General features: G+C 44.3%; 2 protein-coding genes and 1 non-coding gene across 6 annotated transcripts; all 3 read left to right on the top strand.

Moving 5' to 3' along the window:
* The first annotated feature begins 13,626 nt into the window (after positions 1–13,626).
* Positions 13,627–41,643, top strand: SPATS1 (spermatogenesis associated serine rich 1). 4 transcript variants are annotated; one of them, XM_037053966.1, is made up of 9 exons: positions 13,627–13,734; positions 14,041–14,208; positions 21,208–21,355; positions 28,030–28,154; positions 29,461–29,622; positions 36,821–36,941; positions 37,546–37,608; positions 38,951–39,066; positions 39,527–41,643. In XM_037053966.1, exons 2-9 carry the CDS (start codon positions 14,076–14,078, stop codon positions 39,553–39,555), a joined length of 897 nt encoding a protein of 298 aa, XP_036909861.1. In that variant the 5' UTR covers positions 13,627–13,734; positions 14,041–14,075; the 3' UTR covers positions 39,556–41,643. The 4 variants fall into 4 exon arrangements, with proteins under 4 accessions (XP_036909861.1, XP_036909879.1, XP_036909887.1 ...); XM_037053984.1 differs by having other exon boundaries at positions 14,041–14,181; XM_037053977.1 differs by lacking the exon at positions 13,627–13,734 and adding an exon at positions 13,755–13,775.
* Positions 41,644–47,378: 5,735 nt separating this feature from the next.
* On the top strand, positions 47,379–106,123 carry CDC5L (cell division cycle 5 like). The gene is made up of 16 exons (XM_037054006.1): positions 47,379–47,536; positions 50,682–50,785; positions 51,871–52,032; positions 53,057–53,184; positions 55,544–55,643; positions 61,097–61,315; positions 63,364–63,508; positions 64,773–64,961; positions 73,973–74,121; positions 76,364–76,526; positions 78,059–78,223; positions 79,480–79,560; positions 79,841–80,083; positions 82,862–83,059; positions 102,558–102,770; positions 103,464–106,123. Exons 1-16 carry the CDS (start codon positions 47,492–47,494, stop codon positions 103,566–103,568), a joined length of 2,409 nt encoding a protein of 802 aa, XP_036909901.1. The 5' UTR covers positions 47,379–47,491; the 3' UTR covers positions 103,569–106,123.
* On the top strand, positions 95,388–95,494 carry LOC118994439 (U6 spliceosomal RNA). The gene has a single exon (XR_005068047.1). It is a non-coding gene; the product is annotated as a U6 spliceosomal RNA (small nuclear RNA).
* Positions 106,124–143,263: the final 37,140 nt, after the last annotated feature.

The following is a 143,263-nucleotide window of genomic DNA, read 5'->3' on the forward strand; positions in this document are numbered from 1 at the left end:
AGTCCTGTGCACTGAGCCCTGCCTCTGCCCCCTTTATTCTCCATCCCTGTCCCCAGTTTCATGTTTTTAAAGATTTTATTTATTTTTTAGAGAGAGGGGAAGGGAGGGAGAGAGAGAGGGAGAGAAACATCAATGTGTGGTTGCCTCTCATGTGGCCCCCACTAGGGACCTGGCCCATGACTCAGGCATGTGCCCTGACTAGGAATTGAACCAGCGACCCTTTGGTTCACTGGCCCACACTCAATCTACTGAGCTACACCAGCCAGGGCTCATTTTCTTCATGGCACTATTTCTGTCTCTCACAGTTATTTCTCTGCCATTTCAAAACTTGCCATTGAAGTATAACATAGGTGCTGAAAGGTGCACTTAGGTGACTGCTGGAAGGGTTTTTCCAGTGGCCATGGACTTCTTAAAAATTATATTTATTTTTTATTGTAAAATATACAGAACACAATCTTTTCCATTTTATCCATTTTTAAGTAGGCAACTGAGTGGCATTGGGCACAGTTACATTATTGTATAGCCACCCCCTCCATTCATCTTTTTCATCGTCCCAACCGGAAACTCTACGCCTTGAAACTCCCCATTCCTCTCTCCCCCCAGCCCCTTGTCATCGTCATTCTGCTTTCCCTCTCTGTGAGTCTGACCACCTCAGGGACGGTGGACTCTTGCCGTGAAGTGCACTGGCTGTGGCCCTGAGGTGCCATGTGACTCCGATTTCTTTTTATTCGGTGTAAGTTTATTAATTGTCCTGCTGTGTGATGACAATCCCCAGCCAGCAATGGTGCCTTGAAGACTGTTGTTACGGGTTTTTCTCTCATTTCTCACCATCTCTATGAGACACTGCGAGGCAGCTAAAGTTTCAGTGTCAGACCACTGTCTCCACTGTGAGTAAAAGGAACTGCCAGCTTTCCGGTTAACTTCTCTGGCCTGTTACCGGAATAAGTGGTTTCAGTTAAGTGCTCAGTGATGGTATGAATGCCATCTCAGAATAAATTGAAGCCATGTTTGAAGGATGCTGCTTCCCGTACTGGTGACTTCTGAATGTTTCTGCATTTGCTCTGAAAGACTTGCTTCCTAAATCTGAAGGTTTCGTATTCAAGAGTGTTTAAAGGGAAAATGTGTTATGTATGCAGTTCTGCCCCTTTCCTACCCTGTCCTCTTCCCTAAGTCTGAATCCTATTTAGCTGGGAACATCTGGGACTTTAAAAAAAAATTCAAATTGATTTTAGAAAGAGAGAGAAAGAAAGAAAGAAGAAAAACATTGATTTGTTGTTCCACTTATTTATGTATTCACTGGTTGCTTCTTGCATGTGCCCTAACCAGGGCTTGAACCTGCAGCCTTGGTGTATCAGGGTGATGCTCTAACCAATTAAGCTACCCAGGGAGGACCACCTGGAACTTTTAAAAGCCTGTTTCATCCAGGAGAAAGGCCTGTCTGATTAGAGTGTTTCTGAAAAATGAAAAAGCAGAATAGAAATTTGGAAAGCCTGCCTTGTGTTGGAAGAATATGTCCATGCTTTATTCCTGAGCATGAAAATCCTGGAGACATTTGGTTCGGAGGAAACAGGCAGTCTTTCAGGTGAGGCCTTACTCTTTCCAAAGCCTGGCAAGTGTCAGAAAAGTGGGCCACAAGCTTATCCTAAGAGTTGGAGAAAACTGAAGAAGAATCTATTTTTCCTCCATTTTAAAATAACAAGGACAACCCTGGCTGGTGTGGCTCAGTGGACTGAGTGCCAGCCTGTGAACCAAAGGGTCACCAGTTCGATTTCTAGTCAGGGCACACACCTAGGTTGAGGATCAGATTCCCAGTAGAAGTACTTGAGAGGCAACCACACGTTGATGTTTCTCTTCCTCTTTCTCCCTCACTTTCTCTCTCTAAAATAACAGGGATCAACAGCTGTGTACCCCCTGCATGTTTTGGAGGAACTGTGGAGGAATGATGGAATTCACTGGGTTGAATTCTTGTTCTCAGCTCACCACACTCCCTGCGTTAGAACTATACACATGCAGACTTTGAATTGTCTCCCAGTGGCGTGGGTGGAGCATATGTCCTCACTTCACTGATTGTGAGTTCCCCCGTAAGACTGCTTTGGCCAACAGAATATAGGTGGAAGTGACAGGGTGCCAATTCACTTGCCCCTCTTGTACTCACGCGGTATGACATGAGAAGAACATGCTGACACCAGGAGAATGAGAGAAGTCCCAGGGAGTAAACCTGCATCTAAACTGCACCTTCGAGCCAGGCTGGCCTGCAGTAGATTGATATTTGCTCATCTCCAGACCCAGGAGTAATTAAAATACATGCTTAGGGCAGTCCACTGAGTTTTAGAGAAATTTGTTATAGAGCATTACTGTGGCAATAGCTGACTAATGCAAAGACCAAAATGCAGAAGCAGAGAGTAAAAGGGCAAGTGAAGTTGATGATTGACGTAGGAATAGGGAAGGAAGTGGTGTGGTGTCTGAGCGCAGAACAAGTAGGAAGGGGCCTGAAGAAAAGGATGAGGTAGAGATGAGAGGAGGGGAATGTGGCCGCTGCAGCCCCCGCAGATGCTGGACAGTGGGGAGGAGACACACACACACACACATACACGCCCTTCCTCTGTGCCTCTGGTGAGCACTGGGCCTTTCTGGTGTCTTTGTTCAGTGTAGCCAGTGTCTGGGAGGCAGAAGCTTGATTCTTGGCAGGGTCTAGACTTCCAGTTTTGGGGTATATCTAGGCTTATGGTCACTATGTCATTGGAGCAACAATAATACTGTCAGGCATGTGAGATCTAAGGACAGAACTCTGCCAAATGGGTACTGGCACCACTAACCTGTGGCTGGAATGTTCACTAACTGAAAAAAGTCATTAGCACAGGGAGCCAGCCCTCCAAAGCACAGACACATGCTGTGAGCTGGGTTCTGTACAGTCTTGTGACCTTGGGGAAGTTACTGTATTTTGCCATGTATAATGCACACTTTTTTGCTCAAATTTTTGAGGGAAAAATAAGGATGTGCATTATACATGTGTAATACTAATTCCTCACCTATATAAATGTCTTTAATTCTTTTATTTATGCTTATGCCTTAAAAGTGTAACTCCAGAAAGCAATAGCGATACCCTGGAGTACAATAATTGGTTTTGTTTCTAAATGTAAATAAAAAGATATAACTGAATTACAAATTAAAATGAAAGATTTTTCCCCCAAAAGTTTGGACCAAAAACGTGGGTACACATTTACACAGGAGTGCACTGTACACAGCAAAATACAGCACTTTATTTCTCCTGACTGAGACTGTCATGAAAAGTTAAGTGGAGGCGAGATCCTCGCACAGGGCAAAGCCCTCCATACACTAATATTGACAACTGTGTTTCCAGTGTGTAGTCAGAACTGAGAAGTGATGTTCAGTAAGAAATTGATATATATTGTTTTTCTATTTTATTTTATTTTTTCATCCTTACCCGAGGACATTTTTTCATTGCTCCTTTGGAGAGAGGAAGGGAGAAAGAGAAATATTGACGTGAAAGGGAAGTTATCAGTTGGTTGCCTCTCGTATGCACCCAGACCAGGGACTGTACATTTCTGGACCGGAGCTTGAACTCACACCTAGGAATGTGCCCTGGCCGGGACTTGAACCCTAAACCTTTCAGTTATGGGACGATGCTCTAACCAACTGAGCCACACTGGCTAGGACAGATACTACTTTTTTCTCTGAGCCTAGATATTTAATAAAGGTAGGAGTCCTCCCAAATGAACTGTAACTCTGGGCCAAGTCCTGAACTCTCAGTTCCTGTCATCTGACAGAAAGCAGTCCTTCACTTTTGGTCACCTTCATTCTCAGCCCCCATCAGCCAACCTGCTGGCTTTTGTTTCTTATTTTCTCTTTTTCTTGGGAAGTCTGTTTGTTCTTATGCTTGTAGGGGTGGGTGGAAAGCGGAGGTGGGCCGGAGGAGCAGCTGGCAGGGTTCCACAGGACGCCCCACCTCGCCTCTCCCCCGCGGTCTCGGTGACTCCTCTGCCGCACTCACAGTTTGGGGAAACGGATCAGATGACCTTCAGGTGGAGTGTTTTTAGCCAGACTGGTCTCTGAACACTAACTTGCGTTTATGTCTGAATTTACTGTACACGTTTGCTCCAGTTCTGTCTCGTACTCTCCCTTTCCAGGGAAGAATTTCTGGACCAACAGGCTCCCTGACCAGCCATTTTTCTGTGTTTCTGAGAGTTGTGTGAAGGAGCCTGTTGGCCTCAGGAGGTAGTCCTCCCCATTTGCTTCCTAAAGCCAGTCTTTCTGGAGGCTCTGTCTGTCCCCTGGTCCTGGTGCAAACACCTGAGTGGAAGATACACGGGGATTTAGCATCTCTCCTCTCAGAGCATGTGGTGAGCAGGGAAAGGGGATGACCCAGCCCCTTCCCCAAAGGCCTCTAGTCCAGCCCTTTAACAACCTGCAAAAATATACATTGCTTTTATTGTTTTTTCTCCTTGCCCATTCCCCAAAAGAACAGGCCAAATACTGTTCATTCTTCTCGCATCAGGTTGAATTTGTTCTTCATTATGATATAAATTAGTCATGGAAGGAAATGCTCTTAAAAGGCATACACTTACTGGCTTCTTACCAGCTGCCTTTCATTCTAAGTGCTTTATATGTATTTATTCATTAATCTGCTCAATCACCTTGTGAGGTAGGTGCTTGTTGGGGGAAAGCCCCAAAAGTCTAAATTCAGGATTGATTGTGAAGAACTGACACACAACCTATTCAAATTCATAAGAGCTTTAATAGGAGAAACTTACATAGATGGGCCAAGCAGCTTCTCCCAGTGGTGGTGGGCCAGGAAGAATCCACACCCCTCCCAGGACAGGGTCTGTCCTTATAGGAAGTTAATAGTAAAGCCATATGGTGGGTAGTCCTGTAGACCACCAGAGAGAATAGTACACTGACAAGTTAACAGATGAAATCAGGCAGTTATCCACACTCTGTACGCTCATTAAACTCCTTCCTGGGGTCATGATGTGTATCTTTGGGTGGCATTCTGATTTTCTGGGTAGTCAGCCAGGCCTGAGGCAACAAGAGTTAAACAGTCAAAGAAGATTAAACAGAGTCCAACAGACGCCTTTACTGCTGGAGACACATTGCATCTCTTCTATTTTATTTTATTTTTTAAATCTATGTTCTAGATTATGCAGTTACAGTTGTCCCATTTTTCCTTTATTCCCCTCTGCCCTGCACCCCTTCTCCCACCATCATTCCCCTACCTTAGTTCATGTCCATGGGTCCTACATATAAGTTCTTTGGCTTCTCCTCTATTTCGTACACTATTCTTAATCTCTCCTTGTCTATTTTGTACCTACTACTTATGCTTCTTAGTTCCTCCTTTTTCCACCATTTTCTCCCCTGCCCCAAGCCACTGATAACCTTCCATGTGATCTCCATTTCTGTGATTCTGTTCCTGTTCTAGTTGTTTGCTTAGTTTGTTTTTGTTTTAGGTTCAGTTGTTGATAGTTGTGAGTTTGTTGTCATTTTACTGCTCATATTTTTTATCTTTTTCCTTTTCTTAGATAAGTCCCTTTAACATTTCATATAATAAGGGCCTGGTGATGATGAACTCCTTTAACATGACCTTATCTGGGAAGCACTTTATCTGCCCTTCCATTCTAAATGAGAGCTTTGCTGGATAGAATAATATTGGATGGAGGTCCTTGCCTTTCATGACTTGGAATACTTCTTTCCTACACCTTATGCCTTCAAGGTTTCTTTTGAGAAATCAGCTGATAGTCTTATGGGAATTCCTATGTAGGTAACTGTCTCCTTATCTGTTGCTGCTTTTAAGATTCTCTCCTTATCTTTAATGTTGGCTCATGTAATTATGATGTGTCTTTGTGTGTGCCTGCTTGGGTCCAACTTGTTTGGGACTCTCTGAGCTTCCTGGATTTCCTGGAAGTCTATTTCTTCTGCCAGATTGGGGAAGTTCTCCTTCATTATTTGTTCAAATAAGTTTTCCATTTCTTGCTCTTCCTCTTCCCCTTCTGGTACCCCTATAATTCAGATGTTGGAACGTTTAAAGATGTCCTGGAGGTTCCTAAGCCTCTCCTCATTTTTTTAATTCTTACTTCTTCATTTTGTTCTGGTTGAATGTTTATTTCTTTCTTTTCCTCCAAACTGTTGATTTGAGTCCTGGTTTCCTTCCCTTTACTGTTTCCTGTACATTTCTCTTCATTTCATTTTGCATAGCTTTCACTTTTTCCTCCATTTTTGACCATACTCAACCATTTGTGTGAGCATCCTGGTTACCAGTGTTTTGAACTCTGCATCTGATAGATTGGCTATCTCTTTATTGATTAGTTCTATTTTGGGGACTTTGACCCGTTTGTCATTAGGGATATATATATATATATATATATATATATATATATATATATATATAATTTTTGTCTAGGTGCAGCTGTTACATTATAAGGGGCAGAGCCTTAGTTATTCACCAGGACAGGTCCACCCACATCACTGTGTTGTGACCCTGTATGTGGGGGAGGGGTCCAAGAGGGAATAATGCCGCTTGCTTGGCTCTCAGCCGTATTTCAGTTACTTCCCCTGCTACCCACAAGCAAATTGGGCCCTTCTGGTGCTTATTCCCAGGTGGGTGGTTTGTGTATATTCTAGGACCATGTGGGTCTCTCCAATGAACTCTCCTGTGAGGCTGGGAGTTTCTCCCACTGCTGCAACTCCCACAGGTTTTTATCGCCAGAGGTTTTGACACTGAAATCATGGGTTGTGCAGGATGTCTCGCTCCCCAGTTGTTCTTCCTGGTTGTCTGCACGCACATGTGGGACCATCTGGTCCTTTCCTGGACCAGAGGTGGCAAACACAAGGCCTGCGGGCCCAATCTGGCCCTCCACCTTGTTTTATCCAGCCTGACACTTTGTTTCTCCCTGTCGGCAGTGCTGAGCTGAGCTTTTGCTTAACTGTTAAGGAGCAGTTAAGTTTATACAGCCCTAAAATTACATTCGGCCTTTGGAAAGCAACCGCAAGGCTGATGTGGCCCCTGGCGAAAGTGCATTTGACACCCCTGCCCTAGCCTTTGCCTTCCATGTGTCCTCTTCACCCTGCCGTCCAACTCTGCCCCGCCTACCAGTCTGAATGAATGTTTCTTCTTTTTTTAAAATTATTTTACTTATTTATCTTTAGAGGGGAAGGGAAGGAGAGAAATATCAATGTACGGTTGCCTCTCATGTGTCTCCTTCTGGGGACTGGCCTGCAACCCAGGCATGTGCCCTGACTGGGAATTGAACCGCGATCATGTGGTTCTCAGGCCCGCACTCATCCACTGAGCTACACCAGCCATGGCTAGAATGTTTCTTCTTTAACTCCTTAGTTGTCAGAAGTCCATACAGTTTGATTTTCCTGGCTGTTCTGGCTATTTTTTGTTTTTAAATTGTTTTTTGTCCTTTTGGTTGTAAGAGGAGGCATAGCATATTCACCTATGCCTGCGTCTCGGCTGGGGGCTCTAACTCCAACATGTCGCATCTCTGAATGAGTTCCTCTCCAGTACTACTGTTATCTCCCTGTACAGATGAGGAAACTGAGTCCTACAGAACCTAACTTGCCCAGGGATGCACAGCTAGTAAGTGGAAGTGGCAAGACCCGCCCTTTAAAGGGTCCAGCTGTGGCGCCTGCCATTCTACACACTGTGTGCCAATGCTCATCTGCACAGTATTGGCTGGTTTGAAGGTCAGAACATTTATTTACTTTTTTTTTCTGGAGAAGTAACAAATATTCAGCGATGTCATGAGAACTGGCAGACTTTTAATAGGCCCTAGGAAGAAGCTGGGCCTCCACTGGTAAGTGTTCTCTTTAGAATATGGGTTACTTAATGCCTCTTTGTCTTCAGCTTTGAGCCCCAGGTACTAATTCCAGGAAACCCTAAAAGTCCATTCAACTTCTTATTATAATGCCAACATCTCTCTACTCTCAGTTTGGTTGTAACCAAGTTAACCATTTCCCCTGTCACCTCTCTAGCTCACACAGGAATTGCTGAACAATTAAATTTGTTTTCTGAAATCTGATGCCCTCAGGCTATAAGGCCCTCCTGTTTGATTGGATTCTTTTATCTGGTAAGTCCCTTCTGGGCTGGCCCTCCTCCCCAGACAGTTGCCTTTCCATCTCTTCAGACTGGTATCTGCCTGGAGCACTAGGGCTCCGTCAGGAAAGACAAGGCGCTCAAGCTGGTAGTTGCAGAGTGTAGTAAAGGGGCTAGTCACAAAGGGGCAGGCGAGGTTTAGGGAAGGCAAGGAGGGATGGAGTAGGACTCCAGGCTGGTAACAGTGTGTGTGGGGTGGGGGGGGGAGCGGGGGCGGGGTACTGCTGCCTGGGCCCCAGGGTCCAGAAAGGGAGCAGTCAGTGTGTGGAGAGGGCCCCTGAAGGGAGCTGTGCCTTAGGAAGAGGGGTGTAGACTACTGAGTCCCAACAGGGAGGGAGCAGGGGAGTAAGAACCCTGACTTCACTGAACTCCTTCCCTCTTCCCTTCCTGCAGTGCCTCCCGAGGGAGCTGAGGGGTATAGCCTGCTCTGCTGGACACGGGGCAGGCAGGAGCAGTGGGGTGGGGGTGGGGCGGGGGAGGGCGGGACCTAGAGGGGCGATGGGAGGGTTTGAGGGTGCACAGCATATACCACGTCATTCTTCTGCTGAGGGATTTGCAGTGTGTCATTCCATCTTGAGCCACATCTGGTATTCAACAAATTTCACAACCCCATCAAATTCAGCCTTCTCGCTCTTAAATCTGTAGAGGATAAGCATTGCACTCACATACTGGTGTCCTGACTCTGTGTGTCCATTTTATATCTATATATGGTATACATATATTTTTAATTTTTATATGTTACTCTGATACCTAAGCCAAGGGAATTGTGCTTCTGAGGACGAGCACCACCTAAGCCTCACCTGGGCGTTCTGACAGCCTGTGATGGGAGTGGCGACCCCCTGGCTGGTACTGAGATGGCAAGTGGACCCCCCACTGCTGAGAGCACGTGCTAAGAAGGCTCTGGTGCAGTGGTGAGTGCCCAGGCTCTGAATCTGGAGAAACTGGGTTTACACTCCAAGTTTGCCAGTCACTAACTGGACTAGTTCTTCAACGAATTTGAGTCTGTCTTTCGTCATCTGTAAATGGGGATGATTCTTACAGTACTTCACTGTTGTAGGAGTGAGTGAGATAATGAACATGAAGAGCAACAGAGCATAGGTACCAGCCGGGGAAAGAGCTGAGCTTTTTAGAACCCCTGACCCTAGCTCAGTGCCGGGCACATCAGAGGGTCTCGGGAGCTGTCCTGTCCTGAGCAGATGGGAAGCCCTTTGGGGATGTGGGAGCTCTTGGTGTCAGCAAGTTCGGAGGTAGCTAGTGCACCCTCTCCACATCTTTGCCAGAGCCCCTCTGCCTATCACTGAAGATTTTCAGAGGTGATCTTGAGTCTGTAATCTACTCAGCACCCATTTTCCCAGTGCCCTCTTTGGATGAGTCCTTGTGATGCTGGTGGGAAGGCTGCAGTGGAGAATCTCTGGCCAGAATTTCCATCTCGTGTCCTGGCTTACACTGCCCTCTGGTGTGTACTCATGGAACAAGCATGGTCAGTGAGGGTTTGTGGTGACTTTTTCTTGGCGTCGAGGAAGAGGCTCCCCTGTAGCAGCTGTTGGCAGTAGTGCTGCGGGGGAGGTAGTGTTTAAGACCCCTCTGCAATTTAGTTTGCAGCTCCCAACATTTGCCAAACATGATGCTTTTTACCAATGTTCCAGACCACTCAGCTACCAAATACTGGCATCCTTCTAAGCTCAGGTTTCTCTCTGTGGCAGGTTGTTTGTGTTTGGCCAGGACGCAAAAGGAACAAGATAGTCCTTCCCCATCTGTTGTCTGTTTTCCTCTGATCCCGGGGCACCTAATTCTGAGAGCTGCCCTAACTGCTCTCAGGGGTCTGGGGTTGCAGGAGGCATGGGAGCCAGGAGAGACCCAGAACCGAGCCTCCCTGTCCCGTGCCTGCAACAGCCCTCCTATCCACTTGCTTCCACCACTTTGCCTCCTGTTTCTTCTCAGAGTCAAGCCCTGGGCCAGGGAACATGAAGTGGGTTCCTGCAGGCCAGAAGGGGGCAATGGTGCTTAAGTCCAACACACTTGCTGACCTCTCCACGGAACTTGCTGCAAGCATACACTTTTTACCATTAGGCTGAATCATGAAATTGCTTATATGCAACCATTTTTGACCTACAGAAACAGCAACTTCATATGATTTGATGTAATGCTTAGCCACGTAAACCCTGTGTGTGCCAGTGGTGGCCCTGGAGTCCAAAGTTCCCAGACTCGTTTAGACCCAAGCTCATGGCACATCAGGATCCTAGACTGTTGAGCTCTAGGGTCCTGGAGAATGTTGAGTTGACCTCAGGAACCTGGGACTGGTCTCACTCAATGTGTCAGGCCCCTCTGTTCCTGCACAGGTTCCCTGGTGACCGCCAGGCCAGGCTTGGGTGGGACACATAACCAAGGGAGGACCCTCCAGCACCACAGCCAGGTGGCAAGGGAACCCTGGAGAGAAGGCCTCGTCGGGTGGTGCTCGCCCCTCCCAGCCAGGCTCGCAGGGTTTCAGGTGGGAAGGAAGCCTTTGGCTGCTGGACACTCCCAGCACGTACGACCCTCACCTCTGCTGCCCAGACCCAGCAGCCTGGCTGGTATTGGTTGCCCACAGACTGAGCGGGAGCTCCGTGGGCCACCAGGACTTCTCAGGTGGCTCCTGTGCCCCGCCAAAACTTGGGGCCTGCCACTGGAGCAGGCATGGTGCAGGAGGCATCTAAGATTTGCCCAAGGGATGAAGGCAAAGTGGCCTTGGAGGTTTAAAGCTGCAGAGTCACAGGAAGTTTATGAGTAGCCGTTCACAGGACTCAACAGAGTTTTTGTTACCAAGTGAGCCACCTGGCACATTGACATATGACCCAACAGTAGCGTCAAAGGAAATGGGTTTTTATTAACAGGATTCCAACCTTGGGGAGACGGAGGGCACTCCTGCTCAGAGCCCTCCTTTCCCACAAGACCCAGAGCTTCGCTTGCTCCCCAAAAGGCTACAGGCCAAAACCATGCCCACAAGTTCCCCATATCCTTATCCGTCCATCAGCCAGTCATGCAAACAAGTCTCCATCCTCTCTGGAATGTGCCCTGTGGGTTTCAGAGTCCCATCCTCTCACAGCAGCTCCCTCCTTCAGGATCTGGGGTGCGTTGTTCTCAGCCTCCATGCAGTGACTCGGGAAACCATGTGTCATGCTCCACTGGGTCATGGTGGGGTCCAGGGAGGCACGTGTCCCAGGAGAGTGGCTTCTCCATACGTCCTTCAGACAAGCAGAAGTACCTCCTCTCTCATTCCAGACCACGTGGCTTCTCCTCTCTCACTCCAGACTGAGTGGCTTCTCTCTCTCCTCTTTCAGCCTGCCCTCCTTTTAAATGCTCAGCCCAGAACTTCCTGTGTGACCCCATATCTGGCCCCTCCTGTATGGTGTTAGTGTCCACCATTTTTGCTAATTTCCCTGTACCTTTTACCTTCTTTTGGCTGTCGTCTTTAGTCAGGGCAAGGGTTCCCAGTGACCTGGCATCTAGCCCTTGCCTCGCATGCAGGCACAGTGTAAGCATCCCCCACATATCAAGAGTCCCTGAGTGTTTTCAGCATCATGTACACCATTTATGCCAAGTGTCAGTCCTCTTCCCTTCAGGGAGGCACAGCTGTTAACTAGCCATTGTCGTGTGATGTATCTTAAATGCTGCATCATCTACTCACCCTTCCCCCAATCAATGATTGTGGGGTTTTCTTCTATTTTCAGGGGACTCTTGCTCTGCACCCCATTACATTTTGACCCTGGGATTCACCCACCAGCCCTGAAATCCTTGGACTAACAGATGGGTCTTGATGACTTGGAACTTGGGGGTGCAGGTTAGGGGCCTGGTCTCTTTCCTGCCAGGAGGATCCAAACAGGAGAGGGAGGGCCTGTTTCAGTTCAGGCCATTGTAGCATCCATCCACCCATCCATCCATCCATCCGTTTATTCATTCATTAAACAAATGGTTATTGAGTGCTTGTGTGTGCCAAGTACTTGACGTATAGCAGTGAGCAAAACAGACAAAAATCTCCACCCTCCTGGCATTGTAGCATCTTGGGTCATGCCATTAATAATGATGCTGTTGCCTGGCTAACAATTCTATTGCAAAACTTACCATTTTTTACCACAGGATAAGAGAATCAAACAGGTAAAATGTGTTTTTCTTAAACTTTAATAAGAGGAGATGCGCTGGATACAATGTTAAACAAAAAAACATGAGAGAAAATTGTAAATGTGCTCTAGTTCCAACTGTGTTAATATATATGTGGGTAGAAAAAGGACCGGGGGAAATAACCCCTAAGTATGAGTAGTGGTTGGCAGACGCTGTTTCCTAAGATGGTCACAACAAGGTCACTCACACCCTAGGCTCTTCACAGTGTGATCTTGACCTCCCACTGAGAGGCGTGGTCAAGGTCTCCTCTCCCTGCATGCATGACAGTGCAGCTGCTGCCCAGTGGTCCTGGATTGCTCCTCTTTGGAATGCCAGGTGCTGTGAGGAAGCACAGGGAAAAGCCGTCTGCAGGTGATTTGGCCAAAGCCCCAGCCGAGGACCCCGCTGATGGCCAGCACAGCTGATTGGACACGAATGAAGAGACTTGAGCCTTCAACCCTGTCCGAGACCCCCAGCAGGAACAGCCTAGTTGAGCCTAGCCAGCCCCTAGAATCATGGGGTAATAAGGACAGTTGTTGTTTAAAGTGACAGGGTTTGGGAGTGATTTTTCATACAGCATTAGGTATCCAGAAAAGTGGTTGATCTGGATTGTGGGACTGTGGGTGTTAACACTACTTTTCTATGTTTTCCAAGATTTCTATAGTGACCACTGATTTTATAATCTCTAAAAAAATGTTGTTAAAAATAAAAAATGTGATCTAAATTAGTTCACTTCATGTAGGGAGCAGTAAAATCTGAATTTGAATTGAGGGACTTAATCTAGCCTTGGAGAAAAGCTTTCCATGCAAGACCGATTAGACGCTGGAAAGGATTAGTAAGATGAATTGGAGTTGGTATGATGGGAAGAGTGGTAGGTTTGGACTGAGGAGCCTTGGAAATAACGTCAGTTGTCTGAGTGACCTTGAGCAAGCCTTGCTCAGATTCAGCTCTCTATTTTGAAAAATGCAGCTGGCTGCCTAGGGAATAGATAGCATCCGCCAGGGTGCCTGGCCCAGAAAAGCCGCTCTGGACGCGGTAGGTGATCGCGTGTAATCAATGCCAATTATGAGCGGGCATCTGCACGCTTCGCGGAGGGCTCATCCTTCACTGCCACCAGAGACTGCAGTTCCAGTAATGAAATTGCCCGAAGAGCCACAACTGTTTAAAAAACAAACAGACCCAAAACAAAACCCCAAACGCTGAGCAAACTCTCCAGTGGTCCTTGCCCACGACGCTCTGCCATGGCTGGAGCCTCTAGTTCTGTCTATCTCAGAAGGCTCCATCACAAGCCGAGGACCCTTGGGCCCCGAGATGCCCAGGGCGGAAGACCTGCAAGCCCCGCCTGGTGTCAACGCTCGAGACTGCGCGTCGCTAGGCTGGTGTCCTAGCAACGCCGAAAGCCGCTCTTGGGGTAAGAGGAGCTGGCGGCGGCCCCGTCCCTTTCGCCTTTGGCTCTGGTCGGTTCCTCTCCAGATCTGAGGCAGCCGGTGCGTTGATCTCACCGCATCTTTCCTGAAGTCCTCCGAGCGTAAAGCTGGGCCATCCCCGGGTGAAGGGGAGGGAAGACCCACAGGTGGAAAGGGGAGGTGCACCTGGGGTGTGTGGGGCAGTGAGCCCTGCGGGGGCTGGGAGAGAACTTCTCAGAGCTCTGGGGCCCTCCGAACCGAGAATCACCGAGTGGACGGAGCCAGGGAACCTGATGAAGAGGCCAGCCCTTCCCTCTTGACTCTCCATGGCTGCGGAGTTTGTTTTGATTGCTGCCTTTCTTACAAAGGTCTTTTCTTTGTCTCCAGGTTGCTTTTAATATTTAAAGTTAACACGAGCACAGATGAGTCTATACACCGGAAACAGCTCACAGGGCTGTCAGAGCCCCTCAACCTCCAGTACGACCTGCCGCGGAGAGCCGGAGAAGGTTCCAGAGAAAGTAGACTCTGGTAGGACCGTAGTAGAGAGGAGATACAGTTAAGTTGAAGAACTCAGGAGGGCTGGATTTGCTCTTCATATCCAAGTATACTAAAGCCAGGAGACACCATTTCAAGTTTAAAAGGAGGCTAGCTTGGGGGCATACTGAAAAAAAAAAAACTAAAAAAGCTGCTTGTGTCGTGTTAACCCAAGATCTAACCAGGTAGAGAGCAGCTTCAAAGCAGAGTCTTTGACCCCCCCTGGACCTCTTGACATTCCCATACCTTTCCCCCTCCCCTGCCCCACCATGCCCCATGTATTACAAATGAGTAAAGGGAGCCAGAAGTTTGACCTGCCCCGTGCTTCAGTCAATAAACGGTGAAGCTGGGATTTGACAGGAGTCTTCTGGTCTCTGAAGTCCATGCTCTTTCATTTTTCCCCTATGTTTATATATTAGTAGGTTTGTAGTACTGTATAGGATGGGCCAGGTCAGGTAGACATTATGACCACTTTAAGGAAAGGTTTAAATTACATAATGGATAGTAGTTCTGTAATTGGTTCTTAAGCCTGTGGAGGATGTTTGGGGCACATTTACCTTAACAGAACGGTGTCATGGAGCAGAACAACCAGTTTCTCAGAAACCCTCAGAGCATATGCCCAGGTTGTCATTTACCTGTTATAGGTGGTGGCCTGTATGCTGCAAAAAGGGGCTGTAAAATCTTCTCTCTCTTCTCCATCAGATCTTAGCTTGGTCCCTGGTCTTCTGTGTCTAGGTCCTCGACCTCCTCATTTTTCTTTACAAGTGCGGGGAGAGGAGGGAGCTATGACTCATGACACCCACTTGCAAGTGGGGCCTCTGGAGCACCAGGTGGTAGAATCAGGAATTGCCCACCATGCCTAGGTCAGCAGGACAAAAAGGTTCTGGATTCTAACTTGAAGCCCCAGACTTCTCCCCAGGTGAATCTGGGTTAAGGAGGGAGCTGCTGTTTAAGGGTGGGATCGAGGGGCCCCGTGTTTCTGCGTTAGGAGCACCAGCCCCTGAGATCCCCAAACCACATTAGCCAAAGATCGGTGGCTGCCTTTTCTGCTCTGTAGGTGTGTCACTCGGGAGACCACACCTGAGCTCACAGGGTTCAGGAAAGAAGGGCTCCAAAAACCAGTTGAAGGTGAATGCACAACTGTGGGTATATACACAGCTTTCTAGCGGAGAAGGCCCATTGCTGGCACTCCTTCTCGGGGAGTCTGTGACCCAAACGGAGTTAAAAACCGCTGTCCCAGATCCTTAGGTAATTTGTTGGGCAGATAGACAGGAGTGGGAAACTGGACATTTAGTTAAAGAGTATCCACATTAAGCAAACTTGGTTTGACATATTATTTTCTCCCTTCCGGACAATGCCATTGTCTGAGCAAGCTCAGATGACAAGTGTGTGAAAGAGCCTTGGTTGTGTAAGATGTCATTCCTACCTAAAGAGATGGCAGTAATTATCCTGGATTCTACAGGTGGTTCCAAAGAAGCAGGCTTTTCTGTAAACTCTCCTTTCCCCCTGAATTTCTTTCTGGTCACCCTTTCTGTTGCATCGTCTTTCCTCATCTCAGTGCTGTAGCGGCTCCTTAGAATTTCCTACGTTATGGCTCAGCGAACATTTTTGCATTGGAATAACAATGATTATGATAAATGGTGACCCTTTCAAGAAGGTGTGCCTTAGTTTATTGGCTCCTCACCACAACATAGAGAGCTACACAGAGAGGTGGGGCGGGCGTTGGGAGCCGGGCACGGGGAGGCAGTTGACCTGCTTAAGGTTACTTGTTGTCACTCTAGGCATCGGAGCATCCGTATCAGAGCGGGAGACTCAGGCTCTTCTCCCTGAGCGGGTGTGGGGAGGCAGCTTGAGGCGGCGTTTCAGTGTCCCTGGGTTGTGTTTGAGGCTGAGTTACTTCTAGAAAGATCTTGTAGTCACTTGCATCTGGAGAATATGCTGTCTGCCAGTTTAGCACAGACTGCCCTTTTGTCCTTGCCTGTCACATGTCTTCCCTGTCACATGTCTTCCCTGTTGTAGCAGTCACAGGCCACCTTCTAGAGTGTTGCCACACAGATGTCTTAAGCAAACAAGGAAATAGGCTAAATCTGTAGGTGTGATTTCACTGCTCACTGCACAGGGTTATGTAATATATTCCAATTTTGCACCTAAAAATGAAAAAAAAACCCCAAATCAAAAAACTTTTGAAGGGGTTCCTCTGATACCATCCGTAACACTCAGTTCTTGCTTTGGTCAACTTTCACGTCCTTTAGTGGGAAGTATACAATTAAATGTGTTTATGCTATGAAAAGGCAACAGCAATTAAAACCTGTGTGCCAAAGTTATTGTAAGTCAATGCTGTAATAAATAACTCAGAATTTATATGTAAGATCCTAGATGACATCTCTGCCCTTGATCTTATTTCTTTGCTACATGTGTGAGTCCTTTCTGCGTTCGCATAGATAAAATGTACCTTTTACGTAGATATGTTTCTAGAAGTAGAACCTTGGATTGAAAGTACACTTCTCGTAGACTTGGGAGGAAACACACGGTCAAATTGCTCTTTAGTAAGATGGAGACGTTTCCAGCAGCAATGTGCGCGAATGCCATTCCTCCGAGCGGGACCAACGTAGGGTTTTGCAAACTGATAGCAAATAATAGTATCTCATTTTAAATTCAGCTCTTTGATGATTAGGAAAGATGAACTTTTTCCCAAATGTATATTGGCTATTTGTATGTATGTGTGTGTGTTTAAAGTTTTAAAATGTGTAAGGTCTGTTCAGGAAAAGTCCAGCCATTGTTAATACAGTGACAACAGTCTATGCAACATCGATATAACCTGGTAGCCAAGGAGAGTGGACTGGAATGAGCATGTGTGAACAATGATGACTTCACTGTGCTAGTCAGTGGGGGGCGATAGATGCTGTTGAGTGAGCATGTGTACTGTGTGGCCATGGAATTCAAAGTGACTGAGTGAGTAGAGAAATGAATCTGTATCAGGTTTTGTGAAAAGCTTGAACATTCCTCCATGGAAACTATTCAGATGATTCAGAAGACTGCAGCCATGGGCAAATGGTGATTGGCAGCTTCATCGTGAAAATACATCACATCTTGTGCAGAGATTTTTTTAAAAGATTTTATTTATTTATTTTTAGAGAGAGGGCAAGGGAGGGAGAAAGAGAGGGAGAGAAACATCAATGTGTGGTTGCCTCTCACACATCCCCTACTGGGACCCAACCCACAACCCAAGCATGTGCCCTGACTGGGAATCAAAGTGGCAACCCTTTTTGGTTTGCAGGTTGGCACTCAATCCACTGAGCCACACCAGCCAGCACCTGGTGCAGAGATTTTGGCAAAACATCAAATCACCCAGGTGACTCAGCCTCCCCTACAGCCCAGATTAGGTGCCTTGCAACTTTTGACTTTTCCCAAAACTAAAATCACCTTTAAAAGGGAAGGGATTTCAGATTATCAGTGAGATTCAGGAAAATATGATGGGGCAACTGATAGCGATTGGGAGAACTGCGTGAGGTCCCAAGGTGCCTGCTTTGAAGGGGACTGAGGCATCATTGTCCTATGTGCAATGTTTCTTGTATCTTGTACCTTCTTCAATAAATGTCTCCATTCTTCATATTACATGGCTGGATACCTTCTGGATGTATCTTGTAACATTTTACTATATTTTATGAGTTATACTTCATAGCTCTGTAATCTTGAACATGTTATTTGACATTTTGGATTCTCAAGTTCTTTATAGGTAAAATCATTTCCATTTTGCCTATAACTATGACCTCATTTTTCTTCCTATACTGTATACTTGTGTTCAGATTTTTTTCTTGAACTTTGCTTATCTACATTATTAGTTTTTCCCATGACAAAACTGATAATCTTCTTCATTTCATTCATTTCTGCTTTCCTTTTATGATTTACTTCCTTGCCATTTTGGAGGACTTATTCTTTTTCCCTCTCACTTCTTGAATTAAAAGCTTAGTTCATTAATTTTGGAATGTTTTTTTACACTTTAACCCATCAGTTCCAAGATGAACATTTTTCACAGTTTGCATCTCTGAATTTGGATTGGTCCAGCCATGCTGAGGGCCCAGTGGCAGGTGTGGGGTGGTTGTCACGAACTTTGCTGTGTGAGACTGAACAATGTAGGAAGGGTCTGTGGCTTGGGAAAAGTTCCAGGGGCAGTAGAGGGGTGCTCGTTTAGAAACGCTGCATCACCTGTGTTGTTGCTGCATTGAGGCCAACTGAGGTGCAAAATGTGCACATCAGTGATTGAGCGGAAAAGGGAGTTAGTAATCAGATTTCAAATGTGAGTATGGTTTGAAGAATGCCTTGACCAATTTATTTTGCTTATATTTTTCTTTTTTAAATATGCACATGAGTGCAATATGTTATTAAAATCTCTAAGTCTAAAAGACTGCTTCAGTAAGTATAAAATAAAAATTCTAAGTGATAAAAGATTGTCCCATAGTTTATTTTTTAATTTTTTATCCTCATCAGAGGACATTTTATTTTCATTGCTTTAGAGAGAGAGAGAGACAGGAAGGGAGAAAGGAAGGGAGCAAGAGATACCTCTGTGTGAGAGATTAATGTCAATTGGTTGCTCCCTGTAGGTGCCAGGCTGGGGGACCTTTATTATGGGATGATGTTCTGACCAGATGAACCACAACCACACCGGCCAGGACACATGTGCCATAGTGTAATTGGCAGCCTCTGTTCTTTATAAGGTGCATAAAATAATAATGTTATCACAATGGATAGTGTCTTATATTCAGTGAAAAACAGTTCATACATTTAAGGCACAAGTTTTTAATTACTGCTTTAGTTGAATCCCACGAGTTTTGATATATAGTACTTATATTGTTGATCATTAAGTACTTCATGTTTCCCATTACAATTTCTTTTTAAATATGAAATATTTACAAGTGTGATCTGTTTCCATGCTCACAGATGCTTTGGCTGTCTTTTTATTATTGATTTCTAACTGAGTTGCATTGTGATCAGAGAGTGTGGAATGTGTTGTATTTGACACTGCTTTTGTGGCTCAGTATATGGGTGGTTTCTTCCTCGGCTCCCAGGGACCTGTGCTCTCCTCCTCACAGCTCCGCTCCTTTCTCACCCCTCCACTGGGCTCCACTCCATCCCAACTACTCACACCCGAAGGAACCAGTTGACTTTCACTATACCTGGGGCTGCTCTAGGACCTCCAGCGTGTTCCCACACTTGGCTGGTCCTGAGGATCAGTCATCTGAGGTGCTGCTGAAACGCATTGATTCCTAGGTCTTCCCTGGTAGGTCTGGGTCAGAGCCCTGAAATCTGCATGTTATTGAACAAGTGCTCCAAGGTGGTTCTCATGACCAGGCAAATGCAGGGAATACTTCGTAGTTGGGAACCAGGAAGTGGGACAGGATGGGATGCAGTGCTCTGATGGAGCTCGGCTTGCAGAAGAGGAAAATCACTGGGAAACGTGAGCCCAGGAGCTTCTGGGGGAGGGGCACTTTTTCATAATGTGGGTTCCCAGGCCTCTCTTGGATAGATTCTGAATCAGAGGCTCTGTGATGGAATTTTGGAATCAGTATTTTTCATTCTGATGCAGACAGTCCTAGAATCAGGATAGTGTGAGGAGAGGAAGTAGCTCAGCTGGTCTTCAAATGTTGTAGACTCACAGACTATCCTCTCAAGAGTAAAGGGTTTGGCCCTGGCCAGTGTGGCTCAGTTGTTTGAAGTGTTGTCCTATAATTAAAAGGTTGCATGTTCGATTCCCCATCAGGGCACGTACCTAGGTTGCAGGTTCGATATCGAAGTGCAGGCACGTACACTCCCCAATCTGGGCACGTACGGGAGGCAACCACTGGATGCTTCTCTCTCTCATCTGTTTCTCTCTCTCCCTTCCTCTCCAAAAGCAATGATTTGCTATATGATTTTGAGAGGGAGCCAAATGAATTTTCTATTCATTGAGAAATGAATACCAGTGGGTCTGAGTACCAGTCCCACTGACAGAGGATGGGAATTTACAGATGACCCCGTATGTCCTGTTCATGTGCAGCATGATACCCCAGAGCTGGAATAGCAGTCTATCTGAAAGTGCACTCAAGAGTCAGAGAAGTCTGAATCTTAATGCTTGTAGTATTCTTATAACCAGAAGTCACACTTTCTGGTAGAAATCCGTTGACTTCTGTGCTCTATGAAGTTATGCATGAAGAAATGCACTATCCATTTACCTGACATTTTAAAAACGTGAATGGACAAGGCACACACCCATATACAGTGATGGCAGAACAGATTGTCTTTCATGAGGCAGTAATTGTATAGCAAAGTGAAGACAATGGGTGCACTTCTCTGTCAGTCACAGGCCTCCCTGACTTGTAGTTGTGGTGCACAGCGAGTTATAATTTTTTTCATTTATTGAACATCTGTTTTGTGCCAGGCCCTGTTCTGAGTGCTACTAAAATGACTGAGACACAGCCTGCTGGGGAAGTTGTGTACAGAAATGAGTGGTGACACCACGTTGTGAGGGGAACCCATGGAAGTTTCCGAAGACAGTTCTTTGGGTTTTGATCACCAGCTACATTCATTAGTCTTTTATGAACAAATCCTTTGGGAAATTGTGTTGAGATGCTTGGTAAACAAGCAGTGATATGTAGGCCGAGTCAGCTCTTAATTCTTTCACTTAGTGCAGAGTAGACTGTGTGGGGGCACAAGCAGTCTTGCACAGCAGTTAGGGTTTTAGACTCTAGTGTCATAAGAACTGTGATCAAATCTGGGCCAAGATGTTTGTTTTCTACGTTATCTGAGCAAGTTGCTTAACCTTCTGAGCCGCGGTTTCCTCATCTGTAAAATGGAGGGATAGATACCTAAGTCTGTGGGTAGTTATGAGAATTAAAAAGGAAAATGCCTATAAGATATCAACACAATCCCCAGTATATACAATAATGCTCAAAATATTAATTTAAAAATTGTAGTCTAGGGAACAATATGGAGTGGAAAGTGTTTTCATTAACACAATCGCATTGCGGTGTCTTTGTGCTGTAGGCTCTAAACACAAGGGTTTCCCGGAATCTGAGGGATGTGTCACCAATACCACGTCCTCTGACCAAACGGTCAGCCCCTCGTGTTCTGCAGTGACAGCTGGAAATGTCAGGGAGCCCGCAGCCCCCTGCAGAGTGCCTGCTCTCCTAGAGTAAGTAAGGGTCCGGCAGAGAGCCATACACGGTGGGGAGATTCTGACCAGGAGCCAGCAGTCTGAGAGGTAGCTTGACATCCTTGCCAAGAACGTGGATTCTGGAGCCAGTCTGGGCTTAATGCCCAGCCCTACCACGTAGCCTCCGTGTGAACTTGGGCAAAGTTCAGATGTTCAAAAAATGAAAAAAATTATAACTCCCCAGGCACCACCATTACAAGCAAGGGAGGCCCATGACTGACAGAGAAGTGTACCCATTGTCTTCACTTTGCCACACAATTACTGCTTCATGAAAGACAATCCATTCTGTCAGATTAGATGGCTCCCTGGCATATAGTATGTGCTGTGCAAGTGCTTGCTATTGTGAAGTTCAAAAGCAAGCGAATGGTGGGGGGTAAATGCAGAGAACTATAATTGAACAACAATAAATTAATTTAAAAAAGGAATAAAAGGTGGTGAAAATAAACTAAACTCCATATTTTTAGGAATAAATACACGCACATGTATGTAGGTGGTGCGTCTGAAAGACAAGAAATGACTGCTCTGAGGGTCAGAGTCGGGGAAGTGGCCACCTCTCCGGGAAAGGGCTCTGGGGACAGTGGGGCTGGCCTTGTTTTGTTTGTTTCTTGTCCTGGGTGTTGGCTTTATACTTAGCTGTAAAACTGTATTTATCTTATATGTTTTGTGTGCCATTCTGTTTATATTTCTTTTTTTTAAAAGATTTTATTTATTTATCTTTAGAGGGGAAGGGAAGGAGAGAAGGAGAGAAATATCAATGTATGGTTGCCTCTCGTGGGTCCCCTGCTGGGAACTGGCCTGCAACCCAGGCATGTGCCCTGACTGGGAATCAAACCTTGATTGTGTGGTTTGCAGGCCTGCACTCAATCCACTGAGCTACACCAGCCAGGGCTGTTTATATTTCTTTTACAGTAAAATCTTTGAAAACATTATTCTAACAAGTTTTGTTATAACTAATTTCAATTCATTGTAAACATTTTGAAGATATAAAAGCAGTATTAAAAAATCACAATAACTTCACCTCTTTAGAGAATCGATGTTAACATTTTAATGTTTTTTAATATGCATAAGAAAGACTTATTTCTTATCCATATAAATATATATATTTATTTGAAACGAGATCATATTACACTCATCTTAATTTATTATTATTTTTTGGTGATGTTAATTTTTTTAAATTATATTTTATTGATTATGCTTTTAAGGTTGTCCCAGATTTTCCCCCTTCCCCCATCCACTCAGCACCTCTCACTCCCTCAGGCACTCTCCAACCCATTGTTCATGTCCACGGGTCATGCACGTAAGTTCTGTGGCTGCTCCATCCCCTGGACTGTACTTTACATGATGCCCGTGGCTCTTCTGTAACCACCTATTTGTACCTCTTGATCCCTTTGCCTCTTCACCCCTTCCCCACACCCTCCTCCCATCTGGTAACCATCAAAACACTCTCTGTATCCATGGTTCTATCTCTGTTCTTCTTTTTTTTTAAAAAAGGTTTTATTTATTTATTTTTTAGAGAGGGGGAGGGAGGGGGAAAGAGAGGGAGAGAAACATCAATGTGTTTTTCTTTTCCATGACCCCTACTGGGGACCTGGGCCACAACCCAGGCATTCGGTGCCCTGGACTGGGAATCAGATTGGTCACCCTTTGATTCACAGGCTGGCACTCAACGGTGAGCCACACCAGCCAGGGCTCTATCTCTGTTCTTCTTGTTTGCTTAGTTCATTTTTTAGATTCAATTTTTGATAGATATGTATTTATTGCAATTTTATTGTTCATAGTTTTGATTTTCTTTTTCTTAAATAAGTCCCTTGAACATTTCATATAGTAGTGGTTTGGTGATGAGGAACTCCTTGTCTGGGAAGCTCTTTATCTGCCCTTTGATTCTAAATGATAGCTTTGCTGGGTAGAGCAATCTTGGCTGTAGGTGCCTGCTTTTCATGACTTTGAATACTTCTTGCCAGTCCCTTCTAGCCTACAAAGTTTCCTTTGAGAAATCAGCTGACAGTCTTATGGGAATTCCACTGTAGGTAACTGCTTTTCTCTTGCTGCTTTTGATATCCTCTCTTTATCTTTAACCTTTGACATTTTAATTATGATGTGTCTTGGAGTGGGCCTCTTTACATCCATCTTGTTTGAGACTCTCTGTGCTTCCTGGACTTGCATGTCTATTTCCTTCACCAAATTAGGGAAGTTTTCTTTCATTATTTTTTCAAATAGACTTCCAATTTCTTGCTCTTTCTCTTTTATTTCTGGTACCTCTACGAGGTGAATGTTGGAATGCTTGAAATTGTCTCAGAGGCTTCTTACACTATCCTCATTTTCTCATTTTTTTGATTCTTTTTTCTTCTTGTTGTTCTGATTGAATGTTTTTTGCTTCCTTATGTTCCAAATCATTGATTTGATTCTTAGCTTCATCCACTCTACTGTTTAATTTCTGTAAATTGTCCTTTATTTCAATTAGTATAACCTTCATTTCTGACTGTTCTTTTTTATGGTGTTGAGGTCCTCACTAAGTCCTTGAGCATCCTTATAACCAGTGTTTTGAAGTCTGCATCTGATAGGCTGCTTATCTCCATTTCATGTAGCTCTTTTACTGGAGTTTTGATCTGTTCTTTCATTTGGGCCATGTTTCTTTATCTCCTTGTTTTGGTGGCCTCTCTGTATTTGTTTCTATGTATTAGATAAAGCTGCTATGACACCCTGTCTTGGTAGGGTGGCCTAATGTAGTAGGTGTCCTGTACGATCCAGGTGCACAGCCTCCCCTATCATCCAGGCTGGGTACTTGAGGTGCACCCTTCATGTAAGCTGAGTACATCCTCCTTTCGTAGTTGAGCCTTGATTGCTCTTGGCAGATCAATGGGAGAAATTTACCCAGCCCAGTCAGCTGTAAGGACTGGCTGTGACCATGGACCCCCAACCTCTGCCCTCTGTGGCAGATCAGTTCTACAGGCACAGGGTGGTGGTACTTCAACATCCTCTGTAACTGTCCACTGGTTGCATGGGTTTCTTGGGTGGTGCAGGCCAAAGTCCTGTGGGAACACAGCTTCCACCTGTGTTCTGCCTGGGACTTACTCTGCATGAACTACAAAGCAAGCTGAAGATGGCCGGTACTTGTGCTGAGCTATAGATTCCCAGGTGAAGCCAAGCTGTGAACCTAGGCTGGCTGTTGCTAATGCCAGACCTGGGGCCACTTAGCAAGACACATGGGTGCTGGGGGCTTACTGAGGCCTGCTGTTCCTTATTTGATAGGATTTAGGAAGTTGTGAAGCATGTACCACCACCAGCCATTCATATGGAAAAGCCTCTGTTAACAGCTTGGGTGGGCCCATAAGGTGGGTGGGAGCCTCAGGGAATCTCCAGGGCAGGGCAGACAGTGTTAGCCAGGTTGATGAAGTCTTAGATAAGTCACCTACCTGCTGGCTCTGTGGCTCTGAGTGTGGGATGGTTCAGAAAAGGGACAATGATCTCTGCCCACATTTCTGTCTGGGAGAAAGCTGTCCCCCAGCTCTTGTCCTGATGCCAGACATCTCAGTTCCTCCCTCTATGCCACTGGTGCCTCTCAAGCTGCTATGCAGGTTCTGGAGCTCAGAGGGAGTGAGTCTGAGTAAGTTGGTGTGTGGGTCCTTTAAGAGGAAGTACTTGGGACTCCAGAAGTTTCTTTCACTGCTCAATCTCCACTGGTTTTTGCAAGCAGAAATAATGGGGACTTATCTTAGTGGCACTGGAATCCTGGGCTGGGGGGCCTGGTGTGGGGCTTGGACTCCTTGCTCCCGAGATATCCCTCCTGAGTTTTTCTCCACCACATGGGGGTGTGGTACCAGGCCACCTCCACATCTCCATCCCTCCTATCTATGTGGTTTCTTTAAATCTGTAGTTGTTGGACTTCCATTCAACTCGATTTCTGATGGTTCTGAGTGATGGTTGTTCTATATTTGTAATTTTGATATGTGATTGTGTGAGGAGGCAAGCTGTGTTTACCTATGCCTCCATCTTGAATGAAAGCCCTATACTACTTGTTTTAAAACCTGCCTTTTCCCACCCTGCATTGACTCACTCTTCCACAGTCACCTGTTTATCTGTCCATGTCTGCTGCCCCTCAACTTTAAGCTCCTTGAAAGCAGGAACTGTGTTCGGATCCCCAGTATCTAGAACAGTGCCCACCACAAAATGTACTCAGAGAAATGTTTGTTGAGTAAGCAAAGTAGCTGAATTCTCTACAGTTCTTTTGGAAAGTTTCCTTTATCCTTGCCATCTTTTTTGTACAGTTTGTTCAACAAAGCCTTTTCAAAAATATTTAGGGGAGATTTATTTTACCCCAATGTCAAAATTATCACATGTTCTGAGCTGGGGGAGTCTGAGTCATAGCATTTTTTTGCTCTATCTGCACAATGCCAAAGTTCAAAGATGTCAGTATATGCATTTATTTAAACTGGAGATCTAGCTTTATAAGACTTGTGAGTTATTGAACTGGGGTTCTTTATGATTTTGGGGCAACATGGTCTAAAGTGAGACAGCAGATCATGTTTGGATCCTGCCTATGTGTGTTTTATCCTTCTCTGAAGGTCCGTTTCCTTTTCAAGTGGAAATGATTCTACTGGCCCTACTTATCACCAGGTTATTAGTAGGGGGCAAACACAAGCAATATGAAGTTTCTTTGAAACTATTCTAATATAGAGGCAATGTAATCTTGTGGAAAAAGAGCCTATGATTTGATAACAGGTAGCTTATACCTGAAAACCTTGGCCACGGCCATATATCTCATGCAAAGCTGCTTAAACGCAAAGGGACTGCTTTTTCTGCTGACGCTGAAAGTGCTTTGCTGTAGGCGGCCCTTTTGACTGACAGGAAGTTCGGCAGCAAACGTAATGCCCCATTATTATAAACATTTCAGCCTAGGTTTGTTTTTGATTATTTCTTTTTATGCTTACTGGTTTTTAATTTCCATTTAATGATTTTGTTGAACATGCATCTGTTTTGTAAGTTTTCTTGAAGCATAATTCACATACCATATAATTCACCCATTTAAAGTGTTCAACTCAAAGGTTTTTTAAAAAAAAGACTTTATTTATTTTAGAAAGGGGAAGGGAGGGAGAAAGAGAGAAAAACATCGATGTGTGAGACATCAATAATTTGCCTCTCACACGCCCCCAACAGGGGACCTGGCCCACAACTCAGGCATGTGCCCTGACTGGGAATTGAACCGGTGACCATCCTGTTTGCAGGCTGGCACTCAGTCCAATGAGCCACACCAGCCAGGGCTCAACTCAGTGGTTTCTAGTGTATGCACAGAGTTGTGCAACGATTACCACAATTTTAGAACATTTTCATGTTCTAAAATTACCCCAGAGGGTAATTTCATTACCCATCCCCTCTAGCTGTCACCCGTCCCATGTGGGCCACTCCCCCAGCCTTCGACAACCACTAATCTCCTCTTTCTGTCTATAGATTTGCCTATTCTGGGCATTTCATGTAAAGGGAATCACCAGTATGTAGTTTTTAGTGTCTGTCTCTTTAATTTAGCGCGATGTTTTCAAGGTTCATCAACATAGTAACCCGTATCAGTACATCATTACTTTTTAAAAAATTGTGGTAAAATATATGTAGCCAGACATTTGCCATTTTATCCATTTTAAGTGTACAATGCAGTGTCGTTAATTATATTTACAATGTTGTGCACTTATTGCTACTGTTTTGAAAATATTTTCTTCGCCCCAAACAGGAACTCTATATGTAATAAGCAATAGTTACAAAGTATCTCTTCTCCCCAGCCCCTGGTACCCTAATCTACTAACCTTATATATTCTTTGTCTCTATGAGTTTCCTATTCTAGACATTTCATATAAGTGAGATCATACAGTATTTGTCATTTTGTGTTTTGGCTTATTTCACTTAATATAATGTTTTTTAACAAGTTTTTTTTTTAATTCTCACCTGAGGATATGTTTCTATTGATTTTAGAGAGAGGAAGTGGGGGGAGAGAGAAAGGAGAGAGAGAAACATTGATGTGAGGGAGAAACATTGCTTGGTTGCCCTGTACGTGCCCCAGCTGGGGATTGAACCCACCACCTACATATTTTGTCCTGACCAGGAATCGAACCCACACTGTCCCTCTGGTGTACGGGACAATGCTCCAACCAACTGAGCCACTTGGCCAGAGCAGCATGTTTTTAAGGTTCTTCCATGTTTCATACATATCAGAACTTCATTCCACTTTATGTCTGAATAATATTCCATTGTATGTATAGGTGACATCTTGTTTGTCCATTCTTCTGTTGATGGACATTTGGGTTGTTTCTACTTTGGGGCTCTTATGAATAAAGCTGCAGTGACTGTTTGCATACATGTATCTGTTTGAGTCTCTGTTTCCAATTCTTTCAGCATACTTTAAATGTCGAGGAGTGAAATCGCTGGGTTGTGTGGTAATTCAATATTTAAATTTTTGAGGACCCACCAAACTTTTTGAGCGTGCATCTTTTAAATGCGTTTTAGTCTCTCAAATCGTGAATCAACAAATTATATGCTCATGGGTGTGTATGGAAGAGTAGGCTTAGTTATCACGGGTGAGAGTAATTCTAGTGTAAGATGTGTATGATCAGAGTCTAACCACCAGTTTAAGCACATGGAAGAGTCTAATCCTTCGGTTTCCTTTCCAGCCCTGTGGCAGATTTGGATCTGAAATCCTCCTCCTCACATTCTGATCACTGCTCTGAAACCTCATTGCCTGCCGTCCAAAAGGATAAATGTCTGGAGGAGTTTAGCATGCTAAAGTTACAGACAAGTGAGTAAGTCAGAGACCCTCCTCCACACGCCTCCACGCTCAAGAAGGTAAGTCAGAGACCCTCCTTCACACTTCCCACAAGCCTGCCACACTGTCGGGTGCCACCCACTGAAGACCCACTGTGTGCCAGGCATTCAACAACTTCATTGGTCACTGTTGTAACAACTCTGCTGGGGAAAACACCAGTACATGTTTTTCAAAAATGAAGTGCCTTTATGTGAAAACCACAAAAGAGCTAGCAAAATGCTAAAATAATAAAGAAGCATATAAAGTATATAAAGAAACCCCTTCCCCAGTATTCTCCAACAATGTCCCCATTCTGCCCAAGAGCTGTGAAGAGTTTAATATATACAACATTCTTATAAAAGTTTGAAATGCATGTGTTTGTATGTATAGATGGGTAGGTCGTAGTATCAACCATGTTTTCACTAGTAGAAATAGTACACAAACTATTTTCACTCACTGTATGGATCCTGGACCCCTTTCTGTGTCGATTCATAAAGATCTACGTGGTCAGTAGAAACCTACCCGTTTCACACAGGAGGAGACTGAGGCTTGGAGCCGTTCAGCGACCCATACAAGTACCCATAGCTAGGACATGGAGCTGGGGTTAGAACCACACGTGCCTGCCTCCAAAGCCTGTGTTCTTTCTTAGCCACCACAGAACCCAAGTGTTTTTCAAGCAACCAGTTAGCTGTTGGTGGATCTTTTATTGTTTAAAATTACTTTGGCAATTTTATAGGAAAAGTATAGAATGAGGAGACAAGGACACCGAGGGGTCCAGTAACTTGGCCCAGGCCTCGGAGCTGCCTTTCTCGTTTGCCTCAGTCACACACGTACATTCTCTGGTATCATCGCGGTGCATGCGTGTGCCGTTGTTGCTGCCGACACCGTGTCCATCCAGGGGAGCTGCCATGGCTGGCCCGCCCTTCCCTGGTTGATGGGCATTTTCTTCTTCCTGCCCACTGACCGGAGTGAAGGCTGGATCATAGGTGCTTGTAAAACTGTCTCTGAGCTTCCTGACCCATACATCACTTTCAACCAAAAATTTTTCTTTATTTTTGGAGGAGAGGATAAAAAGAAAAAAAGAAAAGAGGCCTCTTAGATAGTTTTCTCCCCACTTCCCTTCCTTTGGTGTCTCACCCCATGGAGACTAATACTGAGCTGGTGGGGAACCGAGGAGTTATACGCATTGACAAAGGTCATACAGCCAGAGAGTGCCCGGGAGTTTCCGCAACCTTTCGGCATCACATTGCATTGTGAAGCTGGGAGCAGTGCTAACGGAAGGATTTCTGGTGTCTTGCAGAAGATGGGCAGCGTCCTGAGTGGACCTTTTACCCAAGGTTTAGCAACAGTGTCCACACCTACCACGTTGGAAAGCAGTGCTTCTTTGAGGGGGTCTTCCTCGGCAACAAGAGGTCTCTAGCGGAGAGGACAGTGGACAAGTGCCTTGGGAGGAAGAAATATGGTAATGTCTCCCTCCCGGCCCCCGACTGTGCCATGCCTGCAAACACCCTTGAGTCGTGATTCCACAGCCCCAGCATCCGTGGCTGGGGGCCGCCCAGTAGTGTAGCCGGGAGGGTAGGAAAATGCAGGCGATAGTTGGCAGGCTGCACTTTTTGGCAAAGAACTCACAGCATATGCTGATCCACATTTTCGTTTTTCTCTGAATTTCATGAAATGCTAATGTGACATTTAAGTCATCAGATAAGTTCTCTCAGATACTTATTAATAGAAACCTCATTGAAGTTTGAAGAAAATCATTTATGTTTCAGTTAGATGCTGCCTGTCATATACATTTAAATTGTGCTTTATCTTCTTTACAAGGAAAACATCCCATAAACCTCAGCCTAAGTGTACATTGTTATTTCATAGGTTATTTAATGAGGGGTAATTGACATGAACATTTATATCTACCTACCTGCCTCCTATTGACCTATCTGTTCGTCTCCTTGGTGTGTAACTAGGTGAGTTCTCTGTCTCAGCCTATCCGTGGTTTATTGAAGACCTAAAGGTCGCTGAGTACTGCAGCCTGTTTATGGCACCCTCTTCTCTTCCACAGAAATACCTGCGTAGGTGGCAGCCACTGCTTCGGGAATGAACAGAATTGCTGTAGCAGGAATACAGAGAGAAAAAATAGAAAGTTCTCATTTTTCAGTTTTAAAATAGGCTTTTAAACTCATATCAGTGACAAGTAGTTTTGAAAACTAAGAACTTTGTTTAGATAGAGAGTACATGAAAAGCCAGACTAGAGGAGGCAGGAGGGTGGTCACTGATACGGGGACTTTGAGGAACCCGACTCCCGAGATCAGACTCCAGTGGGTGATTGGGTGTGAATCTAGCTGGGGCTGTTGGCTGGAGGACGAGCTTGAGCCTCAGAGAGAGGCGGCATCTGCCCTGACTCTGAGCTGGAGAGCAGTGATAGCTATGGGCAGAAAGCCAGCCTCAGAGTGTCGCTCGCCTGGGAGGTGTGGAACAACAGCTGCATGTCTGTGCCCTGTGGAGGCCGTGGAGGTTGGGGCAGAGAGAAACGAGAGAGAGAGCGAGCCAGGGGAGCTGCCCAGGTCTCAGACTGGAACACCTTGTGTGATGCACTGCGGGTCATCGAGCCAGGGAGCTATGAGAATAGATTTGTGCTTCACCTGGCGCGTTGTGGAAGGGGACGGCCTCCTGAGGCTCAGCCTGGATGCTGCATTTTAGCAGACAACAGAAATAGATGCTACCTCTCAGAGAATAGCAGAGATAAGGCAAGCAGAAGAGAGCAGTGTGGTGTGCAGACAGTAACTCAGGCCCCAAAGCCTTCCACTAAAGCCCTGGTGTCCTGTAAGCCTGCTGTGACACCCCTCCTTCCCACTCCCCCAACTGAGATGCAGCCACACGTACAACAGGGAGGATTTGTTTAACTGGTTTAAATCTGAAACAACTGAGAAAAGGCAAGAAGAAACTAAGTTTAGCTGTATATTACTTACAAATGCTCTTGGCCACAACTAAGAGAAAAACCAAATTATCAGAGGCTTAAATCATAAGATATTTATTATGTACCTAATAAGCCTTGAAATCTAGGCAGCCTGTATGGTCTGGTTGTCCAGAAACATCAGCAAAGGAAAGGCTCATTCCGTCTGTATGCGCAGTGTCCTTCTCAGGCTTTTTGTCTTATCAAATCACTTATCATTTTATGGTCACAAGGTAACTGCTGCATGCGTAACTCCAAGCATCATGTCTCTATGTAAGACTAGAGAAAGAGGAGACTCTGTTGCCTTCCCCTTTTGGAAGGAAGAAAGAGTTACTGTATGGTCCTTAGGAGACTTTCTTCCACTCCTTCTCACCCAGCAGAACTGGGCTAGTGACAAGTACATATCGGAAGTGAGCGGCATGCCCTGGCCAGGTGGCTCAGTTGGTTGGAGCGTCCTCCTGTACACCAAAAGGTTGCAGGGTGATCCCTGGTCCAGGTGCATACGAGAGGCAGCTGACTGATGCTTCCCTCTCACGTCGATATTTCTCTCTCCCCCTCCGCCTTCTCTCAAAGACAGTGAACATATCCTGGATGAGGAGCAAAAACCAAGGAGTGAATGGGATTATCATGATGGTCCAAGTCCTAACCCTAACACATCACTCCCCTTTTAACTCAGCAGTAAAATCACACTAAAGTTTGTGATTATTCTTTTTCCTTCCTTCCTTCTTTCATGTTTTTAAAAATAAATAATGAGGTATATTTATCGAGTATATAGAATAAAATTTTATACTTATATGCTTCTCACTCTGTTTAAGAAATGGCATGTTATCTTTCTATCTGAAACCAATAGGCCCCTCCCAAAAAACAACACCTTTCCTCCCCTGTTCCAGTGACAACCCCTCTTTCTACCTTTATTTAAAAAATATTTTTATTAAGGACACTTTCAAACATGTGCAAAAGTAGAGAGAAGAGCATAATGTAACCAGATGTACCCGTCACTTAGCTTCAGCAGGGGTCAATGTGTGACTAATCTTGTTCATTTTACCCCTCTCCCCCAGGGGCTGTTTTAAAGCAGGTTTCAGACATCATATAGTTTTATCTGTAAACATATCAGTATGTCCGTCTAACAGATAAGGATTATTTTTGTCAATATGATCACGATGCCTTTCTCATATTTCATTAGTGCTACCAAATATTCAGTCAGTGTTCAAATACCCAACTGCTTCACAAATGCCATTTAAAAATATTTATAATTTGTTTGAATTAAGGTCTAAATAAGGTTCACACTTAGCACTTAGTTGAAAAGTCTCTTCAGTCTCTTTTAATGTACAGGTTCTGGCCCCCTTTTTTCCCTTGCAGTTTATTTGGTGAAAAACTAGGTCATTTGTAGTGTACCGTTTGCCACAGTCGGGATTTAGCTGACTACATTCCTGGATACCTTGTAACAGGCTCCTTCGTCCTGTGGGTTTCTCATAAACCGATACTTGATTCGTCGTAGGGTGGTGACGTCTTCTTAGGTGATGTGGTGCAACGACTTCCTTAGACATCAGATGCAGTGGTCTTTTCCCACTTCTTCTCTTTTTGGGTTTTCTGCAGCACTTAATATGACTGAGCTTGACACCAAACACTTACTGCTCTGTGAAATTCTCTCCTCTCTCATTATTTTCTTTTAAAAAAATCTTAACATTTTTTTCAGTTGACATTCAATATTATATTAGTTTCAGGTGTACAACATAATGATTAGACATTTATATAATTTATGAAGTGATTCCCCCAATAAGTCTAGTCCCCACCTGGCACCACGCATAGTTATTACAATGTTATTGACCATATTCCCTGTGCTGTACTTTACATCCCATGTGACTGTTTTGTAACTGCCAATTTGTATTTTTAATCCCTTCACCCTTTTCACCCAGCCTCCCAACCTTCTTCCCATCTGGCAACCATCAGTTTTTCTCTGTATTTAATGCTCATTAGTTCTTGGACAAGATGGAGAGGCAGCTTCAGGGACTGTCATTTTGAACTGGAATCAATACACTATAGAAAAAAATATATTTAATTAACAGTTGACTCCCAGCAGCTATGATCAGGCTGTGAGTGGAGTTCTCTAAAGGCTTAATTTGTTGTCATAGGTGCAAGAACAAAATGTTCTCTATGATTATAGGTTGTAGGGAAGTAGACCTGAAAAATATTTATTCTCTTGTATAGGTCTGCCTACAGTAGAGCACACTGTGGTAGTCAGAATGGGTTGCTTCTGCTGCAGTAACAAACCACCTCTGAAATAGCGCAGCTGAGTCAAAGTTGACTTTTCCTCTGGTAAAGTCCACGGTGATCCAGTGGCTCTCCAGGGCAGCTCCCTTCTAAGTGGTGGCTCAAGGATCTCTTTTGCTTTCGCCCTGTGACTTCTCCATCTCAACATGTGGCTCCCAAGGCTGCCATGGCAGGAGAAGGAGAAAGTGCTGGAGGGTCACGTGCCAGCTCTGAAATACTTCTTTCTGGGTGTGGCACACATCGCCTCTGCTCCTAGCCTGCTGGTGAGGACATGGTAGAGACAGGTGGAGACCTGACTGCATCGGGGTGGAGAGACGTGGGACAGAATTTGCTCCTTTGGTGAACTGTTTGCTCCTTCATTCGTTTCTTCGAATTTAATGTGTATGTCCCATTTTCTACCTCCTGAACATCTTCGTAGCTAGGAGATTGGACAGTGCATCCCAAAGCATAAACAGGCATGATGCGTTATGAATCTATCAGCTTTTGACATACAGTGGCCAGCACTTAGGGCTGATACCTGGTTTTGTTGAATATTCAGAAATTATGCCAAGATCCCACATTATACCTCACAGCTTAAACACACGTGTTATCTCAGCAGTGTTGTCTGGGAGGTCTTCCCCTAAAGGTTACACCTTATACTCGGACACCAGCCATGGGCTTCTTCTCTACTCGTGACCTTATCCTGTGACCTTATCCTGTGACCTCCAGCAGGGTCCTAGGCATCACAGTCAGCTGGAGAGTTTACACAAAATGCCGGTTCTGGGAACTACTCCAGACTTTCCCAAACAGAATGTCTGAGGTTGGGACCCAGGAAGCTGCGTTGTTAACACATTCTCTAGAGGATTCTGAGCTATGCTGAAATTTTAGGACTACTGTTCTGTAGAGTATGGCATTTATCACACAGTGTAATATTATTTAATCTCCTGATAGATGTGTCTTATGTCCCCATCTGGATAAGATTTCCTAGGAAAAGATCCCCAGGGGTGTCCAGCCTCTTGGCGTCTCTGGGCTGCATTGGAGGAAGAATTCTCTTGGGCCACACATTAAATACACAAACACTAATGAAAACTGATGAGCAAAAAAGGTCTGTGCCTAATTGTCGTGGTATCTGTCACCACAGATAAAGCGAAAAAGTCCTCACGTAATAGCCCGAATTATGCAGCAGTCCTTTGGATGATCTTTTAAAATCGTGGAGCAGGTCCCAAATTTGTGATCACTAATATAGAACATGTAGGTATCTAAGTGATGAAACTTAGTATAAAACTTAGTGATAAAACTAAGTAATATTTTAAGTGAATTTATGATTTTGTGTTGAGCCGCACTACCAGCCGTCCTGGGCTGCCTGCGGCCTGCGGGCCACGGGTTGGACACCCCTGGTTTATACCTTCACTAGATGGCCATTGTATTTTCCAGAGTAAAAAACAAATTTGGAATGGGGGTGGTATTAGCCTGGTCCTGACTTCAGTAATAATTAATGGATGTTACCTGAGTGCTGATAATGGGTCCAGATTATTCTAATGGAGTATTCATGATAACTCCGCAAAGTAGACATTAGAAATAAACAGTTTAAACAGTTTATAAACAAGGTTAGACAAGTTAAACAGCTAAAGAGCACAGAACTAGAAACTGCAGAACTAAATTTGCACTCAGGCATGACCAACTCCAAAGTCCCCGCCCTTCTCACCACCTCTTGCTGTCGCCGACCTTTACTTGCCAGTGCCCTGGTCTGGGATTCAAAAGACAGGGCCCCTCCCCTCTCCCCCACACTCATACCCGGCAGGCTCTCCATCGTGGGCGCAGGCGATGCGATTTCACCACACTTCAGAGCTAATAAAAAGTTCAGATGAAGAGTCTTAGCAACTGACAAGGCTTTTGAAAGAAAATGGTTAAAAAATAAGTTCTCCAGTACTTCCTCCTATTGTGAGGTAGTTTTTCTGAGTTAGCTGGAGGAAAATAGCTTATCAAAAACCTTCCCTAGCTCTCCCGCTGCCTTGCCTCGCCTCATGGGTACAATTGAACTGAGAAACAGCAAAACCGACATCTAAAAAGAAAACAGTGAGGCCTGTGCATTGGGTGTGTGGGCTAAGATGGAGGACTCACCTCCAGCCAAGCATCCTGCTTCTAATTGCCACCACTCAGAAACTTAATTTTTTTAATATGGTCACCCCTCTCTTCCCCTCCCTGCCCCTCCCCTCCCCTTCCCTTCTTTCCACCAGCCTCACCCAGCACCGTGATTTACCCACCTCCCTCTCCCTTGCTTAATGATTAAGCCCTCAGGACAATGAGGCTCTGGTCAGCATGCAGTCGTCTTAGGTCCTGGGTTTATGGATTATAGAGACAGAGCTTTCAGTCACACTAAAGATAGTATCTTGGTCTCAGTGTTGTTTTGCTCCACGTCCAGAAAAGCAGAACCATCCCACCAGACAAATCCTTGCAGACTCAGAAAGAACTCCATGGCTGACATCAAGACCAGAGGCGGTGGTCAATAACCCCCTGCTCTACAGCAACCAATCAGTAGCGACCGCAATCCTAACTCCTTTACCTACCATGATTAATGATTTTTTCCCTATATAATCCATTCCTTGGAAGAAAGTGAGGGAGCCAGGTCTTTGAGGATTAGCTCACTTGTGACTCTGGACATGGTACCCTCTCCTGAATAAATCCTTACTTTCTTGGCTGCAAACTTCTGTTTGTGTCTTATTGTGCTTTGATGAGCACAGGCAAAGGGACCTGCTCGGTCCAGTAACATGATCCCAAGGCTGATTAGTTTTGCAGTCCAGGCTTGTTCTCTTAGGAGGGGCATCTGGTGTCAGATGTGTGGGTGTAAATAACTAACGTGTACCAGCTGCTTCCTTCCAAGCTTAAGTGATTACTTGTCCCCAGCTGGGTGTCGGAGCAGCTGCTGAATAAGCATTGTGTGCGCAGCAGCAGAGGGCTTTCTCCTGGCTCCTGCACCCGGAAGGCCACCTGCGGCTGCTGCACCGCCCCGGTCCTTGAAGCAGCGGGAGGGGAGGACTCGCAGGAGCTGATTTCCTCCCAAGGACCAGAGAGGCAGAGCTTTAATGACAGTAGCTTCTAGAGCTTCACAGGACTCAGGGATTCAAAGAGTACTAATGCTCAGGGATGAAACCATTTAAATCAGACTTCTTGCTGGTTGTTGCAGCGATACCTCTGATTCCTCATTCATTTTAATCCACACCTCCGGTATTCTTCTCTCCCAGGGTAGGATAATCATAACAACATCTTTTAGAAAATGTCCCAAACATAGGCTCACACTTTCATCTTCTTCTCAAGGTGAGACCATTATAAACAGAACTTTAAGACTCCTATCTGTACCTCATAAGAAAGCCCTAAATTATCTGGTTTCCATTGTCATGTTAACAAAGCAAATCTGTGGATCTCTTTAGCTGTTTTTGTGATTTTTAAAAAACATCTTTCACAGATATTGACCCCAGGAATGGAATCCCGAAGTTAACCCCAGGAGATAATCTCTATATGTACCCAGAGCAGAGTAAAGACTTCCACAAAGTCGGGTCAACTCTCCCGCCAGTGAATTTTTCACTGTAAGTATATATGCTAATACTAGGGTTGTTTAGTTAAACTTAAAGGAATTGTATCTTTCTCTAGTACAAGGAAATTATATTTTATAAGGGGTAGATCTCAACAAAATCTGGTTGGTGAAAATTCCTAAAAACATCCATATTTACTTTGTTAGTGTATGCATACATATGAGTGTTTAGTTAAAATTATACACAGGACCTTTACTACAAACATGTGGTTGTTAACTTTATTCCTATTGTTATTACCACAAATCTGAAGACTTTAAGTGTCACGCCGTGTCATGCTGTTGGTTAGTGACTGCTAGTTGGGTGTGTTTACACTTGGAACTCAACTCAGACCAAAGCGACTCAGGAGAAAGGGAGGGTCATTAAATTAAAAGAAAAATAGTTGATGTATTACATTAAAAATACTGATTAAAAAATGAAGCATGTTTGACTTAACGATGTTCACTAAAAATGATAAAGTTAATAGGAGTTATGGCCCTTACAGTTTTGTAGCCCATACATGACAATTAAAACAGAAAATAAGACATTTATTGAACACAATGATGTATCGATCTTGGCCACAGAAGAAAGCCAGTTTTATGGTCACCTTTTCTGTTTTCAGAGTGCCGTATAAAAAGAAATTTGATACGTTTATTCCACTTGAGTCTCTTCCACAAATTCCCAAGTGAGTGTTCTCATTATGTTTTTTATTATCCCATCTTTATGAAAATATCAATTATTTATTATTTTCTCCTGTGGAGGAACTCACAGACACCGCCCACACAGGGACAGTTTGAGTCTTGGCAGATGGGTGGGCAGTTTGTGTGAGGGTCTCGGTGAGACACTTGGAGGCAGGCGTCTGTGGAACCTGATGGCTGGGCTGCTCCGAAGATACGGTTGGCAGCCTGCCAGATGCCGTGTGGTATGCTGGGTGCGCACCGTCTGGGGGCGGGTTATATGGAGCTAAAAGACAGGCTCCCTGATTTCCGAAACATGAAGGTTTGTTGGCAAAGCAGACACATACTTAAATGAGTGCAGCCAGTGAGGATGGTAGGGTTTGAAAAGGCAGAGAGAAAGACATTGGAATATTCTGTATTTGAAGGAAGTACCAGTCCTATGATCTCGTATTTTCCCTTAGTTCCACTCTGAACTTTACCTATTTACCCAAGTACAGTTCTAACCTAGAAAAAAATGTGTCGATGTATTGCTCTTTGTCCTGCTATTTTTATTTGGGCTGCTTCTGTTGGCTTGTCTTTAATGAGGGCCTTGAACTATAACCTTGACTCACACCTATTGTCTAGTCTATATGTTAAGTCTCCTCTTCCTCCTTGCAAGGACTGCCCTACCTTCAGCTGGTTTACCAGGGCTTTTCCTCAATCACATGGCATTTCTGCTTTAAAGGATGAAAGTTCTAGCTGCCAAAACATAAAAACATTTTTCATCTCCCTGTTTTGACTCACCCCAGGAGTCACACTGCCTGATGTCTGCACACACAGTGCAGCCCAGAACATGCGATCTGAAATTTCAGCAGACCCGGGAGGACCAGTTTATGAGAGCTCAAGTGGGTGGGCGAAGCACCCGGGGGCTCTCGACAGTGGGAAGCTCTTACTAGTCCTAGATATGAGCAGTAAGAGGAGGGATCGGGTCTGCAGAGCAGTGGGAGACGGAGGCTGTGGCCATGGAGAACGCAGCCCTGCCGGAACTGGGGTACTCAGGAGGCAGGGCAGGAAGTAGGTAGAAATATCCCAAGCCCACTCTTCTCACCTTCTGGGTTCCTGCTTGTGCCTCTCACTTGCCCAGCCCAGTGCACAGTGGGGCAGGGAGGAGCCAGGGTGATGATGGCTGCAAGGACAGCTTCCTGGACAGAAAAGGGCAGAAAAAAGACCTGGGTTTGGGCAGGGGCAAGTGGTGAACAATGAACATGGAGTTTTATTTTGACACTGATCTAAATTGGAGGCCTTCTTACTGACCATGTTTATAAATTTTGCATCAGACGAATGCAAACTCAGGGCATTTTCTTCCTACAGCTTGCCTTTCTGGGTAAAGGAGAAGGCCAACAGGCTGAAGAATGAGATAAGAGAAGTTGAGGAACTTGACCATTGGCAGCCAGCGATCCCTTTGATACACAATTTATTCTCCACTGGTGGGTTCAAAACCTTCAAAGAATAGCATAAAAACTGGAGACATGCCCAGAACAGCAGGCTTTTAAGAAGCTTCCCCATGGGGAGGAGGAAAGGCTGGGCTTCTCCCAGAGTGGGTGGTGTGTTTGGCCCCAGGTGGTCCCTCGGGCAGGTGCTGTGACTGCACTTCATGGGTTGAGGGGTTGGTTTTGTTTTTAAAGATTATTTATTTATTTTTAGAGAGAGGGGAAGGGAGGGGGAAAGAAAGGGAGAGAAACACTAATGTATGAGAGAAGCATTGATGGATTGATCAATTGCCTCTCACACGCACCCCATCTGGGGCCAGGTGCGCAACCCTGCAGGCATGTGCCCTGATCTGACCTGGAGTCGAACGACGCTCAAGCAAGTGAGCCATGCCAGTCAGGACAAGAAGGCTTAGTCTTTAAGGGAACTCGACCTTTAATGCCGTGCCTCTATCCACAGGTACTTTGGACTTGCCAAGACAGCCCTGAGCGGAAACAGGCCCATGGAGCATGCACCACGCACCCCGGGCGCCTCCTTCAGTTGCCTGCTCCTGTTGGGGTGCCTGTTCTCAGTCACATGTTTGACGAGGGATCACTGTGCTGGGTTTCTTTTAACTTTATATTTTGAAAACTTTCAAACTTGCAGAAAAATTACGAGAATTGTACAATGAACAAATACCTGCATATCCTTCACCCGAGTTCTGCGCTTGTTAACACTTGTCCAGGTTGGTGTGTGCGTGCTCTCATATCATCGCTGTTGTTATTTTGCTGAATTATTCAAGAGTAAATGGCAGGCATCATAACCCTTACTCCTACATACCTATAAACTTCAGTGTGTGTCTGCTAAGGTCAAGGATGTTCTCCAACAATCACAATACAAACATAAAGTTCAGAGAATTCAACATTGATATAGTACCCCTACTATATAGTCCACATCCAGTTTTATTCAGTCAAATTTAGTTTTCTAAGGATGCACTGAAATCAATGGCAAAATGCAGACGTTTGAGCTTTCATTAACTATAATAAAATTATTTTCATTTCATTAATGCCTTTTGAGATTTTTCTCTACTATTCACTGATACATGTCAGAAAAATGTGCAGGTTGGCTCTCCACCAGGTAACTGGTGCCAGTGTCTGGTAGCTCTGTTCCCCATTTCCGTACTGTCTGTCCACACAGCCAAGCAGAGTGACAGCTCAGGGGGCACCAGTCATGAATTCGAGGGTCTCTCATCAATCAGGCAAGAAGCAAACATTTGGAGGAAAAGGTGGGCACAAAGCCGCCCTTGTACAGGCAGGCTGTGCGTCTCAGCAGTCAAACTGATGACTCAGCGTTTTCACAGCCAGTCTCCTTCTCCACTAAGGAGACCCCATGGGTTAGCTAATGAGGGGTGCAGATCTGGCTGCCCCGAAATCTTAGAGTGGAAAGAGAAAATTGGGGCCCATGCTGAGACTCAAAATGCCCAAGACATGAGACATCATTTCTTTTCCTGTCAAAACATTGTCTTCAGACACAGCCAAATTGAATGAAGCATACCCATGCTATCTTCATGCCTGCCTTTAGATGAACTACTGGAGAATGCGCAGCTACTGCCAGCGCTGTGCCCAGCCGGTCCTCAGGTTAGCATCAGCATGCCTCTGTGCTAATTCTATTACCCCAGGACACGAGGCCGCCCTGCTACCCAGAAAAATGCAGGGAAGAAAATAAAGCCAAATAATTTAGAAATGGGAAAAAGAGGTTGCCAACAGATTTTTTCAATTACATTAACTTCTGAAAAAAATTGTGTGCTTCTGTTACTTAAAATACAAAGATACCAGCTGCAGCCACCTGTGTGAGTGGATAATGGGGAACACAGTGTAGAGGTGCCAAGGTTCTGCAGGGGTTTCCAGATGGGATTGCCCAGGCGGAACTGGGAACTGCTGGAGGGAAGGCGTCCTCCACAGTGAAGGGGTTATGAAAAACGACTAACCAGTTTCACGAGATTTGTAGTAGACTTTAGGCTTCAAAGAGGTCTATGTAAATCCTGGATGCTGCTCTAAGCCTGAGTAGATATGATTTTTACAAATTATTAAATGAAAGTTTCGGGGCCAAATTCTATCTCCTGGAAATCAGGACACCTTTAACTGGATTTGAGGTTCTCAGCGGCCTTATTCCATGCCACTCCCAAAGGCTGGTGGGCAAAGAGTTCCATCACCACTTTCAGATCAGATGTGCACACACATGCGTGCTTCGAGGAGACAAAGGCATGGGGTGTCCAACCCGTGGCCTGCGGACCACATGAGGCCGGGAATGCCTATGAATGTGGCTAAACACAAAGTTGTTCATTTAATTAAAACGTCATGAGATTTTTTTGTGACTGTGTCACAGTGTATTTAATGTGTGGCCCAAGACAACTGTTCTTCCAGGGTAACCCAGAGACGCCAAAAGGCTGGGCACCCCCAGAGGGAGGCAGCCAAATGCAAAGAATGTGTCACAGCCCCTCCAGCCCCCCTTCTGTGTTGGTGCAAAGAGGCCAGCCCTCCCAGACACGAAGATCCTCTTCATCTCACTTTAGTTCTTTGGTAAATAAAAATGTCTGTGCACAGGCGTATGTGTGTGTGTACTCATTGCTTACTCTCGACAAGTTTGCAGGTTTAATAAGAACGACTTGTAGATGACATTGACAAGTACATTTATTAGAGTACTACCGGCTTACATCGCACACGAGGTATTCTCATCTCAGATCCTGGGAGAATGAAAAGTGGCCTCCGTGGACTAGAGGAAAAATTATTACACAGCTAGCGGCACCCAAGTCCGAATTAGCTAAGTGAAGACAGGTTCGAGACTGTTTCTACAGTCTCTGCACTCTGAAGTCATCAAAATATCAAGATATTAGGGTATTAAACTCTTAAAATTCCCCAGATGATTTAGGAATATTTTGCATGATTGCGTTGTGTGCATTTCTAGTTTGAGGTGTTCAGTTTGGTTAGACTGTTTCCTTTTGTTCTTAGGCATTTGGCCCTCAAAAGTTAGGCAGGCAAATGCCATGTTGACAGGCTTTGGCTTCAGGAGGTATTTTAGCGGCGGATCGCTCCAAGATCATGGCAGTGAACTAGCCAGGCTTTTCTTTCCTGGCTGGAAAATTGGGATCGGGTGACACCTTGGCAATGTGCCAGACATGGGACGGTGCACCCTTTAGCGGGGTGCTGGCGAAGTTCCCAGGGGGCTTTGGGAAAGGGTGGGGGGCCTCCTTGAGATGCCGGGAAACTAGGAGGTGTTACAGCCTGAACCCGCCCTGGGTGGTGGGGTGGGGCACTGTTGACTTCAGGACCCGACTCCCGGACCTTGTAAGAAATACACACATGCCAAGTAAACACTTCTTGTGGGTAGAGGGGCTCAGCCTCACATCAAATAAACCATATATCCCAATGACTTGTCTTCTGAGGAAATGTATCTGCCTCTACCAAATAGGGAGAGGGTGTAGGGTCATCTTCTCCTGGTGATTGTGTTAGCGTGTGATCCTCTAGCTAGAAATGTGTTCTTTTGGGTGCAGAAACTGGGCTTCTCTTACAAAGGAAGGACAGGATGGATGCAGGAGACAGTGATACTAAAAATTATTTGTTTATCTGAAGTTCACATTTAACTGGGAGGTCTGTATTCTTATTTGCTAAATCTAGCTTACTGCAGTGGTGGCACAGAGGAGAGTGATTTGATGGCTAATTCAAAGGTAAAAATGGCAAGACTGGGATGGCTTGGCTGCGAATGGGGGATGTATGGGAGAAGAAGTGGCAACAAGGTGGATGGTGCTGTTGCCAGGGCAACATGTGTTATCTTTATACACCTAGAGAAGATGCCGTCTTTATGGACACAGTCCTGTGGATGTACCACTTGGTGAGCAGTGTGCAAGCTAGCTTTCAACCCATTTGTGCCTTGTGTAGTGAACGACTTACACAACTGTACACACCAGCCTGGTGCTGTTCACTGGATTAAGGAATGCTGTATAGATTTTTGGGGTTTGGGGGGAGTTCAGTTTTGAGAAGTTGACATTGAGGAACCTGTGACACACATGGGCAGATCTGTCCAGGATGTAGTTGGGCATCTGATGTACGCATGTGAACAAGTCTCTTCTGAGAAATGTGAACCCCAAGCCTGTGCAAGTGGGTGCGGGGTCTACATGTAAATGACCTGACAGAAATATAAATTCCAAACTGAGAACCTCTGGGGAAAAGAAAGTTCTGAGAAAAAGCAAATTGTCTTTGGGAACACTTTGCCACCTCAGGGCACAGAGGACTTCCTGGAAATAACACCCATGGAAAGGAGCTTCTGAGAAAGAAAGGACAAACTGTGATGGGACCCACCATAAGGAAGTCTCAGCAGGTGAACCTCAAGCCAATTAACATGATTAGCCATGGTTAGCAATATGATATGAATTACCAGCATTTGGGGTGCAGGCAATTCAATTTTGTAGTAACTTGACACCCAGACGTTAATTCCTTTTGCTGCTAGCTGAGGGATTTCTCATGGGAGGGAGGGGCTGTGGGTGGCAGTCTGGTAGATGGGGTGGGGCTAGAAGACTTGGTTTGAATTGTGTTCAAAGCAGCACAGTGTTTCCACTTTCATTCCATTTATTTGGAGGGAGGAATAAAGATGATTGGGGTGGCTAACCTCAGCCCCTAAGCGTGCCTTATTGTTGTCATAGGCTTTAACTCTAATTTTAGCCCTTTCCTGGACGGTTTCTCGATGGCAAAAAACTGGATAAAAAGGAAACTAGAATTTTGATTGTTTCCTCTGCTAAGCCCAGTTAGCTCAGGCAGAACCAGTTCTATGGAAAGGGATGAGGGATGAGGAAGTGGGAGGTAATGCAACCAACCTACCAAGTCCAAGAAGTGTCCCTACTAGATAAGATAACAGACAAAGAATCTGGAGAAAGGCTTCCTACAATGATAGAGGGTGCTTGTATGTTGCTGGCAGATTACAACGACAGATTGGTGGCTGAAATAGATGATGGGAAGCAACTCGCTCCAATGCTAGCAGCTTTTCTTCATTGTCAAAGGAAGCCCTTGCAGAGAAAGAGCATAAATTGGAAGAACACAAGCGCCAGTTAGCCAGAGTTTGCCTGGTATGCAAAGAACTCAGCTCCTGGATCCAGAGCCTGCCAGATTTACCTTGATTGCCTAATGTCACCAGCAGGCACATGCACCTGCTGAGAACGTCAACAGGTGCAGGGGACTTCAACAGTGAAGATTGATGACCTGTCTCTTTTCAGAGCCCAGGACTTTGCAGGAGGTGGAGACGGGTCAGGTGGATAGTCCTATAGTGTTATTTTTGTGTATTGTTGAGAGTGACACTCACAATAACAACAACAACAACAAAAAGTAATTTATAAAATTGTTTAAAATGTTGGTTTGTTTACTATTCTATCGGTAAATTAACATGACTTAATTTAAACAGAGTGATGGTTTAATTAACAAGATCACAAATAGTAATTTTTTCAAAAGATCTTTTGTAAATCTTTTTGATCCAGGCCTTATGAGAAATTCCATGTTTCTTTTTCTTTATGTATTTTCAAATGCGTTTATTTTTTGCCAGTATCTAATCACTGTATAGTATGTAATTCCTAAAGGGTGAGAGCTAATCAGGAGTTGGTTGAGATTTGATAGTATAGTTAGGACTTCACTGTAGAAGAGACTAAATGTTTCAACTCAATCTTCACCCATCTCCCCGTCCAAAATATCAGTTCTGTGCCTCTCAATGCCTTTGAGTCCTTATTCCTCAGAGGTCAGTAATTTCACACTAAACATGGTTGTCGTTTTTACAGTCAGGTCAGAGCTTAGGGAATGTTTCCACACCATAGGGGTTCCAGTGCAGCTGCCGGAGTAGGGTAAGGGGAGTATTAAACAGGGACCCCCTTGATTAAACTGTTTCAAAACAGTCGACTGGATTAATGGGAAATGCTTGGGAAATGTTATATGTTTTGACAAGAGGACAGCTTTCATTGTGGAACTGATTTCTGTCTGGCAGATCAGTCTCCTTTTAACATAAATGATCCCTCTAACATAAAGCCATCTATGGGATTATGAGAAACAAAATAATGATCCTTTCATTATTCCCATAGCCTTAACTTTAAGAAAACTATGGTATTTTTAGCTCTAATATTTCCAGGATATGATGTTCATTGATGTTCAGTAAAGTAGCCTGGAACATTTGTAATGTTTCTTTAGGGTTTGAGTGACTGTGTATTTGGAGATTAAGCAGTGCTGCTCTACAGTATTTACCAGTAGGTCTGGTAAATACATTGTTAAGCTATGGATTAGACCTCAGTGATGATTTAGGATGAACATTTTTGTATTCATTGTTAGACATTTTCTTTTCATGGTAAACAGATTCAAATTAGATAATCCATAAAACACCTTATATCCCCTCCTCCTGAAATAAGAGTATCCTGTTCTCAAAACATTAATATTTTGTGACAATTTTCCAGCAGGTGTCAATAAGCAGTCTTGTAGAAGGAGCATCTTTTCTAGTTGATACAAAGGTGACCTGTGATAGAGGTGGTCCTGAGTGAGAAGGAGAAGCTGTCATCAAGGGCTCTTGAGAGAGAGGACTGGCTGTGTCAGGAATCTTGCTTACAAATAATAGAAACCCAATTCCAATGCCTTAAGGTGAGCTAATCATTAGAACTCAGGGACAGGAATACATCTGAGAAAACACTGGATCCAGGGACTCCCATACAGTCAGGATCTACCTCTCTCTCTCCCTGTACTATCCTTTCTGCTCCTCTCAATGCATCTGGGTCCTGCTTTCTTTCCCTCTTCGTCTACCTAGTACAAAACATCATGGCAGACGACTCCTGGATGTCACATATTATAGATCCATAGGCCAGCATAGAGACTGGCCTCTTTTAGGTTCCAGCGTCTAAATTCCTGGGGAGGAGACTTAACAGGCTTAGCTTTGATCAGATCAATCATATGACCATTGAGTGTGAGACAGTGTAATCACAGCAACTGAGTGGATGTTGGGGGTGGTGGGCAGGAAGTAATGGTAGATCACACGTCCTACACAATGTTTCTGGAACAACCACTGATCACCTGGGGTTGTCCATTTTTTTGAGCAGTATCAGACACTGTGCTAGGTTTATGATTATTTAATCCTTAGGACAATCCCAGGTACAACCAAAAGTTGGTACTATTGTCTCTACAGGTTAGGAAATTTAGGCTTAAATAAGATATTGCCTTTTCCTGAGTATGCTGTGCACTAAATTACTCTTAGTTAAATGCCTAATAAAGTGCTAAATTAATAATCAACATAGCTCTTTTTAAAAATTATCTTTTATTGAGTATGCTATTACAGTTGTCCCAATTTTCCTCTCATCTCACTCCACCAGGTACCCCCCCTTCCCTCCAACAATCCCCCATCTTAGTTCATGTCCACGGGCTGTACGTATAATTATTTGGCTTCTCCACTTCCTATACTATGCATAACATCCCCCTGTCTATTTTACACCTACCAATTATGCGTCTTAATCCCTGCACCTTTTCCCCCATCCTCACCCTTCCCCTGTCACAGCTGGTAGTCCTCCAGATTATCTCCATCCATATCCATGATTCTATTCCTATCCTAGTTGCTTGCTTTGTTTATTTATAGATTCAGTTGTTGATAGTTTTGAGTTCATCATTTTACTATTCCTAGTTTTGATCTTTTTCTTAAATATGTTCCTTTAACATTATTTAACATGTAATAAGGGCTTGCTGATGATGAACTTCAACTTTATCTTGTCTGGGAAGCACAGCAAGGCTCTTTTCAAACCAGCTATGCCAAAACTCCTTCCGCGGGAGTGGTTCCTAGTCTGCTACTAGGTGACGTCATGACCAATCCCAGCCCAACGGTCCTCGCTAACAGGCACAACCTACAACTCCCCAGGGCTGTGTTTTCCTCCAAGTTTTCTTTGGACATGCGCGGGCCCTACTGCGCTTTGGCCAGAGCGGCTTGTGGGTTTTCTGACAACCTTCCTAGATTACAGTTTTAACGACGTAACACTTATTTTCCTTTCAGCTGCCCAAGTTCTCGCGATACTTGCTACTCCGCTCCCCCCCACCCACCGCCTTGCGCCTGCGCAAGTCTTTACATAGCAGAAGGTCGCGGCAGGAAGAAGAGGTGGCTTTCAGTCCCTGGGCGGATCTGCCGTTGCTATTTCTCTGAATCTCCTCTCGGCCGCTTGCCGAGACACCCCGCNTAACGACGTAACACTTATTTTCCTTTCAGCTGCCCAAGTTCTCGCGATACTTGCTACTCCGCTCCCCCCACCCACCGCCTTGCGCCTGCGCAAGTCTTTACATAGCAGAAGGTCGCGGCAGGAAGAAGAGGTGGCTTTCAGTCCCTGGGCGGATCTGCCGTTGCTATTTCTCTGAATCTCCTCTCGGCCGCTTGCCGAGACACCCCGCCGCCAAAATGCCTCGAATTATGATTAAGGGCGGCGTGTGGAGGAATACCGAGGTAAGTCCCCCTTTCCCGCCGTCCTCTGCCCTTCGCCCCCTCTGGCAGCTAGTGCGCACGCGCATTGAGGTCGGGGAGACCAGGACTATGCCCTGCAGGGTTTGCGACGGAGGCAGAGCCTGGCGGACTCTCCAGGCCTTTACCTTGTGTCCGACGCTGCATTATTTGATCACCTCAAGGGCAGGGACTATGATTAAACCACTCGACTACCTGCGGTGCACTTGTTAGGCTCCCAGTGAACATTCGTTGCAAAGAGGATGTTCCCCCACTACCCCGGCCTGGAGGGACTCAGAGCAAGGAGTGGGGGTTTAGGACATCAGCGAGAGTTGCTTTTCTGGGGCACCCCCGCCTCAGCCAGGACACGGAGCCTTTCTTTAATACTCAATAATAAAGAAGTGCCGTGATCACAGCTTTGTTTCTTCGTTGACGTTCGTGCAGAGTTCGGGAAGCAGCTTGAGCGCCAGGTTCAAAGAGCCGGTTTATGTCCCTCAGCTCTCTGGTTATCTGTTATCAAGGCTCAGCTTGTCTGTCCTCCCGACAGGTCCCAAAGCCTGTCTCTTCCTGTTACTTCTTCTCAGCTTGGATAGAAGCCAGATGGAATAAACTGATTGCGGTAGTTTCTTTACTTCCAGAAATGTAGTGGATAATGCCAATGATGAGCCAGTAGAGAGGTAGTAAAATAAAAATAAGATATTAGTGCGGTTTGTGTTCAGAGTGCACTGAATTTGTCAGTTTCTGGAGCACAGCACATCTTTTCATGATCTGCGTCTTTATATATCTTGTACTTTATTTAAATATCCTCCTGCTGCTTGACATCTTTCCGATTATCCTTCAAAACCCAATTCAGAAACTGGTCTTGGAAGTTTTACCCATTTTCCTTGTGAAAAATTAGTTCCACCTCCAGTGTTCCCATCACTTGTCTTTCACACATTTGTTACAGCTTTTGCAGGTATCACATCCTTCTCTGTGATACTGGGTAGTTTATTATAATCTCTCAGAACCTGATAAAATATTATATTTATTTACTTTTAGAGAGAGGGGAAGGGAAGGAGAAAGAGTGGGAGAGAAACATCACTGTGTGGTTGCCTCTTATGTGTCCCCTAGTGGGGACCTGGTCTGCAACCCAGGCATGTGCCCTGACTGGGAATTGAACCGGTGACCCTTTGCTTCACAGGCCTGTGCTCAATCCACTGAGCTACACCAGCCAGGGCGAGGTTTTCTCATTTTTCTAATGCGGATCATAATAATACCTACCTCTCGAGGATTAAATGAGTCAACATATTTAGAACGAAGTATGGCACATGGTATTCTTTCAGTAAGTGACGGTGGCTGTTGCTTTCCTCCAGCAGACAGCACTAGAAGAGGACCAGATGCTGGTTTCCCTAACACTTTGGACAATAACCAACATGAAGTCAGTTGCTTAGCAAAATGTTTGCCAGGTGAATCTGGTAGGGTGGATGACTGCTGTACATGTATCCTTAGTTGAAGATGTGTTTAAGTACAGCAGTACTACAACAAAGTCATAAATAAAGTTCGTGACAACTTTGCCTCGCAGAGGAAACCAGGCTGTTTATATTGGAGAAAAGGTCACTTCTGGGGGAGATACAGATGTATAAAATTGAGTAGCAGCATGTTTCCCATGCAGTGGCCAAAACTTTGCAGTCTTTTTGGATGTCTGGTGATGGGAAGGTGGATTGGGGTGGAGTAGCTAATGTATGAGGCATATAGTTCAAGTGGAAAAAAGCCTAAAAGCAAAATGCCCCAAGTGCATTACTCTGTGGTGGCTTTATCCTCTCTGGTGGCTGCGGCTTATCTTGCTGGGCTCCCCCGGGATTGGTGATTCCATGATCAGAGTGGATGCCCTTGTGAAATAGTATCTAGAGATGGGAAGGGTGGAGGGAGAGCTAACTGTGAGGTGGGAGAGAAATAGCTAATTGTCAAATTAGAGCTGGGTGTGGATTCTAGGGTCAGAGTTGAAATTAATGAAACTGGAAAGAAAATGCCATTCATAAACTGGAAGCAGGAAGCTTGGATTGAATAATGGAGTCACTAAAGTCTTGACTTGTTTCTTGAGGGCTGGATGTGTCCTCTTGGATTCTCTTTGCTTAAGCACACAAGGTGTGGTGTAAGGTTGGTGTTCAGGAAATGTCTTTTGAATGAACAAATAAGCGAAGGAGGTACACTTTTTGGAAGAGAATGACAGCCACACATTGGAGAATATTTTTTGTTAGTCTTTTTGCATTTTGCTGATTCTAGCTTTCTGTTTATTATGATAGTAAATGAGGTTTTTGTACTTTTTTAAAAAATCCAGGACAGCAATTTTTAACCTTTATCATCTCCTGGCACACTTAAACTAATTACCAAAATTCTGTGGCACACCCCAAAATATATTTTTTGCTGACTTGACAAAAATAATAGGTATAATTTTAATTTCATTCACACTGGATGGCTATTACTGTGTTGGTTGTCATTTTAAAATTTTTTATTTATCCATTGATTGATTGATTTTAGACAGAGAGTAAGGGGGTTGTGAGGGGAGAGATAGACAAGTATCAGTTTGTTGCTCCACTTACTCATGCATTCACTGGCTGACTCCTTCACATGCCCCCACCAGGGATCAAACCCGAAACCTTAGCGCATCAGGATGACGCTCCAACCAACTGAGCCACCCAGCCAGGGCTGTTGTCATTTTTTTAAAAGATTCTATTTATTTATTTATCTTTAGAGGGGAAGGAGAGAGGGAGAGAAACATCAATGTATGGTTGCCTTTTATGCATCCCCTGCTGGGAAATGGCCTGTAGGGAACCGGCCTGCAACCCAGGCATGTACCCTGACACATGGGAATCGAACCGCGATCCTCTGGTTCGAAGGCTTGTGCTCAATCCACTGAGCTACACCAGCCAGTGCTCTGTTGTCATTTTTTAATTTGACAGTCTAAGGGAAAAGAGGTCAGTGCCCTGACTAATTAGTCAGGTATCGCATGTTTTAAAAATTCTTACGGCACACTGGTTGAAAATTGCTGACCTAGGATGTATGTATGCGTCTCTTTCTCTCCAGTAACCTGTCAGAATTCATTTAAATTTTGTCTTTTCTCACTTGGAGTTTTGTTATTGAATGTCCTGTTTTTCTTTGACAATCTTTTTAGGATGAAATTCTGAAAGCAGCGGTAATGAAATATGGGAAAAATCAGTGGTCTAGGATTGCCTCACTGCTGCATAGGAAATCAGCAAAGCAGTGCAAAGCCAGATGGTACGTACCGGTTGATGAATGGGAAACAGAAAACAGCCTTAGTTATGATGAGGAAAATGTCGGTGTTTTTAACCTTACCAAAGAAAGCAGGCATTGTGATATAACAGAAAGGATACAGTGGGAGATGGGGATTTAGATTTGAGACCTAGCTGTCATTTGCTGCCTGTGTGATCTTAGGCAAGCCATTTTTACATCCTTTCTCTCATGCCTCTGTTTTTTTTTTCCCCCCATTGGAAGCTAATAATACTTGGCCCTAATTGATTGAGATATGAGGCTCAAGTGAGTTAATGTGTTTCAGAATGGCGTTTGAGAGTGAAGCAAAATTCTGCTTTTAGATATAGATGGACTCTAGCTTACAGATGGATTGTGTCCAGAAGTTTAAAAGCTGGTTAGAACTTTCTTTCCCCCCAAAATGAATGGTAAATAATGGTTAACTTTCTAGGCTAGCTCACAGTAATTGAGTCATAATACAGTTGAAATACTATATATTTGCTACCCCAAAATATAACATAATCCATCACTGTACCTGGGTAGCCCCCTTTAAGTCACAAGGTAGTGGAACATTAAACTTTTTACATGTGTTCTTGGTGTGAGCAATCTGGCCTCAGCCCTGACCTATGTGGTTCTAGGATCATATTTTGAATTGTACAAGAGTGACCTAATTTCCTAGACACCTGAGTAGATGAATGGATCATAATGTAGGGATTAGACCTCAAAGAGGAAGACAGTCCTTAAACTGAAGAAGTAGTTCTGATTTCTGTTTCGAGAAATCAGTGGAGCCAAGCCCCTCCTCGGGTGTGTGATAAGGCTTCTATCTTGTTTGTCAGCTTCTCATCCAGCTAAGTAAACCAGATGGGAAAAGTGGGTGGGGTGGCACATTACGAAACACAGATGACAGTAGTTTCACTTAAATTTAAAAACATCCAACAAAAACAGTGACTATTGTGTTGGAAAAAAACAGCTTTGGTAATTGAAGGATGAGAGTTAAATCTTCCATTTTTCAGACACTGGAAGTCAGTGTATCTAATGTGTATCTATTTGTGCTACGTGACTGATTAATGTACAAAATTGTATCTTTTTAATAGGTATGAATGGCTGGATCCAAGCATTAAGAAAACAGAATGGTCCCGAGAAGAAGAGGAAAAACTCTTGCACTTGGCCAAGTTGATGCCGACTCAGTGGAGGACCATCGCTCCAATCATTGGGAGAACGGCTGCCCAGTGCTTGGAACACTATGAATTTCTGCTGTAAGTGGATCCCCAAGAGCAGTACAAGAATGTGTCTGTATTTTCCGAATGAGTCTGAATAAACTTGTTGTATTTTTTTTGTCTTTAAACATATAGTTACAGATCTGAGTAAAGGAGCTAAAGCTATTGAATTCTATACTTTAAATCTCATGTGATCAAAACTATTTCTTTAGTTATATCATTTTTAAAAGAATAATTAAAAAATATACAAACCATACATGTTCATCATAGGAAACCAGGGGAAAATATGGTAAAACAAATAAAAATCACCATAGTCACACTGCTGAGAGTTAACCGTTTGTTTCTTCACTAGCAGGTTTTTTTTTTCTTTTTTTGTGGTATGACTACTGCATTTGTGATTTGGGGATTGCTTGGATTCTATTTTATAAGTGAATGGAGCACTCACTGAAATTAGGGAATTTTAATATCTTTTTCAAGTGAAGCAATAGTAGAAATGCCTTATTTAATGCCCATCCATTGGTTTTTTTTCATTGTTTCCTTTTTTTTAAATTGAATTTATTGGGGTGACATTAGTTGATAAAATTACATAGGTTTCAGGGTATAGTTGTATAATATACCAGTACATTGTATTGTGTGTTCACACCCAAGTCAAGTCTTCTGTCACCATTTATTTCTCTTTTATTCTCTCCTACCCTACCCCACTCTCTTTCCCTCACCCAGCTGTCGTCTGTCTTTGAAGTGGTTTTTTTTTTTGCTTAATCCCTTAGCCTTTTTCTCTCAGTCCCTTTCCACCTCCCCTCTGAGAACTGTCAGTCTGTTCTCTGTATCTGTGAGTCTGTTTCTATTTTGTTAGTTTAGTTTGTTCATTAGATTCCCCATATGAGTGAAATCACATGGTATTTGTCTTTCTCTGACTGGCTTATTTCACTTTATAGTGCGCTTTTGGTCCATCCATGCTGTTCTGTTGAGTTTTTGAAAGAAAAGAGTGGCAGCGCTAGGAAATCTCTTATTTCTAAGATGAGATGGTGTGATAGTGTGGCTGACTCGTCTGCACTCTTTCTAGGGATAAAGCAGCCCAAAGAGATAATGAAGAGGAAACAACAGATGATCCACGAAAGCTTAAACCTGGAGAAATAGATCCAAATCCAGAAACAAAACCAGCACGGCCTGATCCAATCGATATGGATGAGGGTAAGTATGTGCTCGTGAGCAGTTTATTTCTTTGGTAATCCATACACTCCTCAGGCTGCTTCTTAACTCATAATTCCTTCCCCTGAGTCCCAGTTCAGTCTGCTGTTGTTATTTAAGTCTCATTCTAAATGTGTCCAGTCTTCTGTTGGAGAGTAATTGCTCTTTTTGGACAGTGTCCCTTTATCTTCTGGTTTTTTAATTCATTCAGTAAGTTCAGCAATGTAATACTACTGGAAAGATATCCTGGAGGCAAGAGGTAAACCCTTGAGATCCTGTGTTCTTACTCCTGTTCTGTGGAGAGAGCCAGGAAGTTGGGATATTGGGCTCCAGTCCTATTAACTACTTCTTTGACTTTAGGCAGGTAATTAAATCTGTGAAAAAGTATTGCTGCAAGACTGATAGAGATTTAGGATGACTCCTTGAGACATCAAGAATCAGAGGAACTGGATTTTAGACCCGTGCCTGCCATGTACTAGCTATTTGATGTTCGCCAAGTCGTATATTCTCTTTGAGCTTTGATTGCATTTCCTGACACTCGGAGAATAACATCTGTCTTGCCTTACAGCAGTGGTCCCCATCCTTTTTGGCACCAGGGGCTGGTTTCGTGGGAGACAGTTTTTCCATGGACTAGAGCTGGATGGGGGGATGGCTTTATAGCCTCCCACCAGATGCAGTTTAATTGTCACTTGCTACTCACTGTTAGGGTTTTGATATGAGTCTGCAAGCAATTGATCTATTTTGGTCTCTGCAGTCAGACCTCTCTGCTAATCATAATCTGTATCATAGTCACTCCCCAGTGCTAACATCACCACCTCAGCTCCACCTCAGATGATCAGACATTAGATTCTCACAAGGAGCAAGCAACCTAGATCCCTTGTGGGCACAGTTCATAAGGTTCACAGCTTCATAGGGTTCACACTCTTAGGAAAATCTAAAGCTGTCACTGATCTGACAGGAGGTGGAGCCCAGGTGGTAATGCCAACAATGGGGAGCAGCTGTAAACACAGATGAAGCTTCTGTGCAGCCGGGTCCTGTGGCCTGGGGGTTGGGGATCCCGGCGTCAGGATTGTTGTGAAGCATTCAGTGAATATTTGTTAGTCCATTTCCCGTATAGAAAAAAAGTGCAGCTCGCTGCCGTTACTAAAAACAGAATGCTATAAATAGAATGATGTCATTTATCTCCAAAAACTATTGATATACTAGAGCAACGTGAAAATAATAAAAGGATAAGGTTAGGACTATAATCTGCAAGTTATCTTAGGGTAAACGCTGCAGCGCAAACACCTGGCAGGTATTCTTGGAGCGAAGGGGAAATGGACTGTTTCTGAAATTTAGAAATTTGAAGGTAGTAGTTCCCAAAGATAAGCAGTGGCTGGTCTGGCTGCATCATGGTGACATGGGAACTTTTATTTTATTTTTTAAAAGATTTTATTTATTTATTTTTTAGAGAGAGGGGAAGGGAGGGAGAAAGGGGGAGAGAAACATCAGTGTGTGGTCGCGTCTTGCAAGTCCCCTGCTGGGGACCTGGCCTGCAACCCAGGCATGTGCCTTGACTGGGAATTGAACCAATTACCCTTTGGTTCACAGGCTGGCGCTCAATCCACTGAGCCACACCAGCCAGTGCACATTGGGAGCTTTTAAAAATGCAGGTACCAGGGCCTTCCCTAGAGATAATTGCATCAATAATTTCAGGAGTGGAGGGGCTATCCTGGATGAGTTTCTAAAAAGCTCATCCAGCTTCCTTGTGATGCCATTAGATAGCCTTTGAATTGGTTTAAAGCATCAGTAATGACATTTGTTATTCTACTTTGGGAAGCTATGGAAATGTATTGGAAGAGAGAAATAGGAAAGAAAGGTGTGTACAATGAAGATAATCAGTTCTCTTATATTTAACAATTTGTGCTTTGCCAGTTAATAGGTGAAAATGAATGATATGATAATCATAGCCACTCTTTAATGAATACTTGCTAGATGCTTTCTCTGTTTCGTTTTATGTAGCTCTTTTCAACATCCTTGTTAAGTAGGAATTGTTCTAATTTTATAGAAGACGGTATTTCTGCCCTGGCTGGTGTGGCTCAGTGGATTAAGCCCTGGCCCATGAACCAAAGGGTTGCTGGTTTGATTCCTGGTCAGGGCACCTGCCTGGGTTGCCGGCCAGGTCTCCCTCCCCACCTTAGGGAGTGTGTGAGAGGCAGCCACACATTGATATTTCTCTCCCGTTCTCTCCCTCCCTTCCCCTCTGTCTAAAAATAAATAAAAAAGAAGATAGTTTTTCTCATCTTAAGCACTAGGGTATGTCTCTCACATACCTTCCATCTGTTGGGGAAGAACTTAGTTTTTCTTCTCTGTATTTTTGCAGATGAACTTGAGATGCTTTCTGAAGCTAGGGCCCGCCTGGCTAATACGCAGGGAAAGAAGGCCAAGAGGAAAGCAAGAGAGAAACAGTTGGAAGAGGCAAGGTATGGTTATTTCCATCCATAGTTAAACAGTTAGTCTGTGTATCCTTAGCCCAGTAAAAACTGCATGATTTATCCAACCCTGTTGGATGAGTAATAATAAGAATTTTCCAATTCCAGTTTTGGTAATATTTTTTGTTACTTTGAAAACATCTTTTTTTTTTTGCTCCTAATCATTTCAGAGTATAGAAAAAACAGGTACATTAAAAAGAATTTTTAAATAAGATATGGCAGAAGTAATGCCCGGACAGTTTACTGGGTATGTTTGGTTCTTTTGTTAGCGTAGGAGAGCTGCGTCTGTTGTAGCCGTTTTAGAGTCAGATGGCCAGAGGACACGCGGTCTGTGTGGCTTTCGCATGATTGCCAGTGAGTTACTCTCCTTGGGTAGTTTTAGGCAGGTACTGACTTCAAACAGAAAACTTGGGAGTCAGTGAACCTTAAACCAAAATCGAAGCTTTCACAGAAATCTTTATTTAAAAAAGTGAGTGAGCCCTGGCTGGTGTAGCTCAGTTGGTCAGAGTGTCATCCAGTTGGGTTCATCGGTCATATACCCAGGTTGTGAGTTTGATCCCCAGCCAGGGTGCGAGTGAGAAGGCAGCCGGTCGCTGTGTCTTTCTCTTTCTGTCTCTCTCTTCCCCCTTCCCCTTCTCCCTCCCTTTTCCTCTCTGAAAGCAATGAAAAAAAATATCCTTGCATGAGGATAAAGAGTGAGTAAACACCTTTACTCAGGATATTCTCCACTTTCCCTCCGGTTTACCTTTTGGTTAGAGCTGTGATTGGACATCATTTCTGCTGACCCAGAAGTGGATAAAGGGAGAACCTAAACTGAATTAAGTGCTCATTAGCTTTGCGTTCATGCCTTGTAATAACCTCCCTAGCCTGCACAGCTGCCTTTTGTCCTCCCAAGCCAGGAAGTGCTTCCTGACCAGATGACCAGCATTGTGTTGCCGGTTTCCCCAGTAACGGCTTTGAAGTGCCAGACCCTGGGATGGAGGATTCTTTCATGACTGAAGGCTTGTTTACATAGCTGGCCAGTAGCTAGCCCAGAATAGTTCGTTACGACGACAGAGTGCGACTGGGCTGGGACAGGGAACAAAAACCAAAGGGGGCACTACATTTTCTGCCCAGGTACAGCCACCTTTCTTTTCTGTGTACTTGTTAGGGCTGAATAACTTAAGGTTGAAACAGATCCCCTTCCATATCTGTCCGTGGTTGGTTGGGAACCAGTTGTGGTTTTTTTTGAGCCTTTTAACCACATGGATTGGGTCTGGGATGTGGCAAGTGTGTATGTTAAAAATTCCCAAGTTTGGCTGACATTACTTGCCTTAAATAAATTTTTCAGGTTTAAATTTACACCTTCTTGTAGGTTTTCTTGGAGGATCTACTCATCTTTATAATTTATGTTGTGTGTACATCTTGTAATAGACTAGATGAGTGATTTTCAACCTTCTTCATCTCATGGCACACATACACTAATTACTAAAATTCTGTAGTACACTAAAAGGTATTTTTTGCCGATCTTACCTAAGGAAGGATAGGTATAATTTTGATTTATTCACACTGGACGGCTAATGCTGTGGTGGCTGTTGTCATTTTCTAATTTGATGATCTAAGGTGGGAGGTCGCACCGCGTGTTGTCAGCCTCTCGCAGCACTACTCTCTGAAAGCCGCTGGGCTGGGCTGTGTGGGAAGTGCAGGACTATTGAAATGGTGAATTGCAGATCTGCTTTGTAGCTTAAAGCTTTTTATTGCTTACAAAAGTAATGCTCCTTTCCTTCAGTATGTTCTGTTTTCTTTTGGGGGCATGGTTAATACCCCAAAAGGGGTACCATTTGGGGTACTGTTATAATACCCTGTATTTATAATGGCTCCTCTGAAGTCATTATAGTGCTACGTAGCTTGGTTGTGTTCACTTAATGTTATGTTGCAGAGGTTTTCCAATGTCGCTTGCAGTCTTATTTCCTTTATTGAAAGAATGAAGTTACTTTAACTTTTGAAATGTATCTTTCCAAACCTTTCTCAGTATAGATGTACGTTTATGTGTGTGTACACACCAAATTAACATATAAGATTAGATCATACTGTAAATACTGTTTTAATGAGAAGTCAGTTATTAATCTTACTGGAGTTCCGTTCTAAGGGACAAGTCATTTTTTTCTCTTGCTGCTTTCAAGATTTTTTTCCTTGGCTTTGGCCTTTAGCTTTTAACTTTTTTATAAAAAAATATTTTATTTATTTATCTTTTGAGAGAGGAAGAGAGAGCAAGAAACATCAGATTCTTGCATACCTCAGCTGGGAGCCTGGCCAACGACCCTGGCATGTGCCCTGACTGGGAATTACCTGGTGGCTGTTTGGTTTGCAGGCTGGCACTCAGTCCACTGAGCCCCACCAGCTGGCTTTTAGCTTTTTAATCTGATGGTTCTGTTTGTGGATTTCTCTTTGTGTATCTTAATTACTTGGAGTTTTGAGTGTTCTGGAGGTTAATGGTTCTCAGTAAACTTGGGAAATTTTCAGGCATACTTTCTTGAAATATTTTGTTTTGCTACCTGTTTTCTCTCCTCTCCTTTTGCTGTTGCTCTTTTGCGTGTGTTGGTGAGCTTAATGTGCCCCACATTTCTGTGAGGCTCTTCATTCTTTTTACTCTGTTCTTCAGATTGCATAATTTTTATCCATCTATTTTCAAGTTGGCTAATTCTTCTCTCAGTTTGTACTACTGAGTCTCCCCAGTTAAGTTTTCATTTCATACTTTCCAACTCCAGAATTTCCATTTGGTTCTTTTTAATCATTTTTATCTCTTTACTGATACTCTCTATTCGTCATGATACCTTTCTTTATTTCTTTAATCACTGTTTCCTTTAGTTCTTTGAACATATTGATAATGGTTTCTCTGAAGTTGTCAAGTTTGACATCTGGCAGCTCTCACAGGCAGGTTCTGTTGCCTGCTTTTTTCCCTCAAATATGGGTTGTACTTTCATATTTCTTTGCATATGTCTCATAACTTTTTGTTGAGAACTGTAGAATTTAGATGATTGATTATAGTAATTCTGGGTGCTAATGTTGGCCACCACACCTCCTTGTTACTGCTCTTTGTTACTTGTTTAGTGGCTGGCTGGATTATTTAGTGCAGTCTGTTCTCCCTTACCTCATCTCAGAAATGGGAAGCCTCTGATCTTACTCTTCTGGGGATGGAGTCTTGGTTGTGCTCACAGTTGCCCTGGGATGACATAGTTTTGATGGGACTTTATTTGACATCTTTTTTCCTGGCTGTGTCGAGTTCTTCTAATTGCTAGCTGATTGCTTTGTTTTCATCGATGTTTTGGGCCGTAAATTGCTCCACAAACTGATCCGCTCAAATCCTGGCTCTTTTGAAGGGATAGTGTCTGAGGTCTGGGTTTGATATTTGTTCTGGCCCCAGGGGGCTCCTCCCACCTGCGTCTGTCTGTGTTTCTGGCACACTAGTGGGCCTACAGCTTAGCCTGTATTCTTGGTAGTTTCTTCCTAGTTGCTTCACCACAACTTTCACTGTTTGTGAGAGTACCTTTGGGCTTGAACTGCTCCGTGCTCTGTTGCAAATGCAGTTAGTCTTTTTGGGGAGAAATGTGGAGCTCCTGTTTTACTACAGCACTCTGATGGGCTTGTCTCTGCGCAGTAGCCTTACTTGAGGGGCTGAGTGCTTGGTGAGGGGGCTTACAAGTCCCCTAGCTTTCCTTGGCCTGCCTGTCCTAGCATGGAACCCTCATCCCACAATCCAGGGCAAAGGCTGTTGGGGCTGTAGTGTACTCAGCAGCAGTGTGCTCAACGTAGAGCCTCTGTCTGGACAGAAGAAGGAAGCCAGTGCCCTTGGGTGCTCGGGACTGAACTAGCCTCAGCAGTGGGTATCTGGAGGCAGGATGAGATATGCTTCTCTTGGAATAAAAGCCCTCCACTGGGAGCTGGAGGAGAGACTGAGAAACCCGTGTCCTTGGTGCACCCGTGTGGGGTGGAGTTTCCATCTCCCTGAGCTGGGGGTGGGGCAGAGGGGAAGGAGTGTGTCTAGATTCAGATATCACAGACTCTCACTTTTCTTACTAAGTTTTAGTAGGCTTTCTTGAAGAAATGTGTCTTCATTGGCTGTATCCCCTTAGGATTCTTTTCAGAGACTTAAAATTGTATTTGAAAATGTTTAAAACTAATTTTTGTCATTTTTGCTGGGAAGTAGATCTGTATGGTCTCCTCAAGCTGGAAGTTGTTCCTGTAATTAATTTTTGTGGATTAATTCCCTCCCTTTAGTATTGTGAATAACTTTCTCATCATTAAATCATTAAAATTATGGCATCATGGGAAAGTGCAAATATACAAGTAAAAATTAAATAAAATTTTAACTTCCAGTGATTAACACTGATAATATTTTGGTGGACATCCTTCCCATCTCTCCACGCATTTATTCATTAATAGGTACGCATATAATTTTTACATGTTGCTCTCCAACATGCAAACTTTGTAACAGTTTTGAACCGGTGTGTCTTGGGCATCTTTCCATGTCAGACTAGGCCTGTAGGCTTTTTAAAGGTCGAATGGATGGCTGTGTAACACCCCGTTGTACAGCCATGTGTAAATTCATGTAACTAACTTCTTATTCTTGGGCACGTAGATTGTGTCTTGGTTTTCCACTGTTATAAACAGTGCTCACAGGGCAGTTTCCCAGCCGATTCCTTGTTCATGTTCTTTCTTTCCTTAGGGTAAAGGCTGAGGAGTGAAATGGCTGGGTTAAAAAACGTGGAACACGTGTCTTCATGTGTATTTCCATATTGTCTTTGGGGAAGCCACAGCAGTTTCCTTTCTTAACGGCCAGTGTGGGAGAGTGTTCACCTTTTAGCTCCCTTGCCATTAAAACGGGACAAAAAGCTGAGTGGTAGTATTTAGATATGCAGAAATGGTACCTATTGACTTAATTTGTGATTTTTAAGTAAACCTTTTGTCATTTCAGCAATTTGCATTTTTCCTTAGTGAACTGTTTATTTCCTTTTGTTTTTTTATCCCCCTTTGGTTGCATTTTTTAAAAACTTGAATAGATTTTTTATATCTGACCATTCCTAACATTAGTTGCAAACATCTTTTTCCCATTGTTTATTTGCCTTTTAATTTTGCTTTATAATTGTTTAAAAAACAGTGCTACTGAGATACAAAATTTCAAAGCCTTTGCTCTTTTGTCTTTTATTTATATTTATGTATATTTTCATCCAAAGGTAAGATACATATTTACTTACAGTTTCTTCTGGTTTTTCTTTTTGCTTTAGTGTATGTGTGCGTGCGCTCACATACCTTTAAATCGAAACTGAACTACATTTTGCTTAATAGTGTGAGGTGAGGATTTGTTTCTTCCTCAGGTAACCAGTTAGTTATCGTAACTGTTGGATAATTCATCCCTTCCCCATGGCACGTGCTTTTCAAGGTAACCTCGTGTTCTTTTTCTTCAGGCGTCTTGCTGCCCTCCAGAAGAGAAGAGAACTTCGGGCAGCTGGCATAGAAATTCAGAAGAAAAGAAAGAAGAAGAGAGGCGTTGATTATAATGCTGAGATCCCGTTTGAAAAAAAGCCTGCTCTTGGTTTCTATGATACTTCTGAGGAAAACTACCAGGCTCTTGATGCGGATTTCAGGAAGCTCAGACAACAGGATCTGGATGGCGAGCTGAGATCGTAAGTACCGTTCTGGTTTTGAAAATGGACAGGTGTAGTCGGGATGTCACGGAGGGCTAGGTGGTGTCCTGTCAGAGCCGGATTTTTATTACTTAGCGCATGTAGCCTCTGCTTGCTTTTATTTATCTGAGTTCACCTTCCGAGAGAGGCAGTGACTCTGGCTGTCCTATTTTTAGCATGGAATACAGTTTGTGTGTCTTGTATTGTCGGCACTTGGCTCTTAGTAAAGTGTCTACTCACTGAGTCACAGCCTTAATTAAGATTTATGTACATTTGTGAACAAGTTAGTGTTTTTACTGATAACCTGAAGGACTCCATCAAAATCTGATCTGGTTCTTTTTGTCTTGTATTCTAAAAAGGTTTTCACTTAGAATAAAATAGCATTATAATAGTATTTATAAAATGTTTGTCTCATAAGGTGCAGAGGATTTTGCCTATTTTAGGGGATTTTTAGGGTTTCTTTAATTCTTTTATCTGAAAATTGTGGGGAGAACCATTTATGATTGCCAAAGATTTTTTGTTCTTTACTTCCTGATTGATACTCCATTTCTACTGTGTGAATGGTTACTAAACAACAGATATTAGCCACTGTGAAACAGGGTTTTTTTGGATGTATTTCACTTTGTTTATTTTTTAAATTAGGACCTTCCTGTCAGTGGTCTTCCACAAATAAACAGGTTGAAGATGAACACTAATCATTTGGAAGGCATAGACTAGGTGGGGGTGGGGCATCCCTGGAGCTTTAAAAGACAGCCTTGAGCCTTGCCTTCGAATTCCCGACAGTTTTTGTGGTGTAATTTGTCTAGACTGAAATACCCTTTTTAAAAATGTTGTGAATTTATAGAATCATAAACAGTTGAATAACAGTTTTAAAGGGAAGTTTTAAAACTCACAATTTCCCCCCTTTTTAAGAAGTTTATTTTTTATTTTATTTATTTCCATTGCCTTATCTTTCTCATACCCTCTTCCACCTCCACCTGTCCTCTCCGCTCCACCCTCCCAGTTACCGCGCTGTTGTCTGTGTCCATGAGTCCTTTTCTGTTTTTGCTCTATCCCTCCACTCCCCAGCCCCCACCCCAGAGCTGGCAGCCTGCTCTCTATCCACGAGTTGTCTATTTTGCTTGTTAGTTCAATTTGTTCATTAGATTCCACAAATGAATGAAATCATATGGTCCCTGTCTTTCTCTGACTGGCCTATTTCACTTAGCATAATGTTCTCTAGGTCCATCCTTGCTGTTGGCAAAGGTAAAATTTTCCTTTTTTACAGCCGAAAAGTACTTCATTGTGTAAATGTCCCAAAGTTGTTTTACCCACTCATAGACTGATGGACACTTGGGCTGCTTCCAGATATTGGCTATTGTAAATAATGAGAATTCACAATGTCTTAATTTTGTTCCATTTATATTATTCTTTTCCTTTTCGTATACTTCATCATTTTACTGTGTGTACATGTATGTTTTTATATAAATGTAAACAATAAAGAAATAGTTTTGTGTTTTTAATTTTATATGTGACATTTAGCTTATCATAGCCTTTATAATATGTAGTTTTAATATTTAATATTTAAATTACTTAGTGTAACCTATTTCCTTAATAATTCTATTGTTATTGTAAGTCCGCATTCCTCTTGAAAACAGTGGGGAGGTGATGGTGTAGGGATCAACTTAACGTATATAGTTGTTATCTGTTAGTAATTTTTTTTTTTAGATTTTTATTTATTTATATATTTATTTATTTATCTTTAGAGGGGAAGGAGAGAGGGAGAGAAACATCAATGTATGGTTGCCTTTTCGTGCGTCCCCTGCTGGGAGTTGGCCTGCAGGGAACCAGCCTGCAACCCAGGCATGTGCCCTGACTGGGAATCGAACCGCGATCCTCTGGTTCGCAGGCCCATGCTCAATCCACTGAGCTACACCAGCCAGGGCTGTTAGTAATTTTCTTAGAAATGGGATTATTTTGTTCAAAATGTGTGAGTATTTATGTGGCTTTTAATGCTATTGCCTATATGTAACTTCTAAAAATCTCTTCTCCACTTTGATCCATGACAGTGAAAAAGAAGGAAGAGACAGAAAGAAAGACAAGCAGCATCTCAAGAGGAAAAAAGAGTCTGATTTACCGTCAGCTATTCTTCAAACTAGTGGTGTTTCTGAATTTACTAAAAAGAGAAGTAAACTAGTACTTCCTGCCCCACAGGTAATATGATAAAAGTATTTTTTTAAATGGTGTGAGCTCATATACTTATCAATTATTCAGCAAATATTTGAGGGCTTATATGCCAAGTTTTTGCCTGGAGCTCAGTGCCCATAAGAAATTCACAGTGTAATATATGATTCACATAAAAATAAGTCATTGTCCTACAGCATAATAAATGAGCAACAGTTTTTCTGTATAGTTATGTCAGGTCTGGAACTGCTCAGATGATGGTTTGGTAAGTAAGTGTCAGCCCTTAGCAGTTTGTCAGCAGGTTGGGGCCAGGCCTCTCTTCTGGGGGGGCAGACCAGGATAGAGGTATCGTGTGGCTGCGTGGACTTTAGGCTGCTTACTTTCCGTGAATGTTTTGTTGTGTCATACTTACCTTTTTGAGGCAACAGCAGTGAAAATCAACATGGGAGATGCAGAGAAGAGAGAGACACATTCATTCAGTCTATCTCAGGCTCCATTCCTTTGACTTAATTATACTTAATTATGGTTCGCTAGAAACACGGGAATTTTGAATACGTTCTTGGTATTTTTTTGAAAGACTCTGAATATGAAAAAGTTTAAAAGGAGTTTGTTTGTTTATTTTTGCCATAGGAGAGGAACTGAATAATCTCTTGTTCTGTTCGAGTGGTTCAGGTGTGCAGAATTAGACAGTTCAGGGGAGCAGAGGGGTGGACCTAGGAGCCGGAGGGGCTTCTCTCCCGCGGGGGAGAGAGGCACTGTTCGGCACAAGCAAAGTAATTTTAGATGCTGCCATTCCTCATGATGATCGTTCTGAAATTGAGATTTTGCCTGTTATTTTTTGTCTTAGTACCCCTTAGGATATTTATTTTGGTAAGATTACTAGGACAACACATTTTGATTTTCTTAGGGGTCTTGTGGATGAGTGGACTCTGTGTGTGATATTTTAATTGGTTTTCAGTCACCCTCCCATATTGTAGTTTTATATAAACACTAGTGTTTTATGTTTTTGGTATATTATGTTTCTTGATTTAAAAGGATTTCGGTGTATAAATATACAAGACTTTGTAGCTTGATGGTGTGGAATTCCTCCCCTCCCCACACATACACATTATGTAGGAAAGACTTAAAAAAACTGTGTTATGCAAACAGACCCACAAAAAGTAAAGAGTACTTTTTAATAGTGAACCTTGAGTACTCATCACACAACTTCAGCACTTTATTTTTCTGGAATGTGGAAGTTTGAAGGGGTGGTCCTTTGGTTAACTGTGTCCTTATGATAACTGTGTCTTTTTAGATTTCAGATGCGGAACTCCAGGAAGTTGTGAAAGTAGGCCAAGCGAGTGAAATTGCGCGTCAGACTGCCGAGGAATCGGGCATAACAAATTCTGCTTCCAGTACTCTCCTGTCTGAGTACAATGTCACCAACAACAGCATCGCTCTTAGGACACCACGAACGCCAGCTTCCCAGGACCGAATTCTGCAGGTCAGCTGTCATGCAGGAGCGGGGGCCTTTCTCTGTGTTTTGTCCTTGAAAGTATTGTGAAGCAGAACACCCAGTGGTTTGGTTTTGTTTCTTTTAGGGCAAGCAGTTTGAAATGGAGTCCTGAGTGATGGGTCCTAGAGATTTCTGTAGTGGGGAAGCTGAGTCAGCAGATCCAGTAATGAAGTCGTTTTCTTTCTACATTTACTAAGTTGTAGTTTTTGTTTCGAAGCCCGCCCTCTACCGTCATTAGTTTTTAGTACCTGTCAGTACCCTGTGTTTTAAAATTTCATGTTGCCTAGCAATCCTAGAAAGAAGTCAGATGTGTGTACTCAGTAAATTCCAAAGCTTCCTTGCATTTCAGCGCCTGGCCTGGAATAGGCTGCTCTCAATACCGCCTCCTTCCCTCTCCTTAACACCAGAGTACGCTGCTGTTTGTGTCCTCAGGGCGTCTGCCTGCCAGAGGGTAGCCAAACCTAGCAAAACACTATCGAATCTTTTATTATTGCCCTCATATCTTGTTTTCTTTTTTCTAATAGCCACAGATAGCATTTGAAGGTGCTGATTCAGTAGTCAGGTAATCCTGTATGGCGTAGGAAGATGACAGTTGTGTCCCTTATTACTTGTTCTCCAGAGGTACCAGTTACACTCTGTTTGTCTTACCACCTTATTGTGAAGACACTTGCTGTATGTTGATTTTTATTGCCCAGTTTTAGGCATTTTTTTCCACCCAGAGTTTGAACATTTGGCTTCCTTACATCCTCTGCCTCTCGTGCATACACACTCTTTTCACTCCCTCGTCTTCCATTATAGTCGTATCATAATTTTGGTTAGCTCCACAATCATGGTTGATCGTGTGAGTATGTAAACCGTATTCAGTGCTGAGCCACAAAGTGCCTTATGATTACATTAGTGCACAGTATTTTCTTTTTGAGTTAATACTTGTTTTATTCAGCTGTTAAATTTTCTGATTACTTAGCACTAATTCAACTTTAGACTTTATGTTAACTGTGTAAATCTCTTGTAATCTGGGCAAATGTTAGGTATTCCTATCTTGCCCTGGCAGGTGTGGCTCAGTGGACTGAATGCTGGCCTGAGAACCAAGGTATTCCTATCTTTTTGAAGGTTTTCCTAGAAATTCTGAATGTTGTACTCTCTGCTGATTACTCTTTTTTTGACCATTTGTATCCATTTATTTGGGAAATTGCTTTGCCTGTAAACTAACAACCGACAGGCACATTGTTGCACGATCATGGGGCATGAGGGAGAGAGGCCAGTCTCAGGATCCCAGTAAAGGGGCAAAGTATGGAAAGCTTTCTTGTTTCCCCCTCCCTTTCCAGACTCCAGGAACACCAAGAGCCACGGGCTTTAAAGTCCAGTTGGCCTTGTCTTCATGGACTGACTACCTGCTTACTGTTTGATCTCGTTCGCAGCTCCGTCTCCTGACCCCCTTTCGCTGTCACCCTAGAGAGTCTGTGTATCTTCTTTCCTGGCTCCCATGTCTTTGCCTTTCTCGGTTTACTGCCTTGTTAGTGAAGCATACCCTTCAGTAGCTTAGAGGAAGCATTCATGGAAGGTAGAGTTTTTAAGACTTTATGTATTTGTAAATTACTGTTCTGCCTTCTTGTTTGATTGGTAGCATAATGGGGTTTAGAATTCCAAATTCAAATGATTTTTGTTCAGTTTTTAAAAACATTTTAAATATACATTTTAATTTAATGTAGTTTTTTAAATTATGTTTTATTGTTTATGCTTTTACAGTTGTCCCAATTTTTTCCCCTTTGCCTGTCCTCCACCTAGACCCTTTTCACTCCCTCAGACAATCCCCACACTGTTGTCCAAGTCTGTGGGTCATGCACATGTATTCTTGGGTTACTGTATTCACTGTGCTGTCCTTTATATCCCGTGACTATTTTGTATCAACCAAAATAGTTGTACTTTTTTGTACTTCTTAATCCCCTCACCTTTTCCACCCAGCCTCTTGACTCCCCTTCCATCTGGCAACCCATTAAGACATTCTTTGTGTCAATGATTCTGTTTTTGTTCTGCTTGTTCATTTATTTTGTATTTTAGGTTTAATTGTTGGTAGCTATGTATTTATTGCCATTTTATTCATATTTTTGATCTTCTTAAAGAAGACCTATTAATATTTCATAGAATAATGGTTTGGTGATGATGAACTCCTTTGGCTTTTTCTTGACTGGGAAGCACTTTATTTGCCCTTCCATTCTAAATGAAAGCTTTGCTGGATAGAGTAGTCTTGGTTATAGGTTCTTGATTTTCATCACTTTGAATATTTCTTGCCATTCTCTTCTAGCCTGCAAAGTGTCTTTTGAGAAATAAGCCGACAGTCTTATAGGGAGCTCCCTCGTAGGTACCCAACTGCTTTTTCTTGCTGCTTTTAAGATTCTCTCTTTATCTTTAACCTTTGGCACCTTAATTATGATGTGTCTTGGTGTGGATCTCTTTGGATTTATCTTGTTTGGGAGTCCCTGAGCTTCCTGGAATTATATTTCTATTTCTTTCACCAAGTTTAGGGAAGTACTCTATTTTTTCAAATAGCTTTCCAGATTCTTGCTCTCTCTCCTCGTTTGGGCACCCCCGTGATGTGGATGTTAGAAACTTAAAGTTGCCCCAGAGGCTCCTTACGCTGTCCTTATTTTTTGGATTCGTTTTTCTTCTTCTTGTTGTTCTGATTGGGTTTTTTTTTTTTTTGCTTCCTTATGTTCCAAATCACTGATTTGAATCTCAGCTTCATCCACTCTACTGTTGATTCTCTGTAAATTATTCTTTATGTCAGTTAATGTATCCTTTGTTTCTGACTGGTTCTTTTTTGTGGTGTCCATGTCCTTTTTTTGTGCTGTGGAAGTTCTCTCTGAGTTCATCTGCTTTTCCTTAAGTTCATGCAACATCCTTATAACCAGTGTTTTGAACTCTTTAGTAGATTGCTTGACTGAGTTTTGTTTAGCTCTTTTTCTGGAGTTTTGATCTGTTCTTTCATTTGGGCCATGTTTCTTTGTCTCCATTTAGGCAGCCTCCCTGTGTTTGTCCCTGTGAATTAGGCAGAGACAACTTCTTGTGTTGGTAGGGTGGCCTAATGTAATTGGTATCCTGTAGGGTCCAGTGGCATAGCCTCCCCTACCACCCAAGCTGGGTACTCAAGGTGCACCCACCGTGTGGTCTCTGTATACCTTCCCCTTGCACTTGAGCCTTGAATGCTGTTGACAAGTCAGTGGGAGGGATTTACCCAGGCTGATTAGCTATAAGGACTGGTTGTGACCCCTGAACATCAACCTTTGACTACTGAAAGGATCAGCTGTGCAGGCGCCCACTGCACAGAGCAGGACTTAACTTCAGCAGGGCTCTGGTGCCCACTGAGTCTGCCCCTTGAGTGTATCACTGGTGGAGGTGATTGAGTGGTGGTACTCTGACGTGGTCTGGAGCTGTCCACTGGGTGCAAGGGCTCTGGGGCCTCCTGGGAGGTGCAGGCCAAGGTGAGCCACCACCTGTGTTTTGTTCTGGGTCACCTGGTACTAGCTACAGAGTGATTTGAAAATGGCTGCTACTTGTGTTGGGCTTGGAGGTGCCCAAGCAAGGCCAAGCTGTGAGCCGAGGCTAGATGCTACTAGTGCCAGGCCTGGTGCCACTTAGCAAGGGGTACAGGGCTCACTAGGTCCAGGTGCTGCTTGTTTGAGAGGATTTAGGATAATGTGAAGCATGAAACAAGGCAAGCCATTCATATGGAAAAGTCACTATTAACAACTTGGGGCGGGAGGGCACCCCGAAAGTTGGGTGGGGAAGAGCCTCAGGGAATCATCATGGTGGGGCAAACAGTGTAAGCCAGGTTGATGGAGTCTCAGATACAGCACCTGCCTGCCAGCTGTGTGTGGGGAGGGATCAGAAAAGGAACAGTGGCCTTCGCTAGTGCTTCCGTCTGGAAGACAGCTGTCCCCCATTCTCACCCTGATGCCAGACTCTTCACTTCCTCCCTTTATGCCTGTGTGCCTTCAAGCTGCTGCCCTGGTGCTGGAGCTAAAAGGGAGTGAGTCTGAGTAAGTCTGTGCACAGGCCCTTTAAGAGGAACTACCTGGGAAGCCAGCAGTCTTCAGTCCGTGCTGTTTTTTTAGTTAGGGGTTATGGAGACTTATGTTCCTGATACTGGACTCTGGGCTGGGAGGCCTAGTGTGCGGCTGAGACCTCCTTGCCCCTGAGATATCCCTCTTGATTTTTATCCACTATGAAACCAGCTGGGTCTGTGCCTCTGCCTCTCCTGTCAGTATCAGTGTGATTTCTTCTTTAATTCCATAGTTGTAGGGCTTCATCCAACTCAACTTCTGGTGGTTCTGAATAATGGTTATTCTGTAGTTTAGTTGTAATTTTGATGTGGTTGTGGGAGGAGGTGAGCCATGGTTATCTAGGCCACCATCTTAGCTTTCTCCTTACTTTTGATTTTAGAGAGAGGGGAAGGCAGGGAGAAGGAGAGAGAGAGACACTGATGTGAGAGAGGAACACTGAATGGTTGCTTTTTGTCTATGCCCTGACCTGGGACCAAACCTGCATCCCAGGCACGTGTCCTCTCTGGGGATTGAACTGGTGATCTTTCAGTTTGCGGGACAACTCCCAACCAAGTGGGCCACACCAGCCAGGGCGTTTTTTGTTCAGTTTTAAAGGCAGAGCTCCAGTGTCTTCAAGCTTCCATTGTTGCTGTTGAGACCTCTGGTGCCATTCAGGTTGTTAATAGGAAACGTGTTTTTTTTTCTCTGGAAGTTTATATGAGTTTTTTTTCCCCCACAAGCATGTTTCTTGGTATGGGTCTGTTTTTAACCATTATGCTAAGTACTCTGTGGATCTTTTCATTCTGGAGACTCATGGCCTTCAATTCTGGGAAGTTATTTTGAAACTTAAAAAAATTTCATTCCTTTCATTGATCTGTTTTCTCTGTGAAACTCAAATTTTTCTTATTTATTCCTATCTGGTTTTCTGTCTTAATTAACTTTTTAAAAAATATATATTTTATCGATTATGTTATTACAATTGTCCCATTTCTTCCCTTCATTCCCCTCCATGCTGCACACTCTCTCCCTCCCACATTCCCCCCTTTAGTTCATGTCCATGTGTCTTAAGTTCTTTAGTTTTTACATTTCCCATACCATTCTTGCCCTCCCCTGTCTTTTTCTGCCTGCCATCTATGCTACTTATTCTCTGTACCTTTCCCCGCCTCCTCCCACTCCCCCGTTGCTAACCCTGCATGTGGACTCCATTTCTGTGGTTCTGTTCCTGTTCTAGTTGTTTGCTTAGTTTGTTTTTATTTTAGGTGTGGTTGTTAGTAATTGTGAGTTTGCTGTCATTTTAGTATACATGTTTTTTATCTTCTTTTTCTTAGGTAAGTCCCTTTAACATTTCCTAAAATATGGGCTTGGTGATGATGAACTCCTTGAATTTGATCTTATCTGAGAAGCACTTTATCTGCTCTTTCATTCTAAATGAAAGCTTTGCTGGATAGAGCAATCTTGGATGTAGGTCCTTGTCTTTCATGACTTGGAATACTTCTTTCCAGCCCCTTCTTGCTTGTAAGGTCTCTTTTGAGAAATCAGCTGACAGTCTGATGGGAAGTCCTTTGTAGGTTACTGTCTCCTTATCTCTTGCTGCTTCTAGGAGTCTCCTTCATTTTAATCTTGGCTAATGTCATTATGATGTGCCTTGGTGTGTCCCTTCTTTGGTCCACCTTCTTTGGGTCTCTCTGAGCTTCCTGGATTTCCTGGAAGTCTATTTCCTTTGCCAGATTGGGGAAGTTCTCCTTTATTATTTGTTCAAATAAGTTTTCCACTTGTTGCTCTTCCTGTTCCCCTTCTGGTACCCCTATAATTTGGATGTTGGAACGTTTAAAGATGTCCTGGAGGTTCCTAAGCCTCTCCTCATTTTTTTGAATTCTTATTTCTTCATTCTGTTCTGGTTGAATGTTTCTTTCTTCCTTCTGGTCCACTCCATTGATTTGAGTCCCAGTTTCCTTCTCATCACTACTGGTTCCCTGTGCATTTCCCTTCATTTCACTTAGTTTAGCCTTCATTTGTTCCTCTAATTTGTGACCAAAATCAATCAATTCTGTGAGCATCTTGATCACCAGTGTTTAGAACTGTGCATTTGATAGGTTGGCTATCTCTTTGTTGCTTAGAAGTTTTAGCTCTGGGGCTTTGAGTATTTTTCTGCTTGAGCCACAATGTTTTGGTCTGTTCGCACCTGTTATGTATGAGGGGTGGAGCCTTAGGTGTTCACCAGGGCGGGGCAACTGAAGTCACTGGGTTATGACACTGTATATCAGGGTGGGGTCCAAGAGTGAAAAAAAGTGGCGCTTTGCTCTGCTCTCTGTTGCCCCTCAGTTCCTTCCGCCGCTTTCCCCAAGCATACTGGGCCTTTCTGATGCTGATTCCTGTGTGGGTGGGCTTGTGTGTGTTCTAGGACCCTGTGGGTCTCTCCAGTGAACTTTCCTGTGAGAGTGGGAGTCTCTCCCTGAGCCTCAACCCCCAGAAGTGTTTTTAGTCGCTGCTTCGAGGCTTTATTTCCCAGTGCTAGGACCCTGGATTGTGAGATCTGTCTTGCTCTCCACTTACCTGCTAGTGAATGTGGGACCACTGCCCGGTCAGCCAGCCACCTTGCACATGATGCCCCGCTTCTCAATCGCCACCTCGATGGGTCTGCCCATTGCCACCCCATGCCCAGGGTCTGCCTGGTGCCTCCTTGAGCTCCCAGGGTATGTTGCCCAGTGTCACCGCTTCCTGTGTGGCAACCCCTCTCCACTCGGGCTGCAGGACTCCACCCCACCTACCAGTCTGGATGAATGTGTCTATTTGAACTCCTTCGTTGTTGGACTTCCATATAGTTCAATTTTCTTTCAGTTTTGTTCGTTACTTTGTTTCTGAATTGTTGTTGTCCTTATTTGGGTTGTTCAAGAAGGCACAGTGTGTCTACTACACCTCTATCTTGGCCAGAAGTCTTAATTAACTTTTTGACTGATTGCTAGGAGATTTTCTGAATTTTATCTTTTAAAATTTCTACTATTATATTTTTAATTTCCAAGAGTTCTTTTTTTAAATGTGTTCATTTTTTTAACATTGCATTCTTGCATATAAATACCTTCTTATTTCTGTGAGGCTATTGATGGTGGTATTGTTTTGTTTTTATAGGTTTCCTTTTCCTTGCATAGTCTTTAAGTTTCCTTTGTTAGTTTTATTCTGAGTCTTTCATGTGAGATGTGTTTCCTTAAATATCTTTTGGTCTTTGGCTCTGTGCCTGTGTCTAGGGGTAGTAGCGGTGGGGCAATTAAAGCTAATCAGGAGTTTGTGGTGTGTGAGGGCGCTCCTTGGCTCTGGGCTTCCTGGTCAGCCGAACTTGCTGGGGCGTTTCAGAGGTGGACTCTTGATGTCAGTGTTTCTAGGTCTTTTCTTCTGGGTTAGTCAGATTCCCCAGAGAAGTAAGTAACTTCCATTCCCCGCCTGAAGGGCATCAAGTTGGCCAGCCTTTTGGCAACCTATATGGGGAAAATGCTCTGTATTTGGAATAGCAAGAGGAACACACAAAGTTGGTAATGTGAAGTCAAAGGTTCTTTTCATGAATAATGGAATGTCTTGCTTCAGTTATCTTCGTTTTGCCCCAGATCTTAGTGGTTTAAAGCGTTTTGTTATACAGGAATTCAGACAGGGCATAGACGGAATGGCTTGTGTTTCCTCCATGACATCTAGGGCCTCAGCTAGGGCGACTCAGCATCTGAGGGTGACTTGATGGCTAGGGCCTGGAATCATCCTTCTGCCATGTTTGTGTTTGGTGCTGGATGTGGGCCCTCACCTGGGAATGGGGTAAATTTGCATGTGGCCTCTCCATGTGGCTTGGGCTTTCTCGCAGCACGGCAGCATCAAAAGTTTGCACTTGCGCCGTGGTCTCTCAGAGCTCCAGTGTGAGTGTTACAGTGAGTGTCGTAGGGGCTGCATTTTCCCTGCTACCGCTTTGGGAGTCAAGCAGCACCATTCAGTGCTGCATTTTGTTAGTTATAAGTGAGTCCACCCAGATACAAGAAGCGGGGACATAGACCCCGCCTCACGACTCAAGGAGTGTCAAGGTTGGATTATAATAACAAGAACATGTGAGATGAGAGATAATGGTCATGACTATCTTAAAAATAATAGTTTCTTCAAGGAACATGAATAAAGGACCTGTGGACAAAGACAACAGGGGTGAGGAGGATTGAACGTGGAGGTGGGGTGTGGGTAGGGCAGAGGAGAGTAATGGTGGATAAATGAGGACAACTGTAATTGAACAATTAAAAAAAAGAAAAAATAACAGCTTCTCATAGAGCTGAAGTTGGGTATTAAGAGACACAACTGTAATTGAACAATTAAAAAAAAGAAAAAATAACAGCTTCTCATAGAGCTGAAGTTGGGTATTAAGAGACTTGTAGGTACAGTGTGATAGTAATGAATTCAGGGTCATAGTGGAGGGACGGAAGTCGGGCAAGACTTAGGAAAGGAACCTGCCCACATAAGTTTTCTTATGAAGTGGTTAGGCCAGTTGGTAGTGTCTTAACTTCCCCAGTAGGAGAATCTGAGATTCAGAGAGGCTAGCAAAGACTAGAGGTGCCATTAGCGATAGAGCTAGATTAAAGTGTGGGCGTTGTAACACTTAGCATAAGCTCATGTTGGGCAATTGGAATTCTTAGTTCTTTATGATTATAAAGAGGTTTGGCACAGGTAATGGGAGAAGCTTTTGGGTAATGCTAATTTCATATGTGAGGCCACAAAGGCATTTCTTGACATAAAAAACTTTATTCTTAAACTTCTGAGGTACTACATCAGGTTGATAGAAGGAATGGAAGTATTGAACCTGCTGCGGCCCCGTGGTTACTTGGTTTTCATTGAGAAAATACGTAAGAATTTTGCCTGTTTTCAGATTTGATTAGTAGGACCAGAAGAGAGGATTGCTCTTCTGTCTGCTCTGTTAAAATACTTTACTTTCTTGTTGATCAGGAAGCCCAGAACCTCATGGCCCTGACCAATGTGGACACCCCATTAAAGGGTGGACTTAACACCCCCTTGCACGAGAGTGACTTCTCAGGAGTGACTCCACAGCGGCAGGTTGTGCAGACTCCAAACACAGTCCTCTCTACCCCGTTCAGGTATTGTAAATAAACGAGTACTTCCTGTTCCAGATAAACTTGAGTCTGAGGACGTGGGCGACATGTTTGCTTTAGTAATGTTAGCAGAATGGAAAAAAGTGATCAACTTGCCTTTTTGATTTTCCTTACTTATAGTAGTAAATAACATAATAATATCCAGGAAATGGTTAAATACTACACGGAGCTTCTTTCTTTTTACAGTTTCTGATGCCAACACTGTGTTTCTGAATACTTTTAATCTGATTTAAAAGAGCAAATCAGTCCTTGTTAATGATCATTTGGTGAATTACATAAAAATTATAATCCTTTTTATGTATGTAATACTATTGCTTTTCCCCCAACATATTTTTTATTTTAATCATTTACTTTCAGTTATAGTCGACATACATTATTACAGTAGTTTGAGGTATACACCCCAGTGATTAGATGTTATATATCTTATAAGTGATATCCTGATGCACCCAGCGGACACCACACATAGTTATTAGACTGTTAGTGACTATACTCCCTGTGAGTACTTGGCATCCCCACGACTCTTGTTTAACAGCCAATTTGTACTCTTAATCCCTGCTCCTTTTGCGCCCATCCCCAGCCTCCCTCCCATCTGTCAACCATCACAACATTCTCTGTGTCTGAGATTCTTTTTCTGTTTTGCTCGATCGTTTATTTTGTTTTTTTAGATATAATTGTTGATAGATATGTATGTATTGCCATTTTATTGTTTATATTTTTGATCTTGTTAAAGAAGACCCTTATTTCTCCATCAGCATTTTGTTATGAAAATTCTTAACATTCAAAGATGTTGAAAGAATGCTAAAGCAAACATCGCCACACCCACCACTTCGATTCTGCAGTTGTTAACGTTGTGCTGTGCTTGTTTTATCACATGTTCATTCATCATTATCAATCCACCTTATTTCAGTGCATTTCGGAGTAATTTGCAAGTATCAGTTTCCCACCTAAGACTTCCTGGTGTGCACCATTAACTAAAGTTTGGAGTTTAGTGTATGTTTGCAACTCTTTTGTTCTAATCTACTGTGTTTTAAAAAATAATTTTTAGGCTTACAGACATCATAGAAGCAAATCATACTTAAATGGAATTTGAGCTTTTAAAGGTTGGGAATATTTGGGGTTTACTTTCATTTTAAACATTAGGATATGTCCTCCTGCTGGTTGCTTAGTATGGGAAGCATCCATGACAGCTGTATGTAATAGCAGGATCAAGAACCAGTAGCGGCCATGTCCTTACATATTAACAGTTCGTGCAAGGCTTGTAAGAGAGCCTAACTCCCCTTTCCCTGTGTATGTGTTGTTTCTCAATGACTAAGCTCCTTGGGGGCAGGGACCGAGTTTTATGCGATAATACCTCAGCCCTGGGCAATAGCTGTCTGGCTGCACCACCTGTCTGGAACACACTCAAGATACAGGAAGTAAGCAACCAAAATAAAAAAGGCTTTGAACAATTAAAATTTAAGTTGCAAAGTCTATGGACTTAATTCCTAAGAGATTCTATTAGCTATCATTCGGAACTATTCATATTTAGATATGATTCCAAACAAAATGTGAGGAGAGGAGCCACTTACGGCATGCACACTGATGATAATGGTGTGATAGCCAGTAGAGGCAGGGAGGATAGAAACGAAAAGACGAAGACCCTGAGCTCAGAGAACCTGGGGTCTCTGACTGTGGTAGCTCTCCTCTCTGGCCACTGGATGTTCTTAGCCACCCTAATGCATCAAGGAAAAGTTCAGATAATGTTTGATGGACCTAGTTTATGAAGGCAAGAAATGTCAAATTTAATGACTTTATTTGAAGTCATTAAAATAAAAAATACTGTGTATAAATGCTAAGCTAGCTGAGCCAAACCTTTATTGATATTATTTTTTATTGAAACCTAAGGATATGCATATTGATTTTAGAGAGGGGAAGGGAGGGAGAGAAACATCAATGCAAAAGAGAAACATTGATTGTTTGTCGATATTATGCACCCCAAACTCGAAACCAAGGCGTGTGCCCTGACTGTGAATTGAACCTGTGACCTTTTGGTTTATGGGATGACGTTCCAACCAACTGAACCACACTGGCCAGGGCCAAACCTTTATTTTAATCTAGAGATCTAGCCTAAAACCAGGTAGGAGACAGAATTTTTGGAATCTTTATTTATTGTTAACGTGAAAAACATTTGAAAGTACAATATAGGTAAAAGCAGCACTTTTATTAATTAGAGTTTTTGTCTTTCTAGGACTCCCTCTCATGGATCCGAAGGGCTGACTCCCCGGAGTGGGACAACCCCCAAACCAGTTGTTAACTCCACCCCGGGAAGAACGCCTCTTCGAGACAAGCTGAACATTAATCCTGAGGATGGGATGGCAGACTACAGTGATCCCTCTTACGTGAAGCAGATGGTACCATGTCACTGCCCTTTGACTACTCTTTAAACAGTTGTTTTTGTATCCTACGGCACTGAACTAAACTTCCCTTTCCCCTCCAGTCAGTGCACATTACGTACATCTTAAGAATCTATATACCCGTGGACATCAGAAAAGGAAAATGATTAGCAGTACTTAAGGGAAACTTTTGATCTCATATGTCTGCTTTTCTCATTATTAATATGTTTGTGGATATAGATTATGTGTATAGTAATTCTCCTATCTTTTATGATTTTAATTTTTGTCATTCACTTACATACTTTCTTGAATGATACATTTATTTAAAAATTTGTTTTATTTCTATAAAATAGTTTTCAATGCCTCAAATTAGATTTTGACCCTTAATTCCCCTGTTTGCTCTGTACTCTACAAGGACAATCTAGATCTCAAAGTCAGATCACGGTTTATTGCTGATCTTAGTGAAGTTTTCCTTCGTATGTTTTGCATGATGAAGCAGAAGAGAGTTACAGAAAGTTGCAGTTTTGCTCTGCCTGTGTTACTGCTTTTATTGTATGAGGCCTTATTATCTGCTGCCACAGAAAATCATTGTGAAATATTTATTTTTTCAATGAGTTCCAGTGATGTGGACCTGTTTTCAGTTTACAAATTCTAACTTCATGTGTCGATTTGGTTAGAGTTGTTTTTAATGCCAGGATTGGTATTGCCTGATGCCAACTGAAGGGCCTCGTGTATGCAGAGCAGAGATCTGGATACTTCAGGGGATCGAAAATTGAGCAAAGTGATTTTTTGTCTTAAAGAAGTTTATACTCTGGAGAAATTGGCAGTACTAAACCAAGTTAAAAAATAATTTTAAAAACAAAGTAAGCTCTTAGCATAAAACCAGCATGCTTGTAGTGGCCACAGAGAGAAATAACATCTTTGGGGTGGGGGCTACGAGAGCCTTCGTTGGGGAGGAGCGCTCAGAAGAAGGGTGGAGTCTGTGCCAGACGGAGGCCACAGCCCGGTGAGCACGGAGCCTGTCTTAGCAGCTCATCTGGCCTCTCACTCAGCATGCGCATGAGCGAGACCGGAAAGGCGGGCCGAGGATATACTGGGGAAAGCTTTGGAAACCACGCTTCATGAACAATGGGCTGCTTTTTGGCCTACATATGATCTAGTCTTTCTATTAAAAATATACACATGGTAAAAAATATATATATATACACACACATGGGCACACACACAAAAATTCACGCATCTTTTCAGGTTAGATTTTTATTAGTCCAAAAGGACAAATTGAGGAAATCCTGAAGGACTTTTTTTTTTCTTGCCTGCAGAAGTACTTCCCAAATGAGAATATCCCAGAGTAACTTTACTGATTCCAAATTGATTCATTTTAATGTAGGGAAGAAATGGAGATAGAAATTTAAAAACTCATCTCAGCTCTGAAGTTAGGGATCCTTTTCTAGAATTAAAATTAGGCCAATTACTTTTTAGAAACCTTAATAGAATATTGGTTGCATACTTAATGTGTATGAATTGAGAGGGACCAAATTTTTTTTCTATAGGAAAGAGAGTCTCGTGAACACCTCCGTTTAGGGTTGATGGGCCTTCCGGCCCCCAAGAATGACTTTGAAATTGTTCTACCAGAAAATGCTGAGAAGGAGCTGGAAGACCGTGAAATAGATGACACGTACATTGAAGATGCTGCTGATGTGGATGCACGAAAGCAGGTGGGTGATTGTGGTGGAAGGAAAGGAGGTGTGCGTTTGCTGAATGTGTCAGTAGCTGAAAGGATGGAGAATGGCCATTAAATATCTCAAGATCTCTGCTTTAAAGTTTTTTTCAATATTAAAAAAAATACCCTAAAGTAAATGATCAGTATACATCATTAATAGTATATACTCACATAATTAATAACATAGAATATCTAGATAGGCATTCTTAAAATATAGGTATATATGTCAATTTAAATACCCTTTGTCAATTTCATTCTATTTCCTTCAAATGCACGCAAGTAGTCTTTTAGACACAAGTGGTCTTTTAGCTTATCACTCTGGGCAAGAAAAAGGGTTACCGATCAGTCTTAAAAACAAGTACATTTTGGATTGGTTGAGTAAGTGGTTTTAGTTCAGTGTGAACTAATAAAAAATGTGGATCTGGAAATTAGAGAGATTGCCAGAATAATAGTAGTAATACTTTGTACTAACATATCTTATAGTTAATTACTTCCTCATTTGTACAGAACAACCTGGTGATGTATACAGGACAGGTATTAGCTTCATTTTAGAACAGAGGAAACAGGCTAGGTGAATTAAGTTCACTTTCCTAGGTCTCATGGCTGGAAAGTGGTGAATCTTGAAGTAAAACTGAGTTTGTGTAACCGCTTTCAGGAATTCTTCAGTCTCTTTCAGGTGGTTTTAGAAGTTGGCTAGTTAATGAGATTGGAGGGAGAATGGTGTCAATGGAAGTCATGTTTTAGAGGAAACCACACGAATATGCTTCTTGGTGGGGAATATATGATAATGCTTTTTGTGTTTAGTTCTCTTAGCTACTTGAAGATAGATACAGATACATTTACTCAGAAATGGTGTGAAGTTCTAATTGGAGAATCAGGAAACAGCACATTTACTGGCTGGATTTTTAAATTAAAAAAGGTAGCTTTGTGGTGAAAAAAAAAATAGTTGTGTGGTAAGAGGAGTAGTCCCTCTAAGTTTAGGGTTTTGACTTAGACGAGAAAAGGACGGTTATCTGATGGACCCAGCACGTAAGTTTGGAGAATGCTCCAGTAGGCACTGGAAGTTCTTAGTTTCTGTTTCCCTGAGAGAGTGAATAGATTAACTTCTGTTGCCTTATATTGCCTTTCTACAAACTTACAGACGTCTACAGCTGTGGTTCTTCACACATGTTCTTAAAAAGTTTTGAACTTTATTGAAATGTGTTAAATACTGCGTAACAGCAATAATGTGTATAAAAATAATCTTTTTAGGCCATGCGAGATGCAGAGCGTGTGAAGGAAATGAAACGAATGCACAAAGCTGTCCAGAAAGATCTTCCAAGACCATCAGAAGTAAGTATTAGAATTTCTGGCCTAGAAGTTTTAAGTTTCTTTTCATGTGCTCGATGTTTTCTATATCATTCATAAAATCTATAAAACAAAAATTATGTCTACTTTTTGGAATATAGTAAAACAGTTCCCAGATCCAGTCACTGGTGCAAGTAAGATTTTAGAAGGGAGGGGAGATTTCTTTTAAAAATGTGTAACTGCTATTTAATTCATGCTAGAGCAGGAATAATGTTAGTATATCGCAGGGGTATGTTTGGTAATTTTACTTGTTTTACAATTTTAGGTAAATGAAACTATTCTAAGACCCTTAAATGTAGAACCACCTTTAACAGATCTACAGAAAAGTGAAGAACTAATCAAAAAAGAAATGATCACAATGCTTCATTATGACCTTCTACATCACCCTTACGAACCGTCTGGAAATAAAAAAGGAAAAACTGTAGGGTTTGCTACCAATAACTCAGAGCACATTGCCTATCTGGAACACAACCCTTATGAAAAGTTCTCTAAGGAAGACCTGAAAAAGGTATGACTGAGCAGGAATATTTCTGTCTTGAGAGTCAAGTATTTGTTTGATACTATGTATGAGGGACAAATGTTAACTTCTCTCCCTGCATTGCTATTCATAAACAGTTGACATACATGTTTGAGAGATAAATGTTCATATGAAGTGTTAAGAAAAGGACTTGGCACCCCCGCTCCCCCATGTTCAGTGACAGACCTTCATCAGATGACACGCTGGCCCTGGTGGCAAAGGTGTCTGTCTCGTGGGTGTGTGCCTGACTGGCAGTTGCTACAGCTGTCGTTTTCTCTTTAACTCTGCTATCTCTGAATAGAATTAAATGCCTTTAACACTTGAGCATCACTTGTTTAGACTAATATAAAAAAACAAGAATATATTAAAAATGTTTACAGATTAAACTTTTTACTTATTCAAAGAAAGGAAATACATGCATTTCAAATTATTTATTTATTTATTTATTTTTAGAGGGGGAAGGGTGGGAGAAAGAGAGGGAGAGAAACTTTGATGTAAGAGAGAAACATCAATTGGTTGCCTCTCACATGTGCCTCAACTGGGGACCAAACCTGCAGTCCAGCCCTGTGTCCTGACCCGGAATTTAATAGGCGACCTTTTGTTTTGTGGGGTGATGCCCAACAAACTGAGCCACAGTGGTCTGGGTAGAAGGAAATGTTTTTTACTGAATTTATTTTCCTCACATGATTTCCTCCTGTCCTTTTGGGTAAAGAAAAAAAATATTTTCTTGTGTAAAGTCTGTCCTGGTTCTTCCTCTGTGTGTATTCTTTCTACTCTGATAGAGCGAACAGCTGAGACTGAACAGCATCTGTACAAGGGCATGAGAAAACACAGTTGGTTCGCGGTTGGGAGCAGAGGGGTTGTTAGCTTAAAAGTCTGTTTTCTTTAGTCTTTGACCCTGTGGGGCAATGATAGACCCGTTGATTGGAGTGGGCTAAATGTATAATTGGGAGAAAACAAAATAAGATTCTTTTTTTCTCTCTTCTCTCCTGTACTTTTCCTTACTTTGTATTTTTCTTATGGCATAAGTGATACATGTTTATTATGGGTTTTTAGCAAATAGAGAAAGGGAGGAGGGCTTAGCTTTGTATTTCACCAGTTTGCCCCTGATTTCGGAGGAACTTTGAGTTACTTCTTTTAAGTAAGTGCAGTGGGAAGTTGACATTGCAGGAGCCTACTCTGTGGTAAGTACATTTACTTATTGAACTGGGGTTGAGAGTTAGATTGTGAGTTTGATACTCGTGAGTTTCCTTCCTGTAGAGTATGGGGGGGAGATGACATTTAGGAAAGAAGGTTTTCCAAATTGATCTTATTGTTGCTGGTAGAGATTCTGTAGGGGATAGATTCTAATAAAACTTTTGATAATAATTGTAAGTAGCGCTTTGAATTGTTTGAAACCATTAACAAATTAGTTTAAATATTTTTCTGTATTTATAATTCTATTTGTTTCAGAAAGAATTTGAGGCAGCTGTTTATTCAGCAGATTTCTCTAGGAAGTCTGCTGAAAGACAACTTTGCCGCACTCTCCTAGTGGTTGTAAGGGAGGGGCTTGTAAGTTTTTCACTGTGAACGGTTTCAGAGTGAAATATCACTTCTTCTATATCAAATTTTCATTAATATGTTAAAATTGGTTTTGTTATTTCCCCTAAGAGGTATTATTTAAAAGTATCCATTCTTTATCTTCTGTAGATGTGATTTTTTCATATTTTTTATTTAAATTTCTTACATGTTGGTCATTTCTCTTAGTTTTATACGTTTTAATCTCTTTATTTCCTGATATTACTAGAATGATGGAAAGCTGTCTATAAAGCACCAAAAAGTGGTTGTCAGTTTTTCATGAGCCACGAAGCAAAAGGCTAGAAAAAGCTCGTGTGGCAGTCTCACAGAGTGGGTGTGTCTGCTGTTGGGCTGGGTGCTCCGTGTATATTTTCCCATTTTAGAGATGAGAAATGGGCTCAGAAATGTTAGGCAAGTTCAGGCAACTACTTAAAATGCTGTGTTGAGCCTTGGCTTGTCCAACGCCCTACCCCCCCTTCTGTCATTTTAAACTGTTTCTTTAGTAGTGAGCAAAAGCTGGTCTGTGACCCTCATGGTTTGATTTGTGCCCCCCAATCTCATTCTCTAGCAATGTCAGGGACATTCCTTCCGATGAGAAAAAGGCACGTGTCAGAAAAATGCCTAGTTTCTTTCACGACCCTGTGAAGTCCTAAGTGTAGGGAGGGTGGTAGGGTGGAAGGAGGTCATCCAGGTGTTGGGGGTGTTTGGCCTGGGTGTGATCTTCTGTCGTCTGCTTACTAATGATGTGCTTTTGGACGGGGGGTTTCTTCTCTCTGAGCCTTACTTTCATCACCTTTGAAGTAAGGGTTATGTTGGCTACTTTCTGAGGTGGTTGTGGTGTTTGGAGATAATATTTATATATTATATAAAATATAATAATATTTTTAATTTTTAATTAAAAACTATTAAATTTGGTTCCTGACACATAGTAGACGCCTGAGAAATGATAGCTACTATTATAATGAGTGAAGGCAAAGATTGTTTATATTATTGGGGATACATGGTTGTTTGGCTTCTCAGACCAGTGTGAATTGACTTACAGGCTTCATTATTCATTTTGCTTGGGTATTATTTTCCCCTTCCAAGAAACAACCATTCAACTGAACTACTTGCCTTTGCCCAAAGAAGGAGGAAAAACTAGTTTTCTAAAGCTGCCTGTTGATGGCAAGTATTTCTAGTGCTCAAACTGACTGAAATTATTATTTTAAACAGGCCCAGGATGTTCTGGTACAGGAGATGGATGTGGTGAAACAAGGCATGAGCCATGGAGAACTCTCGAGTGAAGCTTATAACCAGGTGTGGGAAGAATGCTACAGTCAAGTTTTGTATCTCCCTGGGCAGAGTCGCTATACACGGGCCAATCTGGCAAGCAAAAAAGACAGAATTGAGTCACTGGAAAAGAGACTTGAGGTTAGTATTCTTTTTTTTTTTTTTAAATCTTCACCCAAGGGCATTTCTTTATTGCTTTTAGAGAGAGAGGAAGGAAAAGAGAGAAACATTGGTAAGACAGAGAAGCACTGGTGGGTTGCCTCTCATATGTGCCCAGACCGGGATTGTAAGCACTGGGACTGTGGGTTGAACCTACAACCTAGGTATGTGCCCTGACCTGGAATCAAACCTGCAGCCTTTCAGAAATGGGACGATGCTCTAACCAACTGAGCCACACTGGCCAGGGCTAGTATCCTTTTAACATTCTAATTTGAATGTACTTTGAAGTAATGAACCACGTAGTACTCTTGGAAACGACTTCAGAAAAATAGACCTGAGGTGATTGACCTTTGCAGTTCTTGAGGGAAAACTACATTGAAGTGTTTGATCCTCCTTGGCCCTCCTTCTTCATTGGATTTTCGGGTGCTGGCCTTCATGATGAAGAGCATACCCCAGGCTGGCCACAGGTCAACCAGAACCTTTTAGATGTGGGAACAAGGAGCCAAGAAGTTAACACTAGTCACCCATAACAGTTTAGATCAGTGATAGAGTAGCTTGTTTTCTTTAAGAAGGGAATTCAGTGGTATTAACGAGCTTTTGTTCTGTGGCCAAAAGAGCACATTTACAAAACTTTGTTGCCTTTTTGTTCACCCTCTGACTCCTATGAGTTTATTACAGAGAGAGCACCAAGTTGGGTTATCTAGACAATGGCTTCCATGATTTTTCATGTCTAGGAAAATGTTGAAAAATGTCGAAGTGTACTAGATGGGGGTTTCATGACATGTGGTTTCTTAATATTGTCTGCATTTTTTGAATTCCAGAATCTGTATAGGCATTTTGCCAGTGGAAAGCAAATTGTGGTTCATGGACCACTAGGCTGTCTTGTGGATTGTTAACGGTGGTCTTCAGGGATGTTTCTGAGGCCGAGTTGGAATGAGAAGAAGAAAGGGGTTCTTCGTGCAATCACGTGCAGAAAATGGCCTCATTTTTCACTTATGTGATTACCAGTTTCTTTTACAGAAAGCCTATTTGAAAATACTTTAAGGGATAAAATGAAAAATGGTAACATTACTGGGGTGGTTGGGGCTGTGAGGCTAGGGAAATGAGTGGGAAAAAGGAAAAAGCGGTGTCTTTTTTTCATTCTGGAATGTAAAGGTCTTTTTAATTAAAGTATAGTTGACATACAATGTTATATTAGTTTCAGGCGTACACCATGGTGGTTTGACATTTACATCCCTTACAAAGTGACCGCCACGAGAAGTCTAGTAAACGTCTTTTACCGCACAAAGTTGTTAAATATTACTGACTACTCCCTGTGATCCCCGTGACTTATTTATGCTCTAAGTTTGTGCCTCTTCACATTTTTGCCTATCCTCCCATCGCCTAGCCCTCTGGCCACTATCTGTTTGTACTCTGTATGAGTCTGTTTTCTTTGTTCATTTGCTTAGTTTTTCAGATTCCACATGTAAGTGAAATGATACAGTGTTTTTGTCTTTCTCTGACTCATTTCACTTAGCATATACCTTCTAGGTCCATCTTTGTTCTTGCAACTGGCAGGACTCCATTCTTTTCTACAGCTAAGTTACATGTATAACTCAGTTATACATATAACTGAGTTATATGTTTGTGTGTATGTATACACACACAATGTAATATATACAGTGATATATATATGTGTATGTATATATGTACACCCCATCATCTTTATCCACCTATCTATGGATGAACACCTAGGTTGCTTTCATATCGTGATTGTAAATAATGCTGCAGGGAATGCAGGGGTGTACACACAGGGGTGTGTACATCTCTTCAAATTAGTGTTTTCATTTTCTTTGGATAAATGCCCCAAACTGAAATTGCTGAAATGTATGGTAGTTTTTCCCTCAATTTTTTGTGGGACCTCCATACTATTTACCATAGTGTTTGCGTCAATTTACAAGCTCACCAACAGTGCACAGGGGTTCCCTTTTTTCCACATCCTCACCGAAACTAGTTTCTTTCTTTTTAAAAAAATTTAATTCTTGTTCAAGTACAGTTCTCTGTCTTATATTCCCAGCCCCGCCCCCCCAGTGCTCCCCACTTCCCTCCCATTTCCGCCCCCCACCTTAGTTATTGTCCATGTGTCCTTTATACTTGTTCATGTGAGTCCTTCCCCTTTTCCCCTGTGATTCTCTCCCCTCTGGTCCCTGTTCCGTATTTTAGTGTCTTTGGTCATATTTTGCTTGCTTGTTTGTTTTGTTGTTTAGATTCCTGTTAACGGTGATATCATATGGTATTTGTCTTTCACCGCCTGGCTTATTTTGCTCAGCATAATGCTTTCCAGTTCCATCCATGTTGTTGCAAAGGGTAGAAGCTCCTTCTTCCTTTCCGCAGCATAGAATTCCATTGTGTAAATGTACCATAGTTTTTTGATCCAGTCATTTACCGATGGGCATCTAGGTTGCTTCCAACTCTTGGCTATTGTAAATTGTGCTGCTTTGAACATCGGGGTGCATAGGTTCTTTTGGGTTGGTGTTTCAGGGTTCTTAGGATATACTCCCAACAGTGGAATTGCTGGGTTAAAAGGCACGTTCATTTTTAGTTTTCTTAGAAAATTCCATGCTGTTTTCCATAATGGTTGTACCAGTCTGCAATCCCACCAACAGTGAACCAGAGTCCCCTTTTCCCCACACCCTCTCCAGCACTTGTTGTTTGTTTCTTTGTTTATGATAGCCATTCTGACTGGTGTAAAGTGGTATCTCATTGTGGTTTTAATTTGCATCTCTCTGATAGCTAGTGATATCGAGCATCTTTTCATGTGTCTCTGGATCCTCTGTATGTCCTCCTTGGAGAAGTGTGTGTTCAAGTCCTTTGCTCATTTTTTAATTGGGTTGCTCATCTTCTTTGAGTGGAGTCCAGTGAGTTCTTTGTATATTCTGGAGATTAAACCTTTGTCTGCGGTATCATTGGCAAATATGTTTTCCCAAACAGTTGTTTCTCTTTTTATCTTGATACTGTTTTCCTTAGCCATGCAGAAGCTTTTAATTTTGATGAGATTCCATTTGTTTATTCTTTCCTTTGTATTTCTTGCTCTAGGGGACGTATCAGTAAAAATACTGCTGCGTGGAATATCTGAGATTTTCCTGCCAATGCTCTCCTCTAGGGCTTTAATGGTTTCATGGCTTATATTTAAGTCTTTTATCCATCCACCTTGAATTAATTTTGGTGTATGGTGTAAGTTGGTGCTCAAGTTTCATTTTTTTGCAGGTAGCTGTCCAGTTCCCCCAACACCATTTGTTGAAGAGGCTATCTTTACTCCATTTTATGATACTGCCCCCTTTGTTGAATATTAATTGAGTGTAGAGAGTTGGGTTTATTTCTTGGCTCTCTGTTCTATTCCATTGGTCTATATGCCTGTTTTTATGAAACTAGTTTCTTTTTGACAACAGCCACTCTGACAGGTGAGATGTGTTTTTACTTGCAGTTCCTTGATGATTAGTGATATTTAGCCTCTTCATATGTCTGCTCTCCATCTGCTTGTGTTTTATGGAGAAGTGCTGATTCAGGTGTCTGCTCATTTTTAAATTTGATTATTTGCTTTTTTGATGCCTAGTTTTATAAGTTATGAATTTTGGAAGTTAGCCCCTTATCAGATACGTTATTTGCAAATGTCCTCTATTCAGTAGGCTGCCTTTTCATTTTTGTTGATGGCTTTCCTTGCTGCACAAAAGCTTTCTGGTTTAATGTAGTCCCATTTGCTTATTTTTTATTATGTTGCCCTTGCCTGAGGAGACACACCCCCAAAAGAAAAAGCAGTATCTTTTTATTTAAAATTACTCTTTTTTTTTTTTTTTTAGGAGAAAGGGGTAGGGAAGGAGGAGGAGAGGGAGAGAAACATTATTAGTTGCCTCTTGTACGCACCCCAGCCCGGGACTGAATCTGCAACCTAGGCGTGTGCCCTGACCAGAAATTGAACTGCAGTTCTTGATTTGTGGGTGATGCCCAGCCAACTCAGCCACACCATTCAGGACAAAATTGCTCTAAGTTTTTATTTTACCCTTAAGATCAGATGTATAGGCACATAATGGCTGACGTCCATGAACAACTTTTATCATTTAGTGGGAAATTAGAATTTATGTTTGAAGTAATTCTCATCTTCGTGGAACTGTTAGCAACCCAGCATCGTTGCCTACTCTCGTTGTATTACTGACTTCCAGCAGGGTGTGCTGTTGCTCTGTTTTAATTCAAAAAGTCGGGGAAAGTAGAACGGCAGTGGTTAATTTTAAGTTATGTTTTCTGTTGCGTAGGCTTCATTTCTTATAAATGGTAGTTTAGAGTGTAATTCTGATCTAAGGTCAGCATCATAGTTGATTGGAAAGCTATTTGGAATGCTTTCTTGTAACATTTATATATAAATACTTAGGTCTCTCCCTTGGTTTGAAAATCTTCTCATTTGAGGTGGGTGTATTCTTTCTGCCTCAAATGGTAAAAGATATTTTGTGCTGTTTAAAATATAAAAATAAGTTTTTCCCTAAATCTCATTTACTGTGTTGCGGTACTAACTTTCATGGCAGCAAATAAATGTGTCACAAAGTGAGTGGTACTGTGAGGGATGGTGATTTTTTTCCTGCATTGAATTGGTCTTGTGAGTTTTGAAGGGAAAAGTACAGAAGGAACCGCTGCTGTTCTTTCGGAGATTTATTTGGGTCATTTATGAGCAACCATCGAAAACATGTGGTTCTCTTTGTTCAGTTCAGTACCAGGAACTGGAATCTTCCGTTGAACTATTTTTGTTGAAGTATTGGTGATTTTGGAAGAATATTCACAATACAGTTTGAAGTAATTTTTATTTTCTTGACTCCTGGATATTGTTTACCCAAGTAGTTACTTTTAAAGACTGTAATCAAATCCTTCAATTTAGCAAACTGGGCTTATTTCAAATGAAAGTTCATTAAATCTTTAAAAAAAAAGAAAAGAGACTCAAAAACCCAAATAAACAAATCCCCCATTTTACTTGTATCCATCCCTAATTCAGAACTAGGTTTGTCTTAGCTTATTTTAGTTTTTGAAGACACAGTTCTACTGGTTTGAAATACATAAATATTTTATTTCAATTGTGGTAATTCTTTCATCATTTCAGTTGATTGCTAAATTATAAACATTATTCAAAGCCTGTTGTGGGAAAGGAACTCCAGTTATATAAACTAAATGCTATACTTAAATTACCCTTTCCACCCTCAGGTTCAGGGCGATACGCCTCTCTGTGTGAGCACAGCACGCCGTGGCTGCCAGTGTGTTTGAGTTTGGCTGCCATGAACTTTTGGAGCAGCGCATTTCAATTACGGCCCTAGCACAGCGTATCAAGCTAGATGAAACCCAGCTTTGTCGTGGTTGGTGTCTCCTAAATGGATTAAAAAAACATACCCTGAGGTTTATATCGGAGCTAGCCTAGTCTTTGAGCCATTACTCATGATTAATATTTGAAACTTAGAACTTAAATGAAAATCCTTAAGATACTCATTTAAAACTTATAGAACCATCTCAGATGTAGAATGTGGTGGGTGGTGTATGGAGTCTGTTAAGTAGAATCAGAATGTAGACACAGGTCAGAAGTTATGGGAAAGGCTTTTGAATTATAACTAAGACCGTGTATTTTATTCTGCTTTGGAGGCAGAGTTAATTTTAAAGATTTTACTTATTTTTAGAGAGAGGGGATGGGAGAGAGAGAAACATCAGTGGGGACCTAACTGGAGACCTGGCCTACAACCTAGGCATGTATGTGCCCTGACTGGGAATTGAACTGGCGTTCAGTTCTCAGGCCCGCGCTCAATCCACTGAGCCACACCAGCCAGGGCCGAATTTACTTTAGCACCTCTCCAGACATTTGTGTGTAAAATGAGGCAGCAACAGCAAATAGAAGTGACAGCTAATACCAAGAAAGGGAAAGTTAGGAAGCATAGCCTGTTGATGCCATTTAAATATGGAGACAGAAAGCCCTGTGAATTTTAATAGCTTCTCTTAGGGCATTATAGGTGTATGGTCGGAGGGTGTAGTAATTTCTGTTTATAGAGATAGCTCAAATAAATAAGAAAAGCTTAATTTCTGTTTAGTGTCATGTTTTGTTTTGTTTTAAAGGAGGTATGGCTGTAATTGGAGAAAAATTTTCACCAAGTGCGTAAAAATAAAAGAGCTTTAGTATGTTATTTATTACATGTTCAGTGAATGTCACGGGGCATCCACTGTGCGCCAGCCCCCGTTCTAGGCCCTGGGGGTGCAGCAGGGACCCGGCCCATGAGCTCTCTGCCCCCGTGGACTTCATTTATCCGGAAAATGCTTACTGTGGAGGACCTCATTTTCTCCCCATGCCAGATAAATGAGTCATGACTGTATTTGGGAAGTGCAAATAGAATTTGAAGTGTTCTAATTTGTTTCCACTTTAAGTGGAAATGGGAAATCGTCTGAAGACATAATTATTTTGAGTGAAATAATTTCCAGTAGGTGCAAAAGTGAAATGAGAAGTCTGAATTTAGGCCTGCTATTAAATTTAATAGTATTTGAAATAGTATCTAAACTGCTGTGTTGAGGAAGTTTGGCTGAAAAGTAGATTTTGTCATGTTAGCTATAAAAATGGAGAGGCTTTACTTGGAGGTGGAAACTAGTCCAGCAGTAATACTTCTCCCCGTGTTTTACTGGCACAGTCAGCTTAGTCGAGAAATATTATGTAACATTGACTTCTTGGAAGTAAAGTAACTTAAAGAACGCAGATAACACATTTAAAGTCCTTCTCGGTTTATTTGTAGAGCTCTGTGAGGACCCTCGCCTTTAGTGAATGGTCATGTTTCAGCAAAATTGGCCACATAATGGATCTCATTTTCTCAGTGACTTTCATTATAAAGTCAGATGTTTTTACACAGGAAAAATATTCCCTTAATACTTTAAAGAGTGAAAATTTAGGGTAAGGATTAAGTTGGTGGGCAGTTGTGTGTGGAGGACTGTTATGTTGTATGTCAGCAGGCTTATGCTTATGTATTTCCGTGTATGTGTGTAGGGGGTGTGTGTGTGGCAGGGGGTGAGGATGCTCTGTGTCTTAAGTTCTGCTCTACCATGTCCCTTAAAGGCATTGGCAGATGTCTTGGTTGTTTGTAGCAAGAACTCGAGCTGGTCCAGGGGTCCTGGGTACAACTATGTTGTTTCTGTTACGCCTCAGCATTCAGTTGAATTTCTTCATGGAGTTTGTTTCATTTCCTAACTCATGCAGATGTGAAGTGCTCTTGGTATCGCTTAGTTGCTACAGTCTTGGAAAGGTGTACCGATTAGTAAGGTTTTGCCTTGCTGCTCAGCGTGCTTTGCAGGGGTGCAGCCTGACAGTTGCCAGCTCTGATGCATGCTGACAATAATTACTTCCTTTGACCTGCATTGTAATGTAGGGAAGGTTTGCTGATAGAAGCTTTTTGTAATCAGTTTTTGCAGTTACATTGGTTAATAAAATTATGTAGGTTTAAAGGGGTACAATTCTATAATATGCTGATAAAACTCAGTGCCAGTGAGCAGGATAGAGCTAAAAGGAGAGTCACTTGTAGACTCTTGTTTGTAAACATTTGGGTGGTTGAACCACATCTTTAGTACTGCAGGGTCATGTTCTGCATGATGGACTTGGAAGGGCAGCTGCCATTAACTCTGTTTAGTTTGGGTATCCTTAAACCTGTTTTCCAGTGGTATAAGGTTCTACACAGGCCCCCAAGCAAGAGTCTCAGTGAGGGATGCTCTTAATGTTTCTGAACCTCACAGTTACAGACTTCAACTGAAGACAGTATTGGAGACCCAAGGATCATGTGTTTATTTTGGAATTACTTAGGCTTAGTAACCTTAACAAACTCAGTGAGTTTGAAAGTAACAATTACACTTTTATAAGTCCCATACAGCCCCCTTTTGTAATGGTCCGAGGAAACACTTACGGTTCCACTGCTTCATCTCCTGGGGACCATCGGTTTTCCATCAGTCTCTGGCTAGTCTTTTTTAGACAGTTTTTTTTCTGTGCATTTAAAAAGTAACATTTATAGAGCATTTTGTAAAAATAATACCAGTACTTTGTAGAAATTTTTTTTTGTAGAAAATTTTAAAAGAGAAGTAGAGAAAAGAGCCTACCATCTATTGTAGACATGATCACTGTAACATTTTGGATGTGTGTGTGTATATGTATATTTACAGATATGTGTGTGAGTATATATATAAGATTAAATATGAAAGAAAAAAGGTTACTACACATAACACATATCTATGTGTGGATGAAAGGAGGAAGGTGTTTAACATTGGGATCATCATATACTACTTTGTTCATTTCATAGTATAATATTATAAATACTATTAAAAAGTAAAAAGAGCCCTGGCTGGTGTAGCTCAGTGGATTGAGCACGGGCCTGCGACCCAGAGGATTGCAGTTCGATTCCCAGTCAGGGTACATGCCTGGGTTGCAGGCCAGTTCCCAGCAGGGGATGCACGAGAAGCAACCAGAGGGAAGGGATATTTCTCTCCCCTCCCCTCCCCTCCCCTCTCCTCCCCCTCCCCTCAAATAAATAAATAAATAAACAAATAAAATCTGAAAAATAAATAAATAAAAAGAAATCTGATCACTTGCTCTCATTTAAAGTCTGTGGCAAAGATTAGCTTTGGTGAAATATCCAAATAACTACACAAGTTATATTTTGCCCAACTTCTTCAAAAGTTGTTAGTAACTTTTTTCCTCCATAAGATCTTTATGAGAGATGTTTGTTTTGCTACAGCTTTACAGTTTATTAAGAATTACATAATTATGAATTTATAAGCGAGGAGAGTAAAAATTTTTTTGAAGTGTCAAAATTCTTGTAAGTGGGTACGTATAGGTTAATATCTAAATCAGAAAAATGGTGGTCAGGTCAGTTAATTAAGATTTTGTTTACATGTGTCTAGAATAATTTGTTTTCAAGGGCACTGTCTGTGGCGTTAAGCTGTTTAGTCCCACAGCTTGAATTTCTTCAGGCATATCTGCAGTGCGGGGGCTGAGGCAGGGAGGACTCTGACTAGCAGTGGAATGGCCTAATGTGTTGGCCTTCGAGGTAGGGCGTAACTGCAGGGCTTCGGCGCTGAGAATCTCCCTCGGTCTCAAATTTCCTTATCGGTAAAATTTGAGTGGGTAATAGTTTTTGTCTCGTGGAAGTGAGAGTTTGAGGTAATGTAAGTTTAAATGAGATACTGTGTGCCTAGCAAGTAGCGAGTTTTAGTAAATGAGAATTTTCTCCCCTTCTCTCAGGTTTGTATCATCCTAAGTGTTATCTCAGAGGGGTGCACTGGATTTGATACTTTGAGGTATCATGAAGTAACTTCACTTTGAACAATAGGGTGGCTAAGTTTTCATTCTATAAATTTTGATGAATGTCTAAAATTTTGAGACATAGTTGATCTTTAGAGAGAGATTAAGACTCAATCTGATTTGGTTAGTATAATGGATTTTAATTTAACATTTCATATATACATGTTGAGGTGTTGAAATCATTGACATACTTGCACGTTCTAATGCCTGCATTATATTTCATTGTATTGAGGTTTCAGAGTTTGTGATGTACAGTCTTGAAATAGCTTTTAGAGTAGATTTTGAATTGTAAAAAACCTTATATTGTGGGAATTTTAAAATATACCCAGAAGTAGACTAGTGTGATGAGTACTCCCATATTATCACCCAGCTGTGACAGTCGTCGGCTCATACAGCCGCTTTGTTTCAGCTCCCCCTCCCCATCATTTTGAAGCAAATTCCAGACATAGTGTAAACCAGAGGGATGGTGCGTGAAATTCGTCAGCTTGGTTTCCTCACACATTTACAAGTAGATATGTTCTCATTCAGAGATCTCTTTTAAATTGAATTTTACTCTTTCATTTTAGATGTAGTCAGCTTTAATTATACCAAGTGTTGTCCTACTTTATTTTTTTAAAATATATTTTATTGATTATGCTATTACAGTTCCATTCCCTCCCCCCTTTTCCCCTCTGGCCTGTACACCTCCTCCCACCCACATTCTTCCCCTTTAATTCATGTCCATGGGTCGTACATATAAGTTCTTTAGCTTCTCCATTTCCCGTACTATTCTTAACCTCCCCCTGTCCATTTTCTACCCACCATTTATGCTACTTAGTTCTTTGTACCTTTCCCCCTCTCTCCCCCTTCCACTCCCCCGTGATAACCCTCCATGTGATCTCCATTTCTGTGATTCTGTTCCTGTTCTAGTTGTTTGCTTAGTTTGTTTTTGTTTTGTTCATTTTTAAGGTTTGGTTGTTAATAGCTCAACAGCTATTAACTGTGAGTTTGTTGTCATTTTATTGTTCATAGTTTTTTATCTTCTTTTTCTTAAATAAGTCCCTTTAACATTTCACTTAATAAGGGCTTGGTGATGATGAACTCCTTTAACTTGACCTTATCTGGGAAGCACTTTATATGCCCTTCCATTCTAAATGATAGCTTTGCTGGATAGAGAAATCTTGGATGTAGGTCCTTGCCTTTCATGACTTTAAATACTTCTTTCTAGCCCCTTCTTGCCTGTCAAGTTTCTTTTGAGAAATCAGCTGATAAACTTATGGGAACTCCTTTGTAGCTCACTGTCTCCTCTTCTCTTGATGCTTTTAAGATTCTCTCATTTTTTTAAAAAAATTTTTAAAGATTTTATTTATTTATTTTTAGAGGGGAAGGGAAACAGAGAGAGAGAAATATCAATGTATGGTTGCCTCTTGTGCATCCCCTGCTGGGAACTGGCCTGCAACCCAGGCATGTGCCCTGACTGTGAATGGAACCGCAATCCTTTGGTTCACAGGCCGGTGCTCAATCCACTGAGCTACACCAGCCAGGGCTCTCTCCTTATTTTTAATCTTGGGTGATGTAGTTACGATGTGCCTTGGTGTGTTCCTCCTTGGGCCCAACTTCTTTGGGACTCTCTGAGCTTCCTGGACTTTCTGGAAGTCTGTTTCCTTTGCCAGATTGGGGAAGTTCTCCTTCATTAGTTTTTCAAATAAGTTTTCAATTTCTTAGTCTTCCTCTTCTGGCACCTCTATGATTTGAATATTGGAACGTTTAAAGATGTCCTGCAGGTTCCTAAGCTTCTCCATGTTTTTTTGAATTCTGTTCTGGCTGAATGTTTCTTCCTTCTGCTCCAAACCATTGATTGGAGTCCTGGTTTCCTTCCCATCACTGTTAGTTCCCTGTAGATTTTTCTTTATTTCACATAATGCAACGTTCATTGCTGCCTGAGGTTTTTTTTACGTCGTTGAAGTACCCAGTGAGTTCCTGGAGCATCCTGATTACCAGTATTCTGAACTGTGCATCTGATAGTTTGGCTATGTCTTCGTTGCTTAGCTGTATTTTTTTTTTTGGAGCTTTGATCTGTTCTTTCATTTGGGCCATTTTTATTGTCTCAGCACACCTGTTATGTAGTGAGGGGCGGAGCCTTAGGTGTTCATCCTGGTGGGGCAACCCAGTCGCTGGGTTGTGACGCTGTATGTGGGGCAGGGGTCCAACAGGGAACAATGACTCCTGCTCCACTCTGCTGGGTTTCAGTCACTTCCCCCACTACCCACAATCAAATTGGGTTCTTCTGGTGCTGATTCTTGTGCGGGTGGATTTGTGTACGTTCTAGGACCCTAAGGGTCTCTCCAATGAACTCTCCTGTGAGTCTGGGAGTTTCTCCCGCTGCTGCCTCCACCCTCACAGTGTTTTCAGTTAGAGGCTTTGTGGCTTTATTTCCTCACTCTGGAGTCCTGGGTTGTGCACTCCGTCTCGCTCCCCAGTTGTTCCTCCCGGTTTATCCGCATGCAAATGTGGGACCACAGAGTCTGCAAGTTGCCACCTTACCACATGTCCTCTCCACCTGACTGCCCATCTCTGCCCCTCCTACTGGTCTGGATGAACATTTCTTCTTTAACTCCTTGGTTGTCAGACTTCCATGCAGTTCGATTTTCTGTCAGGTCTGGTTGGTTTTTGTTTTTAAATTTGTTGTTGTCCTTCTTTTGGTTGTGCAAGGAGGCAAAATATGTCTACCTATGTAGACAAGGTAGAGTGTTGTCCTACTTTAAATGTGTAATGTTATAGTGAACTTTATTTAAGATTATTAGAAATTTAGTGCTTATATTACAGGACCCCCCCACCAGTGGTCTTCTAGACCACTGTGGGGTTTGATTGCCCGCTGCTAGTAAGTGTGGCTCCCAAGGCAAGAGTTTGGTGTAAAAGGAAAGGGATTGTTTATTTGGAGGTTATACAGGTTTAGAATAATGGCAGAAGTCTGGCAGAAATCCTGCTCCCTTCAAAGTACCCCAAGTGCTCGCTTCGGCGGCACATGTACTAAAATTGGAATGGTACAGAGAAGATTAGCATGGCCCCCATGCAAGGATGACAGGCAAGTTCATGAAGCGTTTTATATTTTTGCTTTCATTGTCAGAAGAGGAAATAGAGAGGAAGTGCAGATCTATCATTGATGACTTTCTACACATTAATGATGTTAAGGAAGCCATGCAGTGTGTGGAGGAGCTGAATGCCCAGGGCCCGCTCCATGTGTTTGAGAGAGTGGGAGTTGAGTCCACCCTGGAGAGGAGCCAGATCACCAGGGATCACATGGGCCAACTAATGTATTAGCTGGTGCAGTCAGAAGAGCTCAGGAAACAGGACTTTTTCAGAGGTTTTTCAGAAACATTGGAATTGGCAGATGATATGGCCATTGATATTCTCCATATTTGGTTGTACCTTGCTCACCTGGTGACCCCCATGTTGAAAGAAGGCGGAATCTCCATGAGAGGACTTACCATAGAATCCTGCAAACCTTTACTTCCTGTTGGAAGAGCTGGGGTCTTGCTTTCTGAAATATTGCACCTTCTATGCAAACAAATGAGCCATAAGAAAGCAGGACCTTTATGGAGGGAGGCTGACCTCAGCTGGAAGGGCTTTCTGTCAGAAAGTGAAGATGTACATAATTTTTTCTTGGAGCAGAAGTTGGACTTTATAGAGTCTAACAGTTCCTGTTTCTCTGAAGTCCTTTCAAAGAAAGAACTCTCTGCTAAAGAGCTATATAATCGACTTGAGAAACTCATTATGGAGGACAAAGCAGATGATGAACAGATCTTTGACTGGGTAGAGGCTGATCTCGATGAAGCCCAGATGAGTTCACTTACATCCTTTAGAGCTTTGATGACAGCTGTTTGTAAAGCAGCTATTATAATAGCCGACTCCTCCACCTTCTGAGCGCACACGCTGTGATCAGCAGAGAGTGCTGATCTTACTCAGGTACCTAGACTCGGACACGGAGAAAGAACTGCAAGCACTTCATGCACTATGGGCGTCAATCGTAAAACTTGATCAACCTGCCAATTTGCTACGGATGTTTTTTGACTGTATATGATGAAGAGGTAATATCCGAGGATGCCTCTGCGAATGGGAAAGCAGCAAGGGCCCTGCAGGGCAAAACAGGAAGGGTGTGGCCCTGAAATCTGTCACGGCATTCCTCATGTGGCTTCAGGAAGGGACTAGAAGAGGAATCTGAGGATAACTAAAATTTCAAATACACAAAAAGAAACAATTTAAGTGTAATTTTAATTTTTAATTAAAAATTAAATTTTAATTTTTTAAATTTTTTAAAAAACGTTTCGCGTCTTCACCGATCACAGTGCAGCAAGGCTAATTCTCACAAAAAACCCCACATGTGCATGAGTGGGAGAGGGGGAAGAGAACAAAGGTGAGTATGGAGGAAAGAAGTACTGGAAATAAGTACATGTCACCCTGAGGGTGGGAGCGCTAAAGCCAGAATACATGTATTATTTATAGAAAATATTTTCTGTTATAATCTCTTCTTTTTAAACAAGGACTCATACTTTAAAAAAACACATCTGTTTAGCAAAAAAGTTGAGAACTTTTACAAGGACTGCAAATGCTAGTGTAAAAGTGTAATTTTTTAAATTTGCAGTTTTTGTAAACAATTTGTATAATAGAAAAGCAGAGAAATAAATTTCCCTCTTCAGATGCACCTCAAGTTTGTTTTAAAGCATAGTAGTTAGTCCACATTTAAGAAGGTTTGGGTGAAAAAGGTAAGAAAGATTTTGGGAGGGGGGGCATCAAATCTTTCTGCCTCCCTCTCAGCTTGCTTCAGAAAATTTAAAAAAATCTCAGTAGTAATCAAAACATACATAACCATGGAATAGAAGGAAATGCTGTGGAACAGAGAACTCCAAGAACTGTTTTTTTAAAAAAGTGCTACCCTTGGAAAAGTACTCAATACTTTTGAAATCTTTAGAGCAACTATAAGGCTTATAAATACATAGATCAAATATTTAAAAAATAAAAAGAAATTGACTCAATACTATTTCTTTTCACTTTCAAAATATAAAGAACAAAATAAAGGACAAACATTGCAAGTTAAAAAATAAATAAAAGTACCCCAAAACAAATAGTCCTGCCTCCCTCTGCCAAAATGTAACAGGGTGCAGCCAAGAGGGAGGCCCCCAAAAGGGATTTGGAATGGGGTCCAGAACTCAAGGTGTCCAGGAAATATTAAAAATATATATATAGGATGGCCTCACTTTTCCCCCTCCCACCACAGGTTTGAGCTCGGGGGAAGGGACACATGGAGCAGGAACGGTGCAGGGCTGTTTTGTACAGCAGTAGCTTTGCACCTAACCTCTGGCATGGTCATTTAACATATGTACAACCTGTAACTGGTTGCATAGATAGGTTAAATAGTTGTGGCCATGCCTTGAGCCAGGGGGATGGAAGTGACTTCCACCCATGACATAACTGGGAGGCAACGCCCCCTGGTTACAGCACCTGTGTGAGAGCTTGGAGATGATTGGCTCCAGGCTAAGGGGTCACGCCTGCTCAGACCCACTATGGCAGCCCAGTAAAGCTGGGAGGATACGGCAGTGCTGGCAAGTGTAGCCCATTGTGGGAGGAGTGGGAAATGGGGCTGTAGAGGAGGGTTGGCTCAGGGATTTAAACGGAGACACAGTGACCATTAAGGGGAGAACCACGTCGTTTTGGCAGAGGGCAAACCCCCACAGCTTTGCAGAGGAGAACCACCTGGCTTGATCCTGGCTGATGACACAGCTGATGGTGTTGGAAGCCTGAATCTACTTCTTTTCCTGAGACACGGTACCCCAATTTAGGGCAGAGGGAGCAGGAGGGACTGTGTGTGGCTGTGGGTATCCGAAAGGACTTTAATATTTTAATGAAGACATTAAGTTACTGCTTCAAGTCTGTGTAGCTTTAAATAAACATTTCCTTTCCTTTTCACAAATCTCTGGCATTGAGAGACATCTTTCCTTGGTGTGGACAATGTGAACCTAATGGGGCATCCTTTTGGTAATAGTATAATGTACCCCGCCTTCCCCCTGTTCTGTAACAAAACCAGGCCAGTTTCAGAAAACACCACCCAGAGGTGTACCACCTTTCAGAAAAGCAGAAGTCTGCAGCTCAGCAGTCCCGGTCACAGTTCAGCTCCAAGCATCTCCTAAAGTGCTGAGCAGTCATAGGTTGAGCATTTTACAAAGTATACAGTTACCTTCCTTCACGTTAAACGTTTTTTTCAGTACAGTTTACATTCAGTATTATTTTGTATTAGGTATACAGCATAGTGGTTAGACAGTCATATATTTTACATCACCTTCTCCTACCCCCACCCTGATATTTCCAGTTCCCGCCGGACACCAAACATAGCTACTCCATTATACTGACTGTACCCCCCACACAGGGTTCACACCCCTGCGACTGCTCTGTACCCGCCAGTTTGTGCCCTGGTTCCTGCACATGGTGATGATTGGGGGCAGATGCGAGACAGCTAAGCTCAGGTTGAATAGTAAAAGCTGCATTCCATTTCTTTATACTTTTAGTGTCTAACTTTATATAGTTGACTAAGTTTTTTCTTATGCTTAAAATCTTTTAGTGTAATTTATTTCCATATTTGCTTGGAATCCTAGCACAGTATTTGAGCCAGAAGGTTTTATGTAAAGCTTGAGCTAAATTAAATATAATCATTGGCATTAAATGGAAGCTAGCAACCTAGCAGTTTTAAAATCTTTGGTAGTTTGGGAATAATAAATGACTCAACTGTGTTGGAGGTGGTAATTCCCTGATACAAGTTACCAGTCATACCGAATATGCCTTGATGACTAAACACCTTCTGAGAGTATTACGTTTTTATGCCATATTAGAAGTCGAATATCCATGGAGCTAATTGAATTATCTTACTAATGAAAATGATAATTTGTGTAACTAATTTTAAAAAAACAAAAAAAACTGTATTAAATTGAAATTCTATGCTGTTAAGGTTTTTGGAATGTGTATTTGAACCCACATGTAATTAGAGTATTAGATGTTAGTATTAGAACTTGATGAATTATAGCATAAGAACGTGATGCAGGCCATTGGTTTCGTTTTTTACTTATTGGCAGTGAGGACTTTTTGGTGGGTCTGGTTGAGAGAGACCGCTATCTAGCCTCTTTTTTTTTTTAATTTTAATTTTTATTTAATTCTTGTTCAAGTACAGTTTTCTGTCTTACATTCCTAGCCCTGCGCTATCTAGCTTCTGTAACGACAAGGGCTGAAACAGGATTCTCCATCCTGATTTCCTGTTAGAATCATTGCGGGGCTTTAAAAACCCGGAGGTCTGAGGCCATTCAAGTAGGGTCTGTGGATTTAGGACACTGGCTTTAGGACACTGGCTTTAGGACACTGGCTTTTAATTTAAAAGCTCTTCAGGCAGTTCTAGAGTTCGTCGGGGCTGGAAAGGCCGCTCCTGCCAGGTGCTTGGCCTGGTGGTCCTCAGGGTGCTGCCAGGATCCCTCAGGTGCTCCTTTAAAGTAAGGAACAGCTCTTTTCCTATTTTTTAAAAATTAAAGCTGGAATTTTAAAGAAGGTTTTAAAGCCTCATTTTAAACCCCTGGTCTATTTGAGCGGAGAGCCAAGATGTTCCAGCTCTTGGTGCCTATAAAATAATTGTAATCGGAGCCAACATTTGTTGACTGCTTACTCTGTGCTAGTCACTGGGTGGCTAAGGGTTTTCATGTACATTATCTTACTACTGCTACTTATTACTCCTATTAGTATTAGTATTTTTAATCCTCACCCAAGGATATGTTTATTGATTTGGGGGTGGGGTGGGAAGAGAGAAACGTTGATCAGTTGCCTCCTGTACGCTCCCTGACTGGGAGTTGAATCTGCAACCTTTGGTGTACAAGGACGACGCTCCAACCAGTAGAGCTACCTTATTTAAATTATCTTTAAATAAGATAATTTAAATAATTACCTTATTTAAATTGCATAATAACCTTTAGCAGTGGCTGCCATTTTACAGGTAGAGAAATGGAGACATAGAAGTTAAGTAATTTGCATCAGCTCAGAACATCTGGGTGTCCATGCTGGGTGGGTAGAGAGTGACTTACCCTTACCTTCTGTGCTGTGCTGCCTGACTTCATCCTAAGTGTTTCCTTAGAAGATACATTGTTGCTGTGGAACTTTGATTTATTATCTGTTAGAGGAAAATGGCTCCTTTGTAGAGGATATTACTTAGTCTTGGATTTATTCAAGTGAATTACAGAGAAATGAAAGCTTATTAACTTATAAAATGCTGAAGATATGGCTGGTTTTTAAAGAGCTTAACTTACATTTATTTAATTTTATTTTTAAAAAAGATTTTATTTATCCTTAGAGGGAAGGGAAGGAGAAAGAGAGGGAGAGAAACATCAGTGTGTGGTTGCCTCTTGCGTACCTCCAAGCAGGGACCTGATCCTTAGCCCAGGCCTGTGTCCTGACTGGGGTTGAACCGGCGACCCTTTGGTTCGCAGGCCAGCACTGGAGCCACTGAACCACACCAGCCAGGGCTATATAAATTAATTTCAGATTAATCTCACTTCCTAAGGTGCACACATGTAACATGTCCTTCTTCCCCCTTTCCAAAGCTTATTTGACTTTTAATGAACTTAGTTGGAGATGGAAAGGTATGAAGTAATACTTTTCCAGTAGAAGTATTACTTTATATTACTTTATATTTTGAGGAACACTTTATTTTTGATGTTATATATTTTAACTTCACATAAAATGTTGAGGTTGACATACTTGTTTTTAAATCAGATATTATGCATTGAAGTGGATATTTCAAAGTTATCATGGAAACTTGTATATTGGTTTTGTTAATTATATTACTTCTAAATATTTAAAAACATCTGGTGTACAGTGTTCATATCATCCTTTTGCATTTGACGTTTTCTCTTGGTACCTTTTCCACTTACTTACTGCCACACCCCTCATTTACTATTTCAGAGAAAAAAGGTATTTACCTTGTCGTCTGTCTCTCTTGTTATAGGGTGCTGTCACCCTCTTTATTATGAATTACAGAGTATCGTTTGGGGATCCATTAGCTTGAAGCTACTTAATTTTGATTGCTTATGGATACCACTCGTCGGAATCATCCGTTTGAGAGGGAATGAGGTGGGAAGGAGGGCAAAGAAAGGAAGTAAGCTGGGGGGGAAGAAGGAACAGGTACACACAGAGCAATCAGCACAGATTTAATAATTACTCCTAAGGCTCTGACCTCACAAGTGTAAGTGTTGTATGCTGAAAGCAGGCACTTGCAGATCACTCTAAACCGTGGCGTGCTTCTGTCGTGGGTTACAGGGTATACACCCAGGGACGGGGTGACGCCAGTGGGACTCTGCATTGCACACCTGTCCCCGTCTCTTCCCCTCTCCTCGGACCTTCTAAGCTGGGACTTTCTCCTTCCTATGCTTTAGAATTTTGTTCAAGTCTTTCTTTTATTAATTATCCCTCTCCTGTTCTTTTGTGAAGAAGAAAGGATATGTTTTAACTCCCCCCCCCCCCAATTTTAGAATGATCTGAGGAGGCAGCTCACCTGTGCTCAATATATTTAATAGAAAACTGTCATTTTTCTTAATTTTATATTGTCTTTTCACTCCTCGGGAAAAAACTTTCTGTTGACTAATGCGATACTCTCTCTCTTTAATGTGTCATGTGCCAAATTTAGGGGTTTTATGTTATAAAAATAATCCAGTAATTTTATCGTTTGAGGGATTATGCCTTGATCAAGGCTGTGGTACATTAATTGGATGTTCAGTTACCAAAAATGTGCATGTGTATTGGAGAAACACACTTGAGGTACAGGTGGTGGAGGCGAGTCGCTGCCTGTTCTGAGGTTGGTGCAGGTTAATGTTGCAGCAGGAGCAGTTTTCTGGGTGCAGATGAGCTTTCTCTATCCTGTGAGATGCAGGCCTGCTTTGAGGTCGAATCGTGGGGAAAGTTGTCAATAGTTTGTTTAGGACTGACCTGGGAAACCCTCAAGGTGCAGGATGGGTTCTTCTTAAGCCTAATTTTGTGCTTCAGCAGCTGAAGAAGGAGTAGCTCTAACACAGTCTTGCTTTGAACCAGTACTGTCCCTTGTGTCCAGTTATTTAGCTGCTGTGCTCACATGTGCTGGTGTGGTCTCCCCCCTAGATAAACAGAGGTCACATGACAACAGAAGCCAAGAGAGCTGCAAAGATGGAAAAGAAGATGAAAATTTTGCTTGGGGGTTACCAGTCTCGTGCTATGGGGCTCATGAAACAGTTGAATGACTTATGGGACCAAATTGAGCAGGCTTACCTAGAGTTGCGCACTTTTGAAGAACTGAAGAAACATGAAGATTCCGCCATTCCCCGGAGGCTAGAGGTAACGTTACTGCCTTGCAGCATCGCTGAGAGAGCTGCAAAGAATTACCCAGGGCTTTCCTTTTCTAATTTCTTTCCTGTTCGGGCTATCTTCTGAAGCTGATGCTGTCTGGCTTTTTTCAGTGAGAGCCTAAACTTTTCTGATCTAGAGCTGCCTGGGTGTAGATGGACAGACCGGGTCAGTGGTAGATATACAGGCTTTTCCTTTACTAATTCTCTGTTTTGTGTAAATATAACCTGATGAAATAAGTAACCCTTGTGATTTTTTACCCCTGAAACTAACCTAATTGTATTCCATTAATATAGCTCTCCTGGGTACATTAGACCATTGCATCAAATTCCTTTAGTCACATTGAGCTGTGTTTCCCAAGTGTGCATGGTAGCCCCATCCCAGATTGAGTGCAGGCAGGGCTTAAGTGCATTTGTGGGTATTGATAGGACAGTAAGGGCTTGTTTACTTGAGATAGAAGCAGAGATTTTACAAAAAGGTGGTAGTCCTGTGACCAAAGAATGGGTGTGGTAGTATTTGTTTTATAGCACAAGTAGCCACTATTCTGGTTTTTCTTTGGGCTGTACTGGTCTCTGAGAGTCATGACTGAACTCGGCTGTACGGCGGTGAAGTACCATAAGATCTTTTTAATTTTCAGTGTGCTTACATAGGAAATAATTATTTTAATATTTTTGTCTTTTTAAGTGTCTAAAAGAAGATGTTCAGCGACAACAGGAGAGAGAAAAGGAACTTCAGCAAAGATTTGCTGACTTGCTGCTGGAGAAGGAAACTCTGAAGTCCAAAATGTGAAGCGCAGTTCGCGTTCTGTCCCGGGATGAATTAAGTGCTGGTTTTCGTGCTCCCGAAGGCTGAACCTGGTGTTTATCTTCATTGACAAATTCCCCCATGATCTGTGGGGTTTTGGTTGTTTATTTTAAATGGTATCGATCTTACACAATCTATGTATAAAGACTTCAACTCCACAGGACATTTTAGGGCTTAAATTATTACGACAATCATTCGTTAAACAGTGTCATATTGGCAATTTTTTTGGTTGGCCTTTATTTTAAAAGCGTGATTTTCAAGTGTTGCCTGTGAGGATACTCTTGAATAAAAACAAAGGATAAAATTGAGAATGCAGCCTTTTGTTGGAAGTAATTGGATACTTAAGAGTGCCCACAAACCAGCGAGTGTGTGCTGTATGTCATAGTTAACGCTAGCTCTTCGGTAATCAGAATGGTGATCCAGTATCTTAAATTAAACCCTTCAGAGGCAATCCTTTTGTGGCTGTGTTAGTTTTTACTGTTTTAGCGTAGAATGGTCATTTGTCTGTACACTGACAAGATAGATTAACTTTTTAATACCTCTTTGTTTTTTCAGTGTAATTTTACGGAAGGTCTTTCCTCTGCCCTGCTATTTACATATGTAGTTAATTGACTAGTACTCAAAAGATTTAGTTTTTCTTGACCTGTTATTTTCTTGTAAATAGTTATTGACAAAGGTATTTTAAAGATTAATTTCAGCAAGGCTATCAAACTTTATTAAAGCTCTGTGTTTATCTTAACAAGTCAATTACAAATGTAGAATTTGGGGATGGATGGGTAGGGGTGAGAAGCTCTAACTAACAGTCCACGGGAAGTCATTTAGGACAGTGTTGGTTGGCTACAAGATCAGTATAGGCCAACCATGTGTTGGACTCACTGAAAAAATTTGCCCAATCTTAGAATATTAGGGGGGGATTCATTCCTCCTTAATGAAATGAAATTCCTCCCTAATGAATGAATCCCCCTCATTAAAAGGCAGGGATTCATTTATTCATTCATCAGGTATTTGTTAACTCTACACCTGGTGTCAGTCCTGGCGATAGAGCAGTGAGCAGAGTGGGTGGGTGGCCAGAGGTCCTGTTTTGTAGAGCTTACTGTTTATTGAGAATGACAGACACTGAAACCCAAGTGTTTATTGAGTGACTCTTAAAACGTGCCAGGCATTTGTGAGGGTTGGAGTCGGACGGCTATTAAGACACAGTCCTTGCTCTCGTGGAGGTGACCTGTGTGGGAGGAGATAACAAACATAGAGGGAGAAGGATCAGGTCATGAACTTCCTGTGGAGGGAACTAAAATGGGGTGATGGGAAATAGTGGCTACTTGAGGTTGGGTGATCAAAGAGCTCTCTGGGGAGGTAACATTTAAAACAGGATGTGACTGACAGAAGGAGCCATCCATGTGAGATTCAAAGGACACGCAATGCCAGCAAAGTGAAGAACCAGCACAAGGGTGTGTTTGAGTGACAGAGTTTCTGTGGCCAGAGTGTCGAGACCGGCGTTTGTGTAAGGCTGGGTTGTGTGGAGCCGCATTTGTAAGGCTGGAGTAAGGAATTTGGATCTTCTGTGATGGAAAGCTTTCCTTCTGCGCAAAGCAACGACATGGCTAGATGCATTTCAGCAACGTCTTGTCACCGTGTCCTCAGACCAGGGTGGAAACGGTCTTGGTGGAAGACGTGGAAAGAGTTGAGCAGCAGTCATTCTGGTCAGACGATTAGTTTACCTTTTCCTGGTAGCTACTTAGTTCTAGTTCTTTTTTCCAGTAATTTTGCATAGGCTTAGGAAAATACTTTGATCTCTATGAATAATGATGTTATCTGATAACTTTATTTAATTTTTATTGCATGCTTTATTGGCTGAAATGTTTAGAACGATAGTAACAATTATAATACTAGTCATCCTTGTTTTGTGTCTGACTTGAACGGGAACATCCATAGTTCCTATTAAACATCCATAGTGTTTTACCTTTAAACACAGGCTGGCTGTTGAGTCAGATAGTTGTCATTTAGAAAGGAAATTTCCCTCTGTCTTTAGTTTTTAAAGAATTTGAATTGGGTATGGCCCTGGAATTTTGTCAGATAGCTTTTTGGGTATCTGTTAAGGTGATTATGTAGTTTTTGTTTTTGTTTTTATTTGATTTGTGATTACATACACATACACACACATGCACGTTTTTGATTTTGAGAGTACATTTATTAAAGTGGGGACGGTGAACAAGGAAGCGCTCGGCACAGAAGAAGCCCCAGGAGAGCCCGGGAGGAGCTGCTTTGGCTCCCTGGGGAGTCGGGGAAAGGGGCCTTGGAGACAGGCTCAGGGGGTCAGCCCGGGGTGAGCTGCTGCTGCCCACTGCTCCCCACTGCAGCTAAGGGTTGCAAGCCTCATGGCAACCCTTAGACACGAGGAGAGAACAGTAAAGATGCGTGCCCGTGGGGCTAGAAGGGCGTGGGCCTGCTCCCCAGAGAGAGTGCTGTTGATGACATAATAGATTTTCCAGCAATAGATCATCTTTGAACACCTGGAATCAGGTAGATTAATTAATTTAAGGGGAAAAAAAGATTTATATCCCTGGCTGGTGTGGCTCAGTGGCTTGAGTGCTGGCTGGCCAGCCAAGGTGGGTCACTGGTTCAATTTCTAGTCAGGGCACACACCTGGATTGTGGGCCAGGTGCCCAAGAGGGGGGCGCGTGAGAGGCAACCACACACTGGTGTTTCTCTTCCTCCCTCCCTTCCCCTCTCTCTAAGAAAATGAATAAATAAAATGTTTAAAAAAACATTTACAGTTTACTTGTATCTTATGTAGTCTTGAGTTACACAGATTTAAAATTGTTGATCTAACAGTAGTCAAAACTTGCTTCCATTTCAAAATTTGAAGTAATGCATATACTTACATCCTAAAAAATGAACAAGAATCATGTAATTTCTAATCTGCTAGGCTCTGTGCGTTTGTATTCATGCTTTTGCCACATGCTTTGGCTGGTAAGCAAATGTGCCGCCAGCCTTTGTTAGCGTCCTGCGCAGCACCGCTCTGAAAGTGGTTTTGGTGACGAGTTTCCTGCTCACAAGTATCACGTTCTCTTACAAGGCATTCATTAAATGATAGTGTTAAAACTAGTGTTGAAAAGCACGTTCAAGTCTCAGACACTTTGGGACAGAAACGAAGTGGGATAAAGATCCAAAGGAAACTACCACTACGAGCAAGGGTCCTTTTTGAAAGAGTAGAAATAATGGTGAGGTAAGAAAAAGCAGTCTCAGAGAAAAACACTGGCGATTGTGGGCCTCCTCAGTTCAGTCACGCATCCCCTACTGTGATATTATTTTGGGGGGGGGGAGATTAGTTTCAAAATATGTGGTGTCCTCTGGAACACATTTTTCCTAAAATGTGACTGCCTTATTGGTACTAGAAATTTGATTTGCTAATATTTTACTAAGGAAAATTGCATTTACATGAGTGAGTTTGGTCTTCTGGCTATGGTCCAGGTTTGGACTGGGATTTGCTAACTTTGAAGCGGATAGCATAACTGGGTGTGTTTTTCTGTGCATCAAGCAGTTACATTATAACCCAGGGGTGGTTTGTTCCAGGAGAGATTGAAGGACGGTGCTTATAAAACACGAGTTCAGAGCCCTTTCTGGAAGGAATTTCTTGATAACTCAGTTTCTTTTGTGATTAATATGTCATCTATTTTTAAATTTAAGTAACTGTAAAATACTGTTTTCAAATGTCTCTTTCCAGTCGTGTTTATTATTTACTAAATATAGGTAACATACATTTCTAGCAAACTTTTACTTTTTTGAGATTTAGTGTGTTTATTAGAGAATTTTATTAAAAATATATTTCTATTAAGTTCCTTCTAAGAATTTACTTTTTTTTCTATTTATTTTTCCTGGACTGGGCTTGCTAAACGTTATCTTTTTTCACTTCAAAACAACCAATTTGGGTTTGTTTATCAACTGTGATGTTGTATTAGTTTCTCATCATATGTTTATCATTTTTGTTTTTTCTAGATTTTTTCCCCTGTAACTTTGAGTTGTGCTCATATTTTTGTTTTTGTCTGTATACAAATGAATATGTTGAAGGCTTTTGTTTATCTCTCATTTCAAATATATTTACATTCCAGCTATGCTGATGTGTTTTTTCTGGGTAGTTTATTATTGTGTTTTAAATTTTTGGTTTATTAAGAATATTAAAACATTTCTTTGTGGTTGGCTGCCCCCCCCCCCATTTTTACTACTTCTAGGACTTTTCACCTTGTAGAAAGAAAACACGGCTTACTGCTTTGTAGACTTCATTGAGGTTTGGGGGCCTAGCATTTTAAAAAGTGTTCTGTAAATGTGTGTGTGAGACAGGTGAACACATGTTTGTTCAAGCCACTTTAATTACACTATTCCTGTTTTGTTTTCTTGTTTTTGGTTATAAACTACCATAGACTAGTTGTGTTGTCTTAAAGTCTCTAATGCAGTTATTTCTCTCAATTTTATGTTTGCCTAGCACTTCAGCTCCGTGGATTTCGATGCTGTTATGTAGCGCGCACACTTGTGTCTGTTAGGTACAGGGAAGCCTTCCTAGTCCAGAAAGTTACTCTTTGTCCGGTTTATGTTTTTGCCTTGAATTTTACTTCTTGGGTATTAGAATATTTTTCTTTTTTGTTTGTTTGCTTGATAAGTTGGCTTTCATCCTTTTATTTTTAACTTTTATATAATTTTTAGTTGTTTCTTCAACAGCATGTCTTTTTATACTTCACCTTGTTCTGAAAGTCTGTGTGTTTTGTCAGGGGAGTCCAGGTCATTTGCTTTGTGTTAATTACTGACTTGGGTCTTCTGTGATCATGTTTCATGCTTTCTCACTGGTTCCACTCATTTCCTGAGTGGACTTTAATTTTCTTAATGATTTAGAAAATACACATCCTCTTTTAAACTTTACAAATGATTATGGTATCATTTAGGGTTCAGCATCCATTCAGGAGAAAGCAACCCCACCAGAGTTTGAACAGGGAGAATGCAATATGAAGGATTATAACTAGTAACAGGGAGTTGACTAGCCACCAAGAGAGGCCAGGACATCTCTAAAGAACACAGGACTAGCAGCAGTGGGGAGCCGCCACTGCCTGTAGACAGAGAGACCCGAGGGAGGGGTGGACTGGGAAGAGCCCCCCCCCCGAAAGGCTGAGGCAGATCTCATTGAAGGGGGTTTGGCCCGCTGGGTGCTGAAGTTTGCTAAGGGGCCTCGGTTCGAAGTGGCGGGCGGGGCCTCGGGAACTCCCTAGGAGGTCACTTGCTGGGGTGTCAGTGACACTCGGAGGAGAGCTGCCTTTGGGCTGCCGCGGAACTCGGGAGAGTGTGCACTGCTGGCTCTCACCCATCGTTGGCCAAAGTCACAGCTGACAGTGACTTAGTAGGAGCCACAGGGTCAGCTCTGGAGCTAGGAGACTGGAGGCCCCTTCCCCTCGCAGTATCCTTCCAATGCCACCGAGCCACGGTGCCTAGAATTGTGTCCACTGGCAGATGAGGAATGTCTGTAAGTTACAACGCCAGGGCCACAGAGCAGGGCGAGAGGGTGGATCTGTAGCTGGCCCTGTGACCATTGTTTTCCAGAGTCACCTGAAGCCTATGTTTTTCTTAGCGGCTAAGTAAGGAATGAAGCTGGTGTCTGAACCACTTTTAATGCCATTAACAGCTCCTTTTCACTGTGGTGAGGGAACTCTTTCTGCTTTTAGTTTCAGAGGAATCTTCTGGGCACGTGTGCCCTTTCGCTGTCAGAGCTGTTTCATCTGGCGGTTGTCCCTGGTGGCCAGTGTTGGGGTGTGCGTCCAGCTCTTGGTGTCTCTGCCCTGGCCTCTTGTGTTCTAGCCATTCCTTGGAAGTGTTTCCTGTTCCTTACCCTTCCCGCAGTCCTACGTTATTTCTTTGGGTCCCCTTTATTCCACATTTTCAGCCAAAGATAAAGGAGGGAAGTTCAACAATATTATCTCTTAAAAAACATAGAATCAGCAATGCATGCATATATTACAAAATTAGGTTCTAGGGTGGTGGTGATTGCTGGAATATAACAACCAAAGACCCCCCGGACAACATTTCCAATGTAACTAGGTGACAAGCTCTCCACTCCTGTGAGCTCAAATACATGTTGGTGGGGATGAATCACCGATAGGCACAAGACCTGTGTGCTGTGTGCGCTGAGTCTGCAGGGAAGAATCGGGCAGGCAATGGGGTATCTGACACCTCTAAGAACAGAGGAAATTTAAAGTAGCAACAGATATTCATGGAATGAGTGAGTGGTAGACCAGTTTGAGAACCACAGCTAAAATTGGGATGGGCTTTGTCTACTGCAGTCGTGAGCGACTTAAAGGGAGTAAAAGTTTGAAGACAGATTAGCAACTTTGATGATAAACATGTTAACCATTTTTCTTTTTTAGACAGGCCTAAACATTTCAAAAGTCTTCCCGTCTCAAGGCAAGATTTTTACAACTTAGTACTATGTAGATGCTGAGGTTATCAGCTCTAACATCTGTTAACTTGCTGTGTTGGCTTGTGCCGTCCCGTGCGGCAGCCACCAGCCACACGCAAGTCGGGCACTTGGTGTGTGGCTGGCTCGCATTCCTGTGTGCTGTAAGCAGTTCATTGGATTAGGAAGACAGTCTGGAGAAAACACTCATTTGAAAATATTGTTTACATGTTGAAATGAATATTTTTGATAATAGCGGCTTACATAAAATGTATTATTAAAATTAAGTCCACCTGTTTCTTTTTACTTTTAAAAATGTGGCTAGAACATTTAAATTACATATGTGGCTTGCATTATATTTCTCACAGCACTGTTCTAATCGTTTGTTATTGATTGCCAATTTAATTGCATTGTGGTTTGAGAACATACTCTGGGTGATTTCAGTCGCTTTAAATTTGTTGAAGCTTGTTTTATGACCCCAGCACATGGTCTGTTGTGGTGAGTGTTTCTTGTTCACGTGAAATGTGTATTCTGCAGGCTGTAATGTTCTATAAATACCAATTAGGTAGGTCAGATCAATAAACAGAATTCAAGTTTTTTATATTTTAAATCCTTTTTCTCTCCACTTGTTCTGTAAATTGCTGAGAGGTGTATTGGAGTAACCAGCTGTAATTGTGTGTTTGCATATGTCTCAGTTCTGTTTTTTCTGTTTAGAAGTTTTGGCTGTATACACATTTAGGAGTATTATGTTTTCTTGCTGAATTGTCACGTTCGCCATTATGAAATGCTCTTCTTTATATCTGGCAGCATTTGGCCTAAAACCTACTTTGTCTGACATTGATGTTGCTACTCTATGATTAGCAGTTGCAGGGTTAGCCTTTCCCACTCTTTTACTTCTAACCTCCCTGTATTTCTATAGTTAATGTGGGTTTTTATAGGTATTATATCGTTGGTTGGGGTAGACGTGTATCTTAGACCACTTGATATTCCACAGGTTATTGAGGCTTTGTTCCTTTTAAAAATTATTACTGCTTTCCTCCTTCATTCTTTATTTTGTATAAATCATATTGCAGTGTTTTGAGTTTGCAGATTTTTTTCTGCAGTGTCTATAATTTGTTGTTATGCCTTTGCAGTGAAATTTTCATGTCAGATACTGTATTTTTGTCTTTAGCAGTCCCATTTTGTTCTTTTTTACATACTTCTTTATATTCATATTTTGCTTTATATTCTTGAGCACATAAAGCATGTTTATGATAGGTTGCACTCCTTATCTGCTAAAGACTTTAGCAGACAAGGATTTTTTTTCTGGTTCTATTTTTATTGACTGATTTTACTCCTGGATTCCGGTCATTTTCCAGTTCTTTGGCCTAGAACCTACAAAGGTCGGTACACATTGCGAATGTTACATTGTTGGCTTTGTTTTATTTGTATCAGGCTTTATTCTAGCAGATAGTTAACTTCTCGAAGATCGATTTAATCCTTTTGAGGCTTGTTTTCAAGCAGACTGGCCCATGCCTATTTCTGTAAATAAAATTGTCCTGGAACACAGCTGTGCTCGTGTGTTAATTTCTTGCTGTCTGACTGCTTCCATACTACAATGGCAGAATTGTGGAGTTGTCACAGAGGCCACATTGCCCGCAAAGCCTAAAGTTATTACATCTCTGGTCCTTACAGAAAAACGTCATCTATCCCTGCTCTAGTATTTATTCTTGTACAATGAATTTGTAGGTAAATATCCAAAAACTTAATCAGTTTTAATTTCTACTATAGTAAATAGCCATAGCTATGATCCACATAAAAGATTTTGGGGATCCTCAGTTCCTGAAAGTGAAGAGGAACCTTGAGATCCCCAAATGGAGAACTGCCCATTTAGATTAAGCTTGCGAGGTGTGAAGAATGCCTTTTGCTCGGGAAGTCCACAGTGCTCCCTGGTCTTTGGTCAGAAGTGCGGTGGGCCTTGCCCTCCTGGGCCCTTCCAGCCCCACCTGTGCCTGGGACAGGCTGGTGGTGGCTGTGTCTTGTATGTGCAGTGAGTCGCTGTCCATTATTGGATTCTGAGGGTTTTCGACTGAAATAAGCCGCAGAAGTTCTTAGTTAGATTCTGTTGTTTTGTGTTTATTGATCCTAGAGAGGTGAGAAAACACAGTTGTGAGGAAACACTAGATAATTAATGCAGTAAACTCTTAGTTGCCCATGAGGTGCCTGAAATCTCATGATGGCAGATCTGACCAAATGCTGAAATTAGTGTTCAAGCCAAGTCCAAGGTCCAGCTCTTCCTCCCAAATTTGGGAGGAATAATGGTTGTTAATGCTGCTGTTGAGTTCTATTTACATTTACATTGGTGAAATATTGTTATTTAGGTTATTAAATCTTTTACCACATTTTTTGCTTCAAAATTTTTTTCCTATTTATCTCTAAAACCTAGGTGTGTCTTATGGTCTGAAAAATACAGTATATTTCTCAAGATTAAAGATAAGAAGAGAATCTTAAATGCAGCAAGAGACAAGGAGACAGTTACCTACAAAGGAGTGTCCACAAGACTATCAGCTGATTTCTGAAAAGAAACCTTGGAGGCAAGAAGGGGCTGGAAAGTAGAATTCAAAGTCATGAAATCCAAAGACCTACATCCAAGGTTACTCTCTCCAGCAAAGCTCTCATTTAGAATGGAAGGACAGATAAAGTGCTTCCCAGATAAGGTCACATTAAAGGAGTTCATTATCACCAAGCCCTCATTATGTGAAATGTTAAAGGGACTTATCTAAGAAAAAGAAGATCACAAGTATTACCATTAAAATGACAACAAACCCACAATTATCAACAACTGAACCTAGAAACAAAAACAAAAACTAAGCAAAGCACTAGAACAGGAACAGAATCACAGAAATGGAGATCACATGGAGGGTTATCAGTGGGGAGGGCAGGGGGGAGAATGGGGGAAAAGATAAAGGGAATAAAAGCATAAATGGTGGGTAGAAAATAGACAGGGGGAGGTTAAGAATAGTGTAGAAAATGGAGAAGCCAAAGAACTTATATTCATGACCCAGGGACATGCACTAAGGAGGGGGGGATGCTGGTGGGAGAGGGGGTGCAGGGCAGAGGGGGATAAAGGAGAAAAAATGGAGCAACTGTAATAGCATAATCACTAAAACATACTTTAAAATAAATTTTAAATCACTGAAAAACAGAGACCAGCAGTCATTTGTTAGCTTGTTTGGCTGGCTGGGGACCGAAGCTTGGCATGATGAGGCCTCTTCTCTGCTTGATGAGCTAGGAGGAGTCCAGGGGAATGAGCAGCGTCTGAATACTCATAGGGTTGCACCTTGGAGAACTGAGCTGGGCAGGAAGCCGGGGGTCTTAGCAGTGATGGGCCTGCAGAGGGGAACAGGCACTAAACTGGAGGGGTTTGGGGGAAGTTACCTGCAGAAGCTGCCATTTCGGGGGAGGGGTGGAACTAGCGGTGAGACTGGGGAAATGCACGTGAATTTATTTTTCAAGTCACCTGTTTGGTTCCGGTTTCGGCTATTGCTTTGATGATAATCAAGTGTTTTGTTCTTGCCTTTAGTAAGAATTGATTCTGAAGTGACGTGGCCTTACGGTTGGTTATGGAATTGGTGGCACACCTCTTCCAAACTCCAGGTGTCTCCTCTGGGTCAGGGAACCCAGGGAGTGGTGACTAGCCTTGAGCCAGGCCAAGTGCCATCTGGTGGTTACATGGAAGAATTGCTTTTGCTTGAGGGAAACACTGGTCCTTTGGACCCACTCTTTGACCTTCAAATTTGAGAAATAGAACATGTTCATACTCGAGTGTCATCACTATTTTCAAGTGAACTTGCTTCTTTGGAGGTCTTTAGTTTGAACTAGATGAGCTCTAAAATAATACCAGGTCCTAGCAGATAATCCCTAGTGGGTAACGAAAAATCACTAGCAGATAATGAAGAAATAAAAAAATGATTTCACCTGGTACTGGCATAAAAACAGGCACATAGACCAGTGGAACAGAACAGAGAACCCAGGAATAAACCCAACTCTCTATAGTCAATTAATATTTGACAAAGGGGGTAGTAACATAAAATGGGGTAAAGATAGCCTCTTCAACAAATGGTGTTGGGAGAACTGGACAGCTACCTGCAAAAAAATGAAACTCGAGCACCAACTTATACCATACACCAAAATTAATTCAAGGTGGATAAAAGACTTAAATATAAGCTGTGACACCATTAAAGTCCTAGAGGAGAACATCGGCAGGAAAATATCAGATATTTCATGTAGCAACATTTTTACTGATATGTCCCCTAGAGCAAGAAATACAAAGGAAAGAATGAACAAATGGGATCTCATCAAAATAAAAAGCTTCTGCGCAGCTAAAGAAAACAGCATTAAAATAAAAAGACAACCAACTGTATGGGAAAACATATTTGCCAATGATACCTCAGACAAAGGTTTAATCTCCAAAATATACAAAGAACTCACACGACTTCACTCTAAGAAGACAACTAACCCAATTAAAAAATGGGGAAAGGACTTGAACAGACACTTCTGCAAGGAGGACATACAGAGGATCCAGAGACACATGAAAAGATGCTCAATATCACTAGCTATCAGAGAGATGCAAATTAAAACCACAATGAGATACCACTTTACACCGGTGAGAATGGCTATCATAAACAAAGCAATAAACAACAAATGTTGGAGAGGGTGTGGGGAAAAGGGGACTCTGGTCCACTGTTGGTGGGATTGCAGACTGGTACAACCATTATGGAAAACAGTATGGAATTTTCTCAGAAAACTAAAATTGGACTTGCCTTTTGACCCAGCAATTCCACTGCTAGGATTGTATCCTAAGAACCCTAAAACACCAATCCCAAAGAACATATGCACTCCACTGTTCATAGCAGCACAATTTACAATAGCCAAGGGTTGGAAGCAACCTAGGTGTCTGTCAGTAAATGAATGAATCAAAAAACTATGGTACATATATACAATGGAATTCTATGCAGCAGAAAGGAAGAAGGAGCTCCTACCTTTGGCAACAACATGGATGGAACTGGAAAGCATTATGCCAAGTGAAATAAGCCAGGTGTTGAAGGACAAATACCATATGATCTCACCTTTAACAGGAAGCTAAACAACAAAACAAACAAGCAAGCAAAATATAACCAAAGACACTGAAATAGAGAACAGGCTGACAGTGACCAGAAGGAAGAGGGGAGGGAATTTCAGGGGAAATAGAGGAAGGATTTAGAGGAACATATGTAAAGGATACATGGACAACAACTGAGAAGGGTGGAAATGGGAGGGAGGGGGTGGAGAACAGGGGGTGGGATGGGATGGGATTAATAGACAGAAAACTGTACTTGAAAAATAATGAAATAAAAAAAAGAAAACAAAAAAGTGATTTCGCTTGATGACAAAACCTCAGCATGCATATATATATGTGTATAGATTTCATATATATATAAACCTAAAGAAAGCCTCTTTAAGAAACAGGTTCCTCTAACCTGAGATGTAAGTCACTCAATCGCCTGGGCTTTCGGCACTTCAGCACGCAGCCCCCGTCCGAGCTCCCTGAGCACAGTGGTGGCAGGGTCCGCACTGCCAACCGTCCCTGCAACGTGGCTGTAAAGCCCCACCATGGATTGCGGGCAGTTTCATCAGCACCAGGGTGCGTGTGTGTGACCTTTTCCCAAGTGTTGCCCTAAGAAGCCAGGCCCTGTTCCAACACTGTTGCCACTGCTTTTTAAAAAAGAATGTCTTTGAAACTGCTAATTGGATTGTTTTGAATGCCTCCAGTGGTGCTCGGGAAAGACTGACCGGTTCCCATAATGGGATGGGAAAGGGAAAAGGAAAAGGCAGGGAGACTGGTGAGAAGTTCATGCAGGAGCTGAGACAGGTGAGGGGGTCGAGGCAGTGGAGACAGAAGACGGGGGTTCGAGGGGTTTTGTGAAGGCAGAACTGGACACTGTCAGTGCCTGGATAAAGACGAAAAAATGGCCCTGGTGAGCGGTCTCCGACTGGGGCAACGGTGATGATAGGAGAGAGTGGGGGAACTGATTTTGGAGAAGAGATGAAATGTTTGTTTCTAGTGTAACTATCGAACAGGCTTTGGGTCTGGAGGTCAAGAGGGAGGTTGTTACTGGAGACTGGTCTCTACTTACTCATGGAACAAACATCATGAAGTACCTGTAATCAAACAGCTTGTGCGTGGTAAGTACCTGTCATACTGAAATGGTAACGCCCCCTGCACACCACCTCAGGCCTTGCAAAGCTGACAGCTGGAGGTGCTCCATTATCTCCGCTTTATAGGTGGAGATAAAGTAGTTTGAGAGGGCAAATGATATCTATTTCATTTCCAGTTAAGGCTGAATTAAGTGCAAGAGAGTAGGAAACAAGAAGAAATAAATGAAAACATCAACATCATTACTGGTGAAATTGCAGACTGGAGGCCAGAGCTTAGATTTGTGCCTACAGTGACCTCCTAGGGGCCCCCCCATCTCCAGCCTCAAAGCAGCCCCCCTCTGGGCCAGTGCGAGTTGGCAGAACAGACACGTTTACCCAGGCTGCTGTCGCCTCATAACTGGTCTCTCAGAGCTATGGTCCTGCATGTTTATGGGTCCTGGCAACTTTGGGAAGCAGGCAAGTTTACCAAGCAGGGCTGAATTGCTAGGAGACAAGTCCCAAGATGATCATGTCAAGAGAACCCAGCCCTTGGCAGGCAGGCGAGGGCTGGGAGTCAGGGCACTGGGGGCCGACTGCCAGGTGCTCCGCGTGGTTTGTGTCTGTGGACTTCAGAGACGCTGAGGCCTCGAGCCCCACTCGCAGAGTGCAGCCCCTGCACCAAGGGCTTCAGCGCCGCCCAGCCCTGCTGAATGGGAATCTGCATCTCAATGAGATCCCCCAGGTTGCACGCATGCACATGACAGTTTGGGCGACGTTTCCAGGAGCTGCCCTGGACATGAAGGAGAAGCTTGTTTTCCTCCTGCTCTCGGGAAGGCTTGATTAATATTCTCCTCCCTGCAGAGGCCTCCCTGCTCCAAAGGCTGCCAACCGGCCCTTCCTTCGATCACTCATTCTATCCACAATTTCTCCGTTATTTGGGAACAGTGAAAAAAGCCTTCTCAAAACATGCCCTGAAGCTCATGGGGCACACGTGATAACTTACGCAAACCAACCTGATACTTACTTCATCTCCCGCTATCGTCCACTCCACGGAGTTTGTGAAAGTCGTTTTCGCAACCCATTGGTATATAGGCCATTTGTTTCACTACAAGGCTTTCTCCCCAGAGGGATTTGCGATTATAACTGGAGTGAGAAAGCTCTGTTATTAGAAATAATATTTGGCCCTAGAAAACTCCAGAGAACTTGGGTGGAAGGGGGAATGGCAGACGGGGCGGGGGGCGTCGGGGGGGAGGCTGGGAGAACAAGGGCCCTTGCTGTATCTGCAGTTCCCATTTTTGGATTTACAAAGGGGCAGAGAGATCTACGGAGAAAAATAAAGGCTCAGAAAAGGGGTTCTCTTAGAGCTGTGCTGCCCAGTAAGGACATTAGCTATACACAGATAAAGGGAGCATTCAAACTGATTAAAGTGTAGTAAATTTACATACATTTAAATAAAATTTGCATTCAGTCCCCCGGCCACATTTCTGCCACTGAGAAAGTTCTGGGGGACACTGCTATTCTGGACAGTCACATGGGGTTGTAAGACACGTCAGCTGCTGAGGTAGTGACTTATTTCTAGTTCAAAACTGAGCTGCACCCGAGGGATCCCGATGTCTGTGGCGTCTTCCCCAGGCAAGGGTGGGAACATGTGCCTTTCTTCTCTGTGGTCTCTCAACAAGTGCCGTCGCCTCTGCTGGAGTGACAGGAGCTGGGAGCCACGCACTGCCCCCAAAGCCAGAAGACCCAGTTGGTGGAACCAAAGCGTTCGCGGCGCCAACGCCGGGCGGTGGGCAGCACTCGTGGTCACCGACTGGCGGTGCACTCCTGTGCCAGACACGGCGCAATTCTGAGTTGCAGATGTCGTCTGGGAGGCTTTCACGGTTCAGCCCAGATCTCGGGCCTGCTTGGCCATCTTTAGCCTGGGGATGTGGAGGTCACTGCCAGAGGACACTTTTTTCAATGCTCACCTGAGGTCATGCTTATTGATTTTTAGAGAGAGGGGAAGGGAGTAAGAGAGAGAGGGAGAGAAACATCATTGTGAGAGAGAAGCATTGGTTGGTTGCTTTTCGTATGTGCCCCAAGTGAGGAACTGAACCTGCAATCCAGGCATGTGCTCTGACTGGGAATCGAACCCACAAACTTTTGGTTTATGGGATGACACTAACCAACTGAGCCACAGTGGCCTGGGCCTCCCCACACTTGGAAACTAGCCATGCAAACGCCAGTCTATTTGGAAACCTGAACATTTCCCCACAGCACATAAAAGACAGATTGCTCCCTTATTTAAGAGTCAGCATGGAGCTCACAGACCTGCCGAGGCTTCCTAGTACATTTGAAAAGGTTAGACTAAGCTGATAAACCATAATGTCTCTACATTTCCTCAAATACACCATCAGGGCCCAAATTACCGTGTCACTGAGCTGGGCAGAAGCGGGAGGACCCCTCGGGGCTGTCTTAGCCCAGTGAAGGAGGAGGGAACCTGGTGGGAAAAAAATCACCCCTCAGTACAGAATGTGGTAAGGATGCCTGAAAAACCCTCTCTGAGTGAGCAGTTCCACATCTGGAGCCGACAGACACACTGGCAATGCCGGGGAAACCAGTGCAGCGTTGTGTGCGTGACCCGCTGGGGAGGACCCGAGGGTCCGTCAGCGGGTCGAATTAATCGTGGCAGCGCTCGTGCCCGGGAGGCCTCTGCAGCCTGCGGCCGGCCGGGGCTTCCCCGCCTTCTCTCCGCCCTCCCAGCGGGCCCTCTTCCTTCTCTTTGCTGTCCAAATCCAGCCAGGCCAGCTCCAGCCGTCCTCCTGAGTCACCCGTGGTGCTGACACGTATTTGGTCTCTTATGTGGTGGGCCTCATTTGTGGTTTCTTTCTGGGTCAAGTTGTAGCTCCTTCGCTAGGTCGTGAGCGTCTTGGAGCCGTGTCTCCTCTGCGTCCGCCTGCGAAGAGGACTGTTCAGCCGCTCTGCTTCTTATCTGCGAATCCTGCTTTTGTCTCTGGGTGTGATTCCTCTTCCTCTTGTTTCTGGGCACCTCTGGCCCCCAGACACCAGCTCCCCTTGCCAGTCCCCACCCCTGGCATCCACACCAGCGGATAAGCCTTAAGTCTGGAAATTGCGGAACAATAGCTTTTGCCCTGCTGGACGGCAGAGTGGGAATCGGGAGTCAGGGCGGAGGGGCTTCTTGGGGGTGAGAAGAAGCTCTGTTCTCAGAAGTCCCGAGTTTGAGTCCTGCTTCTGTTATTTTGGGCTGTGTCCCCCAGGCGAATACTTGATGTTTCTGAACTTGACTTCTCGGTGTGAAACGCAGCTGGGACGCAATTCTGCAGGACTGCCTGCAGAGTCGGGTTAGTGTGGTCCGTGAGCCGCCGAGCGCCCACGCTGGCAAAGTGTTCTTACCGTCCGTGCTCTTCATGATTTCTCGACCGTAGCTCACGGAGAGAGATGCTAGAGAGCCTCACGCCAGACTCAGAGCCGAGGCCGGGCGCTGCGGAGGAAGAGGGGACTCGGGCGGGGGCTGGGAGCGCTGGCAGACTCAGCAGTCCACGGTGTCCCGACTCACAAGCCCTTGGCATTGGTTTGCATCTGAGTGAGTGAATGTGCTGATTAGTTGTACTTGGTGAACCAGAAGCACAACCAAAATATGTTCCTCTGTGGGATTTAAACACTGAACAGGAAGAGCAGTGTGTGGTGATGAGTGCAAACATTTCAGTTTTAATTTTCAACCATAGACATGTGTGTTTTGAAAGCCAGTCTGGGGAAAACAGTCCTTCGGTTAGTTGGGGACATCCCTGCTCCCTTCACGATGTTGGGAGTGGCAGGTCGGGGGCAGGGTGGTGGGGTAGTGAAGCTGTCATTTGTCCCTTGGGGCAGGCAGGCGGTGGACTGGAAAGAGCTTTGCAGTCATGTAGGCTCTAGTACAAAGGAGCCGTGTGACCTTGGGTGAGTTAGCTCCCTTCTCCGAACTTTAGTCTCTTCACTTGTAAAGAGGGCATCCCCTTCACTGGGAGGGCCTTGTGGGGACTGACTGTGGAGGGTCGGGACCGTGCCTGGCATGCAGCAGGCCTCCAGGCCCGTCATTCATTCAGAAGGGGAAACAGACCCAAACCACCGTGACTCTGGGTTTTTCTGTCACAGCTGAATTTAGTCCCGCCTAACACACTTCACAGATAAATTCCCCTCATCTCTTAGGAAAGGAAATTAAAGTTACAAGCCCCAAACTTTCTACTTTAAGTCTGTTTTGTATTTTTCCAAAATGACTACTGCTCTCTTAATTAACATTCTCAGCACCCTTTAACAGTTTCAGAGCCCATATAAAGAAAGCTCTGTGTGTAACTTCCGGCCAGAGGGGTAGAAGCAGAAATGCACAAATTCTTAAAAAGCGGGGGTGCCCTTCTTCCCTCTTTCCACACTGTTTTTTTTAAATTCTTTTTTCCCCACACTCTTTTACTTACAACACGTATAGCACAAAATACATGGGTTTTTATTTTCCCACACCAACCAGTTCTCTAGCGCCAATTAGGTGTCCTGCAAGCCGGCCAGTGCCGACACTATGGACTTGGCCTGGGACTCCACAGGTGAAGGGCTCAGTCCCGCTCGGCTGCCCACCGGGGACCCCAGTCCCAACTTGCCATCTGTGCTTCTGACCGGATCACTGCTCATTCTGACTGGCTGTAAATTGGGGATTCCCATGACTCTCTCTGCAGACTCAGCAATTTGTTAGAATGGCTCACAGAGCTCAGGAAATATCGTTACTTACTGTCACTGGTGAATTATAAAGGCTACTATAAAGGACACTGATGAACAGCCAAGCCAGATGAAGAGCATGCACCGTGAGGTCTGGGAGGGTCGAGCGCAGGAGCTTCTGCCCCATGGCGTTGGGCTGATGCACTCACAGCCTGGAAGCTCTCGGCACTCCACCGCTCAGGGTTTCCATGGAGGTTCCGCTAGGTTAGCACGCTCGATTAAATCATCAGTCATTGGTCACTGCGCCCAGCCTTCAGCCCCTTTCCTCTTCCTGGAGGTGGGGGAGCTGGGCTGAAAGTTCCAACCCTGAGCCACGCAGTTGGTTCCTCTGGCAACCAGCCCCCATCCTGAAGCTATTTGGAATACTGAGAGTCACCTCGCTAGCATAGACTCCGATTATGGTTGTTAATGAAGAGCAAAAGGCACTCCTATCCCCACTATCGCTCAGGGAATTCGAGGAGGTTTAGGAGTTCTGTGCCGGGACCTGGGGGCATGGCACCGCGGCCTCTGTACCACCTGGGACGCTGAGAAGGGAAGCCAGGCTCCGGGGAGAACAAAACAGAAGGGGTCTGGCTCCCAACACCAGGGAGGGTCACACCCACCCCAGTCTGATCATTTCTGACCTTCTGAACATGCCAAGATATCCCCGAAGAGGCTGGTTATTTCACCCAATGCCCCACTTAAAATTTCAGTAGGTGTGACCAGGACTGTAGCTGCTCCCGGTGAGGCTGTGCCAAGGCAGGTCAGCGAGAGAAAGGCGGGTGAATGCTCCAGTGAACGCTGGGAGTGGGTCCTCACTGCCTAACGTAAGAACTAGCATGGATACCTGAAAATTAGGAGAGCCGATATTTTGAAAAATATTACAAAGACGGAAAAAGTATTTTGACCAAACAGAATGGTGAGCTAAGGCAATAATAGGAAAAGTGCTGGAAGGGTGAATAGGAAAAGTGCTGGAAGGGTCTGCCTGACCTGAGGCCCAACCATCAATGCCCTCAGTGAAGACAGCCGGGGGAGCTGAGTTCAGTCGTGAGTTTTGGGGAAATGCGGCCATCAGGGTGAAGAGACCCCAGCGGTGATCCGGGAGTGCTGGTCGAGGAAAGAGCTGGGGGTGGGGTGGGTGTGGAGTGACACACAGACCTGTGCTGGGTGAGGCAAAGCAGGTTTACGGTTGTGAGGATGCGAGACCCAGAGCTTACTCTTGTATTGTCATTTATTATTATTGTGTTATTTCCTATATGAACAACTGCAAACCTGGTATTGGTTTCCTAGGACTGCCGTTATCCAAGAACCACAGGCTGGGCGGCTTGAACAATGGACACTTTCCATCTCCCAGCGTCCACTCCGGCTGGAGGCCGGAAGGCCAGGTCGAGGTGTGGGCAGGGCTGCTTCCTCCTGCGGGCTGCAAGGAGAGTTGGTCCCCGGCCTCCCTCCCAGATTCTGTGGCGGCTGGCCCTCTGGCGACCCTTGGCTTGTGGACACGTCGCGCCCATCTCTGCCTCCATTATCTCATGGCATTCATTCTCCTGTCTGCGTGCCTCTGTGTCCAGATTTCCCCTTTTAAAAGCACACAGTCCTATTACTTCGGGGCCGAATTCTAAGGAACATATTTTAGCTTTCTCATCGGCCAAGACCCTGTTTCCAAATAAGGAATTCACAGGTACTGGGGGTCAGGACTTCCACATCTTTTGGGAAGGTATGCAATTCAACCGGTAACAAGCCCTTCTCCAATACACGGAGGGTTGTCACAGGAAGGGGGCTTAGTCTTCTTCACTGGGTCCCAAGGGACAGAAGCAGCCCCACGGAGACAGATCCCAGCTGGGGAGGCTGTGCAGGGCTGGGCCTCAGAGTGTTAATTGGGCTGTGCTCTGAGTGTCCGTGTTTGTCTCTGCTCTCTCTAGTGCCCGAGGCTCACTTCCCTTCCCCTAGTCCACGGAGATGCAAAAGCCAAGATGCAGAGAAACTACTGACCATGTAATTCATCACAGCCCGGGACTCTGGGAGTGACAATGGGTGGGGGTGGGATGATAGGAGCAGTCCAGCAGGGATGACTCAACTGAAGAGCAACCCCCGACCCAGGAAAACCCGGGGAAGATCAGCTTTTCACGGTCAGTGCGTCCACAGCCAGTGATCCCGGGCCTTGTCAGTGACGACATGCTCCTTAAAAAGTGTTTTATTGGCTTAAGTCCATAACAATTGCTATGGTTATTATTGTTTTAATGTACATGTAAACTTCAGAATAGCTTGTTTTAATTCCTTGCCCGTTAATAAATAAACATATTCTACATGGAAGTGAATGTGGAGAACCCCCAGTTACACAGTTGGCCCCAGCACATGGGAACTGATCCCGTGCACATGTACTGAGAGAAGTCTGTGACTATTCAACATCATGCAGGCTTGGTCTCCCACTGACTTGGTCTCCCACTTAAACTGCTTGAGCAATTTGAGTCTCCAACCCCTGGTGAAGTACTTCTGGGTTTAAATAACAAATTTGAAATAAACAATGATAGTACAATGATTATAGTGCAATGAAAAAACAGAATGGGAGTTACTTAATTCCATCATTCTATGTGACCACTGGGGGTTTTTATTTGTATTCAAAATTTAACCAGGGAAAAAATACAAATGGTGAGTTGTAATGTTTTCGCTTCACTGTAAATTTAGCTCAATGATTTTTTACCATGTAAAGAGTGGGGTGTGTTAAAGTGCGATTCACTCTGAGTGTCAGATATACTGAGTGAGGAGGGGTTGGTGTTAGTGATAAATTCCAAATAAGAACGAGGCTGCCTGCTGGGACCTTTCACTACGGACCAAAGGTCAAAGGGTGAAAGTGAGGAAACAGCTCTTCCCTCTGGGGGACTAGAAAAGGCCAGTCCTGGGAGGAGGGGGGCGGGGCGGGGAGACCCTGGTGGGAGAGGAAGGGCCCCCAGGAGGGAGGAGGAGTCGAAGGATAATCGGGAAATCTCCTTTAAAAATGTGCACATTTGTTTAATGAACATGCAGTTACAATGTATATGCAGTTATGTAATTGGCTTTGAAAAATGTAGTAGTATGTGGTAAATCTTTTCCTGTCATAAACTGTTCCTGCAATATTAGTTTTAGTGGTTGCCATCTTGCCTCCTAAATTCTCTTCCATGTATCTCCTTGCCTTGTCTCCCTACCTCACAGCATTCACGACAGTGCCTTTCAGATGCTCTAAGAGAGTAACACGGATGAAGTCCTGACACTATGAGAAAAAAATACGAAACTATCTTTAAGATCTTGGGTAGGGAAGGTGCTAAAGAAAGACTCTTACTCCCGATCCCCGACCTCAAAAGGGAAGGACAATCAATTTGATTTCATTTTCAGGATCACCAGAAATGTTACCCCCCCCTAAAAAAAAGAAAAGAAAAGAAACACATTTGTAATGCCCATAGAGACAAAGGATTGCTAACCAGACTTTGTAAAGAACTCTTCCAATGATTAAATTAAAGAAAAACATAAATGGCTTGATAAAAAATATGAACAGGCAATTTGCAGACGAGGAAATCTCAGTGGCCGACATGCACACAGAGGGATGCCACCCGCACCCGCCATCAGGGGGCTAAAAATTAAAACGACACTGAGGGATTATTCTCACTCATCAAGTTAAAAAAATAGAGTCTATCAATATCAAGTATTGATGAAGATGAAAAGAGGAAGGGTAATCACACACAGATGGTGGGAGAGAGCAACTCGTAGGAGTCTGGTAAAGTGGAAAAAGTGTGTGTCGTGTGGTCTGTCGTGTGTCTCTTCACACCCAAGAGAAGCTCTTCAGTCTGTTCACAAGAAGTGTGTGCAGGTGGAAACAACCAGAATGTCCATGAGGAGGGGAAGGGTTAGCAGGACGTAGGAGGTTTTTAAGAGGACTTGCTGGGCAGCAATGAAAAGGAGCAGTGGAGAAAAAGTGGGATGCCAAATGGTACCCTTAGCATGGTGGCATTTATGGAAATGGACCCCACTTATTTATCGGATAAAGACAGGAGTTGACATTCAAATATTTACCTGGAGTAATAATAGAAATGACACAGCTCAATGTAGACCTTGAAAATTAAAAACATTCTCTTCTCTAAGTTGTAGCACACATTGTTCATCAACCAAACTTGATGACTTCCTGGTGATTCGTTCATGTTTAGAAACTGCTAGTGGGTGTGGCCGGTCCTTGTCAGGTGGTGCCCCTGTCGGGGCCAGGACTTGACACCGGGAGTGGCCTCAAACTCTTTCAAGAGTTTTCCTATTAAATTATACTCATTAGGTAACTTGTAACCTTAATGAGCGGAAAATCTTTCTGAATGTCAATGATGTTATAAATGGTGTTGATCTCTCAGATGCTGCTAAACTAACATCAATTAAATGAAGCATTTTCAATGCCATATACAAAATCACCCGAGCTTTCCATATACTCACGTCTCTATTACTGACTAAATTGTTGAAAGTCGCTCCTTGAAATGTCATGTTTAGATAGGCCACGTCCAGTCTTTCGGGGGAATGAGAGGTGCCGCCCGCCAGCTAAGTGTGTGGGCTCTGCGCGGCTGGATGGGCTGTTGCTTCTTAGTTTTTAGATATCTGTTTTTAGGTTCCTCATCTGTAAAAATGTGAAGGGTGATGCTGATAATCATGGCAGTTAGTGAGGTGATACATTCACCATGGGGCCTGGCAGTGAGCAAGTGATGTGAGCACAGGCTCTCGTTTTCACTGACTAAAATGAGACAGTTAATGCCAGTGATGGGCAGGTGCTTCAAAAGTTTTCATACGGGCTGTGGAGAGAGGGGCCTGCACCAGAGGGGACTTCTGGCCCTGAACTGCCCCTACAGATGTGGTGGATCCCTTCCTCCTGCCACATGGGTGCCCACCTGTCTTGCCTCTCAGTATCAGTTCTGCAGAGACTGCAGTTCCTACATGTGACCATGTGAGGGCGACTCTACAGGAGTGGCAGTGGGTAGAGGCAGTGGCACACTTTGGGCGTGGGGGTGGTTGTTTCCATGCTAGATGCTGCTGCCACTGCCAAGGACGCCAGGCTGCTGTGGCCAAGGAGGCATGAAGAGATGGAATCTTGCACTCAGGAGCTTCAGAGGGCTGCTGGGTCAGTAACCTAGGTCCTGAGGGCCCTGGGCTGTGCCAGGTGCTAACGCTTTAGTCTGGTGTGAGGCTCCCCCAGAAGGGCCCAGGGTGAGGGCTATTTGCTAACCAGTACCTAGTAACCTCAGCTTTTTGCCAACCAGTACATCTGAGCACTACCCAAATACAGCTCCCTTGTCGTGGGTCTATGATTAAAGCCGGATAGCCACCATCGTAGCAATTCATATCTCATAGTTATGTTCCCCCAAAATAAACAACTCAGTTTAGGGTGGTATGAATATGAATGCTTGTTATTATTCTTTATACTCTTTAAAAAATTTTGTTTATTTATTTTTAGAGAGAGGAAAAGGGAGGGAGAAAGAGGGAGAAAAACATCAATGTGTGTGTTTGCCTCTTGTGCGCCCCCTACTGGGGACCTGGTCAGGAACCCAGGCCTGTGCTCTGACTGGGAATCGAACTGGTGACACTCTGGTTTGCAGGCTGGCACTCAGTCCCCTGAGCCACACCAGCCAGGGCTATTCTTTATACTTGAAAAAAAAATCCTCATCTGAGGATATGTTCATTGACATGAGAGGGGAAGGGAGGGAGACAGAGACAGAGAGAAACATCAGTGGGAGAGAGAGAGAGACGTCACTCGGTTGTCTCCCTCAGGCAGTCCCATTGGCCACCGAATCCGCCGTGTTTTGTGTGCAGGATAAAGCTCCAACCAGCTGAGCCCCCTGCCAGGGCTCTTTACACTCTTGTACTGCATTCAGAATTTCCCAGAGAGAGAAAACTTGGGTCATTTAACACATTTTGGAAAGATTCAATTGTGTGATATAATATTAAAAAATCGGCATAAACAAATAAATCTACTAAATGTCGTTTGGCACCAGCGGGGTTCTTTCACAAAACTGCAAATTAGATACATTTTATTTTCAAAATTCCTCACTCTGATTCCCATGCCCCTAGGGCCCTCCCACCCCCATTACCACAGTCCCCATGGCTGCTTTCTGCTCCCCACCGTCTGCGTGCTTCTCCGCCCCTGACTTCCGGTGCAGTGAGGCAGGTCATTGCCCGGGCGAGGTTCTCCTCCCCTAGCTCAGCCCTCAGCTATTTTATTTTTGCTTTGGGGTCAGAAATGCTCTGCCTTGAAGATGTCTGAAGAACATGATTATCCAAATATTTGTTCTGTGATAGCAGAGACTGCTTCTTTTATTATGATTTTAACTGTTTTTCAGAAACTGACAAAAGTCAAGCTGCTAGATTTATAAAGGATTAGCATCTTATAGCCCTGTTTTTCACACACAAACAAGTAAAAAGTAAAATTTCATGAGCAAATTTATTATTTTCTGACAACATTATACATTTAAATTTAATACACAGTTTGGTATTAAATAACCAGTGTATACATTGCCCTACTCCAAAAAGGACCAGAGATAATACCGAATGAAATGATTCACTGAGCAAAACCAAGTTAGAATCATAAACAACAAAATTGTTGCACCCCTTGTCTCCATGCTCCCTGTAAAACAACAGCACAGCTCCCCCTTTCCCTTTCGCTCTTCATTTTATCTCTTCCATAGTTAGAACGTTCAAAATTATAGATTTCCTGCTTAGAGAAATAGGCAACTCCAGGCATGAACACCGCAGTTGGGCAGCTCACCGGGGTATGTGCTCTGCCCAGGGCTGGTCAGGCTGAATGGGCCCGCGGGGGGTGGGAGGAGGGTCTGCCTCACGGAAATGAGCTGCCTGGAACCAAGGCCCCAGCCTCCAGTGGCTGCAGACCTGTGGAAAGGACGGTCTGGGAGGCGGCAGGGGGCATGTGTTGGGTTCTGGAGCTGGGAGCAGGGCTGCACACCGTTCCCCTTCTGGACCCTGTTAGTGCCTCCAAAGCTCGCCTGGGGATCTCTCTGCCATTGGTCCAAATTCAGTAGGCTGGCTGCTTTGCAGTTTGGTTTTTCAGTCTCCTTTGGCCTCCTCCACCTGGCATCACCACCTCCTTTCTTCTCCCTGGAAACCCTCCAAGGTCACCCCTGCCTGGGTCATTCACACTTTAAAAGGAGACAGTGGGGCAGCAGGCGAGGGCAATGTGCCAATCCAAAGAACGCAGTGAAAACCGGAGTGTACAGAGCACCTACTGTGTGCTTGCACCACGCCACCTTATTTGATGTCCACAACAAAACTGAAAGGTTTCACTTTCCCACTTCACAGATAGGGGGCCTGGGAGGGTTCAGTTGTGTACTTGGTCAAGATCACAGAGCTGGTGGCTCTCTGCTGGGGGTGCACTTGACAGCACATTGGGATAATTTCAACGTGCCCCTCCCCTCCCTGGCCTGGCCTCCAGAGCCCCCTGGGAGCCAGGCCCCTGGCCCCTCACGCACCGCTCCTGGGCTGCGGTGGGTGGGGAGGAAGGGCTCGCCGGTCCCTGTTGCCCTTCTGTGGCTTGAACAGGAAAGAGACAAAGGTCCCATTTTAGGGCTTCTGTCTGTTTCCATGTCTCTAGTTGCTGAACCACCAGGAGGAAAAGCATTTGAGGTATTTCCATGGGAAATGGTAGCCAACCAAAGCGCTGTTGGGTGGTATTCTAGTTAATTGCAGGAAGGCGGGCAGCCCTCCAGGATATTACCTTTCTTGGGCTGGAAAGTGTTTCTTTGAAAAACGTTTCGGTTCAGCCGAGGCCTCCTAAGTTTTCGCAGATTTGCTTGTTCCTAACTACGAAGGGAGTCACCAAGTCGGTCCTTCGGGGGCTGGGAGGGGTGAGGTGGGAGGCAGCGTCGGGCGAGAGGAAACCACCCCGATGACAACTGTTTGCTAAATGATGGCTGGAAAACACTGGATTATATTTCCCAGCCGGTAAAAATTCCTAAAGGGGCCCCATTCCCCTGAGGCCCGCCTCCCCCAGACGGAAACAGAATCTGCGACCCCGAATAAAATGTCTCTTGCTCCTGCGACAGGGAGGGCAGGAAATGAAGAGAAGTGATCACTCTTCTTAAGCACACTTTTTTTTTGAATAATGAAAAGAAAAGCATTTGCAGAGGTGCACGAATCCGAGCGCGTTAGTCCTGACACGCTGGGTTTGCGTGTGCCTCTTCCTCTGCGGAACGCTTCCAATTCGCCGCAGCCCTGGGGGGCGAGCAGCCCTGGGGGGCGAGCAGCCCTGGGGGGCGAGCAGCCCTGGGGGGCGAGCAGCCCTGGGGGGCGAGCACGGGCCCATCGGTCTGCACCTGGCAGACGAGGACGTCGCGTCAGTGACTCACGGACCAGGTCGCCCTGCTGGGCGACACGGGCTCAGTCTGTCATGGCGGCTTATTCCCTGGGCACCTCTTTCGGGCCGGCGCTGGGCTGTCGGCAGGGGCATTGGGGTGGCTGCTGTCTGCCTGTGGATAAACACGCCCCGTTTAGGCGGACCGGTCCGGAAGCGCCCGGTGCGAGCCGCGGTCCTTCAGCCTCGGGCTCTGCGCGGGGAGGGACCAGGGTGGCCGGCGCGGACGACAAGCGGGACCTCTTGAAGGAGGGGGCCCTCCTCCCACAGGGCTCTTGCCAGCGGAGCTCACTGAATTCTATATGCCGTTCCCAAAGTGGAATGTCTCAGTTGTTATTGATGATCATGTTTCCTATATGGCACTTGTTATAAATCCAAACATAGGAAGTCAAAGGTCACAGTGTCATCCCCCTACTCCCCGCACCCTCCCCTCCCAAGAAGACTCTTGACACATGGGTTTGTGTCCTTTCGGACATTTTCACGTGTTTACAGCCTGTGAGGGGCTCTTCTGTGGGCACTGCTCAGGCCCACCTCCCACCTCGCTCGGCCCCTGCAGGGGACAGGGGGTGGGCAGGGATCGTCTCTCCCTGGCTGGCCCCCTCTCTGAGGGGCTGCGGGCTGCAGCCCTAGTCGCGGGACAGGGCCCCTGTCGGTGGCTTCCCCTCTCTCGATTCCAGAGCTGCCTCCTCCTCTGCCCTTCCACCCGGGCACGGCTATGGGCTGCTGGGTGCTCCGTTCTCCCTTGCTGATTTCCTCGCACCCTCTAAAGAAACCCTTTTACTAAACTCTCCTCGAATCACTCACCTCAGGTTTGTAGGCCCTGGGCTGGAAGCACATTTATTTTATTACCTGCACAATATGTATATGTGTGTGTCTACAAAGGCACAGTGCTCTAAAATGGAAATTAATACTTATTTTTATAATTCTAATAAGTATTTAGTTGCCTTAAAAAGTAATAGTACATATATTTATGCATAGATCTGTATGTATATATAACTCCTAGTTTTTAAGGTGAGCAGAGTTTCCCTAGCATTGCATTGGTGGACACGCATGATTTATGTACTCAGTCCCCTACAGATGAACACTGAAGGTCACGGTCGGTGTTTCACTTTGTCAGCAGGGCGTTCCCAAACACGCTGATGACTTCTTCCCGGAGCCTGAGGTGTGACATACAGCAGTGGCAAAGAACGACACTTTTCCCAGCCTGTGTCCCCATCTGTCCAATGGGAATAGCACGGATGGCGGGGTGTCCCCACCTCAGCCCGGCGGTTGCCCCCTGGGAGGCACCTCCCCAGTGTGGGCATCAATTGCCAAACTACTACCTTCTGCAGAAAACTTTCAAGAGAAAACTGCCGATTAGTGCTGGATTGAAAGAGAAAATGAAGATTCAGAGAAAGTGCTGATTTTTAAACGCACTTAAGGGTCAAGGGAGAAACGGTGTGTTCTTGGGGCACTTGGGAAGCTCCGAAGTGGGTAAATGGGGAAGAGGGTGTTTGCAGCTGCAAGGCCGCCGGCGCGCCGGCGGGTGCGGCCCCTCAGCTCCGTCCAGACCCCTCCTCTTTGTCCTTCCAAGCGCTTGGGAGGCCACGCTCCTGAGAGGACAGTCGCCTGGCCCCTGGTCCTTCGCTCCCCAGGGGCGCAGAGGCCGCAGCTACCGGAGCATCTCCAGTCCAGCTGCCTGGCCCGGCGCTGTCGCGTCAGGCTCCGCGGAACTCGGCTCCTGCACCGGGGTTGGAGGGTCGGGGGGGTCGGGCCCCTGCCTCTGAGGTCTGGAGCAGCAACGAGTACCCATCCCTTTACCCGCCCCCCCGCCCCCGAAATCACGATCGCGGCTGCGGCGGCGACCACAGAGCGCGCAGCCCCGCGGCCCCGGCCAGCAGGTGTCGCTGCTGCCCTAGCGGACGGACCCTAGCGCCGACAAAGCGCTCTGGGCCCACGGATCTCACAGGGTCTGCCTTATAAATGACAGTTAGAACCGCCACCCTCCATCCCCGCCTCACCCTCGCCCAAGAAAAGGATTAAAACTCCCTTTTTTACTTTCCCCAAGAAGCTAGGAAGGGGCAGTCGGAAGAGAACCCCATGCAAGTTTGCTGGGCTGCGTCCCCCGTCCTCGGCTGGGGCATGTGGATCTTCCGGGCATCCACTGCCTGCTGGCAGCTTTTGGGGTGCGCGGATGTTAGGGACGCAGCTCTTAGGGATTTTGTGATCCAGCAGTGGGATGGGACAACTTGAAGGGAAATTCGCAAGTGTTAACCAAGAGCAGCCCAGCCTAGGTCTGGCAAGCCAAGCCCATCTTCTTCCCGGTCTATTTTTCTTTACTCCAGAGGCCATTCTTCCAAAAGCAGGAGAAAAAGAGGGGCTCACTGACTAGAGTTGTGGGGTGACCAGCTGTCCCATTTGCCCAACATTTGAGAGGTTCCTGTGATGTAACACTTCGGTGCTTAACCGTGGAAAGCCCAGGGCAGCTGGCAACAACTTGGCCATCCTGATCGGGTACCGGCCACCGTTCAGGCATTATCTCATTTAACCCTCACTGGTAGTAGTGTTGCCAGCCCCCTTGTGTAGAAAAAGAAACTGAGGGTCGAAGAGGCTAAACCAGCTGCCTCAGGATGGGGAGGGAAGAGCTGACATTGGAATGAACGCCCACTTAACTTGCGTTCTTTCCGCTGCGCTCCAGTTTCTCCTGGGTGCTTTTGAAGTTGGGAGCTGAGAAACGGCTTTCGCAGGCAAATCTGTGAGGCCAAACAGTAGGCAGCTGTGGGTCGTGGGCATAGATAATTACAACGTGCACTGCGGTGGCTGCCTGAGCTGGGGCAGCCGCCCGGGAGCTCCTCCGGGGTGCGGAGTTCTGAGGAAGGCGGTGTGTTGGAAAGTGGAGAGATGCGGCTGCGTGGACCGGCAGTCAGTGCGCAGGCTGCAGGAAAGGCCGCGCTGGGCCGGGCTGAGTGGTGCATTCTCGCAGGCTGACTGAGCTTGGGGGCTAATTGATAATTCCAGATAACACCAGTTAGAGAGGGGCAGCCACACAGAAGGCCCTGATAACTCCACCTACCTCCTGTGTAGCCCAGACATGAAAATGTCTTTTAGTACAAGAACAGACACCCCAAGCCCTTCGAGCTCAGGGCCTGGCTGTGGTGGCACAGGGAACCGTTCCTGTGGCTAAGTTGGGCAGGGGCCGAGCAGATTCTGAAGGAAGTTCTCTGTGATCCCGCTTGTGAGACCCTCAGGGCCACCGCCAGCCACCTCCCCAGCCCATCGTGAAGGGTGTCAGGTTCTGACAGAGGAGCTGGAAAAACGCTCAAGCTGAGCATGAAAACCCAAGTGAAATGGTTCACATAGTCCTCAGTCCGTTTGGCAAAGCCATTGCCTGTCAGCTCACGCTGGGCACTGTGCTCAGGTCTAGTGTCACAGAGATGAGCCTCAGCTCTGTTACCCTGCCTGCGAGGGCATCAGGTCACTGTGACCAGGATGAGTGACAAGCTTATCAAGACAGTTGCTCGAGGTCTGAAATGCCCGCTCCTGGGTTCTGCACATGTCTTTGGAGCAGGGCTTCACGGCTCTCACAGGTGAGCAGGAAGAGTGGCCCCGCTGTGGACACAGGTCTCAGCAGCAGAGGTTGGCAAGACTTCAGTCCCGACCAGACTAGCGACCCCTGCTGCGTGCCTTTGCACAGCGCAGAGACTGAACACGGTGCTGCCTGCTGGCAGAAGCCTGTTTGTGTCCGGGACTGAGGATCCCTTGGGGAGAGAATTCCCCAATAAGGAGGAAAGTGCCAGGCGTAAGTGGGTGCAGGAGTGAAGCTGGAGGTGCCCAAGACCTGGGTGGTGCTCTCCACACCTGTCCCCCCTTGCGCTCAGAGTGGTCAATCTGCTTGGAAGCACCCAGGGGAATTACGCGGGGGGGGGGGGGGACAAAGAGGAGGAAGGGCCTCCTGAGCAGAGGAATGACGTGTGCAAACACACAGAGACACAGAACCTCCATGCTGCCTGGAGGTTAGGGTGCAAGTTGGGGACATGGGGATGAGGGTCCAGGGCCAGAAGGGAGAGGCCTAGGAGTCTGCGCATCGTTCTCTGCTTGGAGCCAGGACAGGATGAGCCAGGACAGGATGAGCCAGGTTGGGGCGAGGGGGCAGCCAGAGAGGGCTGGTGGGGAGGAAACCCTTCTTTTTGTAGGTTCCCCTGATGTTACTCCCATACCACATGAGTGCTAGTCCCGGAAACCTGCGTGGATAGTTCTGAGCTCTGTCTTCCATCCACCATGCCTGCTCGCACTGGGAGTCTTGGCAATAGAATTTGTGAGCCTGACTCTCAAGTAGAAATGTCCAGTGTGAAGAAGAAAGCTGTGATGCCACACATGTGCCTGCTGTGACTAACAGGACTGGGGACCTGGGACGAGGCAGCCCTGGGCTTGGTGTGCCCTGGAAGGACTCTTTGTACCTGCCTACTGCTTGTAGATGACCTGGCTCCCTGGGGGCACAGATTCCTCTCGTCATTAGGGTGCTGGGTTCTGTCACTTGCAGAAGGGCACGACCACTCCCACCCACCCAGTCACCAGGGTATGAGCTGCCAGATGTCATGACTATTGACTCTTCTTCCTGGTGGGTGACAGTGTCTCAGGGACCAACTCCTGCCTGTCACCCTTCTGTAGCCCTAGTCTGGACTTTGTTTTTCCTCTTAAGTGCTGGTTTCTCTTTTTTGCAAAGCACAGGAAAGAGGCTGAAAAGGGCCGCCTTGACCGAAGATGTTCCGGAAGGGCTGACATCGTGTGGAGAGTGGCTGATGGGCCCGGTGGGCTGTATCCCAGAGGCCCGGGCCCCACGCGGGGCTGTTCTAAGAAGAACTTGAACTTAACCAAACCATGACCCCCAAAGTGGAAAACACTGCCCTGATTCACTGAACCCAAAACTGAATCCAAATATTATTTTCTGACTGAACTCTGAATTGCACTAATGTTTTTTTCTTAAATACCTACCAAGCCAGCTTGAACTAGACACAAACATATGTGTTTTCTGAAACTATTGAACCTGAACTTCAAAATAATCTCCTATCTGAGGGCAGAGTGAGACTTTATTTGCTCGAGCTTCCTATTCACAGCGGCTGCTGGAGCTTCCTTAATGGCCGGAGTAGCTTTCGGTGGTTCGCCACTTTAACGCCGCTTTACTTACTTATTTATGTATTTATTTATAATCCTCACTCAAGGACATTTTACCATTACTTTCGAGAAGAGGAAAAGAGACAGGAAGGGAGACAGAGAAACATCGATGTGAGAGATAAACATCACTTGGTTGTCCCCATACGTGCCTGGACCTAGGATCTTATGCACCTGGACTGGGGATCGAACCCACAACCTTTTGGTTACATGACAATGCTCCAACTGAGCCACACCAGCCAGGGCTGTTCCTCATCTCGAATTACTAGGATGTAATTGAAATATAGTGGAATGCACAGATCTTAAATGTATCGTTTGATTAATCTTGACAAATGCATACACTCAAGGAATTGGCATCAGCTCAGAGTGACCTCTCTGCCCCTTCCCAGTCCATCCCGCCCATCAAAGATTCGCTGGTCTCATTCTCTCCCCTTTTGTTTCCCATCGCAGCCTTACGAACATCCCCCACCACCACTCTGGAAAGAGGGAGGACAAGCATGATGACACCCATTTTATAGATAAGAGAACAGAGGCACAGAGCTATGCGAATGGCTTGCTTTTGCAGGTAGAACCAGGTGGTGGCAGAGTTAGGGTGGCCTAGGTTTCTGGTCTCCCAGCCCCGTGCTCTCTCTTTGTGTCAGAAGCCATCTGCTGAACTGGATACTGACAATGGATTTAATGCCTCTATAGGCTTCCAGAGAAACCACAAGCAGGGTGGTTTCGCCCACTTTTAAGGTCCTCTTGGCAAAGAGAGCCGGCCCTGTGTGTCCCGGTCCTGGGCTGGGCTGCCCCTGCAGGTGGGGCTTCTCCTGAGGCCTCCGTGTGCCCCCCCGTGGTGGCAGCTTGCACAGGGGCGCCTGTCCCGTCTCCAGCCTGCCTGTGTGTGGCTGTCTGTTGGTGTCTCTGGCCGCCTGTGTGTAGACAAACTGCATCTGACCCCCGAGGAGCAGTGTCTGTCTTCCAGGCAGCTGAGCTAGAGAACATTGACCAGGTTCCCAGGCTGGTTTTCCTGGGGAAACATTTTCCAGAGCCTACAACAATGTTGTATTTGATTTGATTTTTCCCCCCTTTGCAGGCGATTGTGTGGTTTGGGGTGTTTTGCTCCTAGTTATAATCCAATAAAGAGCAGCTGCCGAGATTTTTCCAAGAGTGCCGCTTTCAACCGCCCTCGTTGAAAACGCTCTAATTTATTTCAGTCGTTTGTGGGAAAACCAGCCCCAGCTCAAAACAAAGGCGTCCTGTGCTGATGTAATTGCCCCATGAGCCCCTCCTCTGGGCTTGGCCTCTGATGGTCACTGGGGCGGCCCGGGAAGACCTCTCCTTTCTAGATGGCGGAAGTCATCCAGAAGAACCTCACTCTCTTATCAACCTCTCGGGGGACGCGGAGTCCCAAATCCTGGGGGGTCAGGAGCCGAGATATCCTTCAGGGCTTGCCATTTCTCGTGGCTCACAGGCGTCAATTTGTGGGTTTCTTACACTCCCATGTGAATTAATCTGATCACTTTTCTTTCTATTTGATATGCAGTCATGTCCTGCCCACGGAGGAGTTAGAAGTTTGGATGAAAGGACTAATCAGGAGAGAGGGACTTTCAGCTCAACAGACCTCCAGAGGGCTCTTGTGTGGTGGAACCTGCAAGAGAAGGGTTCCTGGCACTTTGGGGTCGGAGGAGAAAGAGACACCAAAGAGGGGAGACCTTGGGGGTCAACCTGCTCTCGGCCATCCAAGTGGGACCGTTCTGTCTCCCATTCTTTCCAGGTGCACTAGACCCCAGGCCAAAGTGATTGCAGACCACCTAGTCAGTGACTCGGTTTGATGGCTTGCAAAAGCCTTCCTTCTTGTGACGTGCAGGGGCCTCCTAGACCCCAAATCCAAAAAGGCGGCCCTGTGGCAGAGTGACGTGGGAAAGCCTTTTGTTACTTTGTCAGCTCATAGAGAAGGCTCTGACTGACTTACACGGGGTGGTGCCAACAGGTTTGGCTGTACCTGTGTTTCCAGGAGAGGGTCTTCAGCCGTGTGCTGTGGGGCTGGCTGTCTCTAGGGCCCTGCTTTCCATTTCATTTGCACAGTGATTTCCATAGAGCCACGGAGCTCTGTTCTCTTCCAAGCCGGAGGAAGTCACATGCCCCCCAGCATTTGCCTGGGAGGTGCCCTTCCTCACCAAGGCTTCCCCTTTCCTCCCTGCCTTTCCTTTCTCTAGGACCACTTGGAGAGGCAGCATGGGTCAGGTGGGCAGCGTGCTGGGCAGGCAGGGCCAAGGCCTTGGAGGCTCAGCGGTGAGTCACAAAGCACAGGCGGTGCAGGCGTGGATTGGTTTCACTCATCACTTGGGTGTCCTTTCCTTTCGAGCATCATGAGCATTTTCCCATGACATGCAGTATTTTCTGAAAGCATGGTTTGTGCAGGCCATACATAAGGGAATCTTTGTTTCTATGTTGATTACTTTCTCGAGCTGGGTTCCTGGCTGTGTGAGAAATTTCTAGAGTGACCTAAATACTTCGCTTAGCTCATTGCCTTGTGCTGGGTCCCACCCTCCCTTGCACCCACCTCCTGCCCCCTCCCAACGTGGAGCATTGTTTTAGTTTTAAACTTGCAAAAGCAGGGCAGTGTCATGAGGAACCATTTGAGCTATGCGAAGGCTTGTGAAACCAAAGCGTCTCTGGCTCCCCGCCCCCCACCCCTCCCCGGCCTGGCCCACCCCAGGGAGCCGTCAGTGGGGTGCATCCTTGTCCACCTCTGTCTTCAGTCATTTTCCTTTTTAATAAGCAGCTTGAGTAGTTTTGTGGCTGCGGAGCTGTCGGTGTAGGGGAAAGGCCAGGCTGGGAATCAGAGGGCCTGAGGTCCCATCCCAAGGCCCCCACTGACGGGCACGGGGAACGTGACGGGCAGGAAGGCCTGGAGCTCACCTGCCCCTCGAAGACCTGGGGGAGTGGCGTCCTTGCTGCCTGATGGTCCAAAGATCGTTCTGGGACTAAATCGGTCAGGTTTAGAAAGCAAGCAAGCAAGCAAACAATAAAACAACACAAAACCAGACAGGATGCCTGGTTAAATTTGAATTTCAAATAGACCGCCAGTGATTATTTAGTATATGTGCATCCCATGTGATATTTCGTCTGTATTTTGCCTGGCAACCCTCTGCAAGATGAAACATGTGGAAATGACTTGGAAGTGGGTCCTGGCAAGATGGCTCCTAGGGCCCCAGCTGGCCCTTTCCTTGTTGGTAGAAAGTGCTCTGTTCTCTAGGGGAGGTCAGGGCTCATCCACCCTTGGACTTCAATCACTGACAAGGGCAGGACGGTGGAGGCCCAGGTGCAGCGGGATTAAGGAGGATATACCTACTGCATGTCAGGCAGTTGGAGAGTGCTTTGGTCTCCGGGTTTCCCTCCTGCTTGTGGGTGCTGACCCTGCTCCTGACTCCCTTGGCCCCTAGTCGTCACCTCCTACTTCTCTGCACCCCATGCCTAAGTCCTGCCTCATCAGGCTTGGGCCCTTGACTCTCTGTACTTGCCTTCAGGTTGTGGACCATAGAGGCCCTGGGTCAGGGGTGAGCTCCCCCAAAGACCCTGCATTCTAGCTTCCTCTCGGGCTCCTCTCTCCCATCAGCCTCAGTCTCTTACACAGGTGCAAGCAGGTGCACTGGTGTTGGATTAGACAGTAGTAGGTGCCCTTGGATGCCTGCCTCTGTCTTCCCTTCTTTGACGAACCACGTAGAGTGATTTCCTGGGTGTCACTGGGCACAGGCAGGGGTCTCCGGGTGCCTTTCCTCACCTGGGGCTAATTCCCAGCGGCAAGGGCGCAATGCTCTCTTGTAGTGTGCCCTCCAACCCCTCTGCAGCCCTCACCTGGCACCGCCCCCCACCCTGCACCTGCACAGCCCTCTCTCAACTGCAGTCCACAGCCGCGGGAGTCAGACTTCACGGAACCCCAGGAGACGCAGGTATATTCAACTCAAAGTGACTGAGCACAATGCTATAATTCTGTTCTAAGTCAGATGCCATTCTAACCCGTATGATACTCAGCCCCTTTATACTGGGAAACATTCTGTCCTCCACAAGTTATTTCACTGAAGCAGCTACACACCTGATTCTAGGAACTGAGTTTGAGGGCCTCTTGGAGTCTCACAGTGTCCCTGTGGCCCCAGTGCCTCGGTCCTGTGGAGGCTCCGGGCACCTAGGAGAGAGACCTACCTTTGGACATGTTCTCTCTCCCGGACAAGGCCATTGGCGTCACACTTCCATCGCATTGGTAATGATTGCCCTCATACCTTAGATTTATACAGCATGCTATTTTTTCCTGATCAATTTTAATACTTGAAACAATATTGAGAAAGTAAAGTTCCCTTTTTTGCTCGCAACTCAGTTCCCTGTGTTTCCTGGTTTATTAGAAGCTTGGGTTATAACCTTCTAGACTTTTTCATCTCTACATAAACATACATGTATATTCACATGTTGTTTTTCACACGGCTGACATCACACACAGACATTGCTCTGTGGCCCTGCATTTTTCACTTAGTGATAGACCATGCACATGTTCTTGTCTGTCCTTAATGGTGCCGTCCAGAACGGTCTGGGTGTGCCCCAGTGGCGCAGGGATCTCCCTCCGACTAACATCTAGGTTGTGTCCAGTGCTGCAGTGGACACCCCTGTCACCTGGGCACCTGACTTCCAATGAGTCAAACTCCAGAAGCTCATTCCCGTTGGGTATTCGATGTGTGCAGGCCAAGTATTAGCCCCCACTTTACAGATGTAAAGCACAGACAGGCACAAAGTTCTGTGGCCACAAGCTAGTGAGGCACAGAGCTGCTTTGCTTCCAAGGCGCAACCCAGGCCTTCTCTGGGGATCAGAGTGCCTGAGACCCTGCCTTCCACACTTCAGTGCAGACACACATGCCCTGGATGCAGGCGGGGCGGATTCTGATCTAGTTGGCCTACGGTGGGGACCTGAGATTCTGCATTTCTCATAAGCTCCCATGGGGTGCTCATGCCATTGATCTGGACCACACTTGGAGCAGCTGGGGTTAGTGCAGATAGCATCAGAAGGCCTGTAAGACATCTGTGGCCTTCACTGACCCCCAGTCTGGTGGGTGCTTTGACCACTATCACTATAAGCATCAGAGATCTGAAGTACCCACAGCACATATGATGTCAGACCCAGAAAGGCCCCAAGAGGTCAGATAGTTCAGAAGCTTGAGGCTCAGAGTGGGGAATCAGGCCTAGGCCGGAATCCACCAATGTGGGTTCCACTTGAGTCTTTCCACATGGGTGCTGGGGACTTGTTACCACAGGAGGCTGGTGGGGGCTGGATCCCAGTTTCCATCCCCGGTCCAAGTTGCTTGGTCCTATGTCTCAGCATTGTGGCTGCAGAACTTGACTCGAAGAGCTGATTGGGGAGACGACTGTGGCCTTAGAGCGAAGGAGGTAGGGCGCCCCGTTCTGTACAGAGGTACTCTACCGGGCTTTTCTGGTATGGATTTGATGACAAATATCGGTTGCTGAACACCAGAATGCTATCCAGTGCTTTTAGCTGGGCCCAACTGCCCGGCCTTGTCCACAGGAGGGCCGTCTGTTCACTGGGTTTGGTAGCCAATGCTCCTTCATCCTCTGCCTACCAGCCTGCCCATTGCACCCTCCCAGCCATGGATCCGACTATGCATGCATCTGCCTCGGCACCCATCCCTCCATCCATGCATCCATTCATTGCTGCATTCATCCCTACATGCACCCATCCATCCATCCACACCTCTATCCATACATCCATTTGTCCACTCAACAAATGTCTTTTGCTCTCATATCATGCACCAGGAATGGCTCTAGATACTATAGGGGTATTCAAAGATGAATGAATCAGGGTCCTTGCCCTTAAGAAGGGGAGATAAGTCAAGATGCAAATAACTCTAAGAGCATTACTCTAACTCTTCCAGTTTCCAAGTCACATTCACATCCTCCACTTCAGTTAGTCTTAAAATCAGAGATCGTATCCTTGAGAGAGACGGTGGTTGAGGGGCGGTTGAGACAAATCACCTATTTCCAGAGGCCACAGCTGTGTTGTGACTCATCTGCAGCACCCCCCCATCACTTCCTGGGAGTTAGTTCTGTGGGGGGGGGGATGCTTAAGGCACTGTGTGGATTGACGTCCTCTGAGGGAGGAGGAACATTGGGACAATGGAGTTGACATCAGAGCTCCTGTAGAGGGCTCAACAGGGGAAGAGGCTAACAGTCTGGGTGATTCAGGATCCACGGACTACCGAGCTGGCAGGGGAAAATCCTTTTAGAGGTCAGCTAGTCCCTCCTTGGACAAAAAAAAAAAAAAAATGAGCCTGAGCTGACTGTGGAAGGTGTTTGCTCAAAGTCATGCTGCAAGTGGGGGCCGCGCTGGGCTGGGCCACTTCGCCCTCAGAGTGGTCCCCCTGCTGCAGGGTCCAAGGAGGAGATCGCCAGTGGTGGAGCAGGACATCGCTGCACACCTCTCCTGGCTGGCACCTCCTCCTCTCAAGTTTAGGGTTGAATTGACTATTTGTTTTTTATTTAGTTTTTTAAATCCTCACTCAAGGATATGTTTCTATTACTGGTGATTTTAGAGAGTAGTGGGGGAGAGAGAGGGAGAGAGACTTCAATGTGAGAGAGAAACATCAGTTGGTTGCCTCCTGTACATGGCCTGACTTGGGATTGAACCCTCAACACCTAGGTGTGAATCCTGACCAGGAATTGAACCTGAAAACCTTTGGTGTGCACGACAACGCTCCAGCCAATTGAGACACCTGGCCAAGGCTGAATGGACTTTCAAAGTTGTAACTTTGGATTAGTATTCTTGAATGGGTCGGGTGAAAGGTCAATTTCTCACTCAGCTGGTGGCTACTCCCGTACAGTTACTGATGTTTTTTGAGAGCTACCGAGTATCCCATGAAGGTCCAGGTAGGTGTCTTGGCAACTGGGGGCATGAAGGTCCTAGAAAGGGATGTTGAGGGGAGGGCAGCTGCTTAAATTGTGTGTGTGAGCATTGGCAGTGGGTGATGTCTGCCCAAAAGGCATGGGCGTAGTAAAGGGAACGGGGGCCACTGGAGCCAACCTCGCTGGCCTCATGGGTGTTCCCCACAGCCTTTGCACCCAGGCTTGTATGTGGGGGCTCCTCCGGAGGCTTCTGTGAGAGCCAGTAGGAGACAGAGCAGTTTCTTTGGTATCCTCGCCCCACCTTCCACTCTAACCTGCAGGAGCTGGGGGCAATGCTGAAAGGGGTCCCCGCGAGTCAGGCTGCTGGGTTCCAGCTGGGTTCCTGTACCCCTGACTCTGTGAGCTGCAAGGTGGGCCTGGGGTTCCTGCTTCCTGAAGGGGAGGCCTGGCAGATCTTTGAGGCCTCATGACCTGTTTAATGAAAACCAACACTTGGCAGAACCCAGCGGTTACCCCAGCGGTTTCCCCAGGCCTGTGCCTGGAGCCTCAGGGTGCGGGGCTGCGGAGGGTCTCTGAAATGCTTACACTTTGCAGATGACCCCCATGCCGCCTGCTGTGGTCCATGCCACCCTCCCCGCTGGGGCCTGCAGGCACCTGGCCCATGGGGTGCCCTATCAGGGAGAGGAAGGTGAGGCTGAGGGAGGCCCAGGACCACACGGGGTCCACACAACTGTGAGAGGCAGACGAGGATTCAGGAGACCGCCTGGCCCCGAAGCTCGAGCTGCTTCTACTTCGCTTTGCAGGTTTCAGGTTAGAACAGCAGGAGGACGTCCCCACCCTGATGTGCCTGGCTCCCCACTGGCACTGGGAGATATTATTAGGAGCAGATTGAGATTCCATTACCTGTCAGTCATCTGCACCAAAGAGGAATGTCGAAGTGGGGTCACCTGGCTCTGGCTCTGGCTCTGCCGGCGTCTCACCATTTCTTGCTTCACTAAACCTCAGACTCCTGAGAGGGAGAGAAGAGGTCAGTGTGGTGGGTAACTCTTTCCAGTGTAGGAAAACTGAGGCACAGAAGAGATTTGCCCCCAGGCGACCTCCCGGAGAGTTTTGAGAAGTTCCAACTCCAATGTGGTGTTGCCTGATTAACTGTGAATCTGCTCTCAGTCATTCCATTGTGGCCTGGCTATTGGATTTATTTAACCCCTGTGTGTGTGTGTGTGTGTGTGTGTGTGTGCGCACATCTGTGTGTGGGCCCTGGGGAGCCCTCCACCCTGACCTGAGGTATTGGTGTAATCTGGGGCAGGCCATAGTCCCTGGGAATGAATGTTCCTTGGGAGCAAGAATCAAGCTCTGAGTTTCTATGGGTCTCCATCGTGGCCTGAGAACAGGTGCGTTTTGCTGGGTTAGTAGAACTTCTGAGTGCCCGCGAATTAATGCACCTCAAGAACAGAGATGGAGGAGGGGTGGCCCTGCAAAGGGAGGGACCCTTTTGTACTGGGGGCTAAACCTTCTCTAAGGCGACTTCTGAAGGAGATAATGTGAAAACTGGTTACCTCAAACCAGAAGCACCTTGACAATAACAGGGCTTCTTACTTTCGGGGGTGGGGTGGAGTGTGGGCCACCGCTAATCAGGGGTCCTGGGTTTGGGGCAGTGACAATCTTTAGCTCCAGGGAGTGGTGGCACACTGGGCCTCAGGCACCTGTTCTGAAGTGAAGCAGTGAGGCCTGCGTCTCCCAGAGTTTACCGTGCACGCGATCACCTGGGGATCTGGATGAGATGCAGGTTCCGAGTCAGTAGCCTCGGGGAGGGCTTGGGAGTCTGCATTTCTGACCAGCTCTGGGCCGCGCCGGTGCTGCGGTCTGTGGACCACACTTGGAGCAAAGCTCTAGAAGACCCTGAGAACACTTTCAGTGTGAATGTCCAGCCACAGTTTTGAAGTGGGAGAAGGGTAGTTGTGTTTTTCATGTTTCCGGGCT

This window comes from Sturnira hondurensis, unplaced genomic scaffold (genome assembly GCF_014824575.4).
Source record: "Sturnira hondurensis isolate 20B ecotype Veracruz unplaced genomic scaffold, ASM1482457v3 Scaffold0000880, whole genome shotgun sequence".
NCBI lineage: Eukaryota > Metazoa > Chordata > Mammalia > Chiroptera > Phyllostomidae > Sturnira > Sturnira hondurensis.

Excerpts from the sequence above, each read along its gene's own strand:
- SPATS1 (XM_037053966.1), top strand. The coding sequence starts at position 14,076 with ATGAGTCTATACACCGGAAACAGCTCACAGGGCTGTCAGAGCCCCTCA. Across the intron at positions 28,155-29,460 it reads CATGCTAAAGTTACAGACAA|AAGATGGGCAGCGTCCTGAG; the intron begins GTGAGTAAGTCA and ends GGTGTCTTGCAG. Across the intron at positions 29,623-36,820 it reads CCTTGGGAGGAAGAAATATG|ATATTGACCCCAGGAATGGA; the intron begins GTAATGTCTCCC and ends CATCTTTCACAG.
- CDC5L (XM_037054006.1), top strand. The coding sequence starts at position 47,492 with ATGCCTCGAATTATGATTAAGGGCGGCGTGTGGAGGAATACCGAG. Across the intron at positions 52,033-53,056 it reads GAACACTATGAATTTCTGCT|GGATAAAGCAGCCCAAAGAG; the intron begins GTAAGTGGATCC and ends CACTCTTTCTAG. Across the intron at positions 80,084-82,861 it reads CTAAGGAAGACCTGAAAAAG|GCCCAGGATGTTCTGGTACA; the intron begins GTATGACTGAGC and ends TATTTTAAACAG.